At 45.2% G+C, this 117,270-nt stretch overlaps 4 protein-coding genes across 5 annotated transcripts in view; 2 read left to right on the top strand and 2 right to left on the bottom strand.

Moving 5' to 3' along the window:
- Positions 1-16,335: 16,335 nt before the first annotated feature.
- On the bottom strand, positions 16,336-39,226 carry NWD1 (NACHT and WD repeat domain containing 1). Its single transcript, XM_059062419.2, is given in 13 exon segments — positions 16,336-16,547; positions 16,550-16,616; positions 19,517-19,652; positions 19,654-19,723; positions 26,383-26,393; positions 27,557-27,582; positions 27,584-28,419; positions 28,422-28,829; positions 32,516-32,813; positions 36,881-36,978; positions 38,961-38,965; positions 39,133-39,190; positions 39,193-39,226. Coding segments are annotated over 13 exon segments (2,259 nt in total).
- A 15,399-nt stretch (positions 39,227-54,625) lies between these two features.
- TMEM38A (transmembrane protein 38A) lies at positions 54,626-78,869 on the bottom strand. The gene is made up of 6 exons (XM_059062730.2): positions 77,919-78,869; positions 61,628-61,784; positions 61,185-61,369; positions 58,794-58,881; positions 56,968-57,085; positions 54,626-56,194 (listed from the first exon to the last, which is right to left on the bottom strand). Exons 1-6 carry the CDS (start codon positions 78,040-78,042, stop codon positions 55,970-55,972), a joined length of 897 nt encoding a protein of 298 aa, XP_058918713.1. The 5' UTR covers positions 78,043-78,869; the 3' UTR covers positions 54,626-55,969.
- Positions 78,213-94,078, top strand: SMIM7 (small integral membrane protein 7). Of its 2 annotated transcripts, none has more exons than XM_059062737.2 (6): positions 78,213-78,643; positions 79,133-79,198; positions 79,280-79,321; positions 79,817-79,869; positions 84,193-84,283; positions 88,942-90,009. In XM_059062737.2, the coding sequence occupies exons 1-6, from the start codon at positions 78,576-78,578 to the stop codon at positions 88,955-88,957; spliced, it is 336 nt and encodes a 111-aa protein (XP_058918720.2). In that variant the 5' UTR covers positions 78,213-78,575; the 3' UTR covers positions 88,958-90,009. The 2 variants fall into 2 exon arrangements, 1 of the variants encoding a protein (XP_058918720.2); XR_010840410.1 differs by lacking the exon at positions 78,213-78,643 and adding an exon at positions 93,145-94,078 and having other exon boundaries at positions 88,942-89,078.
- A 10,454-nt stretch (positions 94,079-104,532) lies between these two features.
- MED26 (mediator complex subunit 26) overlaps positions 104,533-117,270 on the top strand; it is a 39,346-nt gene continuing 26,608 nt past the window's right edge. The window contains exon 1 of the mRNA XM_059062722.2: positions 104,533-104,943. Coding sequence (XP_058918705.1) covers positions 104,872-104,943 — 72 coding nt within the window. The 5' untranslated portion in view covers positions 104,533-104,871. The remainder of the gene's footprint in view (positions 104,944-117,270) is intronic.

The raw sequence follows: 117,270 nt of genomic DNA, 5'->3' as shown, positions 1-117,270 counted from the left end.
GACCAGTGTTGTTGGACTGCAGATGAATGGGAGGAAGAAGGAGAGAAAGAGAGAGAGAGAGCAGAATAAGAATGGAAAAGACAGAGCGGGCAGGCTATACATTCTTATGAGATGAGTTAAGGCTTTTGGTCTTGGCATTTAGTGCTGGTAGAAACTGCGCATGGGTTCTGCACAAGGAACTGTTTGAGCAGCTTTGAAGTTGGAAGCAAGTACTCTGACTACTCTGCAGGGAAGTGATTGGAGGGGAGCCAGGGAGGGTGCAGGGAAGCTGTTTCATCATTTAGGCGGGCAGAGGATCATGGTGGTTTAGACCAGGATGGGAGCAGAGGAGGTGGAGAGAAGGGGGTGGAAGGGAGGGATATTTAGAAGGTAAAGCAGAGAGGAAGTGGCGCTGGGTGGATGTGGGGGTGGGGGGGAAGGAAGCATTGAGGATTCATAGCTCCCAGCCCACAAAGGGATTCTGCTCAGTTTCACTGCATTCCTGTCTGAACAGCAGCTAAGGCGGCCTGAACCACATTCGGAGGCCACCAGAGTCTGGACAGCACTTTCCACACCAACACCCCCTGGCAACAGTCCCTATCCTGAGAATCAACGGTACATGTTGGCTTCTGATACGCCCTAGGGTCCTCACACAAGGCCCCCCTTCCACAAGGATCACTGAGTTTTTCCATTCTTTTACTAGGTCTCACAGGGTCAAAGGAAGCCCTCACTCATTTGGAGAATGGACAGCCGCAAGCCAATTCCACCTTGGGCGTGTGTGAGTTCTGAAGGATGCATGAATATGTGCATGTTTGCGTGTATGAGTGCGTGTGTTCAACATGTGGGCAATAGTACACATACATCTTTTCATTCTCATTTTTTTTTTTTTTCGGTATGCGGGCCTCTCACTGTTGTGGCCTCTCAGGTTGTGGAGCACAGGCTCTGGACACACAGACCCAGCGGCCATGGCCCACAGCCCCAGCCGCTCCGCGGCATGTGGGATCTTCCTGGACTGGGGCACGAACCCATGTCCCCTTCATCGGCAGGCGGACTCTCAACCACTGCACCACCAGGGAAGCCCCCATTCTCATTTTTATAAAGCATAAAAAGTTGCTAATTTTTTTTTTCTTTACTATTCTCATCTACACAGATTAAATTGAAAACCTTACAGATAAACAACAAGACCTATTGTATAGCACAGGAAACTATAGTCAATATCTTGTAATAACCTATAATGGAAAAGAATCTGAAAAATAATATATATATATATATATATATATATGAAACACTTTGATGTATACCTGAAACTAACACAACATTGTAAATCAACTATACATCAATTTAAAAAGTGAAAATGGTTTGTATAAAAATAAAAATAATTTTTAAAAATTTTAAATAAAAATTAGAAAAAAAATGAAAACCTTAGAGTTGACAGTTTAGCTAGAGAGTGTAGATAAATTTGGAACACAAATGTCCTTACCATTTGTCTAATTTAATGGCATTAAGGTAAGATTCTTAGGTAGGTCTTTTGTTGGACAGTATTTTGGCAAAGTTAAGAAGATCAAAAGATATTATTTTGAACTAACGTAAATCTTCCCAGGTGACAAACATTAGGATCAAAATCTCTCAAGTCCAGAATCACGTGTTGTAGTAGAATTCGAAAGCTGCTGGAGATTCTCATGCCCTGGTGTGAGTGCCCTGCCCCGTCTCCCATCCTGGAGTGTGGGAGGGCCTGGGAACATAATGGATGTCATGCTTACATTTAGGTTATGCTACACGGAAAAGGTGAAGGGAATTTGCAGGTATATTTAAGGTCCCAAATGAGTTGATTTTTAATTCATCAGAAGACAGATTATGCTAGGTGGGCCTGACATAACCAGGGGCACTGTTTAAAAGAGTCTGGAAGTCGGAGCCTTGAAGCAGCAGAGAGGTGTGATCCTGTTGGCCTTGAAGGAGGCACCAGCAATATCGTGATCTGCCTTTGGAAAGAGGCAGCTTCTGGGAGCTGAGAGCCACAGTCCTACAGTTGCAAGGAACTCAGTTATGAAGGAGCATGGACCAGGGCTCTGAGCCTGGGCCCCTCTGACACCTTGTGAACCCTGAACAGAGAGCCCAGCCACACTGTGCCGAGACTCCTGATCCACAGACACTGTGAGAGAATAAATGGCTGCTCTTTTCAGCTGCTAACTTTGAGGTGATTTGTTATGCAGCAATAGCTAACTAATACTTCTATGAAGTAGTCATGTCAAAACCGATGAAGTAGTCTTGTCAAAACTGTTTACCTTGTGATGATGAGGTGTTAATGTATGTTCTTCAAGTGTAACAAATGTATTGCTCTGGTGAGGGACGTTGATAATGGGGGAAATTACACATGTGTAGGGGCAGGGGATATATGAGAAATCTCTGTACCTTCCACTCAATTTTGCTGTGAACCTAAAACTGCTCCCCAAAATAGTCTCTTAAGAAACATGTTGGGCTTCCCTGGTGGCGCAGTGGTTGAGAGTCTGCCTGCCGATGCAGGGGACACGGGTTCGTGCCCCGGTCCGGGAGGATCCCACGTGCCGCGGAGCGGCTGGGCCCGTGAGCCCCGGCCGCTGAGCCTGCGCGTCCGGAGCCTGCGCTCCGCAACGGGAGAGGCCACAGCGGTGAGAGGCCCGCGTACCACAAAAAAAAAAAAAAAAAAAAAAAAAAGAAACATGTTTACCCTAAATCTAATCAAGCTTTTTAAGACCAGGATTGGCAGATTGTAAATATTTTATATTTTAAATAAATAAATAAATAAAGGAATAAAGACACAGATGTAGAGAATGGACCTGAGGACACCGGGAGGGGGAAAGGTAAGCTGGGACGAAATGAAATAGTGTCATGGACATATATACACTACCAAATGTAAAATAGATAGCTAGTGGGAAGCAGCCACATAGCACAGGGAGATCAGCTGGGTGCTTTGTGACCGCCTAGAGGGGTGGGATAGGGAGGGTGGGAGGGAGACACGAGAAGGAGAAGATATGGGGATATATGTATATGTATAGCTGATTCACTGTGTTATAAAGCACAAATTAATACACCATTGTAAAGCAATTATACTCCAATAAAGATGTTTAAAAAAATAAAAATTAAAAAAATAAATAAAAATAAAACTTTTTATATATACACACACAAATATAAAATAAAAATATTATAAATGCTATATATAATACACATATGTATGCTTATTATATATTTATACATCATATATACAATACTAATGTGTATAATATAAATATATATAATATAGATAAATATAAAGGGCCAGATTATAAATATTTTTGGCTTTGGGGCCATACATTCTCTGTCACTGTAGCATGAAAGCAGCTGTAGGCAATATGCAAATGAATGGGCATGGCTGTGTTCCAATAAAACTTTATTTACAAAAACAGGCATGCAGGGACTTTCCTGCTGGTCCAGTGGTTAAGTCTCCACGCTTCCAATGCAGGGGCCCAGGTTTGATCCCTGGTCGGGGAACTAGATCCTACTTGCATGCCGCAACTAAGAGTCAGCATGCGGCAACTAAGAAGCCCACATGCTGCAACTAAAAAAAAGATCCTGCATGACACAACTAAGACCCAGCACAGCCTAAATAAATAAATAAATATTTTTTTAAAAAAACAAAATACAGGCATGCAGGCTGTGGCTTGCTGACTCCTGCTCTAGAATATAAGAGGCTAAATAGATAAAACAACCAAATGCAATGCAATGTGTGAAGAAATCTTGATTGGGTCCTAGTGTGAAAGAAACAGCTAATTAGGAATGTTTTCAGGCTAATTAGAAAAAGTAGGAATGCCTATTAAAAGATATTAAATAATGATTGTTAGTTTTGGTAGGTGAATGCAGCTATGTAGGAGAATGACCTTATTCCTTAAAGATGCCTCCTGACACATTTAGGGACTGAAGTGACTTGATATCACCAGGGCCGGAATTAGGATGAGGAGAGTGAGGAAAGTTTGTGCCAAGTACAGGATCAGATCCTGTTTTTATTTAAAATGTTGGTATTTTGTTCATCATGCATTTTTATTCATTTTGATTAAAAAGTTATGGTAATACGATGTTTATTTTGATGGTTGAATTTCTTTGGTGCCTCTTAAACTTTGTGTCTGAGTGCCCCACTCTCCTCACCCTAGTCCCAGCTGTCACTTTGAACTGGTTTAGCAAGAGATTGGCAGCGATAGGGCAATCGAGGAATCTCGAGAGTAGCTAAATGCGTGTTCATTGTTCTCAATATTGCAACTTTGCTGTGGGTTTGAGCATTTTCTTTTCTTTTAAAATAAATTTATTTATTTATGTTTGGCTGTGTTGGGTCTTCATTGCTGTGTGCGGACTTTCTCTAGTTGGTGGCAAGCGTGGGCTACTCTTCAGTCCGCTGAGCAGGCCTCTCATCACGGTGGCTTGTCTCTGTTGCGGAGCACAGGCTCTAGGTGTGTGGACTCTGGTAGTTGCAGCACGCGGGCTCAGTAGTTGTAGCTCACAGGCTCTAGAGCACAGGGTCAGTAGTTGTGGCGCACGGGCTTAGTTGCTCTGCAGCCCGTGGGATCTTCCTGGACCAGGGGTCAAACCCATGTCCCCTGCATTGGCAGGCTGATTCTTTTTTTTTTTTTTTTTTTTTTTTTGTGGTACGCGGGCCTCTCCCTGTTGTGGCCTCTCCCGTTGCGGAGCACAGGCTCCGGACGCGCAGGCTCAGCGGCCACGGCTCACGGGCCCAGCCGCTCCGCGGCACGTGGGATCTTCCCGGACCGGGGCACGAACCCGTGTCCCCTGCATCCGCAGGCGGATTCTCAACCACTGCGCCACCAGGGAAGCCCTGGCAGGCTGATTCTTAATCACTGCGCCACCAGGGAAGCCCAGTAAAGTTATTTATTATCACAAGACTATGAGTTTCTAGAGCGCAGGTGCTGCCAGTTTGGGTGGCTTCTGGTCTCCCAGAACCCACCACAAAGCAGGACACAGAGTAATATGTTTTGAAGATGGAAGGAAGGGTGGGAGGGCAGGAGGAAGGAAGGAAAATAAAATGATTACAATTTGTGAAAAGGGCAATGAAGTCAGGTATTGGATGCCATGAGAAAAAAGGACATAGAAATGCACAGAGTGGAGAAGGCAACGTGAAGACAGAGGCAGAGACTGGAGGATGTGGCCACAAGCCAAGGAATCCTGGCAGAAGCTGGAAGAGGCAGGAAAGAAAAAAAAAGGTACTTCTGGCACACGACCTGCCACCACCATCTTGAATCCAGGTGTTGGTGCTGCTGTTTCACACTAGGAACTCTAGTCTTAAGTGTTGGGTGCAAGGACTCTGCACGCGGCACCCTCTGAGCAAGCAAAACTAGACCAAGTACAAAGAAAAGAAAAAGTGGCAGCACAACAGAGTGGTTCAGAAATGCTGATGGATGCTGGAGCCACATGGCTGGCTTGATATCACAGCTGGACATTACTTACAGGACGTGTGATGTTGGGCAGCTACTTGACTCATCTAATCTTCAAGCAGCCCTATGTCGTTCCTATCCTGCCAACTGATAGCAGCCAATGAGGATGAAGCTGGGTGTTATCAAGTGCCTCTTCATGCTGGGCTTATACTTGGTGCATTATCTAGTTTAACCTTCTTGGCAACTCTGTAAGAATTCCGAGGTTTTGCATAAGCAATCTTATTATCCACCAGTAGTGTGCAAAACTGTCAAAGTGAAGCAGAGAGAGACCTTCAAGATGGCGGAGGAGTAAGACGTGGAGATCACCTTCCTCCCCACAAATACATCAGAAATACATCTACAAGTGGAACAACTCCTACAGAACAGCTACTGAATGCTGGCAGAAGACCTCAGACTTCCCAAAAGCCGTGTGACTGACAGGATCTTGCTGTTCCGGCTGGGTGTCAGGCCTGTGCCACTGAGGTGGGAGAGCTGAGTTCAGGACATTGGTCCACCAGAGACCTCCTATCTCCATGTAATATCAAATGGCAAAAGCTATCTCAGAGATCTCCATCTCAATGCTAAGATCCAGCTTCACTCAACAACCAGCAAGCTACAGTGCTGGATACCTAATGCCAAACAACTAGCAAGACAGGAACACAACCACACACATTAGCAGAGATGCTGACCAAAATCATAATAAGGTCACAGACACCCCAAAACACACCACCGGACGTGGTCCCGCCCACCAGAAGACAAGATCCAGCCTCATCCACCTGAACACAGGCACCAGTCCCCTCCACCAGGAAGCCTACACAACCCACTGAACCAACCTTAATCACTGGGGGCAGACACCAAAAACAACAGGAACTACAAACCTATAGCCTGCAAAAAGGAGACCCAAACACAGTAAGTAAAGCAAAATGAGAAGTCAGAGAAACACACAGCGGATGAAGGAGCAAGGTAAAAACCCACCAGACCAAACACATGAAGAGGAAACAGGCAGTCTACCTGAAAAAGAATTCAGAGTAATGACAGTAAAGATAATCCCAAATCTTGGAAATAGAATGGAGAAAATACAAGAAACGTTTAACAAGGACCTAGAAGAACTAAAGAGCAAACAAACAATGATGAACAACATAATAAATGAAATTTAAAATTCTCTAGGAGGAATAAATAGCAGAATACCTGAGGTAGAAGAACGGATAAGTGATGTGGAAGATGAAATAGTGGAAATAACTACTTCAGAGCAGAATAAAGAAAAAAGAATGAAAAGAATTGAGGACAGTCTTAGAGACCTCTGGGACAACATTAAACCCACCAACATTTGAATTATAAGGGTCCCAGAAGAAGAAGAGATAAAGAAAGGGACTGAGAAAATATTTGAAGACATTATAGTTGAAAACTTCCCTAATATGGGAAAGGAAATAGTCAATCAAGTCCAGGAAGCACAGAGAGTCCCACACAGGATAAGTCCAAGGAGAAACATGCCAAGACACATATTAATCAAACTATCAAAAATTGAGTACAATGAAAAAATATTAAAAGCAGCAAGGGAAAAACAACAAATAACATACAAGGGAATCACCATAAAGTTAGCAGCTGATCTTTCAGCAGAAACTCTGCAAGCCAGAAGGGAGGGGCAGGACATAATTAAAGTGATGAAAGCAAAAAACCTACAACCAAGATTACTCTACCCAGTAAGGATCTCATTCAGATTTGAAGGAGAGATTAAAACCTTTACAGACAAGCAAAAACTAAGAGAATTCAGCACCACCAAGCCATCTTTACAACAAATGCTAAAGGAACTTCTCTAGGCAGGAAACACAAGAGAAGGGAAAGACCTCCAATAACAAATCCAAAACAATTAAGAAAATGGTAATAGGAACATACATATCGATAATTACCTTAAATGTAAATGGAGTAAATGCTCCCACCAAAAGACATAGACTGGATGAATGAATACAACAAGACCCGTATATATACTGTCTACAAGAGACCCTCCTCAGACCTAGGGACACATACAGACTGAAAGTGAGGGGATGGGAAAGATATCCCATGCAAATGGAAATCAAAAGAAAGCTGGAGTAGCAATTCTCATATCAGACAAAATAGACTTTAAAATAAAGACTATTACAAGAGACAAAGAAGGACACTACATAATGATCACGGGATCAATCCAAGAATAAGATATAACAATTGGAAATATTTATGCACCCAACATAGGAGCACCTCAATACATAAGGCAAATACTAACAGCCTTAAAAGGGGAAATCGACAGTAACACAATTATAGTAGGGGACTTTAGCACCCCACTTTCACCAATGGACAGATCATCCAAAATGAAAATAAATAAGGAAACACAAGCATTAAATGATACATTAAACAAGATGGACTTAATTGATATTTATAGGACATTCCATCCAAAAACAACAGAATACAATTTCTTCTCAAGTGCTCATGGAACATTCTCCAGGGTAGATCATATCTTGGGTCACAAATCAAGCCTTGGTAAACTTAAGAAAATTGAAATCGTATCAAGTATCTTTTCTGACCACAATGCTATGAGACTAGATATCAATTACAGGAAAAAAATCTGTAAAAAATACAAACACATGGAGGCCAAACAATATACTACTTAATAATCAAGAGATCACTGAAGAAATCAAAGAGGAAATCAAAAAATATCTAGAGACAAATGACAATGAAAACACGATGACCCAAAACCTATGGGATGCAGCAAAAGCAGTTATAAGAGGGAAGTTTATAGCAATACAATCCTACCTCAGGAAACAAGAAACAACTCAAATAAACAACCTAACCTTACACCTAAAGCAATTAGAGAAAGAAGAACCAAAAAACCCCAAAGTTAGCAGAAGGAAAGAAATGATAAAGATCACATCAGAAATAAATGAAAAAGAAATGAAGGAAACGATAGCAAAGATCCATAAAACTAAAAGCTGGTTCTTTGAGAAGATAAACAAAATTGATAAACTGTTAGCCAGAGTCATCAAGAAAAAAAGGGAGAAGACTCCAATCAACAGAATTAGAAATGAAAAAGGAGAAGTAAAAACTGACTGCAGAAATACACAGGATCATGAGGGATTACTACAAGCAACTATATGCCAATAAAATGGACGACCTGGAAGGAATGGACAAATTCTTAGAAAAGCACAACCTTCCAAGACTGAACCAGGAAGAAATAGAAAATATAAACAGATCAATCACAAGCACTGAAATTGAGACTGTGATTTAAATTCTTCTGACAAACAAAAGTCCAGGACCAGATGGCTTCACAGGATAATTCTATCAAACATTTAAAGAAGAGCTAACACCTATCCTTCTCAAACTCTTCCAAAATATAGCAGAGGGAGGAACACTCCCAAACTCATTCTACGAGGCAACCATCACCCTGATACCAAAACCAGACAAAGATGTCACAAAGAAAGAAAAGTACAAGCCAATATCACTGATGAACGTAGATGCAACAATCCTAAACAAAATACTAGCAAACAGAATCCAACAGCACATTAAAAGGATCATACACCATGATTAAGTGGGGTTTATCCCAGGAATGCAAGGGTTCTTCAATATATGCAAATCAATCAATGTGATACACCATATTAACAAACTGAAGGAGAGAAACCATATGATCATCTCAATAGATGCAGTAAAAGGTTTTGACAAAATTCAACACGCATTTATGATAAAAACCCTCCAGAAAGTAGGCATAGAGGGAACTTACCTCAACATAATAAAGGCTGATATATGACAAACCCACAGCCAACACCATTCTCAGTGGTGAAAAACTAAAACCATTTCCTCTAAGATCAGGAAGAGGACAAAGTTGTCCACTCTCACCACTATTATTCAACAGTTTTGGAAGTTTTAGCCACAGCAATCAGAGAAGAAAAGAAATAAAAGTAATCCAAATTGGAAAAGAAGAAGTAAAGCTGTCACTATTTGCAGATGACATGATACTATACCTAGAGAATCCTAAAGGTGCTACCAGAAAACTACTAGAGCTAATCAATGAATTTGGTAGAGTCGCGGGATACAAAATGAATGCACAGAAATCTCTTGCATTCCTATACACTAATGATGAAAAATTTGAAAGAGAAATTAAGGAAACACTCCCACTTAACACTGCAATAAAAAGAATAAAATACCTAAGAATAAACCTACCTAAGGAGACAAAGGACCTTTATGCAGAAAACTGTAAGACACTGATGAAAGAAATTAAAGATGATACAAACAGATGGCGAGATATACCATGTTCCTAGATTGGAAGGATCAACATTGTGAAAATGACGATACTACCCAAAGCAATCTACAGATTCAATGCAATCCCTATCAAACTACCAATGGCATTTTTCAAAGAACTAAAACAAAAATTTCACAATTTGTATGGAAACACAAAAGACCCCGAATAGCCAAAGCAATCTTGAGAAAGAAAAACGGAGCTGGAGGAATCAGGCTCCCGGACTTCAGACTATACTGCAAAGCTACAGTCTTCAACCAGTATGGTACTGGCACAAAGATAGAAATATAGATCAATGGAACAGGATAGAAAGCTCAGAGATAAACCCACGTACATATGGTCACCTTATTTTTGATAAAGGAGGCAAGAATATACAATGGAGAAAAGACAGCCTCTTCAATAAGTGGTGCTGGGAAAACTGGACAGCTACATGTAAAAGAATGAAATTAGAACATTCCCTAACACCATACACAAAAATAAACTCAAAATAGATTAAAGACCTAAATGTAAGGCCAGACACTATAAAACTCTTAGAGGAAGACTTAGGCAGAACGCTCTATGACATAAATAACAGCAAGATCCGTTTTGACCGATCTCCTAGAGAAATGGAAATAAAAACAAAAGTAAACAAATGGGACCTAATGAAACTTAAAAGCTTTTTTGCACAGCAAAGGAAACCATAAACAAGATGAAAAGACAAGCCTCAGAATGGGAGAAAATATTTGCAAATGAAGCAACTGACAAAGGATTAATCTCCAAAATTTACAAGCAGCTCATGCAGCTCAGTTTCAAAAGAACAAACAACCCATTCCAAAATCGGGCTGAAGACCTAAATAGACATTTTTCCAAAGAAGATATACAGATTGCCAACAAACACATGAAAGAATGCTCAACATCACTAATCATTAGAGAAATGCAAATCAAAACTACAATGAGGTATCACCTCACACCAGTCAGAATGGCCATCATCAAAAAATCTAGAAACAATAAATGCTAGAGAGGGTGTGGAGTACAGGGAACCCTCTTGCACTGTTGGTGGGAATGTAAATTGATATAGCCACTATGGAGAACAGTATGGAGGTTCCTTAAAAAACTACAAATAGAACTACCATACGACCCAGCAATCCCACTACTGGGCATATACCCTGAGAAACCCATAATTCAAAAAGAGTCATGTACCACAATGTTCACTGCAGCTCTATTTACAATAGCCAGGACATGGAAGCAATGTAGGTGTCCATCAACAGACGAATGGATAAAGAAGATGTGGCACATATATACAATGGACTATTACTCAGCCATAAAAAGAAACGAAACTGAGTTATTTGTAGTGAGGTGGATGGACCTAGAGTCTGTCATACAGAGTGAAGTAAGTCAGAAAGAGAGAAATAAATACCGTATGCTAACACATATATATGGAATCTAAGAAAAATAAAAGGTCATGAAGAACCTGGGGCAAGACGGGAATAAAGACACAGACCTACTAGAGCATGGACTTGAGGACATGGGGAGGGGGAAGGGTAAGCTGGGACGAAGTGAGAGAGTGGCATGGCCATATATACACTACCAAATGTAGGGTGGATAGCTGGTGGGAAGCAGCCGCATGGCACAGGGAAATCAGCTAGGTGGTTTGTGACCACCTAGAGGGGTGGGATAGGGAGGGTAGGAGGGAGGGAGACACAAGAGGGAAGAGATATGGGAACATATGTATATGTATAACTGATTCACTTTTTTGTAAAGCAGAAACTAACACACCATTGTAAAGCAATTATACGCCAATAAAGTGTTAAAAAAAAAGAATAGTGTTCTTTCCCAGCTCTGTAGGGGGTCATGGTGACTTGCTGCTCGCTTTGTTCTTGTTTACCGGGCCTATATATCCTTGGTGAACTTTATGTAAAATATCAGCATGTTATTTTGATGTATGATCGTTTGTCTCAAAAATGTATATGACTGTGGGCTTCCCTGGTGGCGCAGTGGTTGAGAATCTGCCTGCCGATGCAGGGGACCACAGGTTCGTGCCCTGGTCCGGGAGGATCCCACATGCTGCGGAGCAGTTGGGCCCGTGAGCCATGGCCGCTGAGCCTGCACGTCTGGAGCCTGTGCTCCGCAATGGGAGAGGCCACAGCAATGAGAGGCCCACGTACCGCAAAAATAGAAAAGAAAAAAAATGTATATGACTGTGCCTTTGACTTCTAACAGGCACAACAGTTCTCAGATCTTTCTGAGAATCTGCTTCCCGGTTATAATCCTCAGTTTAGCTCGAATAAAATTCCCTCTTTTCTTCTTAACTTGATAGTTAATTGGATTTTCATCAACAATGTTATAGCTGATGTTTTCAAAAACGTGATTCTATTAAAACTTAAAAAAATTAAACTGTAATACTGTATAATTAAAACAAAAAAGAAATATCCAGAGCTCACCATGAGCATCTTTTCACCTTCCCCGCCATTCTGCTTTCTCCCTGTGGAAGGCATCTTTGTCTATGTTTGCTGAGAATCCGTTTGTGTAGGTAAACATTTACACAAGTCTCCTTTCTCCACCATCCCTTGAAGATATTGTCCTGCAAGTTGCTTTTTTCACTTAATGTGTCTGAGGTAGCGGTTCTCAACTGGAGCAAGGGGTGATTTTGTCCCTCCCCACTGAGAACACAGGGCAATGTTAGAGACATTTTTGGTTGTAAAGATAGGGCAGATGCTCTGCATCTAGTGGGCAGTGGCTAGGGATGCAGCTAAACACCCTACAACGCATAGGATGGCCCCCAATGGCAAAGAAGGACCTGGCCCCAGCTGTCAATGGCACCCAGGTGTGGCATAACACTTAAGAGCATGGATCCTAGAGCCAGACTGCCTGAGTTCAAATCATGTCTGTGACACTTCCTAGCTGTATGACCTTAGGCAAATGACTTCACCTCTCTGTGCTTCAGTTTAACGCATCTGTAACATATAGATAATGGCAGCAGCTACATCTTAGCTGTGTTTTGAGGGTTAAATAAGATAATAGGCATAAAAATCCCTGGAATAGCCCTTAGTACACAGTGAGCACTATGTGAGAGTTTATTATTTCCATGAAAGTATCTCTAGGCCAGGGGTCGGCAAATTTTCCTGTAATGGGTCAGATAGTAAACACTTTAGACTTTGTGGTCATGAGGTCTCAACTTTGCCATTAGAGCACAAATGCAGCCACAGACTGTATGTAGACAAACAGTGTGGTTATGTGCCAAGACAACATCATTTATGGACATTAAATTTGGATTCTATGGAATTTTCACATGTCACAAGATATTCTTCTTTTTAAAATCGTTTTTCAACCATTAAAATCAGAAAAACCATTCTCAGCTCACGGGTTGAACAGAAACAGGCAGTGGGCCAGAGTTAGCTGACCACTGCTCAAGACTATCTAATTTTTTATAGTTATGTAATCTTCCGTGGTATAAAATTTCCTTAATTCACTTAACTATTTTCCCATAGATGGACATTTGAGATCATGTCAATGTTTTGCTATTACACGGAGGGATGCAGTAAATTCTATCCTCAAGGCTGGTCTCGTTTTAAGTGAGGGTTATATACTTGACGATCTCAGATAATACAAAACATGAGGGATTTGAGAGGGATTTTCCCCTTGGATGGATGAAGGTTGGTAGGCGTTTCTGTCCACCAGCTACAGTGCTGCTGCCACTCACACGAGTGTAAACACGGTCTTTAATTCACCTACCCCCAGCCCTCGCTGTGAGATCATAAGATGCTAAATAAATTTTAAATGTGTTTGCATTTTCCCTATTTATAAGCATATTTATGTGCATATTTCCTAAATGTGCACATAAAATGAGACTGAATACTTTTATAATATTATTTTGTATTTACCTAAGTCAAATTCACATGAAATGAGGCCACACTCTGTTTACATTCCTGCACACATGGGCAAGTATTTAAGATGGGAATGTGACTTTTTAATCTTAGACTCTGCAAGATTTGGCTCCCAAGGGTTTCACCAATTTATACCCCCATGAAGAAGGCAAAATGCCCAAGAAATGGATTTCCTTTTCACAAAAATACATACTTTTTTTTTTTTGCGGTATGTGGGCCTCTCACTGTGTGGCCTCTCCCGTTGCAGAGCACAGGCTCCGGACGCGCAGGCTCAGTGGCCATGGCTCACGGTCCTAGCTGCTCTGCAGCATGTGGGATCTTCCAGGACCGGGGCACGAACCCGTGTCCCCTGCATCAGCAGGTGGACTCTCAACCACTGCGCCACCAGGGAAGCCCCAAAATACATACTTTTTATGTTCAAAATAAGAGGTCTATTACATGCACTTTGCTGAACCAGATAAATTTGGGGAGGTGAGTTATATAGGGAGAAATCTGAGTTAACTAGCACCATGTTTCCAATTCACTCCAGTGTTATCTTAGCATCCCTACCCCGCCCCCGCTGGTTGGAAGCCTGAACAAGTGCCAGTCTGTCCATCCCTTGTTGTGGCCCTGGATGTAGGTGCCATGTTCCCTCTCCCCATTTTACAGATGAGGAAACTGAGGCTCAAAGACCTAGGTAAAGGCAGGACTGGGATTTTCTTTTCTGTTTTTTTGTTTTTGTTTTTGTTTGTTTGTTTATTGAAATATAGTTGATTTCCAATATTATGTTAGTTTCTGGTGTATAGCAAAGTGAATGTTTTATATATATATATTATTTTCCATTTTTCATGTACTTTTCCATTATGGTTTATTACAGGATATTGAATATAGTTCCCTGTGCTATACAGTAGGACCTTGTTGTTTATCTATTTTTTTTTTTTTTTTTTTTTTTTTTTTTTTTTTTTGCGGTATGCGGGCCTCTCACTGTTGTGGACTCTCCCGTTGCGGAGCACAGGCTCCGGACGCACAGGCTCAGCGGCCATGGCTCACGGGCTTAGTTGCTCCGCGGCATGTGGGATCTTCCCGGACCAGGGCACGAACCCGTGTCTCCTGCATCGGCAGGCGGATTCTCAACCACTGCGCCACCAGGGAAGCCCCTGTTTATCTATTTTATATGTGGTAGTTTGTATCTGCTAATCCCAAACTCCTAATTTAGCCCTCCCCCCACCTCCTTTCCCCTTTGCTAACTATAAGTTTGTTTTCTACATCTGAGAGTCTGTTTCTGTTTTTTAAATAATTCATTTGTATCATATTTTAGATTCCACATATAAGTGTTATCATATGGTATTTGCCTTTCTCTTTCTGGCTTACTTCACTTAGTATGATAATCTCTAGGTCCATCCATGTTGCTGCAAATGGCATTATTTCATTCTTTTTATGGCCGAGTAGTATTCCATTGTATATATATGCCATATCTTCTTTATCCATTTATCTGTTGATGGACACTTAGGTTGCTTCCATGTCTTGGCTATTGTAAAGACTGCTGTAATGAACACTGAGGTGCATGTATTTTTTTGAATTAGAGTTTTCTCTGGATTTATGCCCAGGAGTGGGATTGCTGTATCATATGGCAGGTCTAGTTTTAGTTTTTTGAGGAAGCTCCATACTGTGTTCCATAGTGGCTGCACCAATTTTCATTCAGGACTAAGATTTTCAAACTCAAGTGTGTCTGACCCTAAAGCCCAAGTTCCTTGCTAGACTGAAGGATATTACTGAGGACAATCAGTGAATGAAGGAGTAAAGGGAAGCAACCGAGAGGCCTGATGAAAGGGCTGGGGATGTCTTCCACGATCGTGTTTGGTGCCTTGATTGCTCAGGGAGACTACAAGGTATGAGGTCCAGAAATGTGGAGCTTTGGGATGATTCTTTAGTGGCCATATTCCTCTCTTCCTCAAACTCTCACTTCCTCAACAGGACGTAAAAGACCATCTGCGACTCATTTCCACGCCACCTCTCTTTTCCCTATAACACCAGGCATGTTCCTAATTTCTCACTATGATATCCCCTATTCCCCCCGTCTTCCCTTACTCATCTTGGAAATCCTTCTTCTTCTGCGGCTCCCCACCTGGAGGGAAGCCTTCCAAGACTGCCTCTTTCAGAAGTATTTGTTCCTTCTCCCAACCAAGAACACACTGTTTCTACCTCTACTGAAAACAGACTCTGTTACTCTGGGTCACTATAAGTCATTGGCAAACCTGGCTCCCTCCCTAGATTGAGTTCCTTGAGGATGTGGTTGGACTCTTATACTTCTACAGCCCCTCCAATGCCTGGCAAGGTGCCCTTGTTCCTCCACCTACGACTTCTATATGACTCACTCTTGGTGCCCCATCCATATCCCCTCAGCATACTCCTCTGTTCCTGAAGGCTGCTCACCACACATTGCAACTCTGCACTGGGTTGTTTTTTCTGACCCTATCCTTCCACACACTTGGCCTCTGTGTTTATGTTCCTGGGAGCATCCCTCACCTAATCACTGATGGAGCTGGTGGATAGAACCCCAGCTCCTGACCCCTCAGCAGGGACAGTTCTGATGCACATTCTATACTTCCTCCCAGGTCATCCCCAGCAGGATTGAGCACCAACAATCTCCTACACTGGCCAGCCCCCAGGAGACACCAAGAGATGTTTCCTGGACTGTGCTGAATTGCAGACCCCTAGAATGAAGAAGCCCAGTGTCATTTATTGAAAGATCAAAGGTGAGATGGTTTCTCCCAACTTATAGGCCATCTGAGCATTTTGGAGCTGAATTAATGTTGGCATCCTATTCAGTCAAGTTGCTTACCAAAGAGATGGAGCTCTTGCTGGACCCAGTCACCATCTTTCTTTGTTTCTGGACTGAGACCCCACAGGTAATTGTTTCTTCTTTGATGCTGGACAAATGTTGCTTCCTTTGCAGTGTTCCTGTGGCTGAACTCCGCAGACTGACCACGCAACCCTGCGACACTGTCAGCAGCGTGACCATGGAAGCCACACCCAGGGGTCAGAGGCATCCCCCAGGATACGGAAAATCAGCTCTTCAGTTTCCAGATTCCAAGCACTGACCTAGAGGAATGATGAAAAGAAAGAGCCATGTCAGAGGGAGACCTAGTCTGCAAGTTTTCCAGAGTCTAATGCAGGACCTCTTCTTTTTTTTTTTTTAAACCATTGCAAGTAAAAAAATTTTTTTCTTTGTACAATTTTGTAAAGTTCCTTTCCATTTACCGTTATTACAAAATATTGGCTATATTAAGACTTATTCTTTTTTATAGTTCAGGCATTTTATTGTCGACACTCTGTCAGTTTAAAAAAAAAGGAGTGGGGAAGGGGGAGGGATCCTGGATTGGATCTTGGAATGGCAAAAGGACATTCGTGAAAAAATGGATAAAATCCAAATAAAGTCTGGAACTGAGTTGATAGTAATTGTCAATATTAATGTCTGAGTTTTGACAAATGTACACTGGTTATATAAGATGTTGACTTTGGAGAAGGCTGGAAAAGGCCATACAGGAACTCTCTCTACTATCTTTATAGCTCTTACATAAATCTAAAATTGTTCTAAAATAAAAAGTTTTAAAAATAGAAAAAGTCAGCTATGCCATGTGCCTATATGTTCATTCCAAGTAATTGCTGATTAATAATTAAAGAGGTTTCATTTTTAACCTTACCCCCAAAAGTACCTTTTTATCAGCAGGAATCATTTAAATAGTAAACATTTCCCATTAATTCTATTTGTGGGATTTACACTAAAGAAATAAGGAGAGATACACACAAAGATATATGTACAAGGAAAGTTACCTCAGCTATTTGAAAGTGCAAAGAAATAGAAACAACCTACATGTCCAGTAATGAGGGATTAGTTAAATAAACTACAGCAGAGCCATGCAACGGAATCTTATGAAATCACTAATTATGCTGTTTTTCAAGAATGTTTAAGGTTATGGGCAAAAATAGCTTTATAAAACTGCTTAGGGACTTCCCTGGTGGCACAGTGTTTAAGAATCCACCTGCCAATGCAGGGGACATGGGTGCGATCCCTGGTCCGGGAAGATCCCACATGCCGCAGAGCAACTAAGCCCATGTGCCACAACTACTGAGCCTGTGCTCTAGAGCCCACACACCACAACTATGAGCCCGCACTTAGAGCCTGTTATCCACAATAAGAGAAGCCACCACAGTGAGAAGCCTGCACACTGCAACGAAGAATAGCCCCCACTCTCCACTGCTAGAGAAAGCCCTTGCGCAGCAATGAAGACGCAACGTAGCCAAAAATAAATAAATAAATAAATAAATAAATAAATAAATTTATTTATTTTAAAAAACTGTGTATATGGTTTTATCCCCATTTTGTTTCATACGCATATGCACATGTGCACACATACACATGCACCACGTAAAGCAAAATCATGTAAATGTTCATAATGGTAATGCTTGCAATTATTTATTATATATTATTTCTTTACTGTATTTTCCAAACTTTTGCTGATAACAAAGCTGATTTCTATAATCAGTCTTGAAATCAACCCACACTTCTGTAATATTTAAGCCTACATTGTCCAATAAAAATATAATGCAAGGCACACATGACTTTATATTTTTTATTAGCCACCTTAAAAAAGGTAAAAAGAGGGCTTCCCTGGTGGCGCAGTGGTTGAGAGTCCGCCTGCCAATGCAGGGGACACGGGTTCGTGCCCCGGTCTGGGAAGATCCCACGTGCCGCGGAGCGGCTGGGCCCGTGAGCCGTGGCCGCTGGGCCTGTGCGTCCGGAGCCTGTGCTCCGCAGCAGGAGAGGCCACAACGGTGAGAGGCCCGTGTACCACAAAAAAAAAAAAAAAAGAAAAAGGTAAAAAGAAACAAGTGATAGCAATTTCAATGATACACTTTATCTAACCCAGTATATCCAAATGTTATCATTTCAACATGTAATCAATATAAAATTATTATTGAAATATTTTACCTTTTTTATGATACTGAGTCTTTGAAATCCACTGTGTGTTTGACACTTACAGCACATCTCAATTTGGAATAGCCACATTTCAAGTGCTCAATAACCACATCTAGCTGGTGGTTCTCCACTTTGGACAGCATAGTTTGTAAGCTACCAATATTACTTACATTAACAACCACCAATTACTAATAAAATAGAATAATTAATAGCTAATAATTATTTGTTGCTTACTATGTACCCAACAATATGAAGGGTGTTTTACATTCATTATCTCATGAGGTAGAGGAAGAATTGAGGCAGAGAAGTGAGGTGATACAATCAAGATTACTCAGCTTGCAAAGAAGTCAACTGGGAGTTAGATACAGATTTGCCCCATGCCTTTAATTGCTAAGCTTTAACCCATTATTCTGTTGTGTGTTTCTATTCATAAAATGATCAGATTATAGAGTTATGATTGACATAATGGAATAACAGCAGAAAACATATTGTTTTCAGATGCATGTGGAACATTTACCAAGAAAGAGTATTTCAATAAATTTGAAAGGATTCACATAATGCAAATGGAATTATATTAGGAAAAAAATAACAACACTATCTGGGAACCTCTCAAATATTTGGAAATGAATATCACACTGCTAAATAGCCCATAGATCAAAGAAGAAATCAAAAGGGAAATGCTAAAAGTATTTTGAACTGAATGTAAATGATAACATAACATATCAAAATTCATGGGATGTAGGTAAAGTAGTACTCAGAGGGAAATTTATAGCACTAAAAAAATGACTGCATTAAAAAAGGTGAAAGGTCTTAAACCTTAGGATCAGAAAGATCTATCAAGATCATCTAATCCAACTATGAGTTTTGAAGCCCTTTATGGCACCCTCTCAAGTGGTTGTGTACCTCTGTTTACAGTTCCCCTGTCCCATATCAGGGAGCCCCTCCTTATATAAACACCATATGCCATCTTTGACTTCTCTGGTCTCAGCTTTACTTTGCAAACAGGGCAAGTGTTTGTTACTTTTGAGCTAGATGCTGAATACACAAACTTCTTTGCTTCATCCACATGAAGGCTCGAGATCTGAGGTTCAGTGGGATCTTTTAAGCCTCCACCCCAAATGGTGAATTTCTCCTGGCCAGAGAGTAAGTTCCACAAGCACGGTGTGATCCTTCGAGATAGAGATGGCAAGCGATCCTTTGACAAACACCTTCACACACCTCACCTCTCCTGCAGCAGGCCAGGGTGGAGGATAGTATATTAGCTGGGAACATTTTGACCTTCCAACTACCATAACCTCTGTTGGCTTGGAAATTCCCTGGTTTCCCAAAGGAAAGATGGATAGATTAGAACATATCCAAATTACAAATAATGGAATGTGGCAAAGCTAAACTGAGTGTAACAACTGGTTGGGATTAAATCAATTGCCCAAATGTTGAATCTGTATTAAATAGAGATCATCGAAATATATAAAAGGTTATCATCATCCAAGGAGTATTTAAAATTAATAAACAAAAAGAAAACCAAAATAAAATTATAGGAGAAGATTTTGTACTCTTGGAGAGATATTTTTCTAAGGAGAACAAAATTTGGAAGACATAAAGGGGAAAAATTGACAAACTGGATTACATAAAAGTGTAAAATTTCAGGAGGATAAACTTGAAAGGCATATGACACATTAGGAGGAAATATTTGCAGTATATAATAGATAAATGGAGACCCTCTTTAATAAACGAAGAGTTCTTACAAATAAGCAACAAAAACGCAAACAACTTACAAATTGGACAAATAATATAACAAGAGATTTACAGAAATAGTACAAGTGGACAATAAACATTTGAAAATGATGTTCAATCTCACTAGTAGTCACAAAATGCAACATGAAATACCAATATCATTATTATCCATCGTATTGGCAAAAACTATGAATTAATTGCTGGAGTGCTGGCAAAGGTACAAGAAATCAGTTAATCTCATACCATGCTGATGGGAGTATAAGTTGATATAAATTTGCAGAAGGGTAATTTGGTGACATTTACTAAAAGTTAAAATGTGCAATATCTTGGTTTTGATAGTATACTATAGTTATGTAAGACATTGCCAGCCTGGAAAGGTAGATAAAAGGTACACGGGAATTCTCTGTACTATTTCAGCAACTTTCTCTGAGTCTATAGTTATTTTTAGAATAAAAAGCTAAGAAAAAGATGGGAAAATGAACAATGTGCATACAATTTGACTCAGAAATCCCACTTCTAGGAATGTGTCTTACAGAAATAATAGCATAAGTGTGTGAAGATGGGGAAGGACTTTAATTGCAACACTGTCTGTGTAAAAAGAAAACTAAAAACAACCTGTCTATGAAAAGGGAGTTGGTTAAGTAATATGGTACATCCATGTAAAGAATATTAGGCAGGCATTAAAAATAATAAAATGGATATATACATACACCTAATAATAATTATTATTACAACAGCCAATACTTACTGAGTGCTTTCTGTGTGCCAAACATAGTTGTAAGTGGTTAACATGCATTAAACTCTTTTAATCTCATGACAACTCGTGAGGTACTATTATTATCCCATTGTATAGATGGGGAAACTGAGCCACAGCCAAGTACAGTAACTTATCCAAAGCCACATGGTTAATAAATAATGGCGCTAGGATCTCAGCTTGGAGCCCAGGCTCTCAATCACCACAAAACATTGTTACAACCTACTGCAACAAAAGCAAGTTGCAACCCAGTATATAAAACAGCATGATGTAATTTTTGACAAAAGCTCAAAAGACAGAGCTATGTCTGCATAAGCCTAGAGAAAAATTGCTAATGGCATATAAGAGACTGTCTGCACTGATCACTTCCCGGGGGACACTGAAGGGTGAGGGGAGAGTAAAGGAAGGGAATTTTACTTTAGAATTCATATGTCAGCAGTATTAGGGTTGATTTTTATTTCTTGCAATTGTGGTATTTTTCAACCAAAATTTCTATAAATAGTAATGCTTTATAATATATCCCCATACATCGGATACTATATCAGTGCTAAAGTGAATTAGAGATATATACATGATATGGAAAGAGGCAAAATATGTTATGTTGACTAAAAAAGAAAGACCATGGTTATATATAGTCATATAACCTTGTGCAACCTGGTTATTGGATATATATATATATATATATATATATATATGCAGTTGTAAAGAGATGGTCAGTAACACACCATTTCCATCACATGGATATAATAGCCAAGAAGAGAGATAAGAGTAGAGTGTGGTAAAATATTTAGAAAGTGATGAGCTTTGAGTATTTATTACCTTGTTTTAATATAATCTATTTAATTGTATGTTTCTATAATTTAATGTTTAAGAATGGCTGTGTTTGGACATAGAGAACAGACTTGTGGTTGCCAAGGGCGAGAGGGAAGTTGGGGAGGGATGGCCTGGGAGTTTGGGGTTAGTAGATGCAAACTATTACATACAGAATGGATAAACAACAAGGTCTTACTGTAGAGCACAGGGAACTATATTCAATATCCTGGGATAAACCATGATGGAAAAGAATATAAAAAAGAATGTATATATGTGTATAACTGAGTTACTTTGCTGTACAGCAGAAATTAACACAACATTGTAAATATACTATACTTCAATTAAAAAAAATTTAAAAAAGAAGAAAGGTTGTGTTTGACAATCCCCTCACCAAATTCTTGAAAATTTCAGTCAGCTCTCACAAGCCAGTACCAACCACCTCCAGCATGCTGTCACAGGATCGGAAACTTTCACTTTCCCTATTATGTAGGTCTATAATGTTTTTCAGTAAATTGATTACTGAGCTTTTTTGATTACAAATAATAAGAGTTTGAGGACTTTAAAAAAATGAATCAAGGTCACCATTGGTAAATGGGCTCAGGTCTTGAAGAGAGGGCTCTCACACACAGATACAGAGATCGAATAGACCTCTAGGAAAGTAGCTATTCCTGATGATGATAAAATAGAGGGAATCTTGTTTGACAGATACTCTGTCAGTATCCACCCCACTCCAACCCTTCAGACAAAAAGAGTAAAATGAAAACATCTAATGCTGGGAGCTTTGGGGTTGGAGAGTGTTTTAATCTGTTACAATCTGTTTGGAAAGAATAAAATAACACTTCTCAAAACCCGTAAGAATGTTCATACCTTTCAATTCAAGAATATCACTCACTAGAAATATTCAACAGAATGGAAAAATATTGGCAAGAGTAAAAACAGATTCATCCCCGTGTTATCCAAATAGCAGATAACTAGAAATAGCCTAAATAGCCAAAAAAAATTTTAAAATAATTTAATAAATTCTGGAACACTATCTGTCGAGAGAATGAAATATTTTTGGTGCAGTTAGGCATTATAAAGATGAAGATTCAATGAATCACAGCAGCGTTATTCATAACAGCCCCAAACTGGGAACAATGTAAATGTCCTTCAAGTGATGAATGGATTAAAACCTCTGTTCCTTCCATGCAATGGAATATGGCTCAGCAATGCAAAGGAACAAACTATCCATACATGTAACAATACAGATGAACTCAAACATGTTATGTGGAGTGAAAGAAATCCCATGCAAATGACCACATAGAATACAATTTCATTTATATGAAATGTCCAGAAAATACTAATCTGTAGACTCAGAGAGCACATCAGTGGTTACCATGGGGCTGGGGGTGGGAGCAGGAGGGATCTCCTTGGGGTGATGGAAAGTTCTACAGCAGGATTATGGTGATGGTGGCACAATTTGGTAAATTTACTACAAACTCATTGACTATACATTTAAAACGGGTGTATTGTATGGTATGTAAATTATACCTCAATAAAGTTGTTTTTTAAAAGATTCCATGAAAACAAAAGAATGTTTATGGCAAAATGTTGAGAAAAAAATAATAAAACCGTGTACACACTTAAATTGCAATAATATAATATTTTAACATCTTTATTGAGATATAATTCACAAGCATAAAATGCACCCATTCATGTACAACAGTGTAATTCACTGTTCTGGGAAATGTACGTTCCCAGAGTTGTGCAACCAGAACCACAGGCTAAGTTTAGAGTATTTTCATAACCTCAAAAACTGTCGGGCTTCCCTGGTGGCGCAGTGGTTGAGAATCCGCCTGCCGATGCAGGGGACACAGGTTCGTACCCTGGTCCGGGAAGATCCCACATGCCGCGGAGCGGCTGGGCCCGTGAGCCATGGCCGCTGAGCCTGCGCGTCCGGAGCCTGTGCTCCGCAACGGGAGAGGCCACAACAGTGAGAGGCCCGCGTACCACAAAAAAAAAAAAAAAAAAAAAAAAAAAAACTGTCACTCCCTCCCTTTTCTCTCCTTATCATTTGAGCCATCTTAAATTGTATAATCAATGATACTAGTACATTCACGATGCTGTGCAAACGTCACCTCTATCAGATTCCAGAACATTTTTGTCACCCAAAAAGGAAACCCCGTCCCCATTAGCAGTCTCTCTCCATCCCCCTTCCACCAGCCCCTGGCAACCACTAATCTGCTTTCTGTCTCTCCAGATTTACCTGTTGCAGGCATTTCATATAAATGAATCACATACAATGTAGTCTTTTGTGACTGGCTTCTTTCATTTGATACAATATCCTAAACTCCAGCCTTACAGCTTCCTTGCTACTCTATCAATGTTCCAACCTCTTCTTCTCAGGGTTTTTGCACTGGTTGTTTCCCACACCTGGGATGCTCTACCCTCCTGACCTTTGCACACTTATTCATAGCCTTTGTATCTTGGCTGAGCGTCCCTGCTCAGAGAAATCCTTTCCCTAACTGCCCTAAGTCAGTCACTTTGATTGTAGCTCATGACACCCTGTTTTCCTCATTACACTTATTGTAATTTGTAACTACATTTTTGTCCGGCTTGCCTTCTCAAATACATGGATCTGACTCAGGGCCGGGATTAGGGTGAGGCAAGTAAGGCACTTACCTCGGGTACAAAGTTTAAGGAGGTACCAAATTGTTGAGTTTTCCTTTTGCTTCTCTCTCCAGTATGGATTGGCACAGCACTATTACTCATCCTGTCTTTAAGACAGGTTGATATTTATTCATCGTCGATTTTTTTGCGTTAATTTTTTGATTTTTAAAAATTGCATTTGCAGGACTTTCCACAGTAGTTAAGAATCCGTCCTGCAATGCAGGGGACGCTGTTTTTTTTTTTTTTTTTTTTTTTTTTTTTTTTTTTTTTTTTTTTTTGCGGTATGCGGGCCTCTCACTGTTGTGGCCTCTCCCGTTGCGGAGCAAGGCTCCGGACGCACAGGCCCAGCGGCCATGGCTCACGGGCTCAGTCGCACCGCGGCATGTGGGATCTTCCCGGACCAGGGCACGAACCCGTGTCTCCTGCATCGGCAGGCGGATTCTCAACCACTGCGCCACCAGGGAAGCCCTACATTGCTTATTAATTACAAAGGGGTATGTTGCAAATTTGCAGTAGGAAAAAAAGGCACAAGAAGGATCAAACATCATCCAAGTTTAACCTGAATGTCATCATGAGGAGACATCAGATCAACCCAGATGACAGTGTACCGACGCCCCTCCACCCCCAGGTGTGTTCCCTGGACCAGTAGCATCAATGTTGCCAGGGAGCCTGGGAGAAACACAAGATCCCAGGCCCCACCCCCAGACCTGCTGAATCAGAGTCTTTATTCAAAAACAAGACCTGAGATACATATACCCATTGAGGGTTAAGGAGTGCTGAGCTACAGAAGAGCTGGTCTGTACTCTTGAAAAGGGCAAAGACAGAGAGTGGAACATTCCAGATTAAAGGAGGCCAAAGAAACTTGACAGCTAAATGCAACATGTTATCCTGGATTGGATCTTGGGATGGGGGCAAGGGGAGGGGACAGCCATAAAGGACATTTTTGAGACAATTGGTAAATTTTGACTATAAACTGTGTATTAAATAATATTATTGCATTTATGATACATTTTCTGAGTTCTAAAATTGTCTTGTGGTGATGTGGGGTTCTGATTGCCCTTGTTCTTAGGATATATGTGATGTATTTAAGGGTGAAGGGGAATGATGACTGTAATGAATTCTCAAATGGTTCAGGGAAAAATTTTGTTTGTGGGTGTGTGTGTGGGTAGACAGAGACAGATAGATGAATGGATAGATATATGATAGATAGATAGATTGATTGATTGATTGAAAAATGGAAAGAAAGAGAGAGAGGGAGGGGAGAGAGAGATGGAGGGAGGGATGTAGGAAGGAAGGAAAGGAGAGATAGGAAAGGGAGAGAGGGAAAAAGGAAAAAGGGAGAGAGAGAAAGCTAATATAGCAAATTGGTGATTGTGAGGGGAAGGAGTATGGCAGTATTTCTCAACGAGGACCTATCCTGCCTTCAAGGGACACTTGGCAATGTCCTGAGACATTTTTGGTTGTCCCAGCTGGGGGATACTACCAGCATCTAGTGGGTAGAGGCCAGGGATACTGTTCAACATCCTACAGTGCACAGGATGGCCCTACACACTGCAAAGGATGATCTAGCCCCAAATGTCAATAGCACCAAGGCTGAAAAATTCTGCTCTATGGGAGTTCTTGGCACTATTTTTGCACTATGGGGGTTCTTCCTCTAGTCTATAATTTGAAAGTGTTTCTAAGTAAAACGTTTTCTGAAGAAATACTCTAGACAAATGCATAGAGACAGATTAGTGGTTGCCAGGGGCTGGGTGTCGGGGAAGGTCCCCTGCTGACGGGGATGGGGTCTCCTGGTGGGGTGAGGAATTGTTCTGGAGATGGATAGTGGTTGCATAACACTGTGAATGTACTAAATGCTGCTGAACTATACACTTTAAATGAGTGAAAATTATGATCCGAATTGGACTGGGTTGAATAGTGTTCCCCCAAATTCGTACCCACGGGGAACCTGTGAATGTGACCTTATTTGAAACCAGTCTTTGGGGAAGTAGTCAAGTTAAGATGAGGTCATACAGAGACAGGCTGGGACCTGGGACCTGGGACCCTTTGTTGCAGTGCTTGCACCTGGCCAAATGTCTCTTCCAGCAACAAAATACAAAGAAACTATAAGGTACTGAAAAGAACTGTGTGCATATGCACAGTTGGGGAAATTATGGACAACAAGATACAAAAAGGCCAAAAACTCAGTTGCCACTTCTGAAGAGCCGGGAACAAAAGCTGGGTACTGAGCATGCCCCCTGCACACAACCCCACCAGAGGGGTGGGCAAACCACCTAAGCCACCCCTCTGGCTCGACCCCTGGACCCGCCCCTACCTTCACCCCATATAAGGAACAAGCTCACTCCCCCCTCGGGGAGCGAGCAAGCAGGGGAACGTGTTACCTGTCCTCCCTCCCCTCTGCTGCAGCAGGGGCCCCAATAAAGCCTTGCCTGAATTTCTTTTCTGGCCTCTTATCAATTTCTGTTGATTACAAAGGCCAAGAACCCTGGTTGGTAACGATACTGGATGCAAGTGGGCCCTAATCCAATGAGTGATGTCTTTCCAAGAAGAGGGAAATTCAGACAGAGAGACACACGGGGAGAAGACCGCAAAGTGGTCGGAGGTGGAGATTGGAGTGATGCGTCTACAAGCCAAGGAATGTTGAGGGTTGCCAGCAACACCAGAAACTAAGAAAAAGGCCTAGAACAGATTCTCCTTTAGGGCCTCTGGAGGCAGTGGGGTTCAGCTGACACCATGATTTCAGACTGTGGCCTCCAGAACCACAAGAGAATATATTTCCATTGTTCTAAGCCACCTGGTTTGTGATTTTATTATGGCTGCCCTTGGAGAAGAATGCATGTGTTCCATCTCAATTCAAAAGAGTGAAAACATGGGCTTCCCTGGTGGCGCAGTGGTTGAGAGTCCGCCTGCCGATGCAGGGGACGCGGGTTCATGCCCCGGTCCGGGAAGATCCCACATGCCGCGGAGCAGCTGGGCCCGTGAGCCGTGGCCGCTGGGCCTGAGCGTCCGGAGCCTGTGCTCCGCCAACGGGAGAGGCCACAACAGTGAGAGGCCCACGTACCACCAAAAAAAAAAAAAAAAAAAAAAAGAGTGAAAACAACAGAGACTCACCAGGAAGACACAATGTAGCCCAGCACTTTGGGCCACCAGGAGCTGCCCATGTGTCTGCTCCAGGGGGGCACACAGCTGGTACATCACTTCCTTAGCGGTGGAGGCCAGAGGGGCCAGCACGGTGAAGGAGGCCCATTTCCGGGCCTCCTCGAAGGCCAGCCTCAGCCGCCCCGGGTGCCCACACTCCGGGAGGCTGGTCCAGAGCAGGTCCTTCTGCATCAGGCTCAGCGTCCTCCTCGAGGCGGCCAGCAGGAGCTGAACCATCTCTTGCCCTTGGTTTCCAGAGAGGGGTTTCACCTCCCAGTAAGCACCTGGGTCCGTGAGCAGCTGCCGCATCGTGTCGAAAACCCCCCGCTGTCCTGAGCAGACCGAGAGGATGAGGTGGACCCTTGGGGGGCACTTGGGAGGCGGCCAGGGGACCCTCTGAGCATGGTGGACAGCGTCCACCTCATCCACCAAATCCAGCAGGATCACGAGGGACTCAATGTTTCGGCAGGAGACGGTGTGGAGGAGGGTGTGGAAAAGCTGGACCACCCTGGTATGGGCCTCCAAGACCTGGGCAGGGGGCAGGGGTAGCCCGTAGGCCAGGCGCACCTGGAAGCAGATGCTCTGGAGCAGGCCTCGGGCGTCGGAGCTCATCTGTAACGTCCCCAGGAGCCGCAGAACGGTCACTGTCTTGTGGCCAAGCAGCCCTGGCATTTGCTCAGCCAACTTGCACATCAGAGCAGTCTTTCCGATGCCCGGGGGTCCAAAAAGCACCAGGGGTGGGTGGGGGTGGCCGTCGCTCTGCTGGAGCTGCTGCCCCAGCTGGGTTAGGAGCTCCTGGCGGCCACAGAAGGTCCGTGGGGCCTCGGCACTGAGCCCAGCTGGTGGCAGATCTCCTGATAGAGCCATGCCAACTCCCGCCTGCCTGCCTCCAGTTTCTGGAGGCACTCGAGGACCTGATGGTTAGTCCTGGCCACAGACTGCTCTCCCAGCTCCTTTGGGTACCGTCCATGAGCCTTGTTTGGGGGTTCCACCAGGTCTCGGCTCCATGCCAGGTGGTGGGCCTTGAGAACTCCGGGCTGTGTGTCAGTGATGCTCTCCTTGAGGTTGCTGAGAAGGTTCTGGGCATCTTTGTTCAGGCAACAGGCTGCAAGCTGTTCCACCATCTTGAGGGCGCAGATCTCCAGGATGTGTTTGTTGAGGTCTTGGATATCTCTCAGGAAGACGGTCGCCCCCTGGTCCCAGTCTGTTGAGCTCAGCAGGCCCCGTTCTATTTCCCCCTCGATGACTGCAAAAGTAGAGGAGATGGGAAGTGAGTGTGGTCAGCATTATGTCATCAGTTGGCTCGAATGGGAGCACTTGGGAGACACATTCCGGGGATGGAAACATTGGTTCTCAAGCTTAGTGTGTTCCAGAGTCACCTGGCATAACCACAGACAACATGCAAACGAATGCACTCCAGTGTGTTCCAATAAAACTTTATTTACAAGAACAAGCGGTGGGCCAGGTTTTGTCCTTGGGCCATGGTTTGCTGACCCCTGTCACAGAGCATGCAGCAGCTGGCCTGAGGACCTGTGTTTTCCAGAGCCAAGAGCTCACACTGACTTCTCCCTGGAGGCCACTGTTTTGAAATAGCAGTCAGACTTGAGGAGTTATTTTTGAAGCCTCCCTGGGCTCATCAGAGGATCCCAGCTCTCTAGCTGAGCAAGTCAGGCCCTTGGAGACAGGACTCAGTCTCAGAGCCAACGACAAGAACCACTCAAAAGTCCTCCTTGGACTGACCTCACATGTCCCTCAGCCCCATGAGTGAAGGTCAGAGATGAAGGCAACTAACAGTCCCCAAACGGGATCCTTCTTGGACACATTTTGGCATGAACCAATCCAAGACCATCTGTTCTGTCACCAGCAGGCTGTGTGACCTTAGGCAAATCACTGCACCTCTCTGAGTCTCTGTTTCCTCCCTTGTAACATGGGTGTACTAGTCCAACCTTGAAGGGGCTGTTGTGAGGATTTTCTATGAAATAATGCTTGTGAAAAGCTGAGCACCTTATGCTGAAGGAACAAAACTAAACTCAAAAGGTTACAGTCTGTGATCTTATCTTCTATGACATGGTTGAAATAACAAAATAAATGAGATGGAGATGGGTTAGTGGTTACCAGTGCTTGGGTTTGTGGGGAGCAATGAATGCTGCTCTAAAGGTACAGCGGGGGGATACTTGCAGTGAGGAAACAGTCCTGTGTACTGACCACGGTGGTTACTCGAAGCTACACAGGTGAGAAAATTGCAGAGAAGGAAATGGGCGAGACAAACATACATACATACACACACACACACACACACACACACACACACGGTGTCTGTACAAGTGTGCTCTCTCTGGATTGTAACAATATCCACTTACTGGTTGTATAATAATATTGCACTCTAGTTTTGCAAGATGTTACCTTTGGGGTAAAATGGGTAAAGGATACCTCTTCCTCCTTTTTTTTTTTTTTTTTTTTCTTTTGGCAGCTTCCTATGAATCTCTATTTCAAGATAAAAAAGTTGAGCAAGGTGCCTGGAAAATAATATGCTCTGAAGATGCCGTCCATGTTGTGCCCCTGAACTCCACAACTGTTTGTGGTTTCTGCTGATGTCAAGTTTCAATTTGTTCTTTCAGGTGGAACTTCTTAATGGGTGAGGTTTGACATGATTGCTTAGAGATCTCATTGTTGAATGAGATCACGGCCGGGACAAGACCCTTTAGATCCTTATAATGACTCCATTAGGTACTACCTCTGACTAGTTCCATTTTACAGATGAGGAAAAGGAGAGTCCAAGCTGCCAAAAGTCAATATGGCTGGAAAGAGGCAGGGCTGAGATGTAAATCCAGGCGCATCCCATACTTGACCCCAGACGCTGATTACAGTCCCGAAGTAAGACATCTCTATGAGAGCAATTAGCTCACTTGGCTTTGTGTCATAGAGCAAGCAATAGCAACATGGTAAGTACACAAGAAACAGTAGCCTTAACATTATTATCCATATAAAAGTGTTTTCAAAATTGATATGTCAGGACTTCCCCGGTGGTACAGTGGTTAAGACTCTGTGCTTCCAATGCAGGGGGCATGGGTTCGATCCCTCGTTGGGGAAGTTCTGCATGCCGCACGGTGGGGACCAAAAAAAAAAAAAAATTAGTATGTCATTACTAGCCTTAACCAAAGGGTCAAGGTTAGGATCACCTGTGATGTCAAGTAGGCCTCAGGTACCCCTGATGCGATGGAATGGGAAGGGAACTTTACCTCTGCAGTCTTCCTCCTCAAAACCTATAATCCCAATTTAATCATGAGAAAATACCAGCCAAGCCCAGATTGAGGGACATTCTACAAAAGACCTGGCCAGTACTCCTCAAATCGGTCAAGGTCATGAAAAACAAGGTCATGAAAAACTTACAGATCAGAGTAGCCTAAGGAGACAAAGGACTAAATACAATGTGGGATCCTGGGACAGAAAGACATTGATGGGAGAATTGAGGAAATCCAAATAAAGTCTGGAGTCTAGTTACTAGTCATGCACCAATATTAAATACCGATGTTCACTTCTGAGTTCTGGCAAATGTACCTCGGTCATGTAAGATGTTAGCATTGCGGGAAGCTGAGTGAAGAGCATTCGGGAACTCTACGCTATCTTTATAGCTTTATAATGTTGTAACTTTTTTGTTCATCTAAAATTATCCTCAAACAAAAATTTTAAAAATTGGTATGTCTTTACTAGAATGCATATATATAATAGATAATAATCATATATTTAAATAAAATTAAAATACTATTAATAAATACCACTACATTCAATATCTTTAACTAAATCAATATATTTAATATGTTGATAAAATGAATTCATATATTTTACAATGTGGGTAATATAAATTCATATATTTAATATTTTTGGTAATATAAATTCATATATTTGATACTGTGGATAATAGAAATTTTTATGTTTAATAGTATAGATAATATAAATACATATATTTCATAGTGTGGGTAATATAAATTCATATATTTCATAGTGTGGGTAATATAAATTCATATACTTAATAGCGTGGGTAATATAAATTCATAGACTTAATAGTGTGGGTGATATAAATTCATACATTCAATAGTGTGGGTGATATAAATTCATATATTTAATACTGTGGGTGATATAAATTCATACACTTAATAGTGTGGGTGATATAAATTCATATATTTAATAGTTTGGATGATGTAAATTGACATACTAATAATCCATAAGCTGACATTACTAACTCATAAATAATAAGAAGAACCTATCTCTTGCTGACAGCCTGCAGTGGGGCAATGGCTTGATCACACTGCATTTTTAGAAAAATCTTTCTGGTAGTCAGTGTGGAGGATGGAAAGGGCAGAGGACAAGGCCAGGGGTGAGAGGTAAGGGACCAGCTGGGAGCTGGGTGGTGGACTCAGACAGTCACAGAGGGGAATCCCTATTCTCACGCTTGGGCAAAAGAGACTCCGCCTTCCTCTGCCTCAGTTTTCACCTCAGAGGCAGGTACATTGATGAAGGATGACTTCTTAGCAGGGGCCGGCTCTCAACTAACACAGGGTGACCCACTCTTCCAGTTTTCCTGGAACTGTCCTGAGTTTGGTCCTAAAAGTCCAGCATCGTGGGAGTGGCTCAGTCCCAGGCAAACGGGGATGGGGTCATCGTAGTACACGTCCCCCAAAGCCGGGAGCCTGCTTGGGAAAAGGAAAGGAGCCAGGGGAGGAGAGATGAATCCTAAGAGACTGAAATTAACCAGGACTTGACTTAACTCTCTTGGATCAGAAAAATAATCTTTCTCAGAACTAGGGCCCCGGGAGCTAGGTTGGTTTGGCATTTATAGAAATGCAGACTGTGGCGTTTGGACAAAACGTGATGTGTATTTTAAACGGGTGGATGTTTCCTGGGGACCCGCAAGGGGAGTCCCAGCAGCCTCACCTGGCCGGTGGTAGCAGTGCCACTTCTCCTGGGTGATGAGGCCCAGCCTGCGGGCCTCCTGGGCTCCAGAGCGCAGTGCAGAGGTCAGGGTGGCCTCCTTGGGCCCACGGGCCTCCCCGCTGCCCAGGGTCTGCAGCAGGTAGGTGGGGGGCACGGCGTTCTCATCTGTCCGGAAGCGTCGTGCCACCAGCTCCAGGTCACGTGGCCTGGCTCTCAGCTGAGCTTTCAGCGCCTCCCATTCCTTTTCCTCGATCAGCGAGAGGACGGGACGGGGGCCGTACTGGTCACCTACGAGGGCCTGGAGGAGAGAGGGGTGTGGGGAGTATAGGTTCAGATCTTGGCTTGGGCACTTAGATCTGTGACCCTGGGTGAGGCATGCCAAGCCCTTAAAGTGGTCCTGGTGGTTGCACCATGGAGATAATTATATTAAAGTAAGCAGATAGGTTAGTGGGTCCCCAGAGAAAGAGCACCAGCAATGGCTTTCTTGACATAAGAGAAGCCATTTTGTGATCTAAGCCTGGCTGCAATGCTTGTCCTTGAACACATCTCAGTAATCAGTGATCTTAAGGGAAGTGAGGGAATGCAGGAATAATGGAAAAGCGGTCAAGAAACAATAGTCCAGTGATAGCAAAGAGTCCCAGCTCCTCCTCAAGGGATATACATATAATATATCTTTGAGTTCTGCAGGAACTAAGACCCCTACCCAAGTGGAGGGTAGAATGATGATATGGACCCTCCTGACTTCAATCAACTAAAACTTGGACTCTGTGGACCTTTGCCCCAATTCTATGCTGAAGTCTCCTCTGCTCAAGACCCTTCATGAATATACATGTACCCTGAGCTTAAAACTTCCCCAGTTTTGCTGTTCGGGGAGACACTGCTTTGGGAAAGGTCCCTGGTGTTCCCCTTACTCGCTGCAAGTCATAATAAATCCTTCTCCTGATATTCCGCTCGTGAGTGAAACAATACTGCCTGCCATGCCAGTAAACAAAGGATGTTGCAGCCATCCAACCATCACATTACAGCCTCCCCGATGGTGAGCACTGAGGAAACTCAGGAGGGAAACAGGATGCCTGCCATCAAGGAGTCCGCCACTGCAGCCACCCCCAACGATGCACCCTGAGGCGACTCCGGATGAGAAAGCACAGGATACTGGCCCCAGATAGCTGAGGTACATATCAAAGGAATAATTTCAGTGATCCCAAACTCTTGCATCTTCCCATACATAGGAAAGCAATAAATTCCTTAACTTAAGATATCTGGTTTTCTTTAACAGTAATGTTTTGATATTCTTATTACATGGTCTTTGTTGCAAAAACTCCTATCTATATATCCTGGCTTCCCCCCTTTCCTCTTTGGAGCAGTCTCTCTGTGTTATTTGAGATGCTGTCTCCCAGGCTTGAAGTCCTAAGAATGTCCACCAAATAAAACATAACTCTCAACTTTTAGGTTGTGCATTTTTTTTTTCAGTTGACATGATTTATCTAAGGATCTTAAACTAGAAGACTATCCTGGATCATCAAAGTGGGCCTGAAATGTAATCCCAAGAGTCCTTGTCAAGAGACAGGCGGAGGAAGATTTGACACAAATAGAAAAGGAGAAGAAGATGCTATGACAACAGAGACAGAGATTGTGGGAGTGCAGCCACAAGCCAAGGAATACCTGGAGACCTCAGAAGCTGGAGAAGACAAGAAGATTCACCCTGAGAAAGCTAGGAAGGAGTTTGACCCTGCTGATACCTTGATTTCAGACTTCTGGCCTCCAGATTGTGAGAGAATAAATTTCTGTTGTTTTAAGCTCCCTGCCCCCCATATTTATGGTCATTTGTTATGACCGCCACAGGAAACACCTTGTTTACCTATTACTAGGCGCTGGCTTGTCCCAGCAATAGAGCTGTGACAAGAATGAAGGCCTCCTTTGGCTCTGCCCAAATCTCATGCTCTGATGTGGCCCTGGGGGCAGGACTGTCCCCAGTAGCAGCCAGGGAGCAGGGCCAGATGGGGGGGGAGGTGAACATGGGTCTCCAAAGTGCAGGGTGGATCCTGTCTTTAGAATTTGATATTTTGTTCCTCATGGATTTGGGGGGGTCAATTTTGATATTTAAAAAAAACCATTGCATTAAAATATTAATTATCTGATAACTAAGATTTTTGGAAGGATTTGCAAGGTCCCTGGGCCGTTTGGGCCTAGGGGAAGCTCAGAGATCATCCTCCCTCCTGTCCCCCATCCCCCATGCCACCTGGAAGCTGCATTGTGCTTTTGATTGCCTGCAATTTGGGTTGCAAAATCGAATTCTTCCTGGAGTTCATTTTCTCCCATCTCCCTTTTTTCTTTACAAAATTTTTTTATTTTCTTCCTTCTTTGAAACACAACAAAATGATCAATCATCAGGCTCAATTATCAGCAAAATTAGAAGACTGGAAAAAAAATGTGTGAAGGAGATAACGTAAGCCAGATGGTACAGCCTTTCAAACATTAGGATGTATTTTAAAGCAATAATTAAAATAGGAAACTATACTGAACACTTTTTAATAAGCCATAAGGGAAAAGAATCTGAAAAAGAATATATATGTATAACTGAATCACTTTGCTGTACACCTGAAACTAACACAACATTGTAAATCAACTCTACTCCAGTAAATAAATAAATAAAATAAAGTGGTTCAAACTTCCAGTTATAAGATAAATATGTCCCCGGGAGGTAATGTACAACATGATGAATGTAGGTAACACTGCTGTAGAGTATATTTGAAAGTTGCTAAGAGACTAAATCCTAAACATTCTCATCACTAGGGGAGAACATTTTCCTTTTTCATATCTATATGAGCGGATGGGTGTTAACTAAACTTATTTAATAATCATTTCACAACACATATAAGTCAAGTCATTATGCTGTACACTTTCAGTGCTGGATGTCAATTATATCTCAGTAAGACTGGAAAAAAAAAAGAGAAATTGATGCCAACATACAAAGAAAAGTATAGAACAAAAGAATGAAAACAAAATGGTAACTGTATAGATAAAACTTGATACATAATAAAGGAAGCTTTTCGCATCTACTGCCAGGTCTCAGTCTTTTTTTTTATAAGGAGACAATCTCTAAGGCAGCACTAGAACTTCTGGAAATGCTGGGAGTGTTCATATCCTTTCTGTCCAATGTGGTGGCCACTTGACACAAGTGACAACTGAACCACTGTAATGTGGCTGGTGCAACCAAGGAGCTGAAATTTTAATTCTACTTGACTTTAATTAATTTAAATCACCACATGTGGTTCATGGCTACCGCATTGGGCAGTGCAGTTTTAAGGCCAAACAGGCCTCGTCTATTTGTCTTTATTTCCCTAGAATACCGCTTTCATATGGGGACCACCCTCTCCTAATCCCTACAGTCTTATTTCCGGGAGAGGTTTTTCTGGGAGCTGCTCAAAGCTTCTTTGTGATTAAGATGTATTGGGCAAAGCTACTTTCTTGACCTTTTTCCTCTTTACTTTCTAGGACAGGGGTAGGCAAATTATTCCAACAAGAGCCAAATAGCCAATATTTTCAGCTTTGCAGACCAGATGGTCTATGTGTCAACTACTGAAGTCTGCCATTGAAGCTGGGAAGCAGCCTTGGGCGATATGTAGATGAATGGGTATGGCCGCGTGCCAATAAAGCCTTATTTATAAAAACAGGTAGGGGGCCAGATTTGCCCCATAGACTGTGGTTTGCTGACCCCTGCTCTAGGATTTATGAGCCAAAATGCCATGGTTCTTGGTGTATCTGAAACTTGGTGATGTAATAAATCAAAACCCTGGAATATCATTTGCTGATCATAATCCAAACCACTAATTGTGAGCTGGGGGTTGTTCTGGTGTCAGAGGGAGTGTAGTTGGGTACGAGAGAAGACCCTGATTGGTCTCACCTAGGGGGGAAGTTTGCCCCAGAGGCAGGCTCCAGATAGGGTCACAGAGTCTGCTCCCAACACCATGGGGCACATTGGAGAAAACAATTTTCAATACCCTGTAGATTTCCACTTTCTCTATGGTTTTCTAGGACCTCAACATTCTCCAGACAAAGTGAATGAGGTGAAAAACCCGGGGGAAGTTTCGGAGCATTCTAAGATCCTTTGGGCTTCAACACTGTTCTCCAATTCACCTGCTGCTTCCACTTGACTGCTAATGTCTGGATCCCAGCTACCTCCGCAGAAAAATGAGTGCTGTGATTGATTAGCAATGTCTGCCATAGGCAGGCTACAAGGACTGGGTATGATAGCAGAAATGCCACCCACTTCCCTCCACTGATGGGCTTGGCTAAGAAGTAGGGGCCATATCCTGGTGGTAGAATGAGAAGTAAGAGCTAATCCATCCCTCCCAAGAGACTCACAACAAAAGCTGGCCCTATGGATGTTTTCTGACACCAGCCAAGCTCCTCCAAGCAGAGTTCTGTGGTCATGTGGTTGGTGGCCTCAGTGTTCCGAATACCTCACCCAAATCAACCACCTGGAAATAACAAGCATGGGTTTGTCAGGAAGGTGGTAGGATGGGTGATTTTTTTTTTAAATTCCCTTTGATAAAGATGTAAAATTTCTTCAGTAATTTTAAAATTTTTTTAAATTAATTAATTTATGTATTTATTGGTTGGTTGGTTGTATTGGGTCTTTGTTGTTTCTCTAGTTGCAGAGAGGGAGGTCTACTCTTCATTGCAGTGTGTGGGCTTCTCACTGAGGTCGCTTCTCTTGTTGTGGGGCACGGGCTCTAGGCCTGCAGGCTTCAGTAGTTGCAGCATGCGGGTCTAGGGCATGTGGGCTTCAGTAGTTGTGGCGTGTGGGATCAGTAGTTGTGGCACATGGGCTTAGTTGCTCTGAGGCATGTGGGATCTTCCCGGACCAGGGATTGAACCTGTGTCGCTTGCGTTGGCAGGCAGATTCTTAACCACTGCACCACCAGGGAAGTCCCTTTTCAGTAATTTTTGATAGCCTCTCCTCAAAGAGGGATGTCTTGATCAAAAGAATTTGAATGACACCCATAATACCAGTGTAATCATGAGAAAAATATCAGACAGACCCAGATTGGAGACATCCTGCAGGACACCTGGGCAGTCATCTCCAAGACTGTGATAGTCATAAGTACAAATGAGAAGACCAAGGAGCCGTCCCAGCCACAGGAGAGCGGGAAGCTGTGACACTAAACGTAACAGGGTTCCCTGGCCGGGGTCCTCAACTGGAGAGGCGACACGAAGAGAAGACCTGGTGACAGTCAAATAAAGTCCAGAGGTTGCTTAATGGTAACGTCCTGATGTCCATTTCTTAGTTATGACAAATATGCCCCGATAATAGATGTTTACAGCATAGGGGAAGAAGTAGGTGTGGGGCATATGGGAACTCTGTACCATAGGCAACTTTCCTGCAAATCTAAATTCTGAACTCAAAAATTTACTTAAAAACATTAAAAAAAATTTCTTTAAAGAGCTTGGGCATTTTCAAACTGTTCCTTTTTAAGTGAGGACATGTCCACACTTGTCCGCAGAGCTTTCTTTGCAAAGGAGGGTTTCGTTTGGCCAGAATCAGATGTGGCAAAGTCTCCTTGGCAACCGTGCGCTTGGGGTCCATTTTTTCCTGCTAGGCAGAAGCCGGCCAGGCAGAAGGGTTCAATTCAAGAAGTGAAGCTGACCCCACAGAAAGCTGGGATGAGGAGAGGGGGATGGGACTCAGAATGCTCCCTGCCTCCCTAAATTCCTTTGTCCAGAGGGAAAGACAAAATTCCTAATCAACTACAGCATGGGGTGAAAGGACTACAGTACTGGATGTGGCTGGAGGAGGAAGGGGAGAAGGAAAAAGTGTCAGCCACCAGCTCTGGGCAAGACCCTTCATTTCTCTGGACCACTGTCTCCCCGACTGCGTCTTGAGGATGTTTACTGTGTTAGCCACACAGCACCTGGTGGACATTAAAGGGATGAACACGGGGTGTTTCATCGGTGCTCAGCACCTATGTTTTCCTTTTTAGTGTCTCTGCCATTGAACTATGTCTCATGATCAGTGGCGGGCAGAGTCAAATTCCCATCACAGCACTGCTTCTTTCTTAGTAATATATAAATGCTGGTGGGGGCCGTTGGTGTGATGGATGACACTTGTAAATGGCAAGGAGGCAGCATCACCTGAAGCTGAGACTCCAAAGACAGTTTGTTGGTTTCCACTTGGAAATGTGCAGGCAGCAACATCCCCGCCCTGGGATCAGTGCACTCTATTTGGGGCCCGTGGTGACTGCCCAGCTGGTACACCATTTGTGTCCCCGGAAAAAGGCACGTCTCACCTGCCTGCCCACCCCGGATATCCCACGGCCCTCTTAGATGCCCCTGAAGCTGCCCCCAGTGCAAGGAGAGCCCCGGAAGGCAGGACAAAACAACAACAAAAGTGACACGCCCAAGGAGCAGGGTCGCAAGGCAGCCACTCCTAGTACCTTGCCACACCACCTGTGCTGACCGCAGTGCCTGTGGCCACGACCCCTCCACTCTCCTTTTTTTAAGAGGACTTTAAGCCTCCATGGTGTAACGCTGGCACAGGGCCCCTCTAAGCAAAGAGCCCGTGTGACTGCCTGGGTGGCAGACCCTCGTTCCCTGATGCTGAGGCAGTGAGGAACAGTCGGGCAATTACCTCGGACATGAGGCCGTGCTTCTGGCAGAAGGTCTGTACTACGGGGTAGGAGGTGCTCTGTAGGGCTTCCCTCTCTGCATCCATATCTGCAAGGAGTGGCATGGAGGATATGAATAGAAAGAACCCAGAACTCTTCCCTGCCCCATGGCTCTGCTTTTAGCCTCATCTGCTCCCACCAAGGCTGGGACCCTTCACAGTGAATCAAAAGGTACAAAAAACAGGAGGTAAACCAGAAAGACCAACTACGCCCGGGACTTTCCTGTTGTTAGTGCTAAAAGTCCCACATCCCAGGAAACCTCTCAGTCCCAGCTAGCCAGGATGGTTGGTCACCTTAGGTTAGAATTGCCAGATAAAATACAGGACACCCAGTTGATTTACATTTCAGATAAACAATGAAAAACTTGATAGCATAAGTATAGCCCACTCCATAGATCCCAGAATTTGCATTTCTGATAAGCCCTGTTCAACTTGTACTTGGGAGAAACACCAAATCATTAATTCGCATAAGTATGCCCCTCTCTGCACACTATTTGGGATATACTTATGCTTAAAAGATTATTGGTTGTTTATCTCAAATGCAAGTTGAACGGGGAGCCCTGGTTTTGTTGCTGGTGGTGGCGGTTTGGCTTTTTATTTTTTGCTATAACTCTGGCAGCCCAACCTAGGGTAAACCTGGATTCTGAGACTTTTTCCACCACTTGACTTCACTGTGTGGCCTTGTGCCAAGTGTCAGGCTATCCTCGGTTTCCCCCTCTGTAAAATGGGGGTGATGCCTCTACTTTGCAGGGCTGCAAGCTCCCCAAAGTCAAGAACCTCTGCCTGTCTAGGTCACTGATAATTTCTCAGCCCTCAACCCAGGAGCTCAATAAATGTTGTTTTTGGTATAAATCAGGTGGTTTTGGTTTTGTTTTACTATCCAGAGAAGAGGTTATTAAACATTTGCCAGCACACAAGATGTAGTCTTTGCCTTCACGGAGCTTACAGCCTGGTTGGAGGAGTCAGACATTAAATAAACACATAACTTGAATAACTACAGCTTATGGGGCCTGGGGCTTCGTGGGTTCTAGGACCAGCTGGAGCCCAGTATGACTAGGAGTGAACAGGGTCCCCTTCATGCAGAGCTTTGTAGCTACGGGAAGATTCAGGCACTTTTTAATCCTAGAGTGTAGAATGTTCATCATTAATATTCGTTGCAATATCATTTGCACATCATGTGCACATTTGCACATTTCAACTAGCAGTTCTCAACCAGGCAGGGGAGGTGGGGACTCTGCCCCCCAGGGTATACTTGGCCACATCGGGGACGTTTTTGGTTGTCGAGACTGGGAGGGGTGGGGCTACGGGCATCTAGTGGGTGGAGGCCAGGGATACTGCTGAACATCCCACAGTGCACAGGATGTGCACCCCTACAGAGTGATCTGGCCCCAAAGTTCAGCAGGGCCAAAGCTGAGAAACTCTGTTCTAGAGACTTAGAGTCCATTAACACTTGTTGAAACACTGACATCAGAGCCTTTGATTTCTGACTCTGCTACTAGTTGGGTGGACCTGGTAGCGGTAAAAAATAGTAATTAATTACAGCCAACATTTCGTGGATCCTTTGCATGAAACTGGCATGGTGCTAGCCTCACACTCTCTTTAAGTGCATTTCATTCTCTTACCCACCCCGGAGGTGGTTGAGAAAACTTAAGCCCAGGGAGGCCAAGTGGCCTGCGCAAGGGGCTTCATTTCTTCGGACCTCATTTCCTTCATTCGTGGGACGGGATCATGATGTCTGCCTCTCGAGATTGTTGTGAGGACTGCCCTCCACAAAGGGCATCTGCTAGGATGAGTTCAGTAGCCCAGCACACAAGAGTTAATGACCAATTCTGGCTAAGTGCCCAGCTAAGCCGGGGCTGGAGAGCCAAACAATTTCTTTCATTATCCCAGTTGCTGGGAGAATTGGCCGGGAGAGACCTGTGAAGTACCTAAGACTAAAGTTACTAGGATTGCTGGGGGCACGCCTTCCCAGCAGCGCCAAACCCAGAAAACTTACTTCTCCAACCTACTTCCCCAGAAGATTCTAAATTGGCTCTTCCACCACCAGCAGGAGCCAGAGGGAGGCTGGAGTCCCCAAGGAAAAACTCTGTCCTTCCTGGGGAATCCAGGCTTGCTCCTTGCTCAAACAGGAGTTGAGAAAGATGGATAATTGTGGATGAGCCTGCCGATGTGACATTTATTAACTCAGCACCTACTATGTGCCAGACACACCGACCTTGGCAGACATGGAAGGCATGTTCTCTCAGGAGAGACAAACAGTAAACAAGCAAAGAAGAAAATTCAGCTGGTGGTGAGTATTGTGCAGAGAATTAAAATAGGGAGTGACTTGGGAGGTCATTGAGTAATGGGATGATCAGGGAGAGCCTCTCAGGAGGTGGCTTTTAAGCTGAAAATGTGAATGATGTGAAAGGACTCGGGGAGGATAGTTCAGGTATGGCACGTGCAACACATGAATACAGTGTTACTATATTCATGTCACTGTAGTCATATTATTTATTTTTTGAAAATATTTTTTCTTTTAAAAAAATGTTTTATTGAAGTATAGTTAGTTGATTTGCAATGTTGAGTTAGTTTCTGCTGTACAGCCAAGTGAATCAGTTATACCTATACATATATCCACTCTTTTTTAGATTCTTTTCCCAATAGGTCATTACAGAGTATGAGTAGAGTTCCCTTTGCTATGCAGTAGGTCCTTATTAGTTATCTATTTTATCTATAGTAGCGTGTATATATCAATCCCAATCTCCCAATTTATCCCTCCCCCACACCTCTTCCCCCCCCCCCCGGTAACCGTAAATTTGTTTTCTACATCTGTGCATAGTCATATTATTATATTTCGAGGGACTCTTAAGTTTCAGGTGCTAATAGACATACTGTCTCCAATATTCCCAGGGACCTGGGGACTTCAGTTTGCTACCCTGGTTTCCTGATGAGGAAAATAAACTTCAGAGAAATTCAAGAATTTGCCCAAGTTCTCTTGGCAAGGAAATGACAGAGCTGAGAGGCAAACCCCATTTGTTGGCTACATTGGAATCTGTGGGTATTAAAGAATTCTTGACAAAGTTTTTAAAGCATGATAATGGTATTGTGGTTAGTTTATTCTTTTTTTTTTTCCCAAGTTTTATCTTTTAGAGACTCAGAACAAAATATTTACACAATGATAAGATTTATAGAATGACTGGGATTTGTTCTGAAATAATAATCTTAGAAGGTGAGGTGGATGGAGTGCGGTTGGCCAGGGGGTAATGGTGGTCAGGGCTGGGGCTGAAGGCTCATTTTACCACTCTGCCTACTTTTGTGTTTCCAATTCTCTGTAGTAAAACTGTAAAATAGTCTTACATCTTGCTCTTAGGAAATAGTCATGATTATCATTATGTATTGAGTAGGGGCTGAGCCCTAGGCAGGAGATTTCCAAACCTCCTCCGCCATCCCGTAAGACTGATGTTATCATTCCCACCTTTCAGAAGAAGAATCTTGGCTAGGAGATGTTAATAACCGGAATCAAGCTCTTAGCCTGGAAGGAGGTTCCGGGACTGAGCATGAGTGGGGAAGCAACGCCCCCTGGAGGCCATCGCTGGGCCTGGCTCGTGAGCTTGAACCCCGTGCGGAGAAGGAGGGGGATGCAGTAGAGGTGCTGGCTGGCCTGGGGTGCAATATTTCGGGGGGGGGGGAGCGGGGCGCCAATAAATAATAGTTTTTATTTGTTTACTGTCGTAAAAAGATAAATAATATTTCAATGAAATATTTTTTAAAAATAAAAATCAATGAAGAAAAATCCACATCAATTAAATATCACAATTTAAAATACAGTGAAGTCTATCAAATGTAAATTAGATAGCTGGTGGGAAGCTGCTGCATAGCACAGGGAGATCACCTCTGTGCTGTGTGACCGCCTGGGGGGGTGGGATAGGGAGGGTGGGAGAGAGGGTGATGCAAGAGGGAGGAGATGTGGGAGCATGTGTGTATGTATAACTGATTTAGTTTGTTGTAGAGGGAAAACTAACACACTATTGTAAAACAATTATACTCCAATAAAGATGTTAAAAAAATAAAAAAATAAATAAAATAAATAAATAAATAAAATAAATAAAACTAGGGAGTACAGTTATTCATTTTTGTACCTCTCATAACACCAAGGACAAAGCTTTGTACAGCATAGAAAATCAATGATTGCTTGCTGAATTAAATCATACTGAAAGGTGAAACAAATTATTTTTTTTTCTCTTTATCGAGTACTGAATAAATAAAGTTTGTTTTAAAATGGAAAAAAATAAAAAATAAAAAATAAATAAAATACAGTGAAGTGGGAATTCCCTGGCGGTCCAGTGGTTAAAACTTGGCACTTTCACTGCCCTGCGCCCAGGTTTGATCCTGGTCGGGAAATTAAGATCCCACAAGCTAAGGAGCACAGCCAAAAAAAAAAAAGAAAAAAAAAAAAAAGTACAGTGAGATGAATGAGATGAGTATACAAATGCAGGATTCTGTTTCTATTAAGATTTTGATATTTTGGTTATCATGGATTTTTGTTTGCATTGATTTTCATTTTTAAAAAATTACTTTAAAATATTATTTATTTGCAAATCAAAACCACTATGAGATACCACCTCACACCCACTGGGACAGATATAATCAAAAAAGTAGAAAATAACAAGTGTTAGTGAGGATGTGGGAAAATTGGAGCCCTCATGAGCTCTGCTTAGCAACAATGTAAAATGATGTAGCCGCTGTGGAGAACAGCTTGAATTCATTAAAAAGTTAAACACATGGGACTTTCCTGGTGGTGCAGTGGATGACTCCATGCTCCTAATGCAGGGGGCCTGGGTTCCATGCCTGGTCAGGGAACTAGATCCCACACGCTGCAACTAAGGATACAGCCTGCCGCAACGAAGACCTGGTGCAACCAAATAAATAAAAAGTTAAACACAGAATTACCATATGATCTGGCAATTCCACTCCTACGTATATACCCATGTTCAAACAAATCCTTGTACACACATATTATTCGTAGCAGCACTAGTCACAATAGCCAAAAGGTGAAAACAACCCAAATGTCCATTAACTGGTGAATAAACGAAATATGGTAAATTCATACAACAGAATATTATTCAGCCGTGGACAGGAATGAAGCACTGATACATGATGCAAAGTGGATGAACCTCAGAAGCATTACACTGAGTGAAAGAAGCCAGACACAAAAGGTCACACAGTGTACTATTCAGTTTATATAAAATGCCTGGAACAGGCAAATTCACAGAGACAGAAAGGAGATTAGCGGAGCTGGGGGAGAGGGGATGGAGAGTGACTGATAATGGGCAGGGGGTTTCCCTTTGGGGGTGATGGAAATGTTCTGGAACGAGACAGGTGATGGTTGCACAACACTGTGAATGTATTGATAATGCACAAAATTGTACGTGTCAAAATGATTAATTTTGATATGTGAAGTTTACCTCAATTAAAAAAAATAGATTTAAATAGAAAAAAATATTGAGGGGCAGAGTCAAGATGGCAGCGTGGGAAGATGTGGAGTTCCAGTCTCCCCACAGCTAGGGTGCCTGCAGGCCCTGGTGGGGGACCTTGATGCCCAAGGAGACGGGAGGACCCCCCAAACGAACCCGTAGGACGTGTGGGGAGAGAGGGGGGAGGAAAAGTGGAGGACAGGACCGGCGCCCCCTGAGGGCGAGGGGGGTTCCCAGTCCTGGAGGGACCCTCAGAGGCTCGGATCAGCGGGTAGTGCGTGGAATGTTTCTCCTGCCCAATTGGCAGGGGAAGTCTGCCCGGCTCTCGGGCCGGGTCCTACGCCCTCAGAGGCCCCTTCCAGGCTGTGTTGGTCCTGGGGGCATAGGAGGGAGGTGGGGGAGAACAGGAGAGGCAGGCGGGAGGGGCCCTCCAGGACCGCGGTAGAGTAGTGGGGGCCGCTTGCCCTGCTCACTCAGCTTCGGAAGCCTGCTGCTCTCCCAGGCAGCATGCCCCACCCTCTGAGACCAGAGGCTCACCTGGGCCCCTTCTGTTCCATTGAGCCTAAGTCCGCCATACACACCACCAAGGGCCTTTTCCAGCCCTGTGGGTCCTAAGCATAGGCCCTGCCCACCGCCCAAACCCCGCCCCTGCTTAGGCACCACCCTCCACAGCCAAGGCCTTTCCCACCTTTTTTTTTTTTTTCTTCTCCTCTTTTTTACTATTGTGGCTCTATTTTACCTTCCAGTTGTTGTTTCAGCTACATTTTTATTCTTATATTCTTTCTAACATATCTGTTAGTTTCCTAGTCTAATTTTATTTTTTACTCTTTGTTATTGTTCTCCTTTTTATTTATTTATTTATTTTTTTTGCCAACCCATGTGGCTTGTGGGATCTTGGTTCATGAGCCAGGGGGTCAGGCTGAAGCTCCGGCAGTGGGAGCTCTGAGTCCAAACCACTGGACTGATAGAGAACCTCAGACCCCAGGGAGTATTCATCGGAGTGAGGTCTCCTGGAGGTCCTCATCTTGGCACCAAGGCCAAGCTCTACCCAACAGCCTACAAACTCCAGTGTTGGAAGCCTCAGGCCAAACAACCAGTAAGATAGGAACACAATCCCACACATCAAAGAAAAAGAAAAGTGAGACAGCAAAAAAATATGTCACAGATGAAGGAGCAAGGTAAAAACCTACCAGACCAAATAAATGAAGAGGAAATAGGCAATCTACCTGAAAAAGAATTCAGAGTAATGATAGTAAAGATGATCTAGAATCTTGGAAATAGAATGGAGGCACAGATTGAGAAAATACAAGAAATGTTTAACAAAGATCTAGAAGAACCAAAGAAAAAACAGAGATGAACAACACAATAACTGAAATGAAAAATACTAGAAGGAATCAATAACAGAGTAACTGAGGCAGAAGAATGGGTAAGTGATCTGGAAGACAAAATGGTGGAAATAATTGCTGAGGAGCAGAATAAAGAGAAAAGAATGAAAAGAATTGAAGGCAATCTCAGAGACCTCTGGGAAAACACTAAACACACCAACATTCGAATTATAGGGGTCCCAGAAGAAGGAGAGAAAAAGAAACGGTCTGAGAAAATATTTGAAGAGATTATAGTGGAAAACTTCCCTAACATGGGAAAAGAAATAGTCACCTAAGTCCAGGAAGCACAGAGAGTCCCATACAGAATAAACCCCAGGAGAAACACACCAAGACACATATTAACCAAACTAACAAAAATTAAATTCAAAGAAAAAATATTAAAAGCAGCAAGGGAAAAACAAAAAATAACATACAAAGGAATCCCCATAAAGTTATCAGATGATTTTTCAGCAGAAACTCTGCAGGCCAGAAGGGAGTGGCAGGATATACTTAAAGTGTTGAAAGAGAAAAACCTACAACCAAGATTACTCTACCCAGCAAGGATCTCATTCAGATTCGACAGAGAAATCAAAATCTTTTCAGACAAGAAAAAGCTAAGAGAATTCAGCACCACAAAACCAGCTTTACAACAAATGCTAAAGAAACTTCTCTAGGCGGGAAACACAAGAGAAGAAAAAGACCCACAAAAACAAACCGAAAACAATTAAGAAAATGGTAATAGGAACATACATATTGATAATAATCTTGAACGTAAATGGATTAAATGCCCCAACCAAAGGACATAGACCTGCTGAATGGACACAAAAACAAGACCCATATATATGCTGTCTACAAGAGACCCACTTCAGACCTAGGGACACATAAAGACTGAAAGTGAAAGCATGGAAAAAGATATTCCATGCAAATGGAAATCAAAAGAAAGCTGGAGTAGCAATACTCGTATCAGATAAAATAGACTTTAAAATAAAGACGGACACAGATGTAGAGAAAGGACTTGAGGACACAGGGAGGGGGAAAGGTAAGCTGGGATGAAGTGAGAGAGTGTCATGAACATATATACACTACCAAAGGTAAAATAGATAGCTAGTGGGAAGCAGCCACATAGCACAGGGAGATCAGCTCGGTGCTTTGTGACCACCTAGAGGGGTGGGAGAATGGGAGGGAGACGCAAGACGGAGGAGATATGGGGATACATGTATATGTATAGCTGATTCACTTTGTTATAAAGCAGAAACTACCACACCATTGTAAAGCAATTATACTCCAATAAATGTTTTTAAAAATTTAAAAATAGGGCTTCCCTGGTGGCGCAGTGGTTGAGAGTCCACCTGCCAATGCAGGGGACACAGGTTCATGCCCCGGTCCGGGAAGATCCACATGTCGCAGAGCGGCTGGGCCCGTGAGCCATGGCTGCTGAGCCTGTGCATCCAGAGCCTGTGCTCCGCAATGGGAGAGGCCACAACAGTGAGAGGCCTGTGTAACGCAAAAAAAAAAAAAAAAAAAAAAAAAAAAAAATTAAATAATAAAGATGGTTACGAGAGATAAGGTAGGACACAACATAATGATCAAGGGATCAATCCAGGAAGAAGATATAACAATTAAAAATGTTTATATACCCAACATAGGAGCACCTCAATACATAAGATAAATGCTAACAACCATGAAAGGGGAAATCGACAGTAACACAATAATAGTAGGGGACGTTAACACCCCACTTACACCAATGGACAGATCATCCAAACAGAAAATAAATAAGGAAACACAAGCTTTAAATGACACAATGACCAGATAAATTTAATTTATATTTATAAAACATTCCACCCGAAAGTGGCAGAATACACTTTCTTCTCAACTACACATGGAAAATTCTCCAGGATAGATCACATCTTGGGTCACAAATCAAGCCTCAGAAAATGTAAGAATATTGAAATCATATCAAGCATCTTTTCTTATCACAATGTTATGAGATTGGAAATCAATTACAGGAAAAGAACTGTAAAAAACACAAGTAAATGGAGGCAAAATAGTGTGTTACTAAATAACCAAGAGATCACTGAAGAAATCAAAGAAGAAATTTTAAAATACATAGAAACAAATGACAATGAAAACATGACAACCCCAAACCTATGGGATGCAGCAAAAGCAGTTCTAAGAGAGAAGTTTATGGCAATTCAATCTCACCTCAAGAAACAAGGAAAATCTCAAATAACCAATCTAACCCTACACCTAAAGCAACTGGAGAAAGAAGAACAAAGAAAACCCAAAGTCAGTGGAAGGAAAGAAATCATAAAGATCAGAGCAGAAATAAATGAAATAGAAATGAAGAAAACAATAGCAAAGATCAATAAAACTAAAAGCTTTGAGAAGATAAACAAAATTGATAAACCCTTAGCCAGACTCATCCAGAAAAAGAGGGAGAGGATGCAAATCAATAAAATCAGAAATGAAAAAGGAGAAACCACACTTGATGCTGCAGAAATACAAAGGATTATAAGAGACTACTACAAACACTATATGTCAATAACATGGAAAACCATGAAGAAATGGAAAAATTCTTGGAAAGGTACAATTTTCCAAGACTGAACCAGGAAGCATTAGAAAATATAAACAGACCTATCACAAGTAATGAAATTGAAACTGTAATTTAAAATCTTCCAACAAACAAAAGTCCAGGACCAGATGGCTTCACAGGCGAGTTCTATCAAACATTTAGAGAAGAGCTAATACCTGTCCTTCTCAAACTCTTCCAGAAAATTACAGAGGGAGGAACACTCCCAAATTCGTTCTATGAAGCCACCATTACCTGATACCAAAACCAGAAAAATATATCACAAAAAAAGAAAATTATAGACCAATATCACTGAAGAACATAGATGCAAAACTCCTGAAGAAAATACTAGGAAACAGAATCCAACAACATATTAAAAGGATCATACACCATGATCAAGTGGGATTTATCCCAGGGATACAAGGATTCTTCAATATACATAAATCAATCAATGTGATACACCATTTTAACAAATTAAGGAATAGAAATCATATAATAATCTCAATAGATGCAGAAAAAGCTTTCAGCACAATTCAACACTGATTTATGATAAAAACTCACCAGAAAGCAGGCATAGAGAGAACCTACCTCAACATAATAAAGACCATATATGACAAACCCACAGCCAACATCTTTCTCAATGGTGAAAAACTGAAACCATTTCCTCTGAGATCAGGAAGAAGACAAGGTTACGCACTCTCACCGCTATTATTCAACATAGCCTTGGAAGTCCTAGCCACAGCAATCAGAGAAGAAAAACAAATAAAAGGAATACAAATTAGCAAAGAAGTAAAACTGTCACTGTTTGCAGATGACATGATACTGTACATAGAGAATCCTAAAAATGCCACCAGAAAACTACTAGAACTAATCAATGAATTTGGTAAGGTTGCAGGATACAAAATTAATGCACAGAAATCTCTGGTATTCCTATACACTAACAATGAAAAATCAGAAAGAGAAATTAAGGAAACCCCCCCATTTACCATTGCAACAAAAAGAATAAAATACCGAGGAATAAACCTACCTAAGGAGGCAAAAGACTTGGGTTAAAACACTGATGAAAGAAATAAAAAATGACATAAACAGGTGGAGAAATATATCATGTTCTTGGATTGGAAGAATCAATATTGTGAAAATGGCTATACTACCCAAAGCAATCTACAGATCCAATGCAATCCCTATCAAACTACCAACGGCATTCTTCACAGAGTTAGAACAAAAAATTTTACAATTCTTATGGAAACACAAATGACCCCAAATAGCCACAGCAGTCTTGAGTAAGAAAAACAGAGCTAGAGGAATCAGGCTCCCTGACTTCAAACTATACTACAAAGCTACAGTCATCAAGACAGTATGGTACTGGCACAAAAACAGAAATATGGATCAATGGTACAGGATAGACAGCCCAGAGAGAAACCCATGCACATATAGTCACCTAATTTACAACAAAGGAGTCAAGAACATACAATGGAGAAAAGACAGCCTCTTAAATAAGTGGTGCTGGGAAAACCAGACAGCTACATGTAAAAGAATGAAATGAGAACACTCCCTAACACCATACACAAAAATAAACTCAAAATGGATTAAAGACCTAAGTGTAAGACAAGACACTATAAAACTCTTAGAGGATAACATAGGAAAAACACTCTTTTACATAAGCCACAGAATGATTTTTTGACCCATCTCCTAGAGTAATGAACATAAAAACAAAAATAAACAAATGGGTCCTAATTAAACTTAAAAGCTTTTGCATGGAAAAGGAAATCATAAGCAAGATGAAAAGACAGACCTCAGAATGGGAGAAAATATTTACAAATGAAACAATGGACAAAGGATTAATCTCCAAAATATACAAACAGCCCATGGAGCTCAAAAAAAAAAAAAAAAAAAAAACCCAATTAAAAAATGGCTGGAAGACCTAAATAGACATTTCACCAAAGAAGACATACAAATGGCCAAGAGGCACATGAAAAGATGCTCAACATCACTAATTATTAGAGAAATGCAAATCAAAACTACTATGAGGTATCACTTCACACTGGTCAGAATGGCCATTATGAAAAAATCTAGAAACAATAAACGCTGGAAAGGGTGTGGTGAAAAGGGAACCCTCCTGCACTGTTGGTGGGAATGTAAATTGATACAACCACTATGGAGAACAGGATGGAGGTTCCTTAAAAAACTAAAAATAGGGCTTCCCTGGTGGCTCAGTGGTTAAGAATCTGTCTGCCAATGCAGGGGACACGGGTTCAAGCCCTGGTCTGGGGAGATCCCACATGCCAGAGAGCAACTAAGCCCGCGAGTCACAACTGCTGAGCCCGAGTGCCGCAACTACTGAAGCCCGTGTGCCTAGAGCCTGTGCTCCACAACAAGAGAAGCCACCACAATGAGAAGCCAGCGCACCACAATGAAGAGTAGCCCCCGCTCACCGCAACTAGAGAAAACGCACGCTGAGCAATGAAGACCAAACACAGCCAAAAAGCAAAACAAAACAAAACAAAAAAACTAAAAATAGAACCACCATACGACCCAGCAATCCCACTACTGGGCATATACACTGAGAAAACCATAATTCAAAAAGAGACATGTAGGGCTTCCCCGGTGGCACAATTCAGTCCCCCGCCTGCCGATGCAGGGGACACGCATTCGTGCCCCGGTCCAGGAGGATCCCACATGCCGCGGAGAGGCTGGGCCCGTGAGCCATGGCCGCTGAGCCTGCGCGTCCGGAGCCTGTGCTCCGCAACAGGAGAGGCCACAACAAGTGAGACGCCTGCATACCGCAAAAAAAAAAAAAAAAAAAAAAAGAACCTTTCTCTCAACTCAAGACCAAAGAAGCTACTGAGCGTGACACCTGAACCTAAAATTAGGCTGGACTTGAGAGCTGGCCATCAGAGTTCTCACACCTACATGGGATGGCAGGGTCAGCCTGCCCTGCCAGTCATCCCCCAACCAGCCAGTGGCTTGCCCACTCCTTTCCCAAAATAGGCTGGGAGGCTATTTTGATACAATCTGTTCTCTCATAAAATGAGATCCCAGAACATTTGTGCTGGAAGGCAGGGAGCCAGCTTATTGCCAACACCCACCAGGTGCTAGATGAGTCCAAGCAGAAGCATTCTGTGCACTCTTCCAGAGCTGTCTTTGTAATCCAACTGCAGATGCTTCTGCTGGTCGTCCTAGGAGGAAAGTGAGGCTCGGAGAAAGGGGGTTACTCGCCCAATGCCACACACCCCGAAGGTGAAAAGACAGGATAGGAACAGGTCTGAGAAGCTTCAGAGCCTATTCTGGTTTTCCTTTTCTTTTGATTAAGGTAGAGTTCTCAGCATACAGTTCTGTAAGTTTTGACCACGATCAAGATACAGAACAGTTCTGCTGCCCTCTCCCCTTGAAATTCCCCTGGCCCCTTAGAAGACCATCTCTCCTCCCACTCCTAGTCCCTGGTACCCACTGATCTGTGCTCTGTCTCCATAATTTTTGCCTTTCCTATAACATCCTATAAAGGGAGCACATAGGATATAACCAGAGTCTGGCTTCTTTTGAAATCGATCCACACTGCTGTGTGTGTCAAAAATTCATTCCTTTTCTTCTCTGAGTAGTATTCCACTGTGTGATGGGATCATTGTATGGTGTTCATCCACTCAGCAGCTGATGGGCATTTGGGATGTTTCTGGTTTTTGGTGATTACCAAAACCAGCCACTATAAACATTTCTTGTGTGAACATGAGTTTGTGCTTCATTTAGAAATGGGATTGCTGCGTTACATGGTCAGTGATGTTAAATTTCCTTTTCTCTTTTTTTAAACATCTTTATTGGAATATAATTGCTTTACAATGGTGTGTTAGTTTCTGCTTTATAACAAAGTGAATCAGTTATACATATACACATGTTCCCATATCTCTTCCCTCTTGCATCTCCCTCCCTCCCACCCTCCCTATCCCACCCCTCTAGGTGGTCACAAAACACCAAGCTGATCTCCCTGTGCTATGTGGCTGCTTCCCACTAGCTATCTGTTTTACATTTGGTAGTGTATATATGTCATGCCACTCTCCCACTTGGTCACAGCTTACCCTTCCCCCTCCCCACATCCTCAAGTCCATGCTCTAGTAGGTCTGTGTTTTATTCCCATCCTGCCCCAGGTTCTTCATGACCTTTTTTTTCCCCCTTAGATTCCATATATATGTGTTAGCATACGGTATTGTTTTTCTCTTTCTGACTTACTTCACTCTGTATGACAGACTCTAGGTCCATCCACCTCACTACATATAACTCAATTTCGTTTCTTTTTATGGCTGAGTAATATTCCATTGTATATATGTGCCACATCTTCTTTATCCATTCATCCAATGATGGACACAGGTTGCTTCCATGTCCTGGCTATTGTAAATAGAGCTGCAATGAACATTTTGGTACATGACTCTTTTTGAATTATGGTTTTCTCAGGGTATATGCCCAGTAGTGGGATTGCTGGGTTGTATGGTAGTTCTATTTGTAGTTTTTAAAGGAACCTCCATAGTGTTCTCCATAGTGGCTGTATCAATTTACATTCCCACCAGCAGGGCAAGAGTGTTCCCTTTTCTCCACACCCTCTCCAGCATTTATTGTTTCTAGATTTTTTGATCATGGCCATTCTGACCGGTGTGAGATGATATCTGATTGCAGTTTTGATTTGCATTTCTCTAATGATTAATGATGTTGAGCATTCTTTCATGTGTTTGTTGGCAATCTGTATATCTTCTTTGGAGAAATGTCTATTTAGGCCTTCTGCCCATTTTTGGATTGGGTTGTTTGGTTCTTTTTGATATTGAGCTGCATTTGCCATCCCTTCTACCCCAACACCTGTCTCTCTCTCTCCCTGAACACCCACTGATCAGATGTTATTACAGGTGAATTTGCCTTTTCTAGAATTTTATATGAATGGAATCATCCCATATGCATACTTTTTTGTTTGGCTCTTTTCACCCATCATGATGCACTTGAGGCTCATTCATGTTATAGTTTGTTCCTTCTTATTGCTGAGTACTATTCATTCAATTTTTTTTTTTTTTTGGCCACACCGCACAGCATGCAGCATATTAGTTCCCTGACCAGGGATCAAATCCCAGCCCACTGCATTCGAAGCATGGAGTCTTAACCACTGGACCACCAGGGAAGTCCCCATTCACCTTTTGATGGACATTTGTTTGCTGTTTCTAGTTTGGGGCTATTACAAACAAAGCTCCTATGAACATCCATGTCCATGTCTTTGTGTGGACCCATATTTTCATTTCTCTTGGTCAAATACCTGAGTGGAATGTCTGGGTCATACAACACTTTTGAAGAAACTGCCAAACTGTCTTCCAAAGTGGCTGCACTGTTTTACATTCCCACCTGCCATGTATGAGATTTCCAGTTGCTCCACATCCTCACCAGCACTTAGTATGGTCAGTCTCTTTAATCTTAGCTCTCCTAGTGGGTGTGAAGTGGTGTCTTCCCACTCATTTCCCCAATGGCCAAGGATGTTGAGCGTCTTTCATGTGCTTATTTCTACGCCATCTGTATATTCTCTATGACAAAGTGTTCACTCAAATCCTTTGCTCCTTTTTAAGTTGAGCTGTTTTCTTATTATTGAGTCTTGAGAATTCCTTACATATGCAGGATACAATCCCTTTACCAGATGTGTGATTTTCAAAGATTTTTCTCTCAGTCTGTGGCTTGACTTTCATTCTCTTAACAGGGTTTTGCACAGACTCTTAGCTGCAAATTCCGACCGCTCCCACTAATCCTCCCACCTGTCTTTGAAGGGCAGTGATAATCATCATCCTCTTTTTCCCAAGAAGCAAACAGGCTTAGAGAAGGGGAAGCCCCATGACCTGTCAATGGCAGAGTGAGGATCAAACCCATTTCTGCTTAACTCCAAGCCCCACAGACTTCACCCACCGCCTCTGTCTCCCACTGGTGAGCAAGGGCTGCCATGAGCCTCATTCTCCTGGAAACTCCACGCGTATCTAAGTTCACAGGACTCCCATTGGGCCGTGAGGCCAAAAGAGCAAGAATGAATCAGACAAGCCATCAAGGTTCTTTCACAACAAATTTATTTGCTGACCCTTCACGCTGAGCCTTGATGGACATGCAAGAGGAGGAATCTGGGGGCCCTACAGCCTCAGGACCCACCTAGCTCCCAGGCATCACCAGATCAAGGCACTTTCCCAATAGCTGGGTAACACCTGGAACCCCAACAATCCCACACCGCTCTGACACAGCTGCAGGCTGATGCCCTGAGCATGCTCTGAGCACCCGTGTGCAAAGGGCAGCCCCATGCTAGCCTGGTCTGGGCCCCAACCCCATCTGAGACTGGCCATGTCCAACCTACCTACCCCTCTCTGATGTCCCGGTGACCTAGGCTGAGATGAAGATAGCCAGGAGGGGCGCTCAGCTCCCATCCCCCTCGCGCACCCTGAATCAAGTTCCCAGCCTGTCTAGCAGCAGCACAAGGTTTGGCACATAGTAGGCATGTGTTTGTTGAATGACTGAGTGAGTGGCAATGAAGGATGCCAGCATGAGGGAGGTCTCATGGAGCTTGCCAGGTCCAACAGTGAGTTCTTGGAGCCCCTGGACAGAGCCAGATCTTGGAACACACCTGCCAAGCCAGCTGCATTTCTTTGGTTTAGGAACAACCTGAAGCCAAGGATCAGAACAAGGCTTCCCCGCCCTCCATGCTCTCAAGTCTGGCTTAGACATGTCTCCTGAAGGCCTCCTTTGTGCCAGGTAACTTGTGGGGTTCTCCAGCCCACAAACACAAAAGATCTAAAATGCAAAGCCATTTTTACGCACGATGAACATCCACCAAGGCCTCCCCTCCTAACTGCATTGTGCTTCTGAGCTTAGAAAGCTGGTCCACGTCCAGCCTCACATCAGCCCTTGCATACAGAATGGGGTGAGGAGCCACTATGTAGATGGGGCACGCAAGGCTCAGAGCAGGAGGCAACTTGCCCAGGGATGCCCAGGAGAAGTCGGCAAGAAGAGACGTGGAAATCACAGCAGCTACCTTACAGCAGACACTTAGTATAACGTCCGTCAAACGAATGAGCCTCAGCATGGCTTGAAATTCTTTTGGAGTCAAGGTGTAATTTTAGAGAGGAAATAATAGAACCAAGAACATAACTGCCAGGGTTTCCGGCTGGAGCTGCTACTGTGAACTCCCCCCAAAAGTTGTCACACTATGGGGACCTGGCAGAAAGAGAAAGGGACCCCCCCCTTCCTACAAATGCCCTTCACCGCCATATCTCATTTAACCCCCGCATCAGCCCCGGAGGGGGGGCTAATGGCTCCAATTTGTAGATGGCGAAGTAGAGGCCTGGAGAGGGGGGTCCTGGGTCTGGGTCCTCTCCTTGGTGCCCTGAATGCCCCCAGGGCTGCCCTCTAATCTGCCTTCTTGGTTTTTTTCTTCCTGGAGCCCTCACTCAGCTCCTCCTTGGACTTGGTGGGCAGGGATGAGTGCGAGGAGGGCCCACTGCCGCCCTGGGATCCACCGTGGTTGTCATGGTGATGGTCGCTCCCCCAGGCCGACCCAAACAGCACAGGGCAGACGTAGCCTTCCAGAACATCAAAAGGGGAACTGTGGGAGTGAGTGGCCATCAGGAACACCTGAGGTGGTGTGGCAGAGGGACAGGAGAGGCGAGAGAGCCAGAGGGAGAATGAGGCAGAAGCAAAGTGGGGGTTGCAGGGGAAAGAGAGAGAAGGTCAGCCAGGGGAAGGGCAGAGTTAGCGCAGACCCAGCCTTCTGGCTGCATGCACCCCCTAAGAAGGTGACCAAGTGTCCTGGGTTTTCTGGGATGCGAGATTTTAGTGCTAAAAACCCAGGCACACCGGGACAGTTGGTCACCTTTTCCCCAGGAGTATCCCCCACACACACGTGGGCTCAGAGAGAAGCTGTTTGGCTTGGGGTCGCTCACTCCCTTTCCCTATGCGATGGCCTGTGGTCCCTTCCCGGGGAGCCAGCAGCGAAGCTCCTTAGCTCCACGGGGAGGGAAGAGTGCATGGCCCCAGAAGACCTTTCCTGGGTAGGGGGTGACCCTAACTCAAGGCCTGAGGGTCAGACCAGCACCACTCCTGGTCCAGCCCGCTCTCCATGCCCGAGGCACAAGGCCCTGATACTCCAGACTCCGTACACTCCTGCGCCCATCTTGGCCTTTGCCCATGCTGGGCCGTCTGCCTGGGAGACCTTGTTCTGCTCACCGCCATCCCCACCTGCTGGACACTAATCTGCTCATACCCTTCTCCCATGCATGAACCTACAGACAAGCTCCCCACCCCTTGACCTTAGGGCTGTCCTTTTCCCAGACACTCAAGGCTATGAGCCTAAGCTCCCTATCCTCAGCCTGGGAGGTTTGGGTCGGCATCAGGACAGGAAGGCTTACCTTACAGGATACCATGAACATGGTGAAGATGAAGATGAGGCTGGCTTTGGACACTGGGAGCCAGCGGGTCTGCTGGAGGGTAAAGAGGATGGCTCCGTACAGGCTGGCCTTGGTGGGGCTGGAGGGGGTAGCTGTGGTTACTGCGAGGTTCTGCATGGCTCAGGCCTCTGTACCAGTGTCCCAGGCCCCCTTCTCTGCCCACCCCTGCTGGTTCCAGCACCCACCCCAGCTTCTCCAGAGTGCATGGTGGAAAGGTGCCCATGTGACATGGATGACAGGGTATCTCCCTGTACAGTAAAGAGCTATCTATCTTGGCCCCCAAAGAGGTCTCTCCTTTGCCCTGCTCCTGGAAGGTATCCGTTAAGCCCTGGGAATGTCCTGCCTGATAGGAGTGTCTTTGTTTACCTGGGGATTTGGGGCCATACCAGATGGTAATGGTGTGATTTAGGGTGGGGTCTTGGGCCACATGGTATCAGCTGAACCTCTGGAGGGACTGGAGACTGAGGTCAGCCATGCAGGCAGTCAGCTATGTCTGTGTGACCAAAGCCCCTGAACACCAGGGCTCAGGGGAGCACTACTGGTTGACAATCTTCAACGCATACAGTCACACATGGATGCTGGGAGAGACAGGTGCTGTCCACACAGTTCCACTGAGAGAGGACTGTTTGAAGCTTGCGCCTAGTCTCTCCCTGGATGCTGTCCCACATGTCTTTACCTTTGCCATTTTTAATCTGTAATAAACTATAATCCTAAGTATAATGGCTTGGCCAAGTTCTATGGGTCCTTCTAGCAAGTTGTCAAACCTGACGGTGGTCTTGGGGACTCCTGAACAGTGCACTCCCCCAGAAGGTGGGATTACAACACACAGTTCCTCTTAATTTTCCTTTTCTTCCTTGAAGAATAGGCTTCCGATATTTTGACCTGTTGCAGAAGACAGACCAGTGACTTCTGTTTCTGATGTCTGTCGCTCACTGCACGTACTTAATGATGATAATTCAACCTGATATTTCCAAAGCACGCACCAGGAACCAGGGTCAGAGGGTTATGTGTGTGATGGAGCCTTCACACTCAGCTGATGAGGCAGAAATAGAATCTGAGAGGGGAAGCCACTTGCCCTCTTAGTAGCAAGGGACACAACGGTCTGAGCCTCCATTTCCCTGTCCATGAACTGAGTGTGGGAACAGACCTCTCATGGGGATAAAGTGAGTTAAAGTTATGTTTTCCAACATATGAAATGGGAGATAGTTTTCACTGGCATATGGGTGAGCCTTTTAATGTTGTCATATTTTAATGGCAACAGCTTTATTGTAGATTGGGAGAAAACTTAACTAGCTTGAACCTTTAGGTCTTTTAAAAATGTATTAGGCTAAATGCCCTATGGGGTCCTGGGTTGAGTCCTGTCTGTTGCCATCTGGCCCTGCCCAATGTTCCCCACTTAGCCCCAGCCACACTGCTCACCCACACTCTGTGTTCTACACCGTGAATCCCTCACTTCCCACCCACAATCTGTACCCAAAATGCAGAACCAGGCAGAATCGTTCCTCTTCTCTGACTTGATAGTTGGCAGAGGTGCTGACCTCTGTCCAGAAGCTCCCTCTTTGCCAGAAAACTCTTACTCACTCTTCAAAACCCAAATCAAGTGTCTCATCACCCTGCCACGTTGCCTTCCCCTGCCCCCTAGGTAGTGTTAGGGCTCTACCTCCGGGGTCCCCCATCTATGGTCTCTGGAAGCTTCTGGAAGGAGAATCAGGGGCTGAGACTTCCAAGTCACCAGGAGTATCCAACCCATGGTCAGGCCCAGGGAATAGGGAGGATGGGATACTCACAAGGACATGTGCAGAATCTCGTTGGTCTCTGGCTTCCAGACCCCTCGGAGCAGCTGCTCAAAGTTGGACATGAGGGCGACACCAGAGCCTATGGGACAGGGTACTTCTAAACAAGCCCGCCACCTCCAGCTCCCTGCTCTTCTTGGCTGAATTCCCCAGGAAGCAGCTTCTTTGCTTCTGGAGTCTGATTCAGAGGGATACTGAGCCTGGGGTGTATGATCATCAGTTGCAGGTGGGGGAACTGCGGCCCAGAGAGGGGACAGTCTTGCTGAGGGTCACACAGCACATTTGGAGCAAAACCAGCATGAATTAATCGAGGTCATATCCCACCTGCAAAGTATGTCTTGGACAAATCTGGGTTGTCTGCCCTGATGCTCCCAATCCAGGACCCTGAGCTGTGCATGAGGCTTCCAGAGGGCTCCCCACCCCCAGCCTCTCTTCTCTCTGGGTTCTGAGATTTCAACCTTTTTCAAGCCACTTGCCCTCTGGAAGGCATGTCATACCCCTGGGGAATTTGCTCTGTAGTACAGGCTTCCTGGAGAGAGAATGAGACCCACGTCAAGATTTCTGGTTAAGTTTCTAGAAGAATCTTCCCATTTACCCCAAAGGTATTGGCTAAAGAGGCTTGGACACCCACTCCAGGAGTGGTTGTGCTAACTGGGATGCCTGATATGCACCACTGGACCAGGGGTTTGCATCTTGGATGATTTTGCCCCCAAGGAGGCTTTTGGCAATATCTGTAGACGTTTTTGGTTGTCACAGCTGGGGAGGGGGCTGCTACTGGCAACTAATGGGTTGAAGCTAGGGATGCTCCTCAACACCCTATAATGCACAGGACAGCTCCCACCAAAGAGCATGATCCAGCCCTAAATGTCAGTGGTACTGAGGATACTGTGACTCAATGGATGATGATTCTAGACCCAGGCATTTTGGGGGTACCCACTTGGGTGAGCAGGAAGCAGGGATTCGGTGCCCAGTGGTGTTTAGCACCTTCTCAAGCCTTCTTTCCCTGACTTCCTTTTACTCCTTGGTCCACCACTGCAACTGTTACTGTTGAATTATCTATTTCTCCTTTAACTTCCCTCGATTTTTGCTTTATGTATTTTGGTGCTCTGTTTCTAGGTGCATATATGTTTATAATGGTTATATCTTCTTAGTGGGGTGACCCAACATTATAAACTGTCCCTCTATATTTTTAGGAATATTTTTTTTGTCTCAAAGTCTATCTTGGTCTACCTCTTAGCATAAATGGAGGAGGATAAAAAGGAGGGCTCCAAAGTTGTTAGGAACGTGGATGTTGAATTCAGAAGACTTGGAGTCAAACCCAGCTGTGCCCCCATAGCCATGTGACCTTGGGCATGTCATTTCATTTCCCTCTTCTGTAAAAAGAGATGATGTTAGCCTTCTCCTAAAGGAGAGCCTTAAGGATCAAATGAGAAAAGATGCACAAAGGCCTCAACTCAAAACTTGCCCTGGGTCAGGGATCTTAGCCTGGAGTCTATGAACCCAGACAGGAAACAATTACATCTTCATCTTCACATCCCTCGCTGAAATCCAGCCTTTCCTTCCATCACGAAGGGAGGCAGTTACCTCAGCAGGATTTGCAAGTCTGTGATTCTGTCACCAACAGAATTCATGTATGTGTTTCTTTTCACATTCCCATTGTTGCAGATGGTGGTTTCAAAATATCATTTGTGTTCAACACCACTTCAAAAGTCTGAGAGTCATTAGGAGCCACTGTAAGGTCTGCTATTTAATCACTAGTAAAGATGGATAAAGCTACTACAGCATATTTTTTAAAAAATTTTATAACTACTTTAAAATAATAGGCTTTCTTTATTCTCCTATATATTTTACTTTATGCATTTAAAAAACATAAAAGGGTCTGTAGGCTTTACTGGGCTGATAAAAGGGCTGTAGTCCACAAAGCTTAAGAACCTCTGTAGTTACAGGGGTATGATTTCCTCTCTAGGAGGCATCTGGCAACGTCTGGAGACATTTTAGGTTGTCACACTGGTAGGTGCTACAGGCATCTAGTGGGTGGGGGCCAGGGACGCTGCTCAACATCCTACGATGCACAGGATGGGCTCCACCACAGAGAACGGTCCAGCCCCAAATGTCAGTAGGGCCACAGTTGAGAAATCCTGCTCTAGAGACATCAGCTCTCATTGCTTCGTTGTCCTATTTACCTTTGATAGTTAAATTTCTGGAAGAATCTTCTCATTTACCCTAAAGGTGTCTGCTGAGGAGGAGGCTGGACTCCTGCAGCCGTCCTGACATCCCTTAGCCCGGAGCAAATGGCTGTGCCCGCTGGGGTGCTCAAAATGTCCCACCGAGCAGGGGTTCTCAACTGGGGTGCTTTTCCATTGTTCTCATCATGGTCCTGTTTACCTTTGACCCAGCCAGTGGCGATCATGACGAACCACCCGTGGTGGTAGTGGTGATGGGCGTGATGGATGCCCACGGCGATCTTGCGGACCCTCACCACCTCCTTCATGGCCACGAAGATAAGTTTCACCGGCAGGAAGCAGACACACTTGTAAAAGAGGTCCAAGGGGCAGAAGAAAATCAAGTACCTTTGGGGAGAGAATGCCAAGCCTCAGAGGGAGACAGACCCTGGGGCCCCTCGGAGATGAGGTTGTGTCCAGACCCTCGCTCTCACTTGCCGGGCTTAGGACAGCTAGGCAGTGGAAAGTGGTGGGTCAGGACCACTGTGGAGGTTGCGCTGGTGGGTCCTAGTTCCTCCAACCTCCCGCCTCCCCACTCCCAGGTGGCAGTGTCACCCTGCCCGCCTGCTCTGCCCTCCCACATCCCGCCAGACCAGTGATGCTTACCAGACTGCTGAGGCCAGTAGGATGCTGGAGTTGTTGCTGAAGTAGTCGACCAGGGGCTCCCCGAGCAGCAGATCAGCCAGGATGTAACTCCCAAAGCAATGCAGCATGGCACACAGCCAGGATGCCATGGGGTGGCGCTGGGAGAGCTCGACTGCTCCTGAGGGGCATGGGGCATCCCCCACCATCACCAGGGCATCTGGGACATGCTTCACCCTTTATGCCCTCTGTTCAGCTCATCCTAATTCAGCTGCCTTCACAGAGTGCCCACCCAATGCCTTGCAGTTTGCCCATTTCAGAGGAAGAACCAAGGCTCAGAGAGGGTGCACACATGTCTGAGGTCACACAGGGAGAAGGCAGAACCAGGCTGGGGCTCTTTCCTCGAAGCTCAGAGAGGGGGCAATAACAATAACACCAGCTCACATTTAGCAAGCATTCCCAGGTCTCAGACACTGGGTTTAGCACTTATAGGAAGGACATTAAATCTTCATTGATAACTGCAGCCAAGTGATCACTCTTATTATCCCCGTGAGGAGACTGAAGCTTGAAGAGAGAGGACAACATGCAGTTGGGAAAGCTTTGACGCAGCTACTCCTGCCTTGGGCTGATGCCAAGATCCCTATAAGCTTATACCTGTACTTTTATTTAAAAAAATTTTGTGTGCGTGGTAAAATATAGATAAAATGTACCACTCTAACCATTTAAAATGTACAGTTCAGTGGCATTAAGCACATTCATGTTATTGTGCAACCATCCCCATCATCCATCTCCAGAGCTTTTCACCTTGCAAAACTGAAACTCTGTCCCCATTAAAGACTAACTCAGACTTCCCTGGTGGCGCAGTGGTTAAGAATCCGCCTGCCAATGCAGGGGACACAGGTTCAAGCCTAGGTCTGGGAAGATCCCACATTCCATGGAGCAAATAAGCCCGTGCGCCACAACTACTGAAGCCCGTGCACCTAGAGCCGGTGCTCCGCAACAAGAGAAGCCACCGCAATGAGAAGCCCGCGCACTGAAACGAAGAGTAGACCCCGCTCGCTGCAACTAGAGGTAGCCCACGTGCAGCAACGAAGACCCAACGCAGCCAGAAAAAACACTAACTCTCCATTCATCCCTCATTCCAGTCCCTGAGGTCTACCACTCTACTTTCTGTCTCTATGAACTTGACTACTTTATAGACCTCATGTAAGTGGAATCATACAGTATTTGTTGTTTTGTGACTGGATTCTTTCACTTAGCATAATGTCCTCAAAGTTCATCCATGTCATAAGATGTGTCAGAATTTTCTCCTTTTTAAGGCTGAATAATATTCCATTGGATGGATCTATCACATTCTACATATCCATTCAACCATCAATGGACATTTGTGTTGCTTACACCTTTTGGTTATTGAGAATAGTGCTGCTAAGAACATGAACGTACAAATATCTGTACGAGTTCCTGCTTTCAATTCTTTTGGGTATATTCCAGATGTGGAATTGCTGGATCAAATGTTAATTCCATTTCTAATTTTTTGAGAAAGTTCCATACTGTTTTCCACAGCAACTGCCCCATTTTACATTCCCATCAGTAATGCACAAGTGTTCCAACCTTTCCACCCCTCAGCAATACTTGTTGTTTTCTGTTTTTTAGGAATAGCTGTGCTGATGGGTATGAGGTGATATCTCATTGTGGTTTTGATTTGCATTTCCCTAATGATTAGTGATATTCAGTACTTTTTCATGTGCTTATTGGTCATTCCTATATCTTCTTTGGAGAAATGTCTATTCAAGTCTTTTGTGTATTTTTTTAAAAATTGGTTTGTCCTTCTGTTGTTAAGTTGTGCTCTTATGGAGAATGTTCATTTGCTGGGTAAAGAGCTTTGATTGGCCCCAGATAGGAAGGCACAGAAGAAATTTGAAAGGTGGAACTGAAGGGCTCCAGAGCCCTATCTTGCTGGGGGAGAGCCATCAGTGCAGAGGGAAGTCACCAGGTATTGGTACTGAAGGGGACAGTGCAGGGCATGCCCACATGTGAGGAACGGTGTAAAAAGAGCAATGAGCAAAGCTGGATAATGGAGTCCTTGAAGGTAGAATTATACTAACAGGGTGAGGAGGGAGAGAGGGCATCCCATGCTAGCAGCATGGAAGGAACAAAGACACAAGCAAAAATGGCCAAGCACAAATGTCACTTCCTCCAGGAAGGCTTCCTTGCTCTACTGAGCAAGTCACTCCCGACTCTGGGCTCCCACCACTCCGTGGACTCCACCCCATTTTTGGTCTTGGTACGTTATTCAATTTTTCACATAGAATAACAGAAAGTAGATTAGTTGTTGCTTAGGGCTGGACGGGACTTGGGAGATGGGAGGGTAAAAGCTAGAGGATCCAGCTTGGAGGAGATAGTTGCACAATTCTGTGAATATACTAAAAACCAGCGAATGGGATGATTTAAATGGGTGAATTGGGTGGTATATGAATTACATCTCCATAAAGCTGTTAAAAAATAAAAGGATAACAGAGAAAAAAATGTAACATTTCATCGTTTCTGCAACTGAGGATAAACATTCATAAATGATACGAAATTGAGTCTTCTTATAAACCCAAGGCAAGAAAATGCAAAAGACTGGACTAATGTAGCGAATAGAAATAGGGACCCCACACCTAAGGAAGATGGCTCAGTGCATTGGTTTCCAACTTGGCTGTACATCAGTTACCTGGGGACTTTACAAACACCTGATGCCTGTTTCCCATCACAGAGGGTCTCGGTTTGTCGGTGTGGGATGTGGCTGGGCTTGTGGATTTTTTAATGCTCCTAGGTAATTCCTTTGTGCAACAAAGTTGAGCACCACAGAGATAGGGGAATGAACTGGCCCATATCCTGACATCCTGCAGCCTTGATAACCCAAAACCTCCATGGTCTGAGAAGATGGGCTCCCAAGAGCAATGGTTTTCAAACTGTGTTCCTGGGAACCGTGAGGGTTTGCAGGGGCAAAGGAGAAACCAAGCAGGTATGTCCTGGGTCTTCCCCCCTGTTTCAACCAGAGCACAACTTCATTTACTGCTTCATCTCAGAATTTGGCATAAGATTTTGTTTGAAAAGGAGAATCTGGTATTCACACAGTTGTGCATGCAAATATTCATAGCAGCTTTATTTGTAAACAACCCAAATGGCTTCAATGGGTGAATGGATAAACAAACCATGGTACATCTGTACCACGGAATACTACTCAGTAATGAAAAAGGAATAAACCAGGGATACACAAAACAACCCAGACAGATCTCAACGGTGTGACACTCAGCGAAAACTGCCAATCTCAGAAGGTTACGTACTGTATATGATTCCATTTATATAACATTCTCCAAGTGACAAAACCATAGTGATGAGTGACAGAGAGCAGATCAGTGGTTACCAGGGGTTAGGGTTCAAAGGAAGATCTAACTATAGAGGGGCATCACAGGGGAGTTTCTTTGGAGTGTCAGAACCATTCTGTATCCTGATCGTGGTGGTGGTTACTCCAATCTACACATGTGATAAAATTTCAAAGGACTATATTTTTTAAAGTGCATGTAAAAACAGCTGAATAAAGTCTGTAGTTGGTGTTAATGGTATTATTCGGATGCCAATTTCCATGTTTAAATAATGAGCTACCATTAGGTAAGATGTTGTCATTGGGGGAAGCTGGGTGAAGGGGACTTGGAAATTTTGCTCCATTTTTGCAACTTCTGGGAATCCCCTGGTGGTCCAGAGGTTAGGACTCGGCACTTTCACTGCCAGGGTTCAATCCCTGGTTGGGGAATTAAGATCCTGCAAGCTGTGGCATGGCCACAGGAAAAAAAAAAAGAACCCATTTTTGCAATTTCTTATGAGTCAAACTCTTTCAAGATAAACTGTATTTTAAGATCCCAAATTAAAATGAAGGCAGGGGGTCTAGTTCTTTAAAAACACGTTTACAGAAAACACTAGAGGTACAGGATTAATGTCTATTAGTCAAATACACTTTATACTACACACTTAAGTCTTTTGAATCTTTTTTTTTAAACTTCTTTATTAGAGTATAATTGCTTTATAATGGTGTGTCAGTTTCTGCTTTATAACAAAGTGAATCAGTTATACATATACATATGTCCCCATATCTCTTCCCTCTTGCATCTCCCTCCCTCCCACCCTCCCTATCCCACCCCTCTAGGTGGTCACAAAGCACTGAGCTGATCTCCCTGTGCTATGTGGCTGCTTCCCACTAGCTATATATTTTACGTTTGGTAGTATATATGTGTCCATGCCACTCTCTCATTTTGTCCCAGCTTACCCTTCCCCCTCCCCGTATCATCAAGTCCATTCTCTAGTAGACCTGCATCTTAAGACAACAGTAGCATAAAGATAGAACCTAACTATCTCAAAAGATTCAAAAGGAAGAAATGGACAAATTCTTTTGAATCTTTTGAGATAGTTAGGTTCTATCTTTATGCTACTATTGTCCTAATCTTCTACAGCCACACCCCTGAGTTGGAACCTGGGTGTCTCCTGGTGTGATGACTTATTTCATCATCTTGATTCCTTCCCTCCCCACTAGTTTCATTTTCCAGAGAATGAATTTAGGATTAAGTCATAAGACACAGCTACTTAGCTCTCACAGCCAGAGCTGCTACCACTGACTCTATTTTTTTATTTTTTAAGTTTTATATAGTTGATTTACCATATTGTGTTAATTTCTGCTATACAGCAAAGTGATTCAGTTATACATATATAAACATTATTTTTCATATTCTTTCCCATCATGGTTTATCACAGGATATTGAATATACTTCCCTGTGCTATATATGCTATACAGTAGGACCTTGCTGTTTATCATCCTATATATAACAGTTTGCGTCTGTTAATCCCAAACTCCCACTCCTTCCCTACCCCCACCCCGCCAAGCACAAGTCTGTTCTCTACGTCTGTCTTTTTCTGTTTTGTAGATAAGTTCATTTGTGTCATATTTTAGATTCTACATATAAGTGATATCATATGGTATTTGTCTTTCTCATTCTGACTTACTTCACTTAGTATGATCATCTCTAGGTCCATCCATGTTGCTGAAAATGGCATTATTTCATTCTTTTTTATGGCCAAGTAGTATTCCCCAGTGCCTCTTTTTCATAAACAATTTACTTAATCCAATGAAAACTCTACTCAATGTGGATGTGAGATGACAAGCTTACAATATGTAATCTATTAGTCAAAAGGCTAGTCAAAAGAAATAATTAGTTCAGGTTTTGGGAGTTTGGGGGGAAAGTTTCTCTTTGTTTCTAGAGATTGGATGCCTTTTGTCTCTAAATTGTCAAATCTGAATGCTTGGCCTCTTTATGCTGTGTACTAAGTGTGAAGCTATTGACATAAATACCTGTATATACTATTGATACACTCAACAAGTTGACTTGATCTTAATCCTTCCGTGAGTACAGGGACCTTATCAGTCTTATCTGCTGCTGAACCACCCCCTTCCCCTGATCCGGTGTGCTTACTGTGCCTGATACATGGTAGTTACTCAATAAATAACTGTTAGTGAAAGAACTGTCCACATGGAGGTTACATTCTAGCAAATGTGGACTGAACACTCTTAGGCACTGAGGTTGTGTTGGGCACTTTTGGTTACATTATAACAACAACTTCCCCTGCTCCCTGTATTTATTGAGTTACTTCTTTTTTTTTAAATTGAGTTACTATTGTGTCCCAGGCAACTACATACCTTCACACCATCCTCAAGCCTTCAGCGTCAGAGCCCAGGCTTTCAACCACAGGTAATGTAAGGATCAATATCCCTGCCTATAGTGAGTTATAGGAGGTACTCCCCCCCCCCCGAATTCATGTCCATCAGAGCCTTATTTGGAATAGGGTCTTTGCAGATGCAAATAAGGTAAGGATTTCGAGATGAGATCATCCTGGAGCATCTGGGTATGTCCTGAATCCAATGAGAGTGTTCTTATAAAAGACAAAAAAAGGAGACACACAAAGAAGAAGGTGTTGTAAGTTGAAATCACAAGGAGATATGTTTAAGTCCTAACCCTTGGTATCTGTGAATGTGACCTTATTTGGAAATAGGGTCTTTGCAGATGTAATTACATTAAGATGAGGTCATTAGGTGGGCCTTAATCCAATGTCTGGTGTTCCTTATAAGAGGAGACAGATCACAGGGAAGAAGGCCATATAAACAAGGAGGTAGAGACTGTAGTGATGCATCTACAAGCCATGGAACCCCAAGGATGCTAGCCACCTCCAGAAGCTAGGAAGAGGCATAGAAAGATTCCTTCCTAGAACCACCAGAGAGAACATGGCCCTGCTGACACCTTGATTTTGGATTTCTAGCTTCCAGAACTGTGAGACAATACATTTCTGTTTTAAGCCACCCAGTTTGTGGTACTTCATTATGGCAGCCAAAGGAAATTCATACAGATGGCCATATGAAGACAGAATCAAAGACTGGAGTAATGTATGTATAAGCCAAGGAATGCCAAGGATTGCTGGAAGACACCAGAAACCAGGAAAGAGGCATGGAAGCATCCTCCCCTAGAGCCTCCAGAAGGAACCAGACACCTTGACTTTGAACTCTGGCCTTCAGAACTGTGGAGAATAAATTTCTGTTGTTCTAAGCCCTCTAGTTTGTGGTCATTTGTTATGGCAGCCCTAGGAAATTAACATAGCATCTGACAGATGAGGCAACAGAGTCTCCCCAAGGTCAATGGCTTACCCAAGATCACCCAGGCATTCAGTGAGTATTTTTGAGCTCTGACCATGTGCTGGGCTCTTGCTAGGCACTGGGGATGCAGCAATAAGCAAGAGGTGATTCAGGCATTACCTTTGTGGGGCCCATAGTGTGGTAGAGAGGCAATGTGGTTAAATAATCCCACAAATGAAGGTTAAACCTCATAAGGGAGAGACACATGGTGCTTTGAAGGGTTTAACTGGTGAACTGTCCTAGCTGAGGAGGTCAGACTTCATTTAGGAAGTGTCACTTAAACTGAGATCTGAACAATGCGCAGGGATTTCCTAGAGGATGGGGGTGGAGGGGTGAAGATGATCCAGGCAAAGGGAGAGCATGGGAGAAGGTGGAAGGGGGAGGAGAGAGGAAACCTAAGAGCTAAGGGGCACTCGATGACAGATACCCTGGTCAGGTCGGCATGGGCTGGATATCCAGCAAAGCAAGTGACCAAGCCAGGGCCACACAGACCCCACACCTTTCAAAATGGCATCCAAGCCTCTTTCCTGGGTTTGATGTCCAATGTTCTAAGCCCATGTTGGGGAAAAGAGACATGAAGTCCACTGTACTCCATAGAGGGAGCTGCCTTCTTCTCAAATCAGTCAACCTCACAGAGAAGTGGGGAGAGGACTATCTGCCCCTCCTCCAGAGGGAAAAAGCCCAGGTTTCCCTTGTATACACACAGTTGGGAGGGTCAATAGGCATAACCAGCTTGGAGGCAATTTGACAATACTGAGGAAGCTGGAAGCTGTGAGTCGCCTGTGCCCCAGCAATTCTGCTCCTCGCTATTTGCTCAAAAGAAACTAGTGCCATAAAAAGAAATGAAACTGAGTTATTTGTAATGAGGTGGATAGACCTGGAGTCTGTCATACAGAGTGAAGTAAGTCAGAAGGAGAAAAACAAATACTGTATGCTAACACATATATATGGAATCTAAGAAAAAATAATGTCATGAAGAGATTAGTGGTAGGACGGGAATAAAACACAGACCTACTAGAGCATGGACTTGAGGATATGGGGAGAGGGAAGGGTAAGCTGTGACGAAGTGAGAGAGTGGCAGGGACATATACACACTACCAAATGTAAATTAGATAGCTAGTGGGAAGCTGCTGCATAGCACAGGGAGTTCACCTCTGTGCTTTGTGACCACCTAGAGGGGTGGGATAGGGAGAGTGGGAGGGAGGGTGATGCAAGAGGGAAAAGATATGGGAACATATGTATATGTATAACTGATTCACATTGTTGTAAAGGAGAAACTAACACACTATTGTAAAACAGTTACACTCAAATAAAGACGTTAAAAAAAAAAAAAGAAACTAGTGCATGTGGGCAAAGAGACATGGGGAGGCAGATTTCACTGCCATACTGTTACAACAGGAGAAAAGTGGAGTCTACTGTTTCTTGGTAGAGGGAGTAGAGTCACACAAAATGGAATATTGCAGAGGAGATATTTTAAAATGAATTAGATCCAGATCCAGGCTCCTCACCCTCAGCACTGGTGATGTATGGGGCAGAATCATTCTCTGCTGCAGTGGGGGCCATCCTGTGCACTGCAGCATGTCAAGCAGCATCCCTGGCCTCCACTCATTGGAGGCTAGTAGCCCACCCCCACCCTGGTTGTGACAACCAAAAATGTCTCCAGATATTACCAAGTATCCCCTGAGGACAAATTCCCTTCTGGCTGAGAACCCCTGCTCTAGATGTATCAACATGGATAAATCCCATAACGTATTGCCGAGTGAAAAGGTTAGATTGCAAAATGATATGTTTATGTATATTTTATGTATATATGTAAAACAACACAAAATGCTCCATGCAGTTCATAGATATATAAACAGTGGTAAAGGTATACATACAGGCATGGGAAGAATATAGGCTGCCTTTAGGGCAGTGGTCACATCTAGAAAGGGAGGGAAAGGAACAGATGGGGTTGGCTCTGCCTGCCACTACTTCTTTAAAAAAAAAACAACGAAAACAAACAGATCTGGGACTTCCCTGGTGGCGCAGTGGTTGAGAGTCCGCCTGCCAACGCAGGGGACACGGGTTCATGTCCCGGTCCAGGAAGATGCCATATGCCGTGGAGCGGCTGGGCCCGTGAGCCATGGCTGCTGAGCCTGCGCGTCTGGAGCCTGTGTTCCGCAACGGGAGAGGCCACAACAGTGAGAGGCCCGCGTACCACAAAAAAACAAAACAAAACAAAACAGATCTGAAGCAAATCTACATTCACATCTGGTAAGTCTGTGTAGAGAGTACGAAGGTATCAGTGGGGATAGTTATTCTGTATGTTTGAAATATTTAATCACCATAACTGCAAAAAAAACAAGGGTCCCTTAAAGCTGATAAGCAAGAAGGACTTGGGGTGCTCTCCCACCTCATCACACTAGGCTCCACAGTCTGTACCAAGCCCCCTCGTGGGCCCCTCACTGCCTGCCCCCTCTCTGATGGCTGTGGATGGGGGTCCAGGAACAGGACTCCGGTCTCATAGCCTAGGGTAGGCAGCATGGTACCATGCTGCCCTATGCACAAGAACCCACCACTAGGTTCTGGAAGATTCATGCTCATGTTCACAGCAGCACTGGTCACAATTGCCAAAAGGTGGAAATAACCTAAATGTCCATCAACAGATGAATGGATAAACTAAATGTGGCCCATCCACACAGTGGAATACAAGTCAGCCTTAAAGAGGAATGAAGTTCTGATACATGCTATACAACATGATGAACCTCAAAAACATGCTAAGTGAAAGAAGCCAAAGACAAAAGGCCACATTAATGTATGATCCCATTGTTATGAAATGTCCAGGACAGGCAAATCCATTAGAGACAGAAAGCAGATTAGTGGTTGCCAGGGACTGGGGGAGGGGGGACTGGGGAGTGACTGCTAATAGGGAGAGGGCTTCCTTTTGAAGTGATAAAAAAAATATTCTTGAACTCATACATTACATATAGGTGGGATCATAAGACATGGCCTTTCGCATCTAGCTTCTTTCACTGAGCACAATATTTTCAAGGGTAATATTCATTTTCACTGCTGCATAGTATTCCACCATAGGAACAGATTGCAAGTTATTTATCCATTTTCTTGCATATACATTTTATAATCAGGAAACATGTCTCATAAAAGTTGTTTCAGAGTAAGTCAGCAACACTCTTCCCTTTCTCTTTACCACCCCCATTGACTAACCACATGTTCTTGGACAAATCATTTTTTTCTTTCTCCAGCTCTTTCCTTCTGTCAGGTGGGAACCCTAATCCCTTCTTTGCCCAACTCCTAGTAGAGGTTGGAATCAAATTTTCCCTCCTCAATCTCACCCTGGAGTCACAAGCCCAAAGCGCATCTTCTCCCCGCCCTCGAGGTTATCCTAAGTCTCAACATCTACCAAGTTCCTCCATTATGAAGCCGAATGCCCTCTTCTCTCCTCTGGAGCAGCTATTTAAAACGCCGCCAGCTGAGAGTTAATCCTTTCGAGCAGCTGGTGGGTCCTACAAGGGCCGGGTCAGGTGAGGCAACCATGTTTTGCAGAAATGGATACCTCTGCAACTAAAAATAACCCCCAGGGGTTGAATTCTTTCCAGGGTCTTTCTTGTGCCCTCTGGGACCATAAGGCCAGGGAGGGTGGGGTTGGGGCTGGGAGCCTGGGTTTTGCGGGAACAAAGTAGGCTCCTCACTATGGGTGAGGCCTCATAGAAGAGTCACACACCTGGTTTTTGCTCTGCTGCTCACTCTGGCGTGGCTTTGGGCAAATAAATGCCCCTGCCCCCCCCAAGCCTGTTTCCTGTTGTCAAAGGGAGAATGAAAGCACTTCCTCCACCAAGTTATACTGATGATTCAATGCTCTGTGTATTATCATCATTATGCATTTTTTTTAATTGAAGGGAATTTCCTGGTGGTCCAGTGGTTAGGACTCCGTGTTTTCACTGCCAAGGGCCTGGGTTCGATCCCTGGTTGGGGAACTAAGATCCCACAAGCTGCGTGGTGTGGTCAAATAAATAAATAAAATAAAAAATTGAAGTTTAGTTGATTTACAATATTGTGTTAATTTCAGGTGTACCGCAAAGTGATTCAGTTATACGTGTGTGTATACTTTTTCAGATTCTTTTCCATTATAGGTTATTACAAGATATTGAATATAGTTCCCTGTGCTATACAGTAAACCTTTGTTGTTTACTTATATACAGTAGTGTGTATCTGTTACTCCCATACTCTTATTTTATCCCTGCCCCCCTTCTCCTTGGGCAACGACAATTTTGTTTTCTATGTCTGTGAGCTTCTTTTCATTATCAATACCCTCCCAGCGACCCTAGAAGGAGGGGATGAGTCTCCCCATTGCTACAGATGAGAAGACTGAGGCTGGTGGGGATGTCCTGCCCCAAGGATCCACAGCAAGGCAGTGGTCAAGAAACTGACTGCTGGCTGTTTCCCTTTGCCATGCTTCTTTTTGGTTTCTCTTGCTGAGTACTTGGGGCAGCACCAAGAAGCAGCAGAACGTGGGTTTCAATTCCAGGTTTGCCACCAAAGCACTCCCCTCTCATTGGGCGAGTTTGGTTGCTCACTCCTCTATCTGGGCCTCAGTTTAGTCATGTGTAGAATGAGGATGCTGTCTACAGTGACCAACTGTCCTGGTTTGCTTGGGGCTGAGGGGTTTCTGGGACTTTGGGTGCTTGTCTTGGGCGAATGTGGGCGAGTTGGTCACCCAGCGCTATCATTCATTTCAGAGGGCATCTGTGAAGATGGAAAGAAATTGCTTAGTGTTTAACAATTATATGAGAGTTATTTCTGGAACTGAACTGAAATGGAAAGTACCCGTGGGTGGAAATTTTAGTGGATGGACTTATAAAAATCAGGTCTGCCTAAGGAGGAAGGAAGAAACCCCTATCAGGACCCTCGTTCTGACCTGTGATGGGCTCCACAACATTCCCTCTCTGGAGGTCAGTGTCCTGTCTGTGGATGGCCAGGAAGTGCCAGAAGGTTCCCCAGGGCACTTTTAGCACTGCTGCCATCCTGCGCTATTTAGTGTGAGGTCCAAACATAGGAAGCGTGTTCCCAGAATTTCTCTAAGACAAGTCACCCTCTCCCAAGCCTCTGTGCTCAGCTCTCTTCCTCAGTTTCCCCCACTGTAAAATGGAATAGCAGCCCCTCCTCAAAAGGCTGGAGGGTGAGCAGTCCCCAACCCTCAAAAAGCTTATAGTTCGAACCAGAGATCAAGGAACAGTTCTCTTTGGCTCCCACAGTATTTTTTAAATGTTCAAACTGCAACCAACATGTCTGTCAATAGGTGAATAATTAAACCGTGGAACATCCGTATCGTGCAGTATTATTCAGCACTAAAAAGAAATGAGCTACCAAGCCACGAAAAGACATAGGGGAGCTTTAAATGTATCTTGCTAAGTGAAAGAAGCCAGTCTGAAAAGGCTACATACTGTATGATTCCAACTCTATGACATTCTGGAAAAGGCAGAACTATGGAGACAGTGAAAAGATCAGAGGTTGTCAGGGGTTTGGGGAGGGAAAAGGGGGCGCGGCATGAGTAGGTAGAGCTTGAGGGTAGTGAAACTATTCTGCATGATACTACAATGATGGATACATGTCATTATATGCTTGTTAAAATCCATAAAATGTACAACTCAAAGGAACCCTTATGTCAACTGAAGAGTTTAGTTGATAATGATGTTGATAATACCTGATAATAATGGTAATATGACAATAATGGTGTTGACAATAATGTTTGTTCATGGACTATAGCAAATGTTTCCACTCTGGTGCAGAATGTTGATGGTGGTGGAGGCTGTGTGGGAGGTTGATGTGGGTGGGTAGTCAAAGTATATGGAAACGACTTTCAGTTTAACTTTGCTGTGGATCTAAACTGCTCTAAAAAACTATTAATTTTAAAAAAGAAAAAACATGTTCAAATAGCTAACATATAAACATAGGGAGCTGCAAATCACATTTCTAGCTTCCCTTGAAAAATTAGGTCTGCTGGTTCTAGCCCCAATCAGGGAGAGATGCACATGGCTGGATCTCACCTGGGGACGGTCCTCACCTGGCTGTCTTATTGTTTTCCATATATGACCTGCCTGGCCCTTGGAAGCATTAGGGTTTGAGACTCAGTCTAGATCAATGAGTCTTAAGTGGGGGCAAGTGTGTCCCCCCGCAGGGACACCAGCAATGTCTGGGGACATTTTTTTTTCACTTTTTTCTTTTTCTTTTTTTTTATGGCCCCACCACATGGCTTGTGGGACCTTATTTCCCCGACCAGGAATTGAATCCGGGCCCTCAGCAGTGAGAGCGCAGAGTCCCAACCACTGAACCGCCAGGGAATTCCCTGGGGACCTTTTTTTTTTTTTTTTTTTTTTCACGGTACGCGGGCCTCTCACTGTTGTGGCCTCTCCCATTGCGGAGCACAGGCTCCGGACGCGCAGGCTCAGCGGCCATGGCTCACGGGCCCAGCCGCTCCACGGCCACTGCGCCACCAGGGAAGCCCCCTGGGGACATTTTTGATTGTCACAGCTGGGGTGTGCTCATGGCAACTAGTGGGCTGAGGCAAGGATGCTGCAAAACATCCTGAAATTGACAGGACGGCCCCTGCCACAGAGAATGATCTGTCTCTGTCATTAGTGTTGAGGTTGGGAAACACTGGTGCAGAGCCGGTTCTCGTCTGGGGAACTTAAAAAAATACTGATGCTGGTACCACCCCCTGCTATTCTGAGTCTAATGATGAAGGGGTGCTACCTGGACAACAAGAGTCTTAAAAGCTCCCCAGGTGACTCTAATGTGTAGCCACACTTGAGAACCACTGGTCTGGAAGGCTCTTTGCATGGGTCAGGGCTTACGGTAGCCAGGATTGTCATTTAATCATTCATTCACTCATTCCTTCAATCATGCCGCCAGCATCCATGACTTCTTTCTTCCTTCTTGCATAGAGCTCAAGGTCCTAGAGGTGAGCCAGACCTGGCCCTCCCTGCCCTATTAAGGAGCTCCAGCCTCTTTTAGACCATCATTTCTCAAATGTTAGTATGCTTGCAGGGATCTTGTTCAAATGCAGAGTCTGTTTTAGCAGGTCTTGGTGGGGAGCCTGGCATTCTGCATTTCTTAACCAGGGGCCACAGATGCTGTTCACCTTAGAACCACACTTTGTGCTTCATCCTCATTCAGGATTCTCACAAAAGCCTGACCCAGAAAATTCCTGCATCCTGGAAAACACATTGCCCCATGCCTTACAAATAATTCTACTACCTCTCACAAGTGCCTTAGATCTGACTACTGACAAAGTTCTCAACAGATCTTCACAATAGCCAGGAAAGGGAGTCCAGGATTATTTTTACCAATGAGCCCATTTCACAGATGAGCAAACTGAAGCTCATGTAAGCAAAGCAACCAGCCTGGTGTTTACTCACTGTGAGAGCAGAACTGACTCCCAATTTGAAGATTATTCCTTAAAGCCAGCTTGGCTCTCAGGTTCACAAAATTCTTAATTTCTGTACAAGGGGTCACACATATTCTGTAACTGGTCCTGCAATCAGCACACGGATTCTGAGAAGAAACTTTTAGAGAGGCTTAGTAGGAATACCAAACTGGGCGACTAACAGCTAAGTCCAATGCCTCCCTTTTCTAAGGGTAGGCAAGTACCCCAGAGCAATCGCAGTGATTCTTGGGATCAAGCGGACCGGGGTTCGAATCCCAAGGCTGTCATCTACCAGCCATGGGACCACAGGCTCATTGTGTATGTAAATTAGCTTAGCCTTTTTTTCCTATTTCCCCAGTTATGAAAGGAGGGAGTTGAATGTTGATCAGAGCAGGGGGTTCTCAACCTTGACAGCATATAGCATCCTTGGGGGAGGGGAGCTTGAAACATGAGCATGTCAGGGCCCTATCCCAGATATTCTGATTCTATTGGTCTGGAGTGGAGATGAGATGGGGGTTTAAGAACCCCCAGGAGCCTCTAATGTGCTGCTGGGGTTCAGAACCACTGAACCCTTTCAGCCTTCAGGAACCTTCAGGCTGCAGTACTTCAAGTTCAGGTGATTTACTCTGTGACTCCAGCAGAAATATCCCAACCCCTCTGCATGCTCCCAGCCAGCCCAGAGACCTCTTTCCTTCCGAGACTTGTGTCCTACATCCCTACTGGGCTCCTGCCCTTCACAATTTTCGATTTCCCAATGTGTGCTAGGTTCTGTACTTGCCCAAGGGACTGGCCTGAGCCACCAGGAATTCATCTGCAGACAGGAAATACAGCTCCATGTTCAGGCACAAAGCTTATTTTGCTTTGCAAAGTAACTGCTTTTCAGAAGAGCCTTTAAAGAAATAGACTCTGGCATGTGGACAAGCTAAAATAAAATGGAACAAAAACACTTGCCAGGCAGAGTATGATCTTATTTGCATAAGACTGTGCATTTACATCTGTAACTACAGGGGTATAAATGCAGAGAAGTGAGGTCTGGAATGGTGGCCACCATGTCAACTGTAACTATCCCCTTTTTCCTTTGGGCTTTTCAGTTTGTTTGTTTTTCTTTCTTTCTTTCTTTTTTAAATATACACAAGCACCTATTTTTATCATCTTTAAAAAAGCTATTTCCAGAGAATATAGTGATAATTTACATCTAAGTGTGAGAAAAGATCACAAAGTTTCGGGTGATTGGTCTTTTTTCTAAAGCTAAATTCTACTGTCCATTTAGTTTGCTGGTGTGCTAGAATTATTAAAATACTAGGAGATAAACAAGAAACACTCCCTGAACCTTGTATAAAAATAGAATGCATTCTAAGGAAGCCATTTACCATCATTTAAAAAAATGGTTCAAAAAAAAAAAAAAACAAAACAATCCAAGAAGCTGGGTTTTCCCCCCAGCGATTCTCCATGAGGGTCTAGAGCTGGTGGGAGGAGGCTGACCCCAAATCATCCTGCCCTAGGGCCGGTACTGCTCAGTAAGTGAAAAGGATCCGGACCAGACCTGGAAGAATTCCCTCTGGGCTCCGAGATCCAGCAGAGCCTTGGCCCAGGGAAAGGGAGAGGAGGTTGCCCCAGGGCCACAGCGGGGAAGAGGCACCGGTGTCACTTTCTCTGAACCTGATCACAGCTCCCAGCACTGCCGGCCCTTATATAGACACTCAGCTGCCGTTCTGGCTCCCCGCTCCAAGGGCAAGGAGGGAGGTCACGGCTGCGGGCAGCCAGGACGTCTGGCCGAGCCAGCAGAGCCGACCCGCCTGCGCCCTCACCACAACCTACGCCCCTCGCCCAAGTTCCTGCGACCGTACCCTGCTCGGACCCCTGACCTTCTCTCTCTGCATCCTCCCCAGCACCTGTTTCCCCTCCTCTGAGCAATCACGTTCCTTTCCTTTTCTCCAGCCTGCATCTGCTTCCCTTCCCCCAGTGCCACAATCTCAGGAGAGCTTCTCTCCTTGCCCTCTCTCTTCTCTCTCCCCTCTGTCCGGCCCCGTATGGGAGAACCCCATGATCGGACCCCAAACCGGTCCCTGGGACTGTTCCCCCACGATTCAGGCCTTTCCCCTCCTCCAGACCCCGGGGTTTACCGCCGTCCCCCGCCCCGCAATGCCAGTCCTCTCCAGCCTCCGGCCCTGGCTCACCTGGCTCATACTTGAGGTAGAGAATGGAGACGATGAAGTAGCTAAGGTCGAAGACAGGAAAGAGGGGCACCCGCGAGAAGCTGAGCGCAAGCTCGCCCAGGCTCAGCGCCGAGAGCAGCTCCATGGCGCCCGCCGGGTCCCACCCCAGCCCCCGGCCCGGTGAGTCCAGTCGCCTGCAACTGCGCCCCCCCCACTGGACCCGCCCCCGCCCTCCAGGCGCCGCCCCCAACCCTGCCCCCGCGGGAGAGGAGGGGCGACCGCTGGCTGGCCTTGGGGCGGGTGGTGGGACCCTCCAGTCCCTTGGAGGCCGGTCGGTCCAATGTCCCACACTGTCCCTCGGGCCATCGCGACCCCATTCAGCCCAGCCAGGCGGGGTACGGGGTCCCCGTGGAGTGTGAGTTGGACAGGGGATCTGTCCTTGGAGGGGGGCAGGATCCGTTCCTCACGGAGCCCACCCAGGCGGGACGGACCATTCAGGACCGCGTTCCTGTGGGACTGATCAGGACCCACGTCCTCTGTGGAGCCCTTGGATCCGGACCTCCATCCGCCGTGGGACCAGATCAGTTGTGAACCCCATACTCCCGTGTCCCATAGGGTCCATTCGGTCAGAACCCCCGTCTTCTATCGAGCCGTCATGATCCCAGCCCTCTGTAAATCATGACTTCTGTGCCGCGCAAGGAATCCCGTCCTCCGAGGGAACCGCTCAGTCGGGACCCCCGCCCCAGGTAGTGCCTGCCTAGTGGAGGTCCCGCCTTCCGTGGGGCCCAGGAGGAGGCCCTTTTGGAGTACAACAGTTGGGGCGTCCATGCCCGGTAGAGCCCACTGCATCAGGACTCATTCCCCTATGCAGTTCAATGATCAGGGGGCACCGTTTCTCCAGAAGCCGCATCCGAGAGCCCAGCCCAGCAGAAGGGAAAGCTACTGTGCTAGTGCTCTGGCTGGCTGGTCTCTCACGCATGCGCAAAAGGCTTCCAATCCGTTACCCAACCCTGCCCCAGGTGGCTCCGCCCCTAGGTGACGTCATGCCTCCGCCCCGCCCTTTCTTGGTTACCCTCCGCAGGCCTTCCTAGCAAGAAGCTGCGCTCACTTTTTCTTTAGGGGGCTTGGCCTGAAGAAGGCGGGACCCTGCCTGTCTTGGTCTTTGATTGGTCAAGCCCTCCCCAGAGCTGCTTCGAAATTGGTCGGCTCGTGTTCCTCTCCCCTCCCTTCCCGAGGTTTCCGCTTCCTGTTCTGACGGACGCGCCGGCAGTAACAATGATCGGGGACATCCTGCTGTTTGGGTAATTAGGGGGACCAGAGGATGGGACGTGAGGGCCCGACAGGGTGGGGGCGATCCAGGTAACCGCATTCTCCCTCTGCAGGACGCTGTTGATGAACGCCGGGGCGGTGCTCAACTTTAAGCTGTGAGTAGGCCGCGTTGGATCGTGGCTCCATCCGGGGGACCCGTAGCCCCGCCTTCGCGAGCGTGAGCACGCCCTACGCCGCCGGCCCCGCCCCCAGGTCCCAGCCCCAAGTTCCGCCTCCAACGGAGTCCATCCTTTTGTGACTCTCCGCGCCGTCGAGATTTGAACTCCGGACTCTCAGTTCCCACGGGATCCCTCTGCTCGCACCCATGAAAGCCTCAGACCCATCCCCCGAGAATCTCTTAGCCCTAATCTGTACCCGCAGCCCCGCACCTGGCTCCCTCGAACCACTCTCTCCACCCCGTCGGTGGCTGCAGGCATGGCTGTGATTGACTGGGCAAGGGGTGGCCCAGGGAACATCACTGAACCGCGCAAAAGAGGTCACACAGCAAACCAACGGTAGGGCTAGAACTCCCCTCTGAGCTGGGGATCAGGGCCCGGGGACTAAGTGGTCTGTTTGTCCTATTGAAAGTGGTCACTGTCTGCTCTTTGTAGGAAAAAGAAGGACACGCAAGGCTTTGGCGAGGAGTCGAGGGAGCCCAGCACAGGTAAGGCCTCCTTTCTGTACTCTGGAATTGGTACATTTCAGAGAGGACAGTTCTTTTTCACCAGTTTTCTTTTAGAGGGGTGTGTGTGTGTGTGTGTGTGTGTGTGTGTGTGTGTCTGAGTTTGTGCTGCTGTTTCTTCTACCCACCTATGTCATCCACTGCTTGTGTGTGTGTGTGTGTGTGTGTGTCTGAGTTTGTGCTGCTGTTTCTTCTACCCACCTATGTCATCCACTGCTTGTGTGTGTGTGTGTGTGTGTGTGTGTGTGTGTGTCTGAGTTTGTGCTGCTGTTTCTTCTACCCACCTATGTCATCCACTGCTTGTGTGTGTGTGTGTGTGTGTGTGTGTCTGAGTTTGTGCTGCTGTTTCTTCTACCCACCTATGTCATCCACTGCTTTCTCCTACCAGACCTCCCTGCATAGATCAGCACTCATATCATTTCTTACAGTTATAATTTTCTTTTATGTATGCTGTCATCTGGCTAATATCTAGCTCTCACACTTGACCTTAAGCTCCAGAGAAGAGGCTCCAGCTTGTTTTGGCTCATCTGTGTCCTTGCAGTTCCAGCATTCCAGCATGAATGAATGAATGAGTGAATGAATGAACAGCCTATTGTTTCCAGAATGAGGTAGACCTGTTTGTTTAATTTTCAATTAGATTAGCTTTCATATAAATCAGGAGATGTTATATAAAGATTCAGATGTATGATTTTTCAAGAAAAATTGGAACATTCTACAACTTGGGGTTCAAGTGACCTTTTGACACCTGTTGAATAGGAGTTGAGAAGCAGGACCCCACTGAAGCCGGGCCTGTGGCCTCTACCTCATTCCAGCCCCCACCCCCTTATCTTTGTATCATTTCACATGACTGGCCCCTGGAGACCCTAGAATATATACTTCCTGCTAAATTGACACATGTGACTATTTGGAGTCTAATGGGACCTATACATGACTATTGTATCCATTCATTCATTCGTTCACCAAACATTTACTGAACACCTACTATGTACCAGCCACTGTGCTAGATGCTGGGGACACAGCAGGGAACAAGACAGAAGTAATTCCTGCCTTTGGGTTGTACTCCTATGGGGTGGGACAAACAGTCCCTAAACAAGGAACAGACAGTGAAGAAGAAGATGTCGGGAGGATAGCAATGGGGTTGCTGCTCTGGCTGGGTTGTGTGGAGGGAAGGCCCTCCGAGGAGGTGGCATTGCGGCCAAGGTGGTGGGTGTTATGATGGAGCATTGCATGAGGACAATAGGAACCCTAAGGGGCAGTGAATCTGAAGGCAGTCTGACAGCTCCCCTTTATCGGGGGCCTGCCGGGTGGTGGCTGCCTTGTTAGGTACTTCCTATGGGTGTTTCACTCCACCTCCATTCCTAAAAGGTAAAGAGCATTTTCCTGTTTTACAGATGAGGAAACTCAGGCTCAGAGATGTGGCTCAACTTGTTTGTGGCCACACAGCAAATCAGCGACAGCATTGGGATTTGAGCCTGGGTTTTTCTGACTTCAGAGGTTGTCCTCTCAGTCACAAGACTGCCTGTCTGTTCATTCATGCATTCATTCAGCAGCTGTATATGTTGCTTGCCCACTACGTGGAAGGCACTATTCCAGCCCCTGGGGCTGTGATCTATAGATCTGAGTTGGAGCTATGGTAGGTGGGAGATTGGCCACGTGGGCTCAAAAGTGACGGGAGCATTGGTGACAAGGATAGTCAGAACGGTGGCTTCCCTCTGATCGGGAGCTCCCTGCTAGGCTCCTTCAAACTGGGACTCTGTGTTGGTAGTTGCCCCTGTAGACCATGCTCCTCTCCCTCCATCCTCTGCCTGGCTGACCCCTAATATCACAGTGGCTTCATTTATTGAGAGTGTCCTATATATCAGGCACTGTGCTGCAGCCTTCCCAGTCCCCCATCATCCCCATTTACACAGGAGGAAACTGGGGCATATGTAGGCCCAGATCACCTGTGTGGAAGGTAAGTAAACTCCAGCCCAGGTTTTTTTTGGCTGCGTTGGGTCTTCATTGCTGTGCACTGGCTTTCTCTAGTTGCAGGAAGCCGGGACTACTCTTCGTTGCAGTGTGTGGGCTTCTCATTGCGGTGGCTTCTCTTGTAGCGGAGCATGGGCTCTAGGCCTGCGTGCTCTAGAGCACAGCCTCAGTAGTCATGGCTCATGGGCTTAGTTGCTCCATGGCATGTGGGATCTTCCCGGACCAGGGATCAAACCCGTGTCCCCTGCATTGGCAGGCAGATTCTTAATCACTGCACCACCAGGGAAGTCCCCAGCTCACGTTTAAAGTTGGAGTTCACACACTTTCTCAGTGAGGCTTCTTCTGACCCCACCCCCCTCCCGATGCATGCCAGGTCGGGTTCCCCCATTATAGCTCCCATGGCACTTGTCCTAGTGAATAATCAGATGTGTGGTTACTTGCTTAGTATCTGTCCTCCCTGTGAGCTCCTTAGGGTAGGGACACGTGTCTCATTCCTCCCAGTATCCCCTGCACTCAGCTAGCTACTCCTTGGGATGAGTGGCCTTTAGTCAGCATTTGTTCATGGTAAGAGAGGCCATTTTTGTGATCCTGGGCTTAGAGAAGGGTCTTGCCAAGCAGTGCCTTGCAGACATTCTGGGAACGGATCTGTCTCTGACATTTGCAATCTGTGCTGGGCCAACACTTATATAGGCTGTGCTACGTGTCGCTAACCCCGTGGCTTGGACAACACTGGACTTGTCTAAACCATGTAGAGCAACACCTTGTGCTCTTCATGCGCTTGGATGGTGCAGCAGTGCCACGTGGCAGTCATGTTGGGTTGCTGTGGAAGTTTCTGAGCTCCTGCCCCGGTGGTTCCAGCTCTGGTCTGTGGATGACACTTTGGGTTACACCCTTGTAGATCATCTAATCTGGATCCGTTCATTTCATTCTGTAGGCCTCAAGAGGCTGGGCAATCAACTCAAAACCCCAGAGGAAGGTCCTGGAACCCAAGTCCCTGGAATCTTTTTTTTTTTTTTTTTTTAATTAATTTATGGCTGCGTTGGGTCTTCGTTACTGTGCACGGGCTTTTTCTAGTTGCGGTACGGTGGGTACTCTTCGTTGCAGTGTGCGGGCTTCTCATTGTGGTGGCTTCTCTTGTTGCAGAACACAGGCTCAAGTTGCGTGGGCTCAGTAGTTGTGGCTCGCGGGCTCTAGAATGCAGGCTCAGTAGTTGTGGCGCACAGGCTCCGTTGTTCCACGGCATGTGGGATCTTCCCCGACCAGGGCTCGAACCCGTGTCCCCTGCATTGGCAGGCAGATTCTTAACCACTGTGCCACCAGGGAAGTCCCTCTGGAGTTTTAATGTACCAAATTCCCTCTTCTTGGAGTGGTTTCTGTTCCTTGGCATCAGAGGGGACTAGAGTTAGTCGTCACCAAAGCAGAACTCCCATTTTACTTGCCTGAATTAGTATGCTTGTTCAGTTGTAAACACTGAATACCAACTCAAAGTGGTTAAAGCTAGTTGAAACATCGAAGGGTAGAATGGTCCTCGGGCACACGTGGATTCAGGGCTTAAGCTGGCTGTCCAGCTTGTGACCCTCCCCAGCTCTCTTTTCCTCCTGGGTTGGTTTTACTATCAGCTGGCTTGTATTGACAAAGATGACCCTAGAGCAGGGCTTGGCACATTTTTCTGTAGAAGGCCAGACCATAAATAGTTTAGGCTTTGTGGGCCATAGAGTCTCTGGTGCAACAGTTCACCTCTATAAGTTGAAAGTAGTCATGGATAATATGTAAATGAGTGGGCATAGCTGAATTTTAATAAAACTTTATGGCTGTTGAAATTTGAATTTCATGTAAGTTTTGTGGCTCACAAAATACTTTGTTTTTTTTTTTTTTAACCGTTAAAAAATATAAAAAACATTCTTCACTCATGGACTATACAGAAATAGGTGGCAGAGGCCAGCTTTGGCCTACAGGCCATGGTTTGCACCCTGCCTTAGAGGACTGAGGACTGAGGACTGGGCTTACATCTCTGCAGTCCAGCTAGCCTGGCAGAAAGCAAGTGCCTCTTTCCCGGTAGTTCGGGCAAAAGTCCCAGGCCTGGCTCTTATTGGACAGACTGGGGTCATGTGCCCTTCCCTGAGCCAATCAGAGGCTGAGTGCTTGGTCCTCTCAGGGGGTTGGTCAGTGGCAGCTATAGCCTGAGTGCTCAGGGCTGGGGAACAGAGGCGGCCCAAATGAAAAGCCATGCTGCCATTGGAACATGGGGGCTGTGGTTGTGAGGTGGGCAGAAGCACACTGCAGCCGTGACACCAGAAATGTTAGCACTGCTTGTGAAAATGCTTTCTGACTTTCCAGGTGACAATATCCGGGAGTTCTTGCTGAGCCTCAGATATTTTCGAATCTTCATCGCCCTATGGAATGTCTTCATGATGTTCTGCATGATCGTGTAAGTCCAGCCCGCCTCTCTCCTTCGTTGTCATTATCCTCAGGGTCGTTCTCCAGAATGACCCTCTGATGGTCATTTTCTATCCTCCCAGTCTGCACTTTTGTGTCATGCTTTCTGCTTTCAAAGTAAAAACTCTCCACACTAGAGAAGAAACTGCGGTCTGTAAGAATTAAACTACGTCACTGCAGTCTAGGCTGGAGCTTCGACTGGAACATGGTGTTCTTCAAGTCCTGGCTGTGCCTGGTGCCTCAGCAGAGGCTGCCAGGAGATGCATTCCCCTGAGCCCATGGCTCTGTCACCTCTTGCCAGCTCTGCTGATTGTGCTTAGCCTATACTTGGCATTGGCCAAAGTGGAAAATACGTCTTGAAAGGCCAGCATGCTGCTGGGTCTTGCTCCCAGCCTGCTGGAAGCCAGCAGAACTGTATTCAGGCTTTATTTCTGTTTTTTAATGCCTATTTTATTTTCTCATTAGGCTAAAAAGTTGGATTGGTTTTCCTTTCAGTGGCAGGACCATGCTGTTAGTGAATTATGAGACTCATAGTAAATAGACTCAGGGAAAAAAACAAGGAGGATCTGGGGTTCTGGGCTAGGCTGTGCCCATCTCCATGTGCTTCCCCTAAAGAGGAAGGGAGTGGAAAGTTGGCTGTCTTGAGTCATTGAGATGCTGAATTTGGGGTTGCTGTGCGGTCCTTGTGCCAGCCCAGTGGCTGTTTGAGGGGATGATTCCAGGACTTAGGTGATTGGGGGAGGAGGGGTTTCTGTGCTGCTGGAGAGTATTTTAGAGGCCAGAATGAGGGCTGTAATGTATGCCCAGAGAGGCCCTTTTTAGGAGCTCAGATGAGGCCTGCCTAGGTACAGAGAGGGCTCATGAAGAGATCAAGGAATTTGCAGAAGAGTGTAGGAAGTATAACTAGCTCTCAAAGGAAGTAGAAGTGTTGGCGGGCTCCTCCAGCCTTTGTCTCTCTAGATTCCCACCTATCCATTTATTCATTTATTTATTCAAAACTGTCTTTTGAGGGCTGTGCTCTAGGATTACAGTTGAGACCAAAACAGCCATAGTCCCTGCCTTCAGCAAATACACAGAATAACAGGGATGTAAAATAAGCAAATGGGGGGGAAAATCAGTTGTGAGGTGGAGAATTGGAAGGGGGCTCCCAGTTTAGCAGGGTCAGGGAGAGGTTCTCTGAGAAGATGCCATTCAAATCAAGACCTACAGAATGAGAGGAAGCCTGCCATTTGCAGAGCTGGAGAGAGGCACAGTAGCACCAGAAGCAGCATTGGCAAAGGTCCTGGGGCAGAGAAGAACTCGGTGTGTTTTCATCATTTTGTTCTTTTCTGTCCTTTGGCTTCATCGTCCTCTCTTACCTGACTAGCTACTTTTACTGCTCTACCTGCTGACCTGTGACCAGGATGGTAGCCTCAGGCTTTGTGGCCTCCCAGCTCAGCCCAAGGCTAGCTTAGCCAGTAGCCCAGTGTCCTGATTTTGATTTCTGGGAGTATCTGGGTGTCACCCAGATCTACTTGGATTGGGGGTTCCTGCTTCCAGCCACTTAGGTCAGGGGTCAGCAAACCACAGCCCATGGACCATATCTACCCTCTGCCTATTTTCATGAATGAAGTTTTCATGAATGGAGCCCGTGTCTGTCACTGCTTTTGCACTACAATGGCAAGGTTGGACCGTTTTGACAGGCTTACAAAGCCTGAACTATTTACTGTTTGGCTTTTTACAGATCCCTGACCTAGGCCAGCTCTTTCAGCACATGCCGTGAGTGAGGGAAGCTTCTCTCCAGAAAGGGCTCTGTCAGGGAGGCAGTAACTGGCTTTTTCAGGATATCAAAAACTGGAAATCACCTAAGTCTCCAAGAACAGGAGAAGAGTCAGGTAATTCGAAGGACACCCATACGACCAACTGACACAACACCATCATTGATAATGTGCCTGAAGGTTCTGTCTACACAGGAGAATGGTTTGAAAGTAAAGAAGGTCAGGTGTCACCTGTATGCACACTCTGGTGTCAGTTGTGACTTGCACACAGTAAACATTGAATAAATGCTGAGTGGGTGTGTGAGGGAAATAACTTCCAGTGAGAGAGTTGGAAGGATCTATTCCAGACTGTCCACGGAGGTGACCGTGCTGTGACTGCTGAGGAAGTTAGTGGGCTCAAGGGATAGTTTGCTATTCCCTGTACTCATTTCTGTATTGTTGGAGCTGAGCTCAGTTGGAAATTTTAAAAAGTCATAAAAAACTTGAAATACAGGGAGAAAGGTGTCTGAGCGTTTAGAGACCAAGGGCACTGATATCTGTGACTTTGAAACATGAAAAATAAGGTAGATGGATCAATGGATAGATACACAGTGAAGCAAAGCATTAATTGCAGGTGGTGTGTATGTGGGTGTTTGCTGAACTGTTATAACTCTTCTATATGTTGAAATCTTCATTAAAAAAGTGTGGGGGCTTCCCTGATGGCGCAGTGGTTGAGAGTCCGCCTGCCGATGCAGGGGACGCGGGTTCATGCCCTGGTCCGGGAGGATCCCACGTGCAGCGGAGTGGCTGGGCCTGTGGGCTATGGCCGCTGGACCTGTGCGTCCGGAGCCTGTGCTCCACAACGGGAGAGGCCGCAGCAGTGAGAGGCCCGCGTACCGCAAAAAAAAAAAAAAAAAAAAAAATAGTATGGGCGGGGAGAAGATAGGGAGAAAATGAGAGTGTCAAACGATGGAAAAGGGTTTTAATAAGTAAAAAGTGGAAGTCAGTCTTCACAATTCAGTATTTTGTAGTATTTTCATATGGTTGTGCAACCGTCACTGCTCTCTAATTCTAGAATATTTTCATCCCCCCCAAAGGGAAACCCAGTACCCATTAAGCATTTCCTTCCCATTTCTCCCTCCCCCAACCTTGGGCAACCATTGATCTCCTTTCTGTCTCTATGGATTTGCCTATTCTGGGTATTTCATGTTGATGGAATCATACAGTATATGGCTTTTTGTGTCTGGCCTCCTTCATTCAGCATAATGTCTTCTAGACTCTTCCATGTTGTAATGTTTATCCGTATTTCATTCCTTTCTGTGGCTGAATAATAGTCCATTGTGTGGATATGCCACAGTTTGTTTATCTGCTCATCAGTTGATGGATATTTGCAATGTTTCCATTTTGAATAATGCTGATATAAACATCTGTGTACAAGTTTTTGTGCAGACTTAAGTTTTCACTTCTCTGGTATATAACCTGGAGTGGAATTGCTGGGTCATATGGTAACTATATTTATCCTTTCGAGGAACTGCCAGACTATTTTCCAAAGTAGCTGCAGCAATTTTCATTCCCATCAGCAGGGTATGAGGGGTCCAGTTTACCCACATCCTTGCCAATACTTGCTATTGTCAGTTTTTTTTTATTATAGCCATCCTAGTGGATGTGAAGGTTGATTTGCATTTCCCCAATGGTTAATGACATTGAGCTTTCATGTGTTCATTGGCCATTTGTATATTTTCTTTGGTGAAATGTCTTCAGATCCTTTGCCCATTTTTTTGTTAGGTTATTGAATTGTAGTTCTTTTTATGTTCTGGATACCAGTCACTTATCAGATATATGATTTGCAAGTATTTCCTCCCATTCGGTGGATTGTCTTTTCAGTTTTTTGATGGTGTCATTTGAAGTGCAAAATTCTATAATTTTGATTAAGTCCGATGTATCTGTTTCTTTTGTTGCTTGTTCTTTTTGTGTTATAGCTAAGAAGTCATTGCCTAACACAAGATTATAAGGATTTACACCTAAGTTTTCTTCTAAAAGTTTTATAGTTTTAATAGTAGGTCTGTGATCCACTTTGAGTTAATTTTCATATATGGTGTGAGGTAGGGATCCAACTTCATTCTTTTGCATGCGGTGACCCAGTTGTTCCTGCCCCATCTGTTGTTATTTTTTCAAATAACCTTTTTATTTTGGCAAGAGTTTAGATGTATAGAAATGTCGCAAAGGTAACACAGAGAGTTCCCATATACAATTGAGCCTTGAACAACACGGGGGTTAGGGGTGCCGACCCACCTCACAGTAGAAAATCTGAGTATAACTTTACAGTTGTCCGTCTATATCTGCAGTCCTGCTTCCATAGATTAAACCAACCTTGGATTGTGTAGTACCGCAGTATTTACTATTGAAAAAAATCCACGTATAAGTGCGCTGGCGCTGTTCAAACCTGTGTTGTTCAAGGGCCAACTGTGTATCTTTTTAACAATTCTGTGCTTTTCCCCTGTAGGCCTGTATCATAACCTATTCCCAAACTTCATGAACATTTATACAGTTTCTAGGCCTTTTCTATTCCAGACTTTCTTCAGTTAACAGAGTTATCTCTAATAATCATTTGTTTACTCAAAGGTCTTTTTATTTATGAAAGTCACCACTGACTTGCAGTGATAGAGAATGGGCTAAAATAAAATGTTACAGATTCATACCAAGTAGATACTTTTTAAAAGAGTTACTTTTTTTTTAAGTGTACAGTTTGGCAGCGCTAAGTGTGTTCACATTGTTGTGTAACAGAGTTACTTACAAAATCAGAAAATGATGTAAAATAATCTTAGTGATAGTAACCAGAAAATATTTCCTGAAAGTGTTTTCAAGGCAACCGCTTCCCATCCTCATGGATTTTTCTGCCCTCTGACTTTTCCAGGCTCTTTGGCTCCTGAGCTCCAGGTACAGAACCGGAAACACACCTTCTCAGAGTGTCTCTTCTTCCATTCCTGACGACTTCAAGAATGTTTCTGACCAGAAAACCGGTGACCTTCCCAGAAAGTCCAAAAGCTTGTGGTGGGTGGAAAAAATGTTCGCCAAGATGAACACAGTTTCCCAGCCACATCACTGTTTTCTTTTCAAAGATATTTTCACTTTGATGTCTGCCTTGAAATGATGTCTACTTAAAAGAGTTTGAAGAGTGTTTATGTGAGGGGCTGTGGTATCTAGATTGTTTAATCAGATCAGAATCCTTCTTCTACCAGACTTTCACTGGAAACCCATTTCTGGGTATTTCTTGGTTTATTTTTAATAACCATCCTTTTTTGGTTCAAATTATACAGATTTTTAAAAATCTTTTGTATCCAGGGATCTGAAGCAGAAAGGTTTGCTTTTAAGTTTGATGCAGCCTCTTATTGGACTGCATTTGTGAGGAATGAACAAGTTCATTGTTGCTGGGTCTGTGTCCAAATTCCTTCCCCATCCCAGTGGGCTCTGCTTGGCCACTCCATGCTGCTGAGGTTGTCCCAAGGATTTGAAGGGTGAAGTGTTATGGGTTCCTGTGGAAGAGAGATGCAGAGCAGTTGGCAGGGTGGATGGGGGTATTATGAGAAACTTTGCCTTGCCTTGAAGCCCTCTATAAAGGAACTTTTGGGGCCATTAATTGCATAGTTTTTAGAATGAGAGTGATTTATATGGTGATATTGGGACCCAGTTCTGAAAGCTTGAGTTTTGGGGTCTGCTTTTCAAGTGGATGATTTCAAGGTTGAAAAACAAGCCTCATTGGAGGAAATACAGCATTTTGCATAGAAGCTTCTTTGAAAGGGAGTCCTGGTTTAATCGCCAGCATGACACTTGGGTGGTCAGTGCCTGGATCCTACAGGTGTTTGATTTGTTTGTTGTGGTTTTTGAAATCCTAACTTGCAGGTAACCTGGTGGGAGGAAAAAATAAATATGCAGGCTCTTAGAACTAAAGAGCATTGAAAATAAAGCTCATTTCTAAAAAGGACCTTTTGTTTATACATTTTTTAACCAAGAAGTCCTTTGTAAATTTTTTTTATTTTTGATATTTTCATCGGGTTTTTAAAAAATTATTGAATATAGTTGATTTAAAATGTTGTGTTAATTTCTACTGTAGAAGTTGACTTTCAATTTGAGTTGTTTCAAATTACACTGTGGGAAACACCTAGGATTCATTTATTGTGGAGGCTGTCAAAAAGTCAGAAAAGAGGCAACGTTAGATACTCCTTTTCAGTTTTTGTTCAATAAATGTTGGGCAGGAATTGGGCAAATACGATTTTGACGGGCTGCATCTGGAAGAATCGAACAAGTTGGTGATAATGGTGGGATTTTGCTAGGCCAGGGTCACGTCCACTTGTCCTGCTGCTCAGCTAATTCATTCTACTTCATAGCTTCTGTAATTTAGTCCCTTGTCAAATCTGGGCCAAGTATCACCCCCTGGTTTGTAAGTAGCAGGGAACAGGGCTGCTGAATCAAGCTTCGCGCAGGCCAGTGTTCTTGTAAGCAGGAACGGACATACCAAGATCTTGGCTGGTCAGTCCTCAAGCCATATGAAAGATGTGAGGAAACCTCCCTGCCTTATTCAGACTGGCGCTGAGGTTTCAATGAGGTGAAGCATTTGTTTGTCGTGGGGATGAATCGAGCTCGGAGAAGAGAATGCTGTCATTGAGATTTTGTTTCAATAGTTGTATTTTTCACCAGAGAACTATTTTCTCATTGTTCAATTCTTATAAGCAGTGGAGCTTTGGGGGGGGTGCACATCAAAGGCTGTTGTACATTTTTAAAGTGGCAACTCATGGGTGTGTATCTTTAGGAGGCTTTTCAAGAACCCACACTGGCACCAAAGGTTACCCAAGTTTGAATTTTGAGTGTATAGGGTCACACAGCTTGTAAGTGCTCATGTTCTGGGTCAGTTAGATGTGGATTCAAATCCCATCTTTGCTTCTTGCTGATGGGGCCTTGCCTGGTTATTTCTCCTCTCTAAGCCTCAGTTTCCACATCTTTAAAATGGGCCTGAAAGTCAACCCTACTGGTGTTATTAAAAGGTTCAGTGAACTTGAAGGTGAGCCACGTGCTTGACTGGGTAGTACCCAGTAAGCACTCAGTACCTATGGGTGTCCTCACTGCCCAAATTTTCTCTCTTTTTGCCTACATTCATTCAAGCAGTCCACACACAGACTGTTAAAGGAGCAATCACATCATTTAAAAAAATTGGAAACAATTTCCAGCATGGAAAACCTTTTCCTGTCTTCCCATTCCTTTTCTAGCATTTTTCTTATACATATTGATATATTCGACATAGTTCCAACAGTGGTAAGGCAGTTTGAGTTCTGCTGTTTTCTTTTTTTTTTTTAAGTTAAAATATAGTTGATTTACAGTGTTTCAGGTGTACAGCAAAGTGATTCTGTTATACATATATATATATTCTTTTTCCTATCCTTTTCCATTATAGGTTATTACAAGGTGTTGAATATAGTTCCCTGTGCTATATAGTGGATCCTTGTTGTTTATCTATTTTATGTATAGTAGTGTGTATCTGTTAATCCCAAACTACTAATTTATTCCTTTCCCCTTTGGTAACCATACTTTTTTTTTCCATGTCCGTGAGTCTCTGCTGTTTTCATTTTGACATCATTTCCTTCATATTTTCTGGGCTGCCAGAGAGGCTTCATGGGTCTCATTTTTAACTATCGTGCAGCATCAATAAATCTCTTTTTAACCTTGGCCCTCTCATATGTACTTTGAACTTGTACTTTATCCACTGTTATAAATGCCACTGCGGTCACCATTGTTGTGACCTTTGCTGGCTTCCCTCACTGGTACTTCCCAGAGTACCCGGGAAGGCTACATCGTCATGTACCACCACTGTAGCTTTAGTGGCTTTTGTTTGTTTTATTTTGTTTTAAAGTTTCTTACTACCAATGCATGTTCACTGTAGAAAAATTATGAAGTCCAGCTTTGCTGTAAGGGAAAAAATCACCCATAATCACTTTTCCCCAGAGAGCATCACTCTGGGTACACATTCCTCTGGCTCTTCTCTATGCATGTGCACTGGGTATGTTAGATACCTTTTCTCTATCCAGGTGGTATCTTTGTATCTTCTGGCCTGCTTTTCTCACCTGATAATATGAGCACATTTCTGTATTTTTACTATTCTTAATAATTGCAAATAAGCCATTGTAAGGACATACCATAATTAATTTAACTAGTCCCCAGCTGATGGAGACTTGAGTTGTCTCTAGTGTTTTGTCTATTATAAATAACACAGCAATGAACATCTCAGTGTATCATCCCTAATGGCTTTTTGGGGTCCCTTTAAAAAAGAGAGCCATACTCAATATCTTGTAATAACCTATAATGGAAAGGAATCTGAAAAATCTATATATAGTATATATTTATATATTACTGAATCACTTTGTGGTACACTTGAAACTAACACAACATTGTAGATTATATTTCAATTTAAAAAACGATATTAAAAAAACAGTCTACCTTAAGAAAAAGAAAGGATGGTAAAATGACTAAACTTATTAAAGAAACTTGCGTTTAAAAAAAAAAAGAGAAATCCACATTGACAGCTTTAGGCTAAGAACCCCCAGCCCCCCAAAACGCATCTTTGACAACTTACTTCCTTGTCTTTATTAATGTTCTTTTGTTCCTATGTATGTATGTTTATGCATACATATATACGTACATACATCTCAAAGACCTTGGTTCTAAGTTCCTATCATCTCTTACTGGGAGTGATGTCCCGGCCACTTAAGTAGATTAACTTTGCTTAATCTGTGAGTAAGGATGAGGTTTTCAGCTCCACCCAGATAACTGTTTCTTTATGCAAGCAACAGCAGTTGACATCACACCAGCTGGCTTTCCACCTTGGCCTTGGTAGTTAAGGATCTTAACCACCAACTAAGTAATAAATAAACGCCCACTATTGCTCATCCTGGAGAATGTTACATAGAGTTGCTGCCAAGGTGAGAAGCCACACGTGGAGAACAAAAAGAAGGTAGAAATTTGCAGCACAAGCCCTGGATGCAAACTTTGGGGTTCATATTGGATATACCCCCTTTTGCTTAGTCCACGCTTGCCATGTTGAGGAGTGAACCCCGTCTCCTTTCTCTAGGTTTCTCGTTGCACTTCAGTTCCAGATGCTCTAGAGCAGAACTCGGAAACTATGGCCTGCCAGCCAAGTCTGGCCCACTGCTTGTTTTATTGGTACCCAGCCACACCCCTTTGGGTATGTGCTCTGTACGGTTGCTTTGGCTGCTTTCCTGCTACGGTGGTAGAGTCGCGACAGAGACTGGCCCATGCAGCTGAAAGTACTGGCAGTCTGGCCCATTTACAGAACAAATTCGCCGACCCCCGAGTGAAGGGATGATGGAGAGTCTCAAGGTGCTCCTTCCTCCCAAAGCCACTCAGGTGAAATAGTCTGCATGCCTTGTAGTCTGGATTTTAATAAAGACATGTACAAACTTGCTGAAAATGGAGCTGGCCATTTTCAAGTGATGTGGTTAACAGAGCAAACCCAATTTTACTTCTTTGGATAGTTAGGGGAGAAATCTCTCCGGGCTCCCTGGGATTCCTCTTAAGTAGCAGTGAGAGATGTGATAATGAGATTGGCTCTCCTCTGAAGTGGTTAGATTAGAAAAGTCAACGAGGCATTTCCTTTTCGTGTCAACCTTTTTTTTTTTTTTTTTTTTTTTTTGCTATACACTGGCCTCTCACTGTTGTGGACTCTGCCGTTGCGGAGCACAGGCTCTGGACGCGCAGGCTTAGCGGCCATGGCTCACGGGCCCAGCCGCTCCGTGGCATGTGGGATCTTCCCGGACCGGGGCACGAACCCGCGTCCCCTGCATCAGCAGGCGGACTCTCAACCACTGCGCCACCAGGGAAGCCCAACCATTTTTATTATCTCCTTCTTAACCAAATTTGAGTTTATGAAATATTTGACAAACCATCAGGAAAACCTGATGTTTTCCCGCATTGATGAAAAACGGGTGCTGTTTGTGTATAAAGCAAAAGGCATGCTATTAAAAAAAAAAAAGATGTAAATTCTACTTGGGGGTTTGTCTTCACCATTCCCTTGATTTTCATTATGCAGAGGAAGGCACTTTATCCCCTTCAAGGCCCTTTTTGGCACTTGAGAGTTCCTAGAAATGAGTTTGAGTTTGGTAATAACAAGTGTTCCTGGATAAGAAATTGGGCAAAAAGGGATCTGTAGCAAATTGGAAATTCAAAGTCCACATTTTTCAGTAAAAAAACGGCAAGAGCTCATTATCGTCTGGCTCTGTGGGTTTCTTTTTGGCCAGTTGGGTGGTTTGGGATTAGACCAGGGGTTAGCAAGCTGCTGCCCACATCTGGCTCTCCTCCTGTCTTTTTACTGCCCACCACCTGTCTCTTCATGGCCTGGAAGGCAGAATGGTATGTTTTTAAATGGTTGAAAAACAAATCAAGATGAAAATGGAAGGAAATTCACGTTTCTTTGTCCATACAGTTTTATGGGAACTCTGTAACACCCAGTTTTTTGTGTATCGTCAGTGGCTGCTTTCAAGCTGCAAGGACAGACTTGAGTCCTTGGGACAGAGACCATCTCACCCACAAAACTGTGAACATATTGACTGGCTGACTTTTCATGGAAAGATTGCTAACCCCTGGACTAGACAATTAAAAAAAAAAAGACATCTTATGGGTGGATCATATTCATCTGTGTTTAGTTTGCATTACTGTGGCTGTTAGTGGTAAATATGGGCCACAAGAATATACACACACACACACACACACACACACACACACACACACACACACACACACACACATAGAGAGAGAGAGACTGTGCTTGGGGTTTTAGGGGAGTAAAGCTTGGGTGCATCTAATTAGAGTTTATTATGTGAATCAGGGAAAAAAGTGGAAAAGAGGGTTGTGGCAGAAAGCAAGATGGAGGTCTGGCTCAGACCTGGGCTCTGTCACTTACAGAGTGTGACATGGGGCAGCATCTTGGCTTGTTTGTGCCTCCATATCCTTGTCTATGATACAGAGACAGCCTTGACATGTGTCTATAACCTGCCTGATGTGGAGCAGACACTCAAAAAGTGGTGGTCTTTTCATCAGGGTCAGTACATTTATTAAAAGACATTCTCAGCAGGGTTTTGTGAGGCTTAAATGAGACGGTGTTTTAGTCTGCTCGGGCTGCCATAACAAAATGTCACAGACTGGGTGACTTAAACAAAAGACATTTCTTTTCTCATGGTTTCTGGAGGCTGCAAGTCCAAAATCAGGGTGTCAGTAGGGTTGGTTCCTGGTGAGGCCTCTTTCCTCAGCTTGCAAACTACCACCTTCTTGCTGTGTCCTCACATGGCCTTTCCTCTGTGTGCATCCCTGGGATCGCTTTCCTTTTTTTTTTTTTTTTTAATTTTTAAAATTTTGTTTTATTTATTTATTTTTGGCTGTGTTGGGTCTTCATTGCTGCGCACGGACCTTCTCTAGTTGCGTCGAGTGACAACTACTCCTCGTTGTGGTGCACAGGCTTGTCATTGTGGTGGCTTCTCTTGTTGCGGAGCACGGGCTCTAGGCATGCAGTCTTCAGTAGTTGTGGCTTGTGGGCTCTAGAGCGCAGGCTCAGTAGTTGTGGCACATGAGCTTAGTTGTTCCATGGCATGTGGGATCTTCCCGGACCAGGGATTGAACCCGTGTCCCCTGCATTGGCAGGCAGATTCTCAACCACTGTGCCACCGGGGAAGTCCAGGGGTCTCTCTTCTTATAAGGACACCAGCAATATTGGATCAGAAGTCCACCCTTATGACCTCATTTAACCTTAGTTACCTCTTTAAAGGTTCTGTCTCCACATACAGTTGAATTGGGAGTTGCAGGTTCAACATATGAATTTGGAGGAGGGCACAGTTCAGTCCATAATAGATGGTCAAGGGTCTGGGCTGTAGTAGATATTCAATAGCTGTTAGTTTATCTACTTGGCTAATAATATGCTTTGAAGCATTAAAAATTAAAAAAACAAAAAACTCCATGTGGTCTAGGAAGTCCGACCCTGAGAACTGCTAAGAATGGGCCTTGCCTCCTGTTGTTCCACGGTCAGTTATTTGCATGGAATTGAATAGTGGCTTCCACCACAGTGTCTTAGACTCTGATGTCCCCATGAATCCCCCTGGGGCTCGTGGCAAAGTGTGGTTTCAACTTAGCAGGCTGGGGGCTCAGGCTGTGATTCTGTGTTTCTAACCAGCTCTCAGGGGAAGCCTGTGTAGCTGGTCTCTGGACCACACTCTGAGTAGCAAGGGCCTCTGCTATCTGTTCAGTAGCCACTAGCCACCTGTGGCTATTTCAGTTTCCATCTCAATGCATTAAAATGAAAAACCGAGTCCCCCAGTCATAAGTAGCTACATTTCACATGTATTTCATGGCAGAAAGCTCTAATTGGGCAGCTCTGCATCTGAAAGAGAGGGTGGTAAGCTTTTTCAGTCAGGGGCCTATATGAGTTTCCCTGTGGCTGCTGTGACAAATGGCCTTAGACTTCATGGCTTAAAACAATACATTTATTATCTTACAGTTCTGGAGGTCAGAAGTCCAAAATGGGTCTCAATGGGCTAAAATCAAGGTGTTGGCAGAGCTTGTTCCTTCTAGAGGCTGTAGGGGAGAATCCGTTTCCCTGCCTTTTCCAGCTTTTAGAGGCTGCCTGCATCCTTGGTTTGTGGTCCCCTTCCTCCATTGTCCAAGCCAGCAATGGCCGGTCGACTCTTTCTCATGATGCAATTTCTCTGATTCTGACACTTCTCCTTCCCTCTTCCCCACTTAAGACCCCTGTGGTTACACTGGGCCCACCAGGATAATTCAGGAACATCTCTCCATCTTAAGTTCAGCAGAGTAGCAACCTTCCTTCTATCTGCAACCTTAATTCTCCCTTGCCATCTAACACAATTTATTTACAGGTTCCGAGGATTAGGACGGGGCTATCTTTGGAGGCTGGGGCAGGGGGTGTTACTCTGCCAGACAGTAAATATTTTTGGCTTTGCAGACAACACCATCTCCAAACTACATGACTCGCATTTGTCACACACAAAACCAAGCAAACGCACAAGCCTGGCTGAGTGGTTTCTTTTCCTTTTTTTGTCTTTAACCTTCTCATGGAAAATTTCAAACACACACAAAAGTAGATCAGTGCAGAGATTTCCATCAGGGAGAGGTTTTTCAGTCTTTTTTCGTACTTTGCTCTACTTGACTAATTGTCTACACTTTGCAAATATCTACTACTCGTGTAATCAGGAAAGAAAAATAACCACAAAGAAGTAAAAATCCGAGCATCCAGGAAACCTGAGGGAAACCAACACTGCATTTTGAGGTTAAAAAGGAAAAAGATGCAAATAGAGCTTCTAGAATCTCCACCCTTCTCTGCACCTCCCTGAGCCTGGGAGGTAGGCAGAGCCCAGGATGTTCTCAGGGTAAGTGGGCTCTCGAATTGGATAGGCTTGCATGGGTCAGACCCTTTGAATAGAACCTGCTGCTCATGTCTCCTGACCTCTCCTCCTGAAACTGCACTGAGATAAGAGAATCTTGTCCAAGCCATTTGATACAATAATCCAGTTCTGCTTTAAGGCAAGTAAACTCTAGTTGCCTGGATGGGGGATAGGTGGTTCCCATGTCTGACCACTTTGCATCAAAACTGTACTCTCACTTGGGAGTCTGTGGGCCTCAGTGACCCTGGAGAGCACATGGGAGGTTCAGGAAAGGCCAGAAGGAATTTTGATAAATGGCTTGATCTTGTGCATGTGTGTTTGTGTGTTTCTGAGAAGTTCCATTGGCCAGTTTGGAGTCTTGCATCGTGGCTTCCATCTGCTTCCATCTGCTCCACCTTCATCACAGTCTCCTCATTTGGTTTTCGACATCAACCCCTTGGCTTTTATCTGCTCTTTAGGGAAATGGCTTGAACCTGATTTGGTTCATGTGTTTCCCTGGGAGTCTGGGAACCCCAAGCTCTGGACCATAGTCATCATCCTGTCCCCAATTCAGCCACATGACTTTGGCCAGGTCCTCTGAGGATCCAAGTCACCCAGTTGGAGAATTAGGTGACCAGTGTGACAGACAGAAGTGGAGAAAACCCATTTAGGGATGGTGAGAAATAAGGCTGAGCAGGAACATGGGCAACGCATGTGTATGGCGTGTATCAATGTGTGACGTGTGGTGTGTGACGAGGACCTCAAAAGGCCAAGGACTTAGGCAAGATGAACTAGGAGACTACTAAATTTTTAGAGCAGGGGACAAGAGGATTCAAACCCTGTGTCAGGAAGAGCCACCTGGAGTAGAAAAGGCCAATCACAGATAAAAGCTATGGATAAAAGCTATGACAAATTTATCGTTTATCCTGCAGTTCCTTCATTGAACTTCTTATTTTACTTCTGTAGACAAATTAAAATAAATTAATTAACTAGAGAATTAGTAGAGTGACTGTTTCTTTGCTTCATGAGAGTAATTGAGAGAACATAAAACTGCAGTAAACAAAAGAATAGTTTCTGATCCAATCTAACAAATGGTTAGATCATTCCAATCGTGATTAGGTTATTTGAGCACTTCAAATAGATTATACACTATTTTAGCAAGATTTTTTAAAAAATTTATACAATTTTTAAAGGTTACTTTCCATTTACAAAATTATTAGCTATATTCCCTGTGTTGTACAATACATCCTTGTAGCCTATCTCACACCCGCTAGTTTGTAGCACCCACTCCCTCACCCCTATATTGCCCGCCCCCCCCTCACTGGTAACCATTAGTTTGTTCTCTATATCTGTGAGTCTTAGCAAGATTTTTGAGGTCTTCTTTTTAAAAAGAAATAAAGCAAAAAGAATCATTTTATGACTACAAACCCAAAAGACAGACAAAATTGATTTTATAATTTCCAAAGTATGTTACCTGGTCTGTCTTCTGAAGAATTAAATATAAATTGAAAAGAGATTGATACAAGCATACCTAAAGCTCCTAGAAAAAGACTAGATGGCAGTAGAAAAGTGGAAATAAAAGAGATTAATCTTTTATTTCCTTCGTGTGTGTGTGTTAAAATTACGTGTACTGTGTTGTTTTTATATATGATTATCCTTTACGCTGTACTGAAGGTTAGCATAATAAGATAATTAAAGCTTAAAAAAAAAGCTGCCTGGATGTGTGCGTTCAGCAGATGAGAGAGAGAAATGGTCAGCAGGCAAGACTGAGGTGGAGGAGGGAACACAGGAGACACATGGCAAGTGAGGCAGGAGGGGTGCCAGAGCTGAGTAGTGGTAAAGACCAGAGAGCAAGGTTTGGAATCAGAAGGATCCACCCTGGAATCCCAGCTGCATCATTGTGGGCTAAGTGGCTGTGGGCAAGTCTCCTCATTCTTCAGCCTCAGGTTCCTCTTTGTGTGTCATTTGAGGATTACAGTAGCAACTGTGTGTCAGCTAGCGCTGTGTAACAAGTGACCCCAATACTAAGTGGCTTAAAACATCTATATTTAGTTACAGTTCAGTGGGCAGGAAATTGGACCCGCCCAGTGAGGCTGTCTCTGAGCTCCAAGGAGGCTTCCCGACTCATGTATCTTGGCACCTCAGCCCGGGTGGCCCAGCTGATGGGGTTAGACATGTGGGGCACAGCATTCTGTGTCTCCTGGTTCCTTATTCTCCATGGAGGCCCCAGGCCACTCCCTCTTGCCACGTGCCCCTCCAGCACAGTCACCAGATTCTGACATGGCAGCTTGGTGCTCTCAGGACAGCAAAGGCAGGTGGACACTGCCAGGACACTGCCTCCTCTTGTTTTTAACAGTTTTATTGAGATATAATTCACATACAGGTCACCTATTGAAATTGGATGATTCAGTGGTTTTTGGTGTATTTACAGAGGCAACCATCGCTACAGTCTAATTCCAAAACATTTTTATGACTCCAAAAAGAAATCCCACACCCATTAGCAACCACTGCAGATTCTGTCCCAGCCCTGGCAACCATCAATCTACTTTCTGTCTCTATGGATTTGCCTATTCTGGACATTTCATATAAATGGGATCATACAAGATGTGGTCTTTTGTGTCTGCCTTCCTTCACTCAGCATAATGTTTTCAAGGTTCATCCATGTTGTGGCGTGTGTTGGCACTTCACTCCCTTTCATGGCTGAGTAATATTCCAGTGTATAGATGTACACTTCGTTTATCCAATCACCAGTTGATGGGTTTTTGGCCTTTGCATGTTGCACCTATTAAGGATAGAGCTGCTATGGACATTTACCTGTACAAGTCTGTATCAGTGTATGTTTTCAGTTTTCTTGGGGTGATTTGCAGGAGTGGAGTTGCTGAGTTGTGTGGTAACTGCCAAGCCTTCTCAGAGGTTCAGTCTGGATCAGGCAGAGTGTGGCTTCTACCGCATCCTCTAGGCCAAAGTGAGTTGCAGACCCCACACAGAGTCAAAGGGAGGGCTGATGCAAGCGTCTGACTGTCCAGAGGGCTTCATCAGGGCCCTCAAGTGAAGTCCTCAGTGGAACTTGACACATAGTAGGTACTCAATATTACTCCCAGTCGTTATTCTCTTGATTACTAAAAATAATACAAAATTGGGGCCATAGGGAAAACACAAACTGTTAGGACTTAGATTGACAACCATCAGTCAGCCTGATAGCGAACCCATCTTCAGGATTTTGGAGATTATGATTATACTTCAAATTAGCAGTACCTCAATCAGAAGATGAGAATTAGAGGCTACTAGAGGTCAGAATAACACCGGCACTGGATGAGATCATCAGGAGGCATCACATATTCGTTATAGAAAATGTGGAACTTCAGGCAAAAGTGTCAAAGTAAAAATCACCTGTCAGAGATAAATGTTTTGGTTTCTTCCATTATTTTTTTTCTATGAATTATGTGCATAAGTATATATATTTTAATGCAACTAAAATTAAGATTGTAAGATATATAGTTTATATGTTGCATTTTAGCATTTAATATTGGGAACATTTTCCTGTATTATTCGATGCTGGTTTATAATGGCTAGATTAGCTAGCTAGCCAGCTCTATATTCTTTTATTTATTTTTGAAGTTTAATCTATAGTGACATACAGCTTGGTGAATTTCTACATGTTGCCTACATAAGACAAGACCACCACCCAAATGGAATTACAGAATCCTGTGGTCCCTCCTAGTCCATAACCATTCCATTTTCATGAACTGACTCCCAGTTTATTTATATACCCCCCTATTACTGGACACATAGGTGGCTTCCAGTCTTTTGCCCTTAGAAATGATGCTGCTGTGATCTTCCTTGTACAGACACATTTGTCTGCATCTGATTGCTTCCTCCAGATACATTTCTAGAAATTGTGAAATGCCGAGTCAGAGGGTGTCAATGTATGGAAACGCTCTCAGTTGAAATGCTGCCTCCACATCAGTCATTTTTCTCTGTACTCCAGAATTCCCCTCTTTGTGCTTCTGCAACACTTTGCTTGGGCAGTACAACTATGGTACTGTATTATTGAGCCCCTAACCTGTTTTCAGGTCTTGGCTTCAAAACTAGCTCCCCAGGAGCAGGCTTTGTGCATGTTTGTATCCCCACACTTGGAGACATGATAAAAATTGAGTTCTCTCACCTATCTTTGAAACCCTTCCTAAAAGCATTGACATATCAGGGGCTGTTCAGAACCAGTTGAAACTGGCTTCACTTTTGAACAGGACTTGCTGCAAAGCCACGCAGAACTCTGAAACCCATCTCTAGGTGCTTCTCAGATCATTGATATGGCTGAAGGAGTAAATACACGAGAGAGTGTTTTTTAAAAATTCCCACCAGACCGTTAAACTCAGAGCAAACATATGGGTCGAAGTCAGGTGGTGGATTTGCACACATTTTCCTATTAATCATTGGAGTCTTCACATACCTTATTGGGATAAGTCCAGTAATAACTTCTCCTTTAAGTTGCCCAACTCCAGGGGTTTATGTGTCTAAAGGGGCACAGCTGCTTTTCACTTCAGGTGTGTCTGCCCAGGTATGCCTGCTGTTGCTCCTCGCCACCACTTGCTGTCACTGTTGAACACTGGTCCACTGCAGTTGTGGGGAGCTGGTCTGCTCATGGCCTCCTATTGTGATGCCCTTGCTGTGCGGCTAGGAGGAGGAGTCCACTCCCAATCTGCCAAGCTTGGCTGAGGATGCTGGGCACTCAGGCCCCTGAAACTACCTTCCCTGCCACTCCCCACGGCAAGAGCAAGTCAGGGGTCAGAGCCACTTCCTCTCCCTTCCTCTTTGGGGGCCACCTTGCTAAGAGGTGAGGCATTCCAAGCACAAAAGATCTTGTCCTCTCAGGACAGTGGGGCTGGTGCTCTCTATCTAAATAATTTTAGGGACACATTGCCAGGGAAGAACCATTATAGCAAGAGGGTTTACTTCGAGCCCCAACTTTGCCATTTCAAGTATCTCTTCCTCAAAGCAAAAAGTCTGCTAGGTGAACTGCATTATCTACCCTGGACCTAAGAGAACTGCGAACATTTTCAAGACTCCCATTTAGTGGCTATCTGATTTAATCTTTATAAGCACCCTTTGTATATACGTTAAATGTGGAGTAAGACCACATATACTATATACAGAACTGTGTGTGCCCATGTGCATCCTCATGTGTATTTATATCTAATGAAGTACTTCATCTATTAAATATTTATTGAGCCCCCAGTGTGTGCCAGATCTGTGGAACTGAACTGCATAAACACTCTGGGTGTGTGTATACAGCTGCCATGTATTTGGATGAGACATTCATTCACTTATATCACATATATTTAATAAGCACTCCTCTATCTACTGGGGTCACGGAATCAGTGCCCTTGTGGAGCTCACAGTAATCTTAATGTTTCTTCTTAGTTTAAAAAGAGCAGGTAAATGGAGTGCTTTCCAGATCTTTCTTAAGTAACCTGACCCATGGGAAAAAAATTGCTTGTTTCTAAGTAACCCTTGATTTTAAAAATAATATATTGTATATCTGAGTCAGAAATTAAAAAGGGAGGCAGGACCGGAATATACTTGGGGGAGTGCTTGTTTATTTTGCTTGTCTGAAGTGAGATAAAGAATATCTCCAAGTGGGCTGGTTTCCAACCGGGACCATGTACACAAAGCACCTCATTCTAGCAGGGAGAGTGAGTAAATTAAAGAGAACTCTTTTGCCGGTATTTATTGGCTCCTACAAGTGTGATGTAAAACTTTTCACACGTGCAGAAGCAGGCAACCACAACCACGTGCGGAAGCCGCCGTTTTTGCAAATAAAAATGCTTCCCAGAAGCATGACAAATGCAAGACTAACAGGTGTAGCACAGATCCAAGGCGCACATGTGGTTCTCATCAGCTGCCTCTGTTTTAAATCTAGGCCTTCCTGTAACAACGAAAAAAGTTATTTCTTCCGAGGTTGCGGCTAATAATCCACTCAGCCTGTCTTTCTACCCCTTCGCATAACCGTATATTTAACAGAGCTTCCAGAGAGGAGACAGCAATGAAAGAAGGCAGTGAGGGGGCGGGGGGGAAGCCCTTAGACTTGACATTGAACAATTCTGGGTTTGACCTATAACTGTGGGTGACCTTGGGCCTCAGTTTCCTCCTTTATAAAGGAGGTTCAGGGAATGAGGGCTTCAATTTTCCAGCATCTCCACGCAAAGCAGGATGGAAGGGTCTTAAACCAGTGATTCTCAACAGGCGTCGGTTCTGCCAACCAGGGGACCTCTGGCAGTGACAGGAGACATTTTTGGTCGTTCCCAGCGGGGAAGGGGTGCTACTGGCATCTAGTGGGTAGAAACCAGGGATGCTGCTGAACATCCTGCAATGCACAAGACAGGCCCTACAACAGTGATCCGGCCCCAAATGTTACTGGTGCCCAGGTTGATAAACCCTGGCGTGGACACAGGTTTGCAACGTTGCTGGCAGCTCATAGTTTGGGGCTTTCCCGGCTTAGGGTAGCGGCTCCTCCGTGAGGCACTTTGCAGTCTCATGCTTTTGGGATCCTGGCCCTCGGTGCTGCAGACCCCCGGCTCGCATCCACGCCCTCTGGAGGGGCGGGGGCGGCAGCGTTCCTCTGCTCCTCAGTTGATCCGCGCACGGAATCAACAACGTAGACGTCTGCCTCCTGGCCCCCAGGAACGCAGATAGGCTGAGGAGGACCCCGGGCTCAGAAAACTTGGCAGCTCCTCCCACCCGCGACTCCCGTCACCTCCGTCAGAATGGGGAAAGCTTTTCTGCCCTAGGAGGGGGTCCTTCCGCTGTCCTCTCCGCCCCGCTGCCCTCAGGCGGCCACCCAAAGCGCCCGGGTTCAAGGACTCGCCGCGTATCGACCGTTTCCGTCGGAAACCTCGGCCCCCGCCCAGCTTGGGTGGGGGCGGGGCCTCCAGGCGGTGGCCGTTGCCCTGCCCAACCGCCTCCCAACGGCCCCTTTGGCCGGGCGGGGACAATGCGCCTGCGCGCGCATGCGTAGAGGCACGGGGCGGGGCCCGCGTGTGGCCCCGCCCAAGTTTGGCGTCTCTGCCCGCCCTATCTCCCAACCTCCTCAGCGTGGTGCCGACGCTGCGTGCGGCGCGGGTTACCCAGAGTGCTCCGCGCGGGGGCAGCTCACTGGAGTTTGGTTCTCGAGGCGGCGGCAGCAGCGGCGACGGCTCCGGCGGCTCCTCCTCCTCCTCTGGTGGCGGCGGCGCCCCGGGCCTGAGCCCCGGCCCCGGCTCCCCTCTCCGCCACCCCGCGCGCCCCCACCTCCCCCGGTGCCGCGGGGAACATGAGGCTCCGCTCCTGGAGGCCGGCGAGTGAGTGACCCCCGTCCGCCGCCTCAGCCCGCCCGCCCGCTGGCCCGGCCGCTCCCCCCCCGCCTCGCCCAGGCAATGACAGCGGCTCCGCCGTCTCCGCAGCAGATCAGGGACCGGCTGCTGCAGGCCATCGACCCCCAGAGCAACGTAAGTGTTCACCGCACGGGCTGGGGTGGAGGCCGCGTGGGCCCGGGACCCTCCCCCTCCATAGTGCCCCTCGCCCGCAGGGCTCCGGGGGACCCACCGGCCACCCACCTGCCCCCGAGGGCCGCTGCCATCCCGGCCTCTCGCTCCCCGGGCCCGGGCCGGGGTTGGTCGGGCAGCCCGGCGGCGCTCGGTACGTGAGGCCGAGGCTTTCGTGCGGCCTGGGCGGAGGGAGCAGATGGGAGCTGAGACCAGAGCTTTTTCTCCTCTGAGGCTCCAGCTCTACGACCCTTGTTGCTCCTGACGCAGCTCGCCCACCTCGCCCTTCCCGGGGGACCCGCGACCCCCGGGAAGCCCTCCCGGCGGGGGGGAGGAGAGGGGGGAAAGGCTGTGGAGCAACTGGTGTCCGGGGTATGCCTCGGGGAGCCGGTGCCGTTGGTGTCTTGGTCTTCTGGGTGATCAGGGAAGTCCTCTTTCTCTTTTCTCCCGTCTGAAAGCACCTTCCTGGCTTCGGAGGGAACCCCCATGGCCTGCTTTGCACCTAGCCGGGTGCCCAGGGCACTCGGAGAGTCCCTTTTGGTTCTGAGAGTGGACATGCCTTTGCCGGGTCTCTCTTGGGGTCCCTGCCGACGGAAGATGATCTTGTGGAGATTGGGATTCTTTCTGTTACCTTTCTGGGCCTAAGTACTCATTGCGTCTCAGACCAAGCCAGAGCCCCGCTTTTTGGTAGTGAATTAAAGGTGATTGTTTGCTCTCTCATTCCACCCAGAGCCCTCCGTCGGCTGTCTACGCCCTACCTGGGGTCCTAGCCTGTTGGCTTGTGACCTAGGCCATCAGGGTGTTGCTTTCTCAGGTGCTCCTCCACGGAGGCTACTGTTTGTGGAGGGATCTCCCCTGCCCCCCTCCGTGTGTGTAGGGAAAGGCTCATCGCGTTCTCATATTTTTTATGAGTGGTTTACGGCCATAGGGGTTATTTCCCCCTGTGACAGGAGCAATTCAGCAATGGGAAGATGTAGTAGCATCCATGTATGAGGTGAGCCTCTGCATTTCCTGGGAGACCAGGAAGTGGCCATTGAAACCACTTTTTAATGTGCTGGGGATGGAAGAAATAAACCATCTTGGACTTGGCTAGGTAACTTAGGTTTTTGTCACTATGGGGGCTTTTGCTTTTCCTTTACATGAGTTTGGCTGATTACTTTTAGCAGTAGGCTTTAGCCTAGCATTTTGGGAATAATTCATGTTGAAGTGTAAAATTCTGGCAGAAATAGAGTTATTTTTGTAAGACTCTGATTTCTGTATCACAAGTAATTCCGTCATTCCTGGTCTTCAGACCCCATTAAGATAGACTTGGTGGTACTTGTCTTTAAGAAATATTGTATACATTTTTGTTATGACGTTGGGGGTGGAGTAGGCACAGGCTATATAAAAACCTTGCAGAATTTTTGCAGAAACGGGTGCTGCAGCAATTCCCAAGACTGAAATATTAGAGGATAAAACAAGTGACTTGAAAAATGTAGCCTTGGTGACTTTTGCATCAGTGAGAGTGTAATTTCTTGAATTCCGTGTGCTTGTTTGCCTTCCGGAGAGTCTGAAAGGTTGCTGAGATATTAGCACTGATCCTTAACGCCACCTAGGAGAGCTTTGGGATCAGGAGGCGCTTTAACGGGCAGTCACCATGTTGTAGATTAGGTGGGGCAGTGACCTCAGGGGTTCCAGTGTTGTGTAAGGCTCTAATCTAAAGAGTTCCTAGGAGAACAGGAGGAAGAGAGGCCAAGCCCACGGTTGTGTTACGTGTCATGGAATGCACATTTCACGTGGCTTATTTGGGTGGACTCTTGTGATAGGTGTATGTAGAGTCCTACTAATATAAGTGTGGTGGATGAAATTGGGAAATTGTCTCTGAATATGAGTGGTGAGAAAGTGCCACCTTTAAATGCTGCTGTTGTCAGTGACATCCCTGAGTATTGTTATAAGCCATTTGTTTGACAGGAGTGTGGCTTGGAGCAAACCCCATATAGAAACTCAGAGCCGTGGAGGGATAGGTTGCTGGCAGAGATGGTGTGACCGTATTTCTGCAGCTTCTGTTGATTGACCTGGGCTCAGGTGAGAGCTAGGTGGCTCCAACCAGGCGGTGCCAGCACACAGCTGTTCTTCTCTTCTGCCTTGCCCAAGTAGGAACTCCACTTCTGTATAGTTAGTTGACACATATTTAAGATGCTCCTGGAAAATAAAAATGGGGACAGTGTTGAAGAGCCAACACTAAAATTAAACCTCTTCTGAGAGAAGTGACAGAGAATTGTGTCATGTAATGCTTACCTTTATGGGCATGCAAGTATGCTAACAAACTTAGCTTTTGCTTGAAAACTCAATGTCAGGCAGCTGACCTAATATCCACAAGTATCTGAAAATTTAGGGAAGTAACAAAGTAACACTTTCTGACCATCTCCCTGACAAAGGAGTTCTTAAGAGAAAAGTTGTTTCTTTGCTCTATATTCTAGCTTCTGGAGTATTTGAATATCTATAGCATCAGGCTCTGAGTTAATAATTTCTCTCAACTCAGTAATAAAGGAATTTCTGTACACTCCTTTTCAAAAAGCAACTAACGGTTTTTCAGAATAGTCGAAGCCTTACTCTTCTTGTGTATGGCAGCCCAGGGTGTTGAAAATGTTTCTTAAGTGCACTGTGTGCCTTTGTTCCAACTTAATCTTGTTTTGTTATGGATAAAGTTGAGGACTGTCTTACTCCTGCCCAGATATCAGAGTCAGTCCACCCAAGCATAATCTCATCAGCAAATGATTAGGTTCCCGTTTGTATGGGACACTCATTGTTTCACCAGAGTTCGGGCTTTGTCTTCCCTGTTTAGAGCAGAAGCGTTAAGTGTACTTTCTAAGTGCTGGTTAAACTGACTGAACCCTAGACTCCTTCTTGGGCTCTCCAGCAGGAAACCTCAGGAACTACTTTTCTTCTTCACTGTTCTGCAGACTTCAGGTGCCAAGGGGAGGTGACCAAGGGGCCTCTGCAGAGAGACACACGGGAAGGTTAATTTTCCCACCTAGGAATTTGAAGGTTAAGATACCACTTAGCTTCACTGGACTGCAGGTTCCTCATCTGCAAAGCGGGATTGGGAACTGGTGTATTTGCCCCATAAAGCTCCTTTCAGATCCAGGTTCAGATTCTGGAAGGCGCAACAGAGGCTAACATGAATTGTTGTTCTAAAAGTTTTTTCTTTTAATGCAAGGTACATTGTGTGAATTTTCTGAATAACAAACACTAACACACTTCTACACAGAGATGTATGCTTTACCTGATTTTATGCAGCAGAGTCTCCTGCTTTCTCCCAACAGCCTATAAAGGGAGGTGGGGTGAGTAGCCAGTCTCCCCTTTCTGCAGGTGCAGAAGCTGACATCATGACAGTACTGTTTAGTGAGTGTCTCCCATGGCCAGGAGAGGACAAGATGCCTTTGTTTCCTACTGACTTAATGTGAGGTGACTGCCCTACAGTTAGGGAGGGACTTAGCCAAAGTCATTAAGCGATAGTGCTTCCAACTTTAAACTCCACCATTCTGCTCTCAAACATGGAGAGGCAGCTTCAGAAGAGGCCAAGAAGGCAGCGTTCTTGAGCTGGTAAGAAAAGATGTGGGAGCCTCTTCTCTCCCACACAAGTTTATATGAGATTACAACTTGGGTTCGATTTACCTGTGATAGATCTTACAGGTTGATGACATTAGACAGCCTGTCCCGGAAACATCTTAAGGTTTCTGTCAGGGACACAGAATCCTGGGCCAGACCACACTGTGGTGTGGCAACTGCCAGCTGATGTGAAACTTTTCATGAGTCTTGTGTTCCAGCTTTCAAGATTATAGCACTTTTTATGTTAATTTAAAATGCCATTGATCCTGCAGAAAAGAGGAATCTTATAAGTTCTAAAATGGAAGACTATTAGTTCTGATTCTCATTAGTATATTAGAAGATATGAAATCTAAACATGTGGACTCTTCCTGATCACACTGGTTGCCCAAATTCAGTAACCTTCCTGTCTTTGCTCCTTTATGTCATGGCCAGGACATGTGAGGACAGCAGTGTGGCATTTTATGACTTTGGGAAGTAGGCAGGTAACAGTGTTAGTTGTGAAGCAGGTGTAAGACCTTGTTGTGATTCACTCTCTCCCTCAGAAGAAGGTGGACTTTACATTCCGTCTTCACGGAGGTCCTCAGAGGCGGCTCTCGTCAGGGTATGTTGTCCTGGCTGGAGGTCACAGAGGCCTAGGAGGACAGTCCAAGATCAGCTTATGGGAAGGGGTTTTTGTCCTGATACAGATATAAACAGGCACCATGGTCACCCGGGCTCATGATGCAGCTTCGTGTGGCAGCAGGACATGCCCTCGGGTGCCAAGCGTGGAGTTAGGTGAAGGAGGAGAGCTGTATTTACTTTGCCTCAGTTTTGGTGTCCATGTGAGTGTCTTCTCATATCGAGTTCTGGTTCATCCAGAACTGATTTAACCCAGCCCGACCTCTAGGTGACTGCCTCAGGGGGTCTCCTGCTTCCCCCCCTCCCCCCGCCGCCCCGCCACTGTAAACCACCTTCTGGAAGCTGGGGGCTCTGTCTCTCAGTAGAAGTCGTGCTTTTTCTTTTTATTCCTGGTGGTGGCTCTGGCCTGAGTCTGCCTGGGCCCTGTGGGGCCCACTAGCTGGTTGTCAGATTGGGTGACTGAGTTTGTGGCTCAGTGGCTGGCTGCATAGGCAGCGCATTTTCAGTCCAGCTTTGTGAGTGCCCACACTCAGAGCCCCTTCTCAAACTGCTCCTTTTCACTCTCCAGGCACATGAGTAGCACTGAGCAAGTATTGACACAGGGATTCCATGAACTGGTGAGCATTTCCTGAATAAGGAGGGCCTACCAATACTCCACATGCTGTGTTTAAAAGTACTCTCTGAATGAATTCTGGGTCTTGGGAGGCAATACACTTAGGTTTCAGTCACCAACTGATGCACACTGTTTATGGAGAAATATGGTAAAACTGGAAAAGGTGGCTCAGCAGTTGAATAAACATTTCTAGCAAGCATTTATGGTGCTGGATATGGAGGGTGCAGACCTGGGGATGCCCAGCTGCAACCCTCCAGGGACCTGGAGCAGGCATAGAGTGTGCACACAGATGGTCTGGGGTGGGGCAGCCTTACAGGGCTACAGCTCTGAGATCCAAGTGGAACAGTTCATGTGTCTTACTCAAAGATAGTTCAGAATTCTTAAGAGCGTGAAATGGCTTTCTAGAGTCATCATTTTTTTCCATCATTTGAGTTTTCAGAAGGAAAAGGAAGTCAGTTCTTTGTTTGTCTCTGACCTGAGGGGAATGGAGAGTTTGGAGGAGTTGGTAGCAAATCCTTGAACGGTTTGCCCTCTAAGCAATGGGATGGGAAGGGGGCAGGTGTCAGGCTCTGTGAAGGGCCTGGGGCTCGTTTCCAGTACTGGGGTTAGGTAGGCTCTGTGTGGCTTCCGGAGGAAAACCTAGGACTCGGAAGGCAGGAGTTCCTGGGAGGTAGGTACTGTTGCACTCGGGGGAGCTCTTGATTATTGTCAGAGCTGGCTTGAGAGTCCAGGGCCACCATGCCAGGTGGGCATGCAGACAGGACTGGGCCCTCAGATTCTTGACCTCTGAGTTCCTGGAGGTTCTGTGATTGTATATGGAGGCTGCTAAAAAGAAGGGTCGTGTCAGGTGATGTGCCACTTCCAGGCAGGTGGGGTTAAAAGCCTTCCAGTGCTCCTGGGACTGCAACAGAGTTTCCTGGATTCATCCATTGGAGGCTGTAAAATAAAGAGCTGCCGTTTACTGAGCACTTACTATATGCCAGGTATTGTGTAGAGTGCTTTGCATCCTTGGTGGTTCTCTGAACCACTCTTGCAAGTGAATGCTCCATCTTCATTTTAGGGGAGAGCAGAGGTTAAGTGATCTGTCCAGTGTCACAGAGGTGGATATGGGAAAGCTCTGGGCCCAAACCCAGTGCTGGTTGGCTCAGAAGCCGATGGGCTTAACAACAGTGTCCCACCTCCTACATAAGCAGTGCCCAGCATGAAAGTTGAACTCCAGTGCATCTTCTGAGGTTAACCTTAAATGTGAAGTGTTTTTAAACGTTAAGTTTTGCATTTCCATTTCCTTCCCATATCCTACCACCTTTCCCCCCTTAAAATCCTCTAGCCTAGTGGATCCTAACCTTTTTGGGTGTCAGGGTCCATTTTTATGATCAGGAACTTTCACATAGTACTTTAAGTAGCTGGTTTTTTGTTTTTGTTTTTGGAGAAAACTCAAGGACAGAAGCTACTCCTAATCCAGTAATGTTTTGAAATGAAGTTATAGCTTGTTGTCAAAATAGCATCTACTTAAACCTGGAAGCCAACTTTACTTGTATGTGTGTGACACCTAGGATCGAACCCTTTGTACTGCCTCTGGTTGGGGCCTCCTGTCGTCCCTACTGCTCTCCCTTTTCCAGAAACCTTTCCTGCTTTAATCCAAGATAGTCTCCTTCCGGCACTGTACATAACTTAAAAATCCTACATTCCTGCTGAGTATAGTTCTTGTTGAACACGTTTTCCATGGGATTGCAAGCTCCTTGCTGGCAGAGCATGAGTTACTCCCCAGGTATCCAGAACTTCTTCAGCAAATGGATGCTCAGATGCTTGTTGATCTTCCTGTGAAAAAGGCTGGTCTTCAGAGTCGGCTGTCAGCGCTTACTGAGCAGGTATGAGGTGCCAGCACTTTTCACCTTTAATCTGTACAGCAACCCTGGGAGGCAGGTACCAGTGCAGAAACTGAGGCTCAGCGGACACACAGCTAGAAGGGATGACACTAGGATTGGAACCTACCCACCCAGTCCTTAGCCACCTGCTGCTGCCTCCCATGTCACTCGAGAGAGGGCAGTGGGTACAAGGCAGGCATTCCACTCTCCTTTCTGGATTTGGATCCTTATGCTGGATTCATCTGTACAATGTTTTTATGCTTGTCCCAGAGGAAAGTTATACCTGAAATACTTTCTGCTTTCTCTTGAACTGGCTGAGGAAAAGGTGTGAAGTGTTTTTTCCTTTTTGTTTCTTGGCTGGCATTTTTCACCCCTGACAGAGAAGGTGGTTCTTGATCTTAGATTCCCTGGCTGTCTGTGATCCCTGGAGACACTGTTCAAATGCTACCTTGGGACCCTGTGTCCTTTTTTGGTCATGTGACAAATCAAACCCTTCCTGGGCATCCTCCTCTCCCGAGTTTCATTCGTCAAGGGCGAAAAAAATGGGTGATGCTTTCTCCAGGCCACATCCTGTAGTGGGTCAGCCTCATGGCTGCTGTGGAGACTCTAGTCACTTGTCCACTGTGTGCACAAAGTGATTTTGTAGGTGGCTGGCCTTGGCTCTGTGATGGGGGGTTCTGTGCAGAGAACTCAGCTGCACTGTGACTGTGGCTCACACCGAGAGGCCATTGGTGGCCTGGCAGCCCTCCTCCAGGTGCCAGTGGCCCGGCTGTCCTGCTTGTACCTTCAGCTCCTTCCCTTACCCACAGTCCGGTCAGATTTGGCTCCACATGGCGCCTGGCCCCGCAAGCTGGCTGCAGCTCTGCTTGCACACACCTGGGGGCTGGTTCTTCTTGTCCCCTTGATGCCTTACTTGGATATTCCTGCCTCCCTTATTCCACCTTAGCTCTCTTGACCCCTCTTTCCATCAGGTCCCTGGCCTAGCTTGGGTTGGGTCGTGGGGTGGTGGCCATGTCCGCTTTCCCCTGGGTGATCCCCAAGATAGCTACCTGTGTCCTCCTTCTTGAAGCCAGTCTTCCTGAAAGCCACTTCCAGTAAACACTTCCCAACTTTTTTTTTACCCCTCTTGGTGCACCTTGCATCTGTGCCAGGCAAATAGTTGGCAAGCTAGCTTTTTAGTGCTGCGAGGGTGGGGGGTGAGTGACACTAACGTGTAGGTATATAAACTAGGAAGAGTTTACCCTTTCTGCTCATTGTTTCACATTGTTTCCTTCAAGTGTTCAGTTAGATAGTTGCAGGCAGAGCACCTTTACTAATTCTTTTAACCCCTTTTCCGCAGAGGGAGGGTGGCACTGTGCTCATGACAGGAGCTTAAACGCAGAGGGGCTCACTGGCTTGTGTTACTTAAAGGCCCAGAAATGGGTCTCTTCTCAGGTGACGACCTAGCTTTACTCCCTCTCTCTGTTTTGCTTTTTGTTGTGTTGCCTTTGCATAGTGGGTGTCTTCTCCCCAGCCCCTGCAGCTTTGGGATTCACCCTCACTGACCATTATCCAGGGGCAGAAAGAGAAGTCACCTCTTTCCCAGAAGGCCCAGTAGACATTTCCCGGTGCCTTCTCTGGACTTTGATTGAAATAGCAGGCTGTGTTCGTTGGTTCACCCCTGAATCTGGGCATGGTATTAGTTTCACCCAGACTGACCCAGAGTAGAGGGGATGCCCCCAAGAAACATTAGGTCCTGTTAATGGGAGAATGGGGTGGGGAGTGGGCTGGTGGTGACCCCTCAGTGAGTGCTGGTTTAGTCACCTCTTTGATATGATAGCGCCTTCAAATAGTTAGGCGCCATGCTAGGCCTGGGAGACTTGGGTCCAGATGACAGAATGGATGTAACTGAAATATGAGGTCTGGCGTAAGCAACGGGATTGTTTGGATGGCGTCACATCACAGCCAGGGTTCTAAGTACCCACTCTTCCTGGTTGAACTGCAGACTCTGATTTGCCTATAGTCACACTTGGGTACCTTGTCTTAGTGCAGGTGCTAGGTTGCAGCTTCTGACCCTATCCTGGGCTAAGGAGCCCTTTAGGAGTCCAGGAGAGCCTCACCATAGCACTGCTGATTCTCCTGTCCCCATCACCTCTCCTGATGCTGCAGTAACTGCCTGGATGAGCCTGGGTGGAAGGAGACAGTGCCTGTGACCCAGGCAGGAGCCGAGTTCTCCGGACTTCTGTTCTCTTGGGCTCAGAGGTATGGATGATTACTCGGAGGTCTGGTCCGAGCTGATTGTCTTGCCCATTTCCTCTTGTCTGTACCCCCCGTCCCGTCGTCGTCCTCGTCCCCTCACCCCCCCACCCCCCACCCCCCGCTTACCAGAAACTGGTACCTGCATTTCTTTCCCTTAGGTTAACTGAAATGCATTGGGTCAGGTGATCTTTCGTGTCCCTTCATTTTTCCCTTCCATTCTGGGGGGCTCTAGGCAAGCACCCGAAATTGGTGATGTCTGCTCCCCATTTGCTGGATGCTGGCAGCCTGGCAGTGGCAGATGTGGGCCACATGTTACATTTTAGACGTGTCTGGGGGCGAGGAGGTTTGTGAATGGTTATTTCACTTTCACTTCTGTTTTAAAGGAGCTTCTTATTCTTAAGCATTTAAAGTTCTCCCTTTGAAGGTTGGTCAACAGGCCAAAGCTTCCACTGAGTGCAGCAGCCTCACTTCTCACCAAAGGGCAAAAGTATCACCCTCCCAAGTGTTGTGAGCTCATCCTGCATTCGCTTGTAACCTTTCTCCTCTCACCACTGAGTCAAAGTACTGTTTGGGATTGAAATTGGAGTGGGAGAACCGAGAGAGAAACTGTTCTTTTTTTTTTTTTTTGTCCTCAGCATTGTGTGTGTCTGTGTGTCTTGTGGATGGACTTCTTCCACATGGCGGGAAATGTAGCAGCTCTGGGATTTGAACTTTTGAAAGCTAGGACATGATCAAAAAAGGATTCACTGACTTGCTTCCAGTTTGAAAACTCCTGGAGAATCACTCCAGCTTGGCTTGGGGGTAGGGTGAAAGGGGCTTTGTAAGAAAATGACAGTGCCCTCAAGAAGTCAGGGAGGAGCTTGCAGAAGAAGCAGGGTCTGTTGTGCAGACAGAAGCAGTAGGTGTCCGTAGACTGCTATAGCCCTCCCATGTGGCGGGACAAAAACAATGAGGTCTGGGCCGGGAAGGTGGGGACTGTCTTAGGGTTTCTGTTGAACCTGCTTGTCAGCCCCACTCAGAGTTAGGGGAGCAGGAATCTGCATGTTGCCCTGGGGATGATTCTCCTGTGTCAGTACAGTGGGCATGGTTTTTTGTACTGTTGGTGGTGGGCTCCCCCAAGTTGGGGAAATAGGAAGTGGCATCATCTGCTTTGTAAGATGAGCCAACAACCTTGGGCATGAGGATGCCCTTATGCTTGTCACTCCAGGCTGTCTACCTGGGTCATCGTGCTGTCCTCAGTGGCCTGCCTCAGGGTGAGTGCTGAATGCATCTCCTTGGGAACGAAGCAAGCCTGAGGCCTAACACTGAGTGGTTCCCATTGTCCCCTGGCTCCCTGTACCTTACTGCATTGGCCTTTCCGCTCTCTCCAAACCTCATGCCCACGGTGCCTCCTTCCCCTTGAGTATTTTGGCTTTGCTTTGGGGACCCCTGTCTGGCCTTTAAGACTTTCCCCGGGTATTCTCACCATGGCTTCCAGCAGTGCCTGGGCCCTTGCAGTCCAGCTGACTGCTGCCCTCGGCATGCTGTGCTGTTGGTTGGTGGTGCCACAACTGACTGCTCAGCTGGCCACCTCCCTTGGTTGCCCCATTCCTACAAGCAGGATCACTAGGGAGATGTAGCTGCTTTCCAGCCAGTCCCCTGTGTCCTGATCTTGCTTCTGTGCCGGCCCCAGAGTGAGTGTCCAAAAACAGACTGGGATGTTTCACCTCCTCTGTTGGGGCCATGTGGCTGACTGGGTAACATGTGAGCTCTGTAGGTGACCTAGTGAAGAAGACAGTCTTTCTCCGGGTAGAAAATTTGGGCTTTAGAGTTGAGCAGAACTAATTTGGTATCTTGACTGCTGTTCACCTTGTAGCTTTGGAAGAGGTTAGGTTTGTAGCCTTAATTTTCTCAGGAGGATGTACATACACTGCTTAGGAAAGCTGTTGAGAGTAGGATGTGGTCCCTGGCCTGAAGCATCTTGGATGTTGATGTGTGCGTGATAGCGAACAAACTTGGTGGGAAGCTCACCCAGCTCCCATCCCCTATTTCCCCCTCCCTCCCTCTGGTCCATGCCCATTGGATACTTAGTGATTGGGGTCTAGCCAATCATAGGGCTGCGTCTTGGCCAGTGATTGGTTCAGGGATGGACCTGTGGCCATCTGAAAGTTTTAGTTGGGGTAGTTGGAGGAGACTTGAATGGGGAAGGATGTGAGCAGGTTGCTGCTAGGGTCTGCTGCCTAGGGACAGCCTGCTCAGGAGTGAGACTGGCCCAGAGGGATGGGGAGGAATAAGTTGCCTGGGCCCAGCTGGCCCTAGGTGAGTCAATGGCTTCTTTTCTTGATGAAGCCCATTTGAACTGGCTTTTCTGTCACTTGCAACCAGGAGAGTCATCTGAGCACATTATGCCCTAGCCTCTGGCTCAGGCATCCTCTCTCCTCCCCTGCTCCAGCCGCACTCAGCTGCTCATCAGCTCCTGACCCGCTGTTACATCCCCACCTGGGTGGCCTGCCCTCCCTCTATTCTCCCTCCTTCCTCCCCTTCCTACCTGCCTCTCTGGGCTCCAGGTCCGGCATGCCTTTCCCAACAAGCCCAGTGCCAGCTGTCCCAGGAGCACTGTCTTCTGACTGTTCTGGCATCCTGGTCTGATCTTGCCCACCTTTTAACTTGTCTGACATGCCTGTGTCTGCCCCACCCCGTTCTTTTGCTGATGTATAGTTCATTCTGTTAGGGCCAATAACTAGTTTATTGTGGATCCATCTCTGATTTCAAGCTGTGGGTAAGCGCAAGCAGTGCCTCTTCTGGGAGGACCAAGCTGGGTTCGGGGTAAGAAAGAGTTCAAGTTTGGTGGGGACTGGGCAGGGCAGCTGCTTGGCTTACTAGTATTGGGGTTGGGATGGCTGGTTCCCTGGAGGATGCCCCCCTCCTGTGATGGCTGCTTGGCCCTCTCCAGACCTCAGCCTTTTGGAGTTCCTCCTGTGGTGCATCAGTTCCCTTGGAGCCATAGTGGCATGATCAGCACTGAGGCATTGAGCCTGTCCTGTGTGTGTCACTCAGTTTTAGGGAGTCGAGATCTAGAGGCTGGAGACAGAACGCAGGAAGTGGGGGAGGTGGGCAGATACAGGTTTCGCAGCACTTGCCTAGCCCCTCTCTGTGGTGTGACAAATCCCTCAGGCCCAGCCCCCCCAGGAGTGCACATGCCTCCTTCCTCCTTCGGGCCAGGCCTGGACTCCCCCTAAAAGAGTCCCCCAGGTCTGGACTCCCCCTAAAAGAAGGCTCTGAACCCTGAACCCCAGCTGTTCTGTGAGAGCAGCAGCTCCAGGTCCTACTTGGTTGCTTCCACCTGAGTGGCCTCAGGGTGAATCACTTAGTGTCTCTGGGCCTTAG

This window comes from Kogia breviceps, chromosome 4, assembly GCF_026419965.1.
Source record: "Kogia breviceps isolate mKogBre1 chromosome 4, mKogBre1 haplotype 1, whole genome shotgun sequence".
In the NCBI taxonomy this organism is placed as follows: domain Eukaryota; kingdom Metazoa; phylum Chordata; class Mammalia; order Artiodactyla; family Physeteridae; genus Kogia; species Kogia breviceps.
This window is presented reverse-complemented; position numbering and strand designations above follow the sequence as displayed.

Coding starts and splice junctions, on each gene's coding strand:
- TMEM38A (XM_059062730.2), bottom strand. CDS start 78,042: ATGGAGCTGCTCTCGGCGCTGAGCCTGGGCGAGCTTGCGCTCAGCTTC. Junction 61,785..77,918: donor CTACCTCAAGTATGAGCCAG/GTGAGCCAGGGC, acceptor CATGCCCCTCAG/GAGCAGTCGAGCTCTCCCAG. Junction 57,086..58,793: donor GAGATTCTGCACATGTCCTT/GTGAGTATCCCA, acceptor TACCCCCTCCAG/CCCCACCAAGGCCAGCCTGT.
- SMIM7 (XM_059062737.2), top strand. CDS start 78,576: ATGACTTCTGTGCCGCGCAAGGAATCCCGTCCTCCGAGGGAACCGCTC. Junction 79,322..79,816: donor GCGGTGCTCAACTTTAAGCT/GTGAGTAGGCCG, acceptor TGCTCTTTGTAG/GAAAAAGAAGGACACGCAAG. Junction 79,870..84,192: donor GTCGAGGGAGCCCAGCACAG/GTAAGGCCTCCT, acceptor CTGACTTTCCAG/GTGACAATATCCGGGAGTTC.